The sequence below is a fragment of the Narcine bancroftii genome, chromosome 9 (assembly GCF_036971445.1).
Source record: "Narcine bancroftii isolate sNarBan1 chromosome 9, sNarBan1.hap1, whole genome shotgun sequence".
Taxonomy (NCBI): Eukaryota; Metazoa; Chordata; class Chondrichthyes; order Torpediniformes; family Narcinidae; genus Narcine; species Narcine bancroftii.
Window position 1 is genome coordinate 30,097,033 of NC_091477.1, and position 144,179 is coordinate 30,241,211.

Consider the following 144,179-nt stretch of genomic DNA (forward strand, 5'->3'; position numbering starts at 1 on the left):
GATGCATTAATGAAAATGGGCAAGTACGTGATGGTTGTTAGGCTGATACTTTGTCCACATCCTTCAGGACTTGTTATTGGGGAACAGCCTCACTATCCCTCATGACTATAGTTTGTTCCCATCCACTGAACCTTGTCCATATTCTTATTCATCAATTGGTAGAAACTGGGCTCCTCAATATTTTCACAGTAATTGTCCTCTTTAAAGATAAAAAAGATAAGAATCTGAATTTATTGTCATAAAATACGTTGCAAAATTTGTTGGTTTGCAGCAGCGTCACAGAGCAAACATTTATTTAAACCACCTTACAAAATAAATAAATTAAAAAAAATCAGAGTGCAGCCGTATGTACGAGTTGCTGTTTTCCAGGTGATCGAGAGCTGAGTGGAGTATTAGTGATATTGTGTCTATAGTGGAGTGGTTGTCGCGTTAGGCGAATTGAAGTAGGATTTTGAAATTGGATATATTTCAATGTGTGTTAATTTTGGTCAAGACCAACCTCCCAAAGCATTTCATCACAGTAGATGTGAGTGTGACTGAGAGATGATCGTTGAGGCAGTTCACTCTCCTCTTGGGCACAGGGATGATTGATGGCCTTTTGAAGCAGGTGGGAACCTCCGATGCAGCAGTGAGAGAGGCAATGCCCTAATGATTTTCAGGGGCTTTGATCAAGTCTGATAGGAAAATGTGCCAAGTCTGTCCAAGCATCTTCACATTGCAAGCGTGTGACAGGCACCATATGCCACTTTGCATCCTGCAGCCTTGCATTCCTCTGGGGAAATGTCTGAACATGGAACTGAGATTCTTCAGTATGCAATCTGGTGTCCTTTGCAAGTACATTCCTTTAATTTGAGTACAAATGACTGGAACATTCAGCATTATGCCTAGGCTTCCTTTTCAAAGGCTCTGGCAGCTGATTTTTTTAAAAAATCCTAAAAAAGTTCAATGTTTTATGTTACTGAACCAAGGTAGATCAGAAGTTCTCCTGCAAGATGCACAATAAAATTCTAGCCAATTTATTGAGAAGTTCAAACACTCCCACTTCATGTTCAGCTATCCTACACCCAAACTTCATAACTTGGGATGAAGAAAAGAGGCAACTATTGGACTGCATCAAGACCTATCAACAGTACTAATGTTCAATAACCCGACTTAACAGCCACCAGTCACTTATAGCCCAGTGATCAATCTGTTCATTTTTGATGCCACTTACTTTCTCCCTCAGTAGTTTCCAGTACATTAATGAAAATCTGGTGTATAGCGGAACTTAGGTTAGCCAGCATGCAAGAGACCTTGTATTTAAATGCATCAATCTTTTACTGACTTTATTTATAGATTTAATGAACAATTGAGCTGGCGTCTATTTGGGAGACATAGGAGTGGTGGGTGAAACATGGGGTGATATTTGCTCCCGATAACATGGAATTCTACCTGTTTGATCTGCACCCTGTTAAGTTGAATGTGAACAGGGCAGATAATGCAAGAAATAAATGCAAAACTGCAAATGCTCGAATTCTGAGTGACCAAAAAGTAACTGCATGGACTCAATGGGTCAGGCAGTATCCATGGACAGAAAAGGTCAGTCGACCTTTCAAGTTCAGATTTTTAGATTTCACATCTGAGGTTTATTGCCAGAGCATGTACATGACATCACATACAACCCTGAGATTCTTTTTTTTGCTGTGGGGAACAGAATGGAAGATGGAGCAGGAGCAACAAGTGAAAAGATCAGCTCTGAAGACCAATGATCAGCTTCTTTTCCATTTTTCTAATTATGGACAAAAATGCTACTTCTTCCAGCTTGTTAGCAAGGTCTGCCTCAAAATAATAATCAAATATTTTGATTGCATACCTGAAAATGTGTATGATTTTCATTCTGGTGTTATTTGACAGGTTTGAGTGGAATTTGGTCTTGGAGAGAAGAAATGTACCCACTTGAACACAGAATTTGCATTTGAAAGGTACATTTCAAACCATTAGTCAAAGACATTTTACATGGAGCACTTACATTCCACATTTTGTTGCTGAGATGAGACAGCAAAACTAATGACAATTTCATTAATTACTGAAATTATAGCATCAACTTCAGGATTTCTGCTCAGTCATAGATTAAAACCAAAATCCTAAAATGGCTTTCGGGGTGCACAGTTGAACTTTCAAAAAAACCTTTGCAAAACTGGCTGACAAATTGCAGAACCCTTCACTAGTTGTCAACCTGCTAGCAATGTCTCTGACAGGCCATCATTTCCAATTACCTCACTGAAATTGTCTTCCTTTTCAAAAGACAAATCAATGCCTACCTAAGCAAGGAGTGGGAACAGGAGCAGGTCACTCAATCCTTGTGGCCAATCTATGGATCACTTTAATTGGAAGTCAATTTTTTTTCCTATTTCAAAACTACACTACTTCATGCAGCTTTGTTTCTTTAAAGTTCCTCTTATCTACACATGATTAAAATTGAAATTCTCCAGACAATTATGAATTAACGTGAGGAAGGTGCTTTCTGTTGGATATCTAATTTTGACATAATGTATCTTGTTCTTGATTCTCCCACCAAGCTAAATAATGCAATGGATCTTTAATAACTACCTTGCATAATAAAAATAGTTATTCATCACCTGAAATTGGAAAAAAAATGTTGAGTTCTTCAAGTGCAAGGTTTACAGAACAATGTGTTAATACAACAGTGGAATTGACATAGTAGGATTTACCACAGTGTTCTCTGATAAGTTATTGCAAATTCTGACAATGATCTGCATTTAGCAAAATAGGGCTTATCTCAGAAGTCAACTCTGAAAAGAGCACATTACATTGCAAGCAGCAATCTTCTAGCAATTGGCATGTTAGAGTGCTTCTATGGAATAAATGGCTGCTGCAATAATTGAGTTTGTTATCAAATATGATGTGAAATGTGCATCAACATTCTTGTTGCAGGGAAACGGGTTCTTTGTTAAAGATAAATACCACATGACACTAGTATACATTAAATTAAAAAGAAATACAAAGGATAGATAATAAATATTCACAGTTATCCCAGTGCAAAACAAAAGGCATATTACAACGGTGCAGGCAGTTCTTTCTGTGTTGTTGTAATATAGTGTCCTGATGGCTTGCAGAGGTTAATGAAAGTCCAGGCACTTTCTTTCTCTGAGGAAGGTTGAGGATGGGGTGGCGGCGCGGTGATGGGTGACAACTATGGAAACCCTCCAGAGGTTGTAATCGTGGCATAGGGAGTTCTCTAAAAGGAGACAAATTCTGGAGGGGGAGCAGCTAGATGTCATGGCCCATATGGGGACCAATGACATAGCTAGGAGTAGAAATGAGGTCCTGAAGAGAGAATACAGAGTGTTAGGAAAGCTTTTTTAAAAAAAAAGGACCTCAAGGATGGTAATCTCAGGATTGCTGCTTGTGCCACGCACCAGAGAGGGTAGGAACATATGGCAGATGAATATGTGGCTGAAGAGTTGGTGCAAGGGGCAGGGGTTCAGATTTCTGGATCATTAGGATCTCTTCTGGGGAAGGTCTGACCTTTACAAAAAGGACAGGCTACACCTGAACTGGAGGGGCACAAATATCCTGGCAGGCAGGTTTGCTAGAGCTGTTCGAGAGCGTTTAAAATAGTTTGGCGGGTGTGGGAATCAGAATGTGAGAGCAGAGATCAGGGTAGAAGGGAGCCAGGGTGTTGGGGTCGAGAAAGAGGAAATTAGAATTAAAAAGTCAAAAATAATGTGCAGCAAAGATGACAAAAAGAACAGGCAGGAGAAAAGAGACTTTGCAGTTAATAGAAATGCAGCAAAATCAGAAAGTTACTGGTCTAAGAGAACTGTACTTAAATGCGCAGAACATTAGGAATAAAATAGATGACCTTGTTGTACAGCTACAGATTGAAGGACATGACATTATGGCCATCGCCGAGACATGGCTTAATGATGGATGTGATTGAGAGTTGATTAATCAAAGGTACACAGTGTATTAGTAAGGATAAGTAGGTAGAGGGGGTGGTGTGTCCCCTGATGGTAAGCAATGATATTAAATGACCAGAAAGAAGGGACATAGGGTCAGAAGTGGTAGAATCCTTGTGGGTTGAGTTAAGAAATGGCAAGGGTAAAAGGACCCTATTAGCAGTTATATTCAGGCTCCCAAAAGCTGCTGGGATGTGGACTATGGGTTGCAGCTAGAAATAGAAAAAGTGTGTCAGAAGGAAAATGTCAAAATAATTATAGGGGATTTTAACATGAAAGGGGATTGGGAAAGTCAGGAAGGTACTGGATCTCAGGAGAGAGAGTTTGTAGAATGCCTACAGGATGGCTTTTTGGAACAGCTTGTTGGTGAGCCCACTTGGGATTGACAGTTTTGGATTGGCTGCTGTGTAATGAGCCTGATGTAATTAGGGAATTAAAGGAAATGGAATCCTTAGGAAGTAGTAATCATAATACGATTGAGTTCAGTTTCACATTTGAAAAGGAAAAGCTGATGTCAGTTGTGCCAATATTTTAGTAAATTACATTGTTATGAGAGATGAACTGGCCCGTTGACTGGAAAAGTAAGCTAGATGGATGGACAGCAGAGCAGAATTGGATATTTTTTCAAGAAATAAAGGAAGTGCAAGAAAAAAGAAAATCATGGGAATGGGGAAAAATGGTGCAAATGTGGCTCACAAGAGAGGTTAAGGCTAAAATAAAAGCAAAAGGCAGCAAAAGGAAGGCATTCAAGGAAGCAAAAATTAGTGGAAAAACATAGGATTGGAAAACGTTTTTAAAAAAACTTACAAAAAGAGACAAAAAATTAGGAAGAAAAGGTGAATTATGAAAGAAAGTTGGCAAATAACATAAAAAAGATGGTTTATTAAAAAGTATATGAAGAGTATAAGAGAGACATGGGTAGATATAGGACTGATTGAAAATGATGCTAGAGAAATTATAATGGGTATCAAAGAGATGACAGAGAAACTAAATGAGTATTTTGTGCCATTCTTCAATTAAGAAGACAAGAGCAACGTACCTGATAGAGGTCTCAGGGAATAGAATAAAGTACAGTCAGGATTACTAGAGATATGGTGCTTAGTAAGCTGAATGGACTAAAGATAGATAAATGAATACCATCTAACGGTTCTGAAGAAGGTTCCTTTGCAGATTGTGGAGGGATTGGAGGTGAGTTTCCAGAAATCAATAGATTCTTGCATAGTTCTGGAGGATTGGAAGGTTGCAAATGTAGTTCTGCTCTTTAAGAAAGGAGATAGAAAAAAGGAAATTATAGGCTTATTAGTCTGGCGTCAGTAGTTGGAAAGTTATTGGAGTCGATCCTCAAGGACGAGAATATAAAATACCTTCAGGTGCATGACGTAATAGGTCCAAGTCAGTATTGTTTCAAGAAGGGAAGATCCTGCCTGACCAACCTATTGCAATTTTTTGAGGTAATCTCAAGTAAGATGGACAAGGGAGTGTGTATTTGATAACGTACCTCATAAGAGGCTGCTTAATAAGATGATGGACCATGGAATTACAGGAAAGATATTGGATTAGGTGGAGCATTGGTTGATAGGCAGGAAGCAAAAGGTGGGAATAAAGGGATCCTGTTCTGGTTGGTTGCTGGTTATTAGTGATACTTCACAAGGGTCGGTGTTGGGGCTACTTCTTTTTACAATGTATATTAATGATTTAGATTATGGCTTGAATGATTTTGTGGCTAGGTTTGCAAATGACACCAAGATAGGTGGTGAAATAGGAAGTGTTGAAGGAACTGAAAGGTTGCAGAGACTTGGACAGCTTAGGAGAGTGGGCAAAAAAAAATGGCAGATGAGATACAATGCTGAGAAATTTATGGTTGTACACCTCGGAAGAGGAAATAAATAGGTAAATTATTATTTGGGTGGGGAGAAACTCCAAAATTCAGAAATACAAAGGGACTTGGGGGTCCTCATGAAGGATAATCTAAAGGTTAACCACCTAGTTGGATTGGCAAAAATAAGTGAATGCTATGTTGGCATTCAGTTCAAGAGGAATGGTGTACAAGAATAAACAGGTGTTGGCTGAGACTCTAGCGGGCATTTGTGAGACCTCATTTGGAGTACAGCATGCAGGTTTGGGCCCCTTAGAAGGAATTTGGTGATGTTGGAAGAGAAGATTTACCAGGATGATTCCTGGAATGCAAAGGCTAACATATGAGGAACATTAGCAGGTCTTGGATTGTATTCATTGGAGTATAGAATGAGAGGGGATCTCATAGAAACATTTTGAATGCTGAAAGGAATGGACCGAGTTGATGTGAATAAGATGTTTCCTTTGGTGGGTGAATCCAGGACAAAAGGGCACAGTCTTAGAATTAGAAGGTATCCATTAAAACAGAGATAAGGAGAAGTTTCTTTAGCCACTGGTTCGTGGATTTGTGGAATCCATTGCCAAATACAGTGGTGGAGACGTGCTCATTTGGGGAGTTGAGGAGAAGAATAATAGGTATCTAATTAGTCAGGGTATGAAGGGATATGGGGAAAAGGCTGGAGTTTGGAACTAGATATGAGAACAATTTAGCTCAGGGTAGATTTGCAGAGCAGACTTGATGGGCCAAATGGCCTACCTATGTTCCTTCCTTTATCTTGTGTGACAATTTGAGAAAATCTATAACGTATACAAATGTCTGCACTTGCTTTATCTGTGTCTGTAGCCTGATGGGAAAAGTAGTCACTTTTCTCTGCTTGAATCTGGCAAACATTTTAATCCAATACCAAGTAGCAAGCTGTGACATATGTCAACAGCAGCATCTTGGAATAATGAGTTCTGGTAAGGTGAGAGTGAATGTGACCCTGATCTTCAAGGACAAAGCAGTCACAGCAACACATCTCAGATGTCAGTGAGCGAGGAAGTAAAATGCAGCTCTTCAAATTGCAAAATAATAAGGGAACTAGGAAAGAGAAATCTGTTTTATGAAAAAGTAAGACCTCAGATCAATGACGTTGAAAATCTCACTGCATGTGGTTTTTAAGTATTGTTGTTCTGTTCATGTAATTTTCTTTAAATTTTAAATTTAAACGTACAGCACTGTAACTGGCCAATTCGGCCCATTTACTTTCACCCCGGTGAGAAGGGTGGGAGGAAACTGGAGCCCCCAGCGAAAACCCACACAGACAGGCAGAGAACATACAAACAGCATGGGGTTTAAACCCATTTCATTCAGAAATGTGCACAGAATTACTCTAATCAAACAAATATGATTTTCAATCTCAATTCTATTTTGGATTGGAGCAAGCTTTTATCTTGATTTTGTCTCAATAACTTTCTCAATCCTTCTTTAGGATATTCCTGGTAAATTAGACTAAATACTTCATTCATAAAGACCTTAGCATCCAGAGCCAATGCTATGTATTTACACCATAGATGCAAATGAAAGTCCAGAAGCTTCTATACTAAACATTGTCACAGCAAACAACATTGTTGCAACGTGCAGAGACCAATCATTCACTTAGTTAAATTTTTAAAATGGTATCAGTATCTCAAATTCCACACAAATTACGTACTTGAATCTCACCCTCAACATCCTGAACTAAAGGGAAGGAAATTAGATTCACATAATCCATTATTTAATCCTTTTAAACCTTTATAGTGAATCTGCTCTTTATTCTTCTCAATATCCAAAATTGATTGCAAATTCAAAGTACCAGAAAATCTTTTGAAATATGAAAATCCTTCTTTTGCATTTCTCATGGAAAGTCTGAGGTTGAATTCAGATTTCCTTCCTACTATTATATTACCATCAGTCTCACTCCAAATCACCTTCCTCAGCAACTTGAATGATGCATGATTTTTTTCCTGATTAGTCTTGATGGCTTCCAACAAAGGACTGGGGAGGAATAGACCTTGTCTTGATGAGCTCCCCAGCTAACCTGTTAAAGTCTGTTTGATTTGTGGTTGGAAGATCGCTTGGGATATCCAAGTGTAGCAAGTTTGTTGCCTGGAGAAAGAAATGATCCAACCAGCAGACTGAATTTATAGTGCAAAAAGAATCTCAGTCAACTGACATACACTAAAATACAATCGGCTTGTTTCTGAATTCAATTTCTTTCATATAATTTGCAACAGACATCGGATTCACTGCGATGACTGGGAAAAAAAAAAGCTCATGAACATATTTCAGTTGCAAGAACAAAACAAGCAGCTGGAGAAATTCAAAAGGCCAGGGAGCAACTGTGGAAGGAAAGGAGTAGTCAATATTTTGGGTCAAGACCCTGTGCATCAGGACAGAAAATATATAGAGAGGATAGCCGGAGGTACAGTGTCAATTTTCTAGATGCTTGAGCTCACCAAAAACGGCAACAAGGAGGTGCCAGAGCGGCACTTCAGCTGCACTTCACCCCTGAGTATGGCCATCATAAAGGAAAAAAGGGAAAGTGAGGTAGGTCAAAAATAAGGTGTTGTTCTTGAAGTGAAACTGGAAAGTCTGCAGACACCATGGGTGAAGTAAAGACACCATGCTGGAGAAACTCAGTAGGTCAAACAGTGCACTTTATATGGCAAAGATAAAGATACTTAACCACCATTTTGGGTTTGAGCCTTTCAAGGTATGGACAAAATGTGGGCAGGTGCCCAAACTAAAAGGTGGGGAGGGAGGGGAGGATGCCATGACCATGTTTTCACCCAGATTCGCTTCCTGCCTACCATGCAGTTCTCCTTTATTCTCTGAAGGGAGTTTCTTGGGATGCTCTCTCTCATTGCTCCCCATCTGTCATCCCTGTGTTCTCAAGCTCCTCGACTATGTTCTCACACAAACTCACTTCCAAAGTTATGTTGCCTTCCTCTCATCTTGAGCCTCATGGTTTCCAGTTCCAGGCCTCCCAATTTAACCCCTGCAAGGACCTGAGGTACCTGTACAGTATAGACTGCTGCTATCTCCAGCCGGATGGCATCAACATCAACCTTCTCTAACTTCTGCTAGCCGACTCCTGTTTTTTTTCTCTCTCTCTCCTCCATCGCTCTGTCCTCCTTCCTCCAGTTCTCCACTCCCTTCCCTCTTCATTCCCAGAGCCATCCCCCTCCTCTTGTTTGCTAGTGTGCCCTCCCTCCCTTATCACCTGTTACCTCCTTCCTGTGGCACCATACTCCGCCCCCTGTCACTACTTCACCATCATTTTGTTTGGGTACCTGCCCGCATTTTGTCCATACCTAATGAATGGTTCAAGCCTGAAAAATTGGTTAAATATCTTTATCTTTGTTGTATTCATCCACTATTATTGTTATTATTACTTTATCATATATAATGTTGTGAGATGGTTATAATATGTACATTTACACTATGATGCTGCCACAAACACCGATTTTCATGACTTGTTCCTGATGTTGTTCTTGAAGTTTGCATTTGGCTTCGCCATCTACAGCACACATGTCAAACTCAGGCCTGCGGGCCAAATTTGGCCCGTGATATAATTATATTTGGCCCGCAAGATCATATCAAATATGTATTAGAGCTGGCCCGCTGGCCGCCGCGCCAGTATAGCGCATGCACAGCTAATACTACAAATCCCAGAATGCTTTGCAAATGCATTGGCGTCAGCTCGCTAATCGCTCCCACCTCCTCTGTTTACTTTCATTAGCGTCTGCGACCTGTCGCCTAACTCACATGTAATAAACCTCTTATGAAAAATGGCCAAACGAAAGACAGAAAACAGGACCTTTCAAGACAGGTGGGAGGCAGACTATATGTTCATCATTTTAAAAGACAAACCTGTTAGTCATTGAAGCAAGTTGTTATTTTTTTGACTTGTTGGCTTGTGAAAAAAAAACATTTAAAAGGAGCTTAAAGGCTATAGAGAAATATTATTTATTGAATATTTTATTTCTCATTTGTTAATGCTTCTTCTGGAAAGAGTTTAACCAAAACTATTATTAAACATTTATTTTAATAAGAAAAAGTTTAACATTACATATGTTGAAAGAAGAGAAAACATGCAGATGTTGTTGAAAATTTTTAATAAATATTTAGTTTGGCGCACGACTTAGTCCAAGTTTTTAAATTTTGGCCCTCTGTGAATTTGAGTTTGACACCCCTGCTCTACAGTCTCCGTTTGATGGCAGGGTCCTGAGCAGGATGCTGCCTGATCCATGCAGTTCCTCCAGCATTGTTTTGTGCTCCAGATTTCACCATATCTGCAGTTGCCATGCCTTCATTGTGAGCATATTTTGGTGGCCATTTCTCATAATTTCACTTACTTTTACACTTCTAAAGAATTCCTGGAGGAAGATATCCTAATCTCAATCCTTTTGATTATTAATTTTTTAAAATCATGTTCAAGGCCATCTGTCATTGGATAAAAATCAGAAAGCATGTCCATATTTCAAAACCTGAGATATATCTGATGGTACAGAGTGTGAAGTGAGCATTTCAAACAGAGACTGGATTATAAGTGACGTGACAAAAAACTGATCATCCAGATAGAGAGGCCATCATCTGAGAGAAGCAACCCCTCTTCAATATTCAGAATGAAGAGTTTGTTATTAGCAGGAAAGAAATCATCCTTCAAGAAAGCCAGCGCATTTTCTTTCCTTGCACTCTTCTGCCTTTGTGTGTTTGTTTGTGACAAAACAACAATCAGCTCAGTCCATTATTTGTCTTTGTGGTGTTGTTGGAAAATAGCCCTTAGTTTCCAGTACTCTTTGACCACCAGTACTTCTGTGCATGGATGATGCTTTTGACAGTCTTACACTGGTATCTCATTGGCGGAGATATCGCCACGACTGATCAGTCGCGGCAACTTGGGCGACTCAGGACACCAAAAAATGGCTTGCGCTCTCACCAAGGTGACGTCTGCAGACAAGGTGACAACCAATTTGCCCGGAAGTCGCGGTGATGCCTCCAGCAGTTGCGGCGACGTCTCCACAATGTCATCACAACGTTTCCTTGGTCTCCAGCAGGTCTCGGAGACATCGCCGCCACTGATGGAGATGTCTTGGAGACCTGCTGGAGACTGGAAAAAGTCTCCAAAAAAAATTGAGCATGTTTGAATTTCCCGCGACTCCCCGGAGACTACCAGAGTCTCCGGGAGACCGCGGAGGCATCTCCACAACCAGCGGAGACTCGAGTCACCACCTAGTCTCCAGGCCAATGAGATAGGCCCTTTAGTCTTGTTTGATTCAGAGAGATTTCATTATTGTTCTGATTCATTAATGGAGTCGGTCAGCAGCTGCTTTCTCTGTGCTCTGCTGAACACTGGATTTGTTGGAAAAAGGATCATTAAATTGTTTGCTTGACTGCAAGAGAAGCATTAAATGTTGTCTCTGGGTATTACTGGGATCCACATTTTATTTTCTCTATCTCTACATGCTGCAAGGCTCTTCAGATGTCTATCCCAATCCCTTAAAAAGCTGTGAAGCTCGTGAACAGCTTCCTTTAGTCAAGAGCATAGTTGTTTCTTCCTATTCCCTTGAGTTCAACATTCATCCCATGGATTAGCATCAGTATTAGTGTTTCATCAGGAGTACTGGGACCATAACTAGTGCTGCAGTATTAATTGCAGTCATTTTTGAACTATCAATGAGCAGTGCATTATTTAAAACATCTTAAGCAATTCATACTTCAGACTGGTTAAATCAAGCACAAAATCATTTTGAAATAATTTAAAACTGGTTCAAATATTTTTTTGCAAAATTATATCTGAGAACATAAAGAGCTTCAAATTTTCTGAACTTGACCATGTCATTTTTACTATGGACGTCAACTCTCTACATCTCCATCCCCCATATAGAAGGTCTCAAAGCCCTTTGTTTTTTATTAACAACAGACCAAGCCAGTCTCCCTCCACCATCACCCTCCTCCATCTGTCATAATTTGTTTTCACCCTCAATAACTTCTCCTTTGACTCATCCCATTTTCTCCAAGTTAAAGGGGTAGCCATGTGTACCCACAAGGGTCCCAGCTATGCCTGCCTTTTTGTCAGCTTTGTGGAGCAATCCATGCCACAAGCCTAGACAGGCAAGGCTCCTCAACTCTTCCTCTGCTACACGGACAACTACACTGATGATGATTCATGCACCCATAATGAACGTATCCATTTTTATGCTAACTTTCACCTGACCTCAACTTCACTTGGTCCATTTCTGGCAACATTCTATCCTTCCTTGATCTTTCTGTCTCCTTCGCAGGAGAGAAACTTTCTACAGATGTTTTTACAATCCTGCCAACTCCCATGACTTCCTCAACTACACTTGTTCACACACAGAAACCAAAGAAGTCAACGTCAATATCATCTGCTTGAAGAGTGCCCAGACTGAATATTAGGTGTTGCTCCTCCAATTTACAGGTAGCTCTGGTTTGGCATTCCATGATGTATGAACAGACATGTTGTCATGAGAGTGGGGTGCAAAACTGAAATGGTTGGCCACTGGGAGATCTTTCTTTCATTCAATTTCCCCATCTCCATTGTATCTGCTTCTAAGATGAGGGCTCCCATTCAAGATCATCCAAGATGTCCTCATTCTTCCAAAAAAAAAATGCGGCTTCATCTCGACCACCAAGCCAGCCCCTATCTGCATTTCCTAAATTTCCAGGTCATCTGACCTGGCCCCCTCTGCACTTAGACACAACAAGAACAGGATTCCTCTTGTCGTCACCTACCATCCCACCATCCTCTGTATCTATTATATTATCCTCTGCAATTTCTATAAAACATGGTCTTGCAACCAGGGACATCTTCCTCTCTCTTCCACTCTCCACCTTCCATAAGCATCATTCCCTCCATGACTCTCTTGCCCATTGATCCTTTCCCACTAATTGCCCCTTTGGCACCTACCCACAGAAAATGTCACACTTCCGCCAACACCTCATCGCCATCTGGGGCCCCAAACATTCTTTCCAAGTGAATCTGTGGGAGACATCTATTGTATCCAGTGCTTCCATTGTGGCCTTCTCTACATTGGAGAGACTGGGATATCACTTCACTGAGCTCCTTTGCTCTATCCACATCAATGACAGGGATCTCCCAATGGCCAACCATTTCAATTTTGCACCCCACTCTCATGCCAACATGTCTGTCCATACTTCATGGACTGCCAAACCAGAGCTACCTGTAAATTGGAGGAGCAACACCTAATATTCTGTCTGGGCATTCTCCAACCAGATGACATTGACGTCGACTTCTCTGGTTTCTGCTAGACCATTCTCCCATTTCCCTCTGTCTCCTTTCCTCCAGATCTCCACCTCCTTCCCTCTTTATTGACAGAGCTCTTCTCCTTCCTCCTGTTTTCTCTTGTGCCTTCCCTCCCTATGATCTCCTGCCTGGGCTCCACTCCCTGCCCCTCAACCCCGGCCTGCCTGCATTCCGCTCATTCCTTGATAAAGGGCTCAGGCCTGAAACATTGGTTATGTTTCTTTATCTTTGCTATATAAAGTATGCTGTGTGACCTACTGAGTTTCTCTAGCATTGCGTTTTTACTACATGTAAAACCTTTTTTTTCTTGTTACATAAAATCCACAAGCAATGCTCCATGAGTTTTAAATCACGTCCCAGAATGATAAACTATGTTGCCCTGTTGCTAGGAGAATTCATGAATAGCATTTAAGAACGTTTACTGCACTGATTCAGTTTTGTGCATGGAATGAAATGAAAGGGAGTTGGTAGAATGTTGCCACTCAGATTTAAAGGTGAATAACTGATAACAATTTAGCAGTTCTTTGGTACCTCTGAAGTTTCACATGAAACTTTCCTCAAACAAAATAAGAGATGAGGAAGGATGAGTGAGAAGAAATGCACATTGATCCACTGTCTGTAAGGAGTTTGTGTTCTCCTCGTTTGCATGGTTTTCCTTCTACCCTTCAAAACCTATAGGAATTGTAGGTTAATTGGGGAATTTGGGCAGCATCGACTCGTGGGACAGAAAGGCCTGTTACTTATGTCTAAATTTAAAAAAAATACAAAGGATTGAAATTTCTCAATTATTGGCAAATGGGTGAAGAAGCTTTCCTATTTAACAGTTGGTGTATTGGATTGGCTCTTTCATGAAATGTATGCAAAGAGATTGCCCTGTTCCGAATCTAAAGGCAATGCCACCAGAGGATAAGTCTGTATTGTTCCTGTAGGAGTGCAGCTGCTTTCACTTGTTGTCAATCATTTGCTGTCAGTGCTGTTCATTGTACACACAAAACATAAGAATAGGCATAGATTAAGCAGCACATTTCAGAAATCTGCAACATTGTCTATTAACATTCTTTTACCGGCAAGACCCAATATTCTATTTTATAAAACATAATTTGTCATTGCTTATTCCACAGGTGCTCCTTGCCTTTCACAAGTATTACTCCTTACATTTTGTGTATAAACTCCAAAGGAAAGATAGAGAATAGAATTGTGTCATGTTATATGCATCTTAGTATCGAATGTACTGACTGCTCACATGTCAGCTCTTCTCATTCCTCAGGAGGTTAGGTATGACATCAGAGACACTGCCAAATTTTTCCAGATGTGTGGTGGAAAATGTGCTGACCGGCTACATAATGGACTGGCATGGAAACACCAATACCCCTGAGTGCAAAGCCATCCAAAAGGTAGTGGACTCCACCAAAGATATCACAGGCAAAACTCTTCCCACTATTGAGTAAATCTACAGGGAACACTGCCATTAGAGAGCAGCAGTAATCATCAAAGACCGTCACCACCCAGCACACACTGTACTCGCTGCTGCCATCTGGAAAGAGGTATAGGTGCCACAAGACTCGCACCACCAGGTTTAGGAAGAGCTGGTCCCCCTCCACCATCAGACTCTTCAACAACAAACTTAATCAGAGACTCATTTAAGGACTATTATGGGCACTTTATTGATTTTTCTTTTTGTTCTTTCTATATTGCACAGCCATTTTTGTTTTCATTTGTTATCCGTTTACAGGTTTTTTTTTACACTGTGTACAGTTTATGTTTTGCACTACCATTTAGTGGTAATTCTGCCACGCTTGCAGGAAAAAGAAATCTCAGGGTTGTATGTGATGTCATGTATGCAATCTGACAGTAAACCTGAAATCTGAATCTCAGTATTGCATACAGAGCACCTCTTTTAAAATCTGGCTCACTGAAGTTCACAAACTGATTTATTGCTACACAGTGTGGTTAACAGACAAAAGAGAGGATGATTTTTTATTCAAACAGTCCACATGCATGATTACAAGACTTGCCATCTCTTATTTCATAAAATTCACCAAAAACGTGTCCACTTCGGCTGTCTAGTTACCATTGAGGTTAGTTCAAATCTATTTCAGTGCCAGTGACTGAATTTGAATCCACCACTATCTGTAAGGAGTTTGTACATTCTCCCTGAGTCTGTGTGGGTTTCCTCCCATCTTCCCAAAAAAAATGTACGCGGTTTAGATGTTAATTGGTGTATTTCGTGTATTTGGGCAGCATGGGTTAATGTCTAAATTTAAAATACTCTAAGGCATTCTCACTGATTTAGTTTATTAAACTTCATAATTCCATTGTCATTTTCTCAGCAGTGTTAATACAATCAATTAGTTTATTTTTGGGGCATTTAACAAATATCTTATAAAGCAAATAATCTCTTATGTTGCTGAATTGATTATTGAAGCATTTCAAATGGCACTCATTAAAACTTGCCTCTACCTTTTTTGAGTGGATAAGGGGATGATAAATTTGATAGGATTCCATGATAGACCTCTCCAAATGATAGACCTCTCCAAATGATAGACCTCTCCAAATGATAGACCTCTCCAAATGATAGACCTCTCCAAATGATAGACCTCTCCAAATGATAGACCTCTCCAAATGATAGACCTCTCCAAATGATAGACCTCTCCAAATGATAGACCTCTCCAAATGATAGACCTCTCCAAATGATAGACCTCTCCAAATGATAGACCTCTCCAAATGATAGACCTCTCCAAATGATAGACCTCTCCAAATGATAGACCTCTCCAAATGATAGACCTCTCCAAATGATAGACCTCTCCAAATGATAGACCTCTCCAAATGATAGACCTCTCCAAATGATAGACCTCTCCAAATGATAGACCTCTCCAAATGATAGACCTCTCCAAATGATAGACCTCTCCAAATGATAGACCTCTCCAAATGATAGACCTCTCCAAATGATAGACCTCTCCAAATCATTAATGGGAATTTCAGGAGCAAATATATAGGGAGATCACACAATTTCTGAAGTGTCCACAGATAAGTTTTGTTAAACAATATACAGAGGGTCCAACTAGAGATGGTGTGATATTTGACCTCCTATTAGGGAATGAGGCAGGGCAAATGACTCAAATGTTGGAACAAAAGCAATTTGGAACAAGTGACAATAATCCTATTAGTTTTAAATTGGATCTGGGAAAAGATAGAACAGGTCCACAAGATAAAATCTCAAATTAGGGCAAAGCCATTCTTGAGAGCATTATTCAGGATTTGGCAGAGGTTCATTGGGAGACACTGTAAATAAGTGAAGGATGTGAAAAAGTAGGAGGCTTTTAAAAAGAAGAGCATGAGCTCAAGGGAGCATGTTGCTGGTAAAGGGAGGAACAAGGCTTTAGGGAACCTTAGAGAAACACAAAAACTGCAGATACTGGAATCTTGAACGGGCAAAGAGGAACTGAGCAGGTCAGTCAGCATCCATGAGTAGAATTAGTCAATGATTCTGATCTGAACCCAGTTGATGAGGGACATTGAGGCCCTGGTCAAAGAAAAGAAAGCACATGTGAGCTATAGACCACTGGGATCATGAATCCCTTGAGGCAATAGGAGTGACACCAGGAGGATAAAAAGAAGACGAGATATCACTGGCAGACAACTATATTAAGAGCAAAAGAGTAATTAGGTGGTGAGCATGTCCCTTGAAAGATTAGCATAGTTGTTTATGTGTGGATCCACAGGAGATGGGTGAGATTATAAATGAATACCATGGGAAGATAAGGAAGAAACTCCTGGGATCCTGGCAGAGGATTGAAAGTCATTTCAAGTCATTGAAAGACATTGAAAGTCATAGGTGAGGCACTTGAAAAGTGGGTGGAGTCCAATGTACATAAATTTAAGAAGAGCTACAAGGACATGCTAAGTCATTACAGACCAGTGAGCCTAACATAATGGTGCAAAGATTACTGGAGGAGATCCTGAAGGTCAGGACCTACCAGCATTCACATAAGCAAAGCTTTGTGAGTGGGAAATAATGTCTCACAAATTTGATAAGAGATTTTTGAAGAGTATTGTGGCAGAGTGGAGGCAGGATGTTGTCAAAATGGGCTTTAGCAAGACCCTTGACAATGCCCCGTGTGGTGGTATGGTCCGGAACATGAGATCCAGAATTGGATTGGTGAGAAGCTGGTAGAAGAGGATTGCTTTTTAGGTTGGAGGCTTGTGAGCAAAAGTATGTCACAGGGATCAGACATTTGCCTAATGTTGTTTGTCCTCTACATTATCGATTTGGATGACTATGTTGTTAATGTGGTTGGTAAGTTAGCAGATGAAACCAAAATTGGAATTTTGGGTAGAGGATGGTTACTTACGATCATAATAGGATCTGGATCCACAGGGGAAATTGGCTAAGGGATGGCAGATGGAATTTAATTTAAGTGAAGTATGAATTGTTGCAATTTGGTCAAGTTAAAGTTGAAGTAGAACAGCAAGATATGAAGAGTTCCATGCTTTTCGATCCCTGAAAATGGCAACAGATAGACAGGGTAGTGAAGATGATGTTTGGATGCCTGCCTTCATTGGTCAGGTGTTGGGTCATCTAAACTCTCATACTCAAGTTGTTGATGAAACCACACATTAGAATATTGTGTGCCTTACTAGTTATCCACTTATAGGAAGGATGTAATTAAACTGTAAAGGGTGCCAAAAAAATTCATGAAATTCACTGGCTTGAATTCTAAGGAGAAAATTGATAGACTGTGACTACTTTCACTGGATCATAGGAGCCTGAGGGTTGACCTTTAGAAAATAATGAGGAAGATGGATAAAGTTAAAGCTTTTCCAGGGGAAGAACTCTTTAAAACTAGAGGGCACGGGATTAAAATGAGGAGAAAAATATAAAAGGAACCTACCTGAGGGACAACTTTTTTTTATATACAGAAAGTTGTGGCTATATGGAACAAGCTGTCAAAGCATTCAAGACAGAATGGATGCAGATGGGATGTTTCCAATGATGGGAAAATCCAGAACCCGGGGCCATGGTTTGAGGATAATAGGCAAACCATTTAGGACCGAGATGAGGAGGAATTTCTTTACCCAGAGGGTGGTGAATTTGTGGAATTCATTGCCACATAGGGCAGTAGAGGCAGGTTCATTAAATATATTTAAGAGGGAATTAGATATATTTCTTCAGTATAAGGGTATTAAAGGTTACAGAGAGAAGGCGGGGACGGGGTACTGAACTTTAAGATCAGCCATGATCTCGTTGAATGGCGGAGCAGGCTTGAAGGGTCGAATGACCTACTCCTGCTCCTATCTTCTATGTTTTAATTATAACATTTAAGAGACTTTCCCACAGATACATGGATAGGAAAAGTTTGAAGGAATATGGACCAAACACTTGCAAATGGGACCATCTCAGGTCAGCATGGATAAGTGGTCAAAACAGCTGTTTCTGTGGGATATAATTCTATGAATCCATTGCAGATTTTAAGCAAACATCTACATGAAAGATTGAACAAAAATTCTCTATATTTGAAAAATATTTGCATTATATATCAAAACCTTGTTCACACACTTGCAGTCAAACAGCAATTATTCCTCCATTTGCTTTTTCCTTCATATTTGTCTGTCATGCCTTTGTGCCATGATTAAGTGGAGTAATTTAATGATTTTGTAAGCTGTAGAGACCTTCAAGTTTGGTTTGTTTATATGATATTGTTCCTTCAATTCTGTCTCCTCAGTTATACCACACAGGAAGTCAGGAAGGGAACACTAGAGAACTCTTCTGCTTGATTACACTTATTTGGAACATAAATAATATTTATGTCTAGTTTTTTAAATCTTTTCATTGCTGTCTCCTCTGCAATTATTTGCCATTGATACCTTCTGCTTCTTTATATGATTCAATTCCAATGCTTCCCCCCCACCATTCCTGATACTGAAACTCTTGTGTGAAATACTGCTGTCTTCTAATTCGTATATCCCCAAAGGTTGCACTACATTTTGTGCAGTATGTCAATAACTATTATGCTTGTGGGCTGCAAACTTCAATACTGCCTGAGATTGTGGACAGTTTCCAAATGAAAATATGCTGCTTGTAACCATGGCCGAATCAAAAGGAGCTCAGGGAGAGAAGGATCCAGCCATTGAAGGTCTGATAGGGATCTAGTCAAGTTGCATTAGGGGTCAAATTGAGACTGGTAGTGGGTCGACAGCCTTGTAAGGGACCTTGCAATTAGGTGTAGTAACTATAAAGGTAAGGGGATGGGATTTTAGTTCAGTCAAGTTAATGACCTTTAAAAAAAAAGTGAGAACTGGGATTGGGAATGGTTGGTGACCATGAACCTAACCTGATAGAAGGAAGGTCAGTAAACAAATAAAAATCGGTAGTCTGCAGGAAATTCATTCTTCAAGTACCCAATGCCATTACTCCTGGAACAAGTCCCAGTTTCCCGCAAAATGGTTAAAAATGAAAAGAATATGTTCTTATGGTGGAACTTGCCTATCATACCTTGGTTTACTCACGCTGGTTGTTTGCACACTCTTTGAGCTTAAGATCATGAAAGGGAAGGTTGGGCTCATGATCAGAGGTGTAACAGTTATTGATTGTGGTGCTTTAGAAAGAGGGAGGGATGTAGGCAAGAAAATTTAGAAAGGAGATCATAATTGGAGATAGGGTTCGGTGGGCTCAAGAAGAATGGTTCTGTGAATTAAATCTGTGGCTCAAGAGGGCATAACTCAGATGGGATCTCAGTGCAAGCTGCTTTGGCAGGTCATCTACAACTAATGCTGATGCAGGACCCGCATGTAGTGAAGGCCTGCATTTTCTCCAGGCCCATCCACCATTCCCTGCAGATATCAATGGGCATGGCTAGATATTCTTCAACTCAACACCAACATTGACATTGAAATGTTTCACCTAAGTGTAACAGAGATTTCAGCAGTAAATAAATATGAAAACGTCTTGAAAAATGCAAGTTGGTCATGCCAATAACACTCATCAGTGACTTGAGATTTTTACTCATGAGGATAATTAAAAAAAATAGGAACAAAAAAATGAGAGAGCTCATCAGAAATGTTGCTCAATTGGGCATTGTATTTATTTAAATATATGTGTAGGATATTTATAAATTTGGAAATTTAATGAGATTAAGGCTTAGAATAAGAGCAAAGCAATTCAACCTACTCTGCTCAGAAAAGCACTGAGTCATTACCTAGAATGAAAGTGGAAGGGGTTGTTCAAATTTATTAGTCTTGTGATTGTACCAGTACAATATGAGATGATACAGTATTTCTCCGGTCCACAGAGCAGAACAGAACAATCACACATACAGGCGTAACACACACAAATACATAAGACATACCTATGTTAAATAAATATTCTTAATAAGTAGTGAGAGGTCTTACTGCCTGTGGGAAGAAGCTGTTTCTCAGCCTGGTGGTTCAGGCTCTGATACTACTGTATCTTTTTCCTGACAGGAGTAGCTGCGTGCAGGGTGGTAGGGGTCCTCACTGATTTTGCGAGCCCTCTGAAAACAATGAACCCTGTACTCTGCCACTTTTATGGTTCTGTGGATTGACTTCCATCCAATGCTCTACAGCAGTGATTTTCAAACTTTTTCTTTCCACTCACACACTTTAAGTAATCCCTATGGCATAGGTGCTCTGTGATTAGTAACAAATTACTTAATGTGGAATGGGAGTGGGAAAAAAAAAGTTGAGAATCATGGCTCGAGATAAAAATTGTCATTGGCCCATTTCCTGTGGAGTTAGGAAACCGTGCACATAACGAGTCAATGAGGTACGATTAAAACAGTGGTTTTCAAGCCTTTTATTCCACTTCCATATCACCTTAAGTAATCGCTATGCCATAGGTGCTCTTGATTAGTAAAGGATTACTTAAAGTGGTATGGGAGTGGAAATAAAAAGTTTGAAAACCACTGCTCTACAGCAACAGTGATGCAGCTGACCAGGCCAGTCTCGATAAAGCACCTGCATAACGTTGACAGAGAGGTGGCCAGCAGCCTTGCCCTCCTCAGCCTTTTAAGGAAGTGCAGTCACTGTCAGGAAGGTGTAAGTGAGGAGATGTTAAATATCCGGGATAGGTCACTTCTTGAGAGGATTCCGTGGTACTTGGAGCTCTCTACTACCAATCTATTAATGTGTAAAAGAGGGTCCTGGTCCTCCTGAAATCCATAACCATTTCCTTTGTCTTGTCCACATTGAGATTTCACAAGATTTTCCTCCTCTTTCCAATGTGACTTATTGTTGTTGCTGATGAGGCCAACTACCGTTGTGTCACCTGCATACTTGATGACTCTGTTGGAGCTGGATCTGGTGATGCAGTGGGTCAATAGCATGAACAAGAGTGGGCTGAGTACACAGCAGTGAGGAGTGCCAGTGTTTGGCAGATGGTGCTCGACGTTCTGCTGCCAACCTGGACAGACTGCAGCCTTTTCATTAGGAGGTCCATAATCCAGTTATAGAGAGGGCTATTGGCTTACAGCGAGGATAGCTTGTCCACCAGCCTCTGGGTTATGGCTGTATTAAATGCTGAGCTGAAGTAAATGAACAGCAGCCTGGCATATAAGGCATCATTCACCAGGTAGGTTAGAATGGAATGGAGGGACAAGGCTATAGCATCATCAGTGGAACAGTTCCATCTGTAGGCAAACTGGACTGTAGGCCCACTGTTTCTAGGAGGTGCACTTTGGTACGTTACCAGATGGTCGAAGAAATTTATAATGGCGGAGGTCGGTGCTAGTCCTTGAGACCTGTTACTATCACCTTGTTGGTACTGGGATGATGGTGTTTACTTTGAAACCCTCGGGGACAATGGACTGCAATAACCTGTTGAAGATGTCTGTAAGGACCTCCATCAGTTGGTCAGCTCAGTCCATTGTCCTTCAGGGGGCCTTCTCTCTCTTTGACTATTCCTTCTCTACTTATTTTATGCTTGATTTGTCAGTGCAAATGATTTTCAACTGACTTTTAATTCAATATTATTGAGCACAATTGGAGTTGAGTAATTGTGCTGTTTTTAAATGTACCTTGACCTCTGTATCACAATTTTCAGTTCTGTGAGTCAAAGCGTTCATACAATTGAAGAACATCTGGAGATTCTCATTTAGAGAATTAACACAGTGTCTTTGTAAAATTGCAATCAAAATAGAGCTGTGATTGATTATGTAAAGTTTGTCAAGTCGGGCTAAGCTTACATTTGAAGTTATTGTTTAAAAATTTCATTCACCTTTAAATGAATGGAAAAATCATATTTCAGGATTTTCTTTTTTCAAGAGTTTAGTTTATTGAGCATATTTAAAACAACTCGCTTTGACCAAAGTGCTATACTGATCATAAATTACATCTTAACTGAATCATTTGTTTGAAGTGCCATATAAAATGGCTACTTGAAGTTCAGGATTGCACATAAAACGTGGTAACAATCACCTCAAAACACCTGTGAGTAAAAGTACAACTTCAACTTGGATTTAAGAGTTAAAGGGAGTGGCTAATTTGATGGAGGGAAGAATGTTGTTCCACAGTTTGGGGGCTGCAATACCAAAGGCGCAATCTCCCCTGAGATTGAGATTTGAGTGCAGAACAACCAAGCGATTTGAGGGGTCTTGAAATGGAGTAGGGCATTAGGAGATACTGATGTAGGAGGGGGCTAGTCCATTAATGACTTTGTAAACAAACTGGAGACATTTATAATCTATTCTGAGCCGTACTGACAGCCAGTGAAGGGAGGCCAGAATAGGGATGAGGGGGTCCCTCTTGGCTCCTAGAGGCAAGTAATTTGTCATAATCTTTCTAACGGTATAAGATTAAACAATTTTATACAAATATCAATTAACTATGGATCATTTACTTCTCCAGAACTATAATACTGGCATGAATCAATTAAATCTGAAATGGAGGAAATAATTATTTAAAAAAAACAGAGTGAAATCAAGTGGGTCAAGACATAAATTCTGTATCCTTAGCTGGCCAATATGCTTGGTTTATTCAAGAGCCTAATATGTCTCATGCTTCTATTTGTCTGACAATGATATGACAACCTGCTCTGGGTCACAATCTAATTAAGTTCTATGCTATCAGAAGAATTCATTTAATGAATGTTGCAAATAGTCATTAAAATGAAGGAATGGTCAGCAGTTTAGACAAAAAAATTTGACCCCCTGCTTTTAATTAACAAAATCTTATTGTACAAATCATCTTTGACTATGTTAGTTAGCTATCCAAAGACTGCCTGCCTTAAGATTATAATAGAATTATTTTGGTTTTGAATATGCAATAGGCTCATACTGTGAATAAGGCTCTTGTTTTCCAAGTTGCCCTGCTTTCAGACATGGTTCTCTGATGGAGCATTGGGCCAATGAATTAATCATTCTATCTCAATAAAAAGCCCCCTTGCCTGTCCTTTGACCTAATCTGAAACAATTTATACTTTTGTGTACTGGTGAATGGCAGGAGTATCTCTAAATGATGTACCACATCATGTAACTGGATAGAAATGGTAATGTGCTTGTCGGTAATACATTTATTGCAGCATTAACTTAGAAATATTTTTTAGTTCTGTTTAGTGCTGTGTTGGGATCTATTGCAGGAATTCACTTTATGGCTTAGAGATAGTGAAAGCATAATTGTCAGTATGAATACATCTTCGTTTCTAAAATGATCAATAATTATTTGGGGTGAAGTAATCTGCAGTACACTTGTGCCAGCAATACATTATAACTTGGCAATGTTAAGGAATAAAAAAAATAGGTTTTGTGAAGGCATGTCTAGCAGTGTTACTACACTTGAGCATTGATAAAAACACTGATTCACTATGTTCAAGCAGGGATTAGAAAATTAGGTGCAGTTCCAATTTGCCAGGCAATATTAAGTCAGACTAATTTTTCTTAAAATGCAAAAATATTTAAATGCTAGGTCACCTTTGAGGGGTTTTCTTAGTTCCTGTAGGCTCTGTATGTGTATCTGTTATAAGGAGCACTTAAAGCAGTCATTCAAATAAATAGTCATTATATGTATTGACTTTGTTTTTGAGAGACTCAACTCATTTTCTGAGGAGGTGTCAAATCATATAAAGAGGATTTACAATGGAGGCAAATAACTGAATAATGCATACAGAGAACCTGCCTATAATTGAAGAATTTAGGAGGTAAACCAAACAGGAAGATTGGCCAAAAAGATGGATATGGAAAGCATTTCCTTGATTATAAATTTTCATTTCAGTTCAGGGATCATCGGCTACTTATGCAGCAAATTAAGGAGTTACATGCAGAATGGCACATCAATTTAAATTCAGTGATCAGTTTGCTTTTAGGGTGCTCAATCAGAATGAAAGAAAACATGTCTGCAGTTTTGCCTCTACCCATCAGTATGTGAATTGTCACATAGTTCACTGGCAAGAGCTGAGACCAAATCGTTTCCCGACCTTAATGATAGCAGCGACAGGATGAGAGCATCTACCTCAAGGACACAAGAGGGGAATTTGGATAGGTGGACACTTAACGTATATTTAAAAAAAAACAATGCATTCTGTTCCCTCACTGTTTGAGTGCGTGTGTGTGCATGTGCGCGCGTGTTTATGGGCTGGTGTGTGTGCGCGCGCTTGTGTTTATGGGCTGGTGTGTGTGCGCGCGCTTGTGTTTATGGGCTGGTGTGTGCGCGCGCTTGTGTTTATGGGCTGGTGTGTGCGCGCGCTTGTGTTTATGGGCTGGTGTGTGCGCGCGCTTGTGTTTATGGGCTGGTGTGTGCGCGCGCTTGTGTTTATGGGCTGGTGTGTGCGCGCGCTTGTGTTTATGGGCTGGTGTGTGCGCGCGCTTGTGTTTATGGGCTGGTGCGCGCGTGTTCATGTCAGTGTCCGTGTTAACCTTCTATTTGTATGGAGGAATTTTATTTAAGTATCTTAATGATGATGCTTCATGCTAACAATTTAACTTTTCAGCCCTAAAGCTGGCTTTTCTTAGCCTTGTGAAATGAGACAAATGAAGGAAGAGGTGAGCACTGCATGGTATAATTGTATCATGGTTTCAGCCATATTTTAGCAGGAAGATTATGGATTTTTTCCCTAGATATACTGTAGCTGTCACTTTTTAAAATCTCCACTTAATACACAAAACTTCCCCTTGTAGCCTTTTGATATAATGCCTTCAAGATGTCCTGCAGTGCCTGCATTCTCCTGCTATCCCCATCACTTTCTCTCTTGCTCTTTCCTTTCTCTTGCTCTCCCTCCTGTCATGCTTTCCCCTCACTCTCCTCTCTGCCTTTCTCTCTCTCCCTCACCAAGAGGTTATGATTGGGTGTCATTGGTGGGCAATTGAGGTCAAGTGCCTTGTTGGAATAGGAAATTAATTATGAGATTTATGGAAATAAATATTTGGTTGGCATTCAACATGAATGTGTACTGGTAAGAAATATGAAAAATATTACAGTCAAATAAATGACTGGATGTGTGAAGATAATTATTGTTACATCAAAGATCAGCAGCAATAGAAATTCACCAAGAAACTGCTATTGTTTTTCTTTTAAAGCAGTATATTTGCTTATAACTTAATAATATAACAACTTAGCTAACTTAACCCCGACTATGCATGAATGTACTTGTATCTGTGTGTGTCTGTGTGGAATATCCAAATTATTACAGCTTGGACAATTCTGGAAAATCAATTCCAAAGCTCAGTCTTAGAAATCTTGTGTTAAAAATCAGACTTTTAAACTGATGCCAGAAGTAATCATTATGGAGGTGAGAGGGACTGAGTAATCAATGGCAAAACTCACTAATCCTTGTCAAATTGCTTCTAGAGAAATGTCCTTTCAAATGAATGATGGTCACAACTCCCATTTTTCTTGCTTAGGGAAAACACAATGTGACTTCCACGAGTTTTCCAATACCGAAGCATGGGTCAGATGAAATGGCTATCACAATGGTCGCAATCTAATGAAGCAATTCTTTTGCTTCCTTTACCCAGATATGGGTCAATTAAAATGACCATGTCAATGGTCATGGTGATACCCTGACAAGGAGAATCAGCAGAATTGTTAATTTCACACAGTCATTCCTCCTCTGTTTAGTAGATGGCTGGCGAATCAAATTGAAACCTGTTTCTTTAAGTATCACAATCACAAGACTCCTAATCTGTTTTTCATGAATAAGCAACCATTGTTTTTTCTCTTCAAGAGAATCAACTTTTGGAAATTAATGACCAATTTTTGTAATTTTATTAGAAATTATCTGCTTTTGAGGGAGTGTGAGATGAAGGATCCATTGAAGCGTTTTTGTCAGAGTTAAATTTACCAATATTGAAGGAGGAGGATGTGAGAAAGTTGGATTCTCCTTTTATGGACTTAGAAATAAAGGATGTTATTCTAGAGTATCAACTTTTGTTTATAGTCAATACTTGCAAGTGCCACTCAAGTCTCCACAAGCTGTGAATGGTTGCAGCTTGCACTTATCCTTATTGTGACAGCCAGACTAAATGAAATGTGAGGTTGTATTATTGAGGAAGGCAAAGACTAAGCTGGGGAAGGTGTGAGATGTAGGAGAATGGCAGGAGATTACAGCCACTGGAGGTATTCTTTTTCAGAATCAGAATTTATTGACATGAAATTCAGTCTTTTGTGGCAGCATCACAGTGCAAACCATCTTAAAACATTACTATAAATAATAAAAGTGCACAGAAAGTACGACAATGTCTTTGGTTCAATCATTTTTCAGGAATCTGATGGCAGCGGGGAAGAAGTTGTCCTTGTGCCATTGAGTGCTCGTCTTTAGGCTGCTGTACCTTTCCCCTGATGTGAAGAGGGCATGACCTGGGTGGTGGGGGTCTTTGAAGTTAGAGGCTGTGTGATGAATCTATGCTGAGCTTTCAGTCTTCCACTTGGTTAGCCCTGCTTTACTGACATTGACCGTGTATTATCTTCACCATTAAAGGCACTCCCCTTGGGTATAACTGTGTATCTCCCATTGTCTTTCATTATTGTACCATTAGTTTCTGCTAATAAAAAACCATGATTATTGTTTGACTACGCTGCCTTTGTCTACTTCATTAACTGGCACTTCAGGCTGCTTTTTTAAGACATTTTCTCATGTAGATGTCCTCGATGGAGTGAAGTCTGGTGGCTGTGATGTCACAGGCTGAGTTAACACCCTCCTGGAGTTTAATCTTGTCCTGAGAGTTGACCCCTCTTTACCAAGCAGTGATGCAACCAGCCAGAATGCTCTCCACGGTACACCTGTAGATGTTTTCCACAGTTTTTGGTGACATACCAAATCTCCTCAGACACTCACAAAATATAGCCGCTGGTGAGCTTTCTTTGTGATTGCATCAACGTGAAGGCTCCAGGACAGATCCTTAGAGATGTTGACACCCAGGAATTTTCACTGTTAACCTATATCACATCATTTTATTAAAAAGCCACAAACTAAGTTTGAACTGCTCCCTGGTTTCCTTTAATCTCTCTGTTGACAAGTGCCCCATAGTCATAAAATATGAATAGTCTTCCAGATGAGAGTGCTTCATTAGCATTTAACTTTTGTTGTTTCAGTTCGTTCTGGATTACGTTAGCGTCTGCTGCAGGATCAACCTTTGTGCAACCTATGCATGAATTGAGCAAATGGTTGATGCAGTTGTCAGTATCAATATCATTTTTGTTAACAAGGCGGCAGATTTTTGTCTAGTTTAATTTCTCAAGAGGATAGAGAAACTTTGATTTTTCTTTTCCCAGTTTTCCAATTTAAAACCCTTGACTTTTTCCTTGCACTTCTTTTGTTTCATTTTTTCATGACGAGTCTCCATGATGATATGTCAGGCTTCAAAACACTACTCCCTCACATAAGGGGAACACAGAATTCTGAGGTGCTAGATTGGTCTTGACTCCTGGCAGTGCCGCAAGCAGCGGGTGCACATCTGCATGTGTGAAAGGAATCGATGGGTACCTTCAAATGAATCTTGTGCAGCAAGATTGTTTACATTTTGGTGGTGTAAGGAGATGAACGATAACCGGCTTTGACATGCTGTACTGACATGTTGGAGGGATAAATCCCTGAGAATACACAAAATTATCTTGTATTAAGTTTACTATACCATATTTTCATTCTCACCTTTTGAAACTGTCCAATTCTCCTGTTCATAAATTAGCTGATGTCAATATTTCACTTAATTGACTTTTTCTATTACCTCTGTATGTCTTTGTCTCTTATTGCATTTTATTGGTTGATCGATGCTGAATAACTGTTATGATCTCTCTCCAAGCTGTCAAACAGCTCCATTAACTGGCATAATCAGAATTAATGTATTGTTTGTCTGTACCTCTGCTAATTAGAGCCTCTAAAGCAGGATCGTCGGTTGCAAACACAATTTGAAGGGCAAGCAGCCATTTCTACAGTGAGTACCCTGTCTTTGGTGGACTTAATTTCAGGCACATTCAAAGTTATAACTCTTTCTATTGGCCTTTGATTAAATATAGAAAAGATATTTTGGATGACTTGTGCCTCCAGTTAGAATTTTCCTCCCTTTTCATTCATAGTGGAAGTAGCATTGGTTATTAAAAAAAATATTATAATTTTAAATATGCTAGCTTGTTAAATCCTGTTATATGATTCTCCTTAACATGCAAGAATTGTACATAGTGACTTGCCAAATCATATAGGAGAGGACTGTGGAATAAGTCGTCCTAGTGAGTCCTCAGTTCCTCAATCACAAGGTACATGAAGAATATTGACACCACATTTGTGGCAGGAAAGCAAGACAGTGTGACGAAAGACAGAATTTGATTGTTTTTTTTGATGAAGGTGGTTAATGAGGGTAGGACAATGGGTGTTAACTACATGGACAGTAGTAAAGCATTTGACAAGATACCTCATGGAATGCTGCTTTAGATTTCAGATTCAGATTTATTATCAGAGTATATACGTAACATCATGTACCACCCCAAGATACTTTTTTCTACATTTATCGGTAGTCCCAAAAAAACTGTACACATGTAAACAATTAAAGAAATGTAAAGAATTGTTCAATACAGAATAAAAACCAAACAAACCCTAAAGTGTAAAAGTCCTTAAATAAGTCCATGATTGAGTTTATTGTTGGGGAGTCTGATGGTGGAGGGGTAGTAGCTGTTCTTGAATCTGGCAGTGTGAGTCTTATAGCTCCTTGTAGAGCTCGTCGAAAGAACCAAAGACTTGTTGATCGAAACCAAGGCTTTTATTAGCAAAAGACAGGAGCTCTTCACAGTCCGACCAGTCCAGAATGATCCAACCTGTCTTGGAACACAACCCTTTAAGGCCCAGACAGTAGGTGTGGCTAAACTTTCAGCAAATCGCTGTAAGCACAGTCATTACATACTCTAGCTACTGTAACTATATACATTGGTGATAGGTCTGTACTATCACACTCCTATACCCCTTTTCTGATGGTGACAGCAAGAACAGAGCGCGTGCTGGGTGTAGTGGATCTTAATGATTGCTGCTGCTCTCTGACATCAGTTTTCCCTGTAGATGTTCTTGATGGTGTGGAGGATTTTGCCTGTAACGTCCTGGGTTGAGTTCACTATATTTTGCAGGGCTCGATGCTCAGAGGTATTGGTGTCCACATACCAGACCGTGATGTAGCCGGTCAGCACACTTTCCACTGCACATCTGTAGAAATTTGTCAGGATTTCATATGTCATACCAAACCTCTGCCAACATCTGAGTATGTAGAGGTGCTTTTTTCACCATGTCATTAGTGTGTTGAGATCAGGAAAGATCCTCTGAGATAGTAACTCTCAAGAACTTAATTTGCTCATCCTCTTCACCTCTGATATCTCCCCCCCCTCCCCCCCCCACAATAATCACTGGATCATAAACTTCTGGTTTTCCTTTCCTTAAGTTAACAATCAGCTCCTTGGTTTTGGTGACATTAAGTGCGAGGTGATTGTTGGTGCCATTCTGCCAAGTTTTCAATCCCTCTCCTGCATCTGACTCTGCCCTTTTTTATAAAACCCACTACCTTGGTATCATCAGTGAATTTGTCGATGGTATTGGTGTCATACTGAGCCATGCAGTCGTAGGTATAAATTGAGTTGAGCAGTGGGCTAAGAACGCAGCCTTGTGGTGTTCCTGAATTGATGGAAATTGTGGAGGGGATGTTCTTACCAATCCTCTCTGATTGTGATCTGTAGATGAAGAAATCAAGAATCCAATTACACAGTGGGGTGCTGAGACCCAATTCTTGGAGTTTGCTGATTCAGTTTTGAAGGGATGGTGGTGTTAAATGCTGAACTGTAGTCTAAAAATAACATCCTGATGTATACATATTTGCATTCCAAGGCTTTGTGTAGAGCCAGTGAGATGGCATCTACCATTGATCTGTTGCTATAATAGGTAAATTGGTAAGGATCCATGTTGGGACTCAGCTGGTATGCTTCAACATCAGCCTTTCAAAACACTTCATCACTGTTGATATGAGTGCCACTGGTCGATGGTCATTTAAGTAGGTTACCACACTTCTTGGGCACTAGTATGATTGATGCCTGATGAAACAGGTGGGTACCACATCCTGCCAGAGAGAGGCTGAAGATATGTATGAATATGTTTGTAAGTTGGTCAGCACAGATTTTTAATAGTCAGCCAGGTACTCCATCCAGACTAGATGCTTTCCTCAGCTGAAGACGGTCAGCATGTCATTCTTGGATCGAAGCAAGAGAAGATCATCAGGGCACATGGTGGTGTGAAGTGGTGATTCTTTCTTGTTCTTATGGTCAAATCGGGTGTAGAAAATATGGAGGTCTTCTGAAAATGAAGGTTTGCTGTCTCCTACTGAACCAGAGTTTGTTTTGTCGAAGATTATGTAGTTTAGGCCTTGCCACAGATGTCAGATATCCCTTGTGGTTTCCATTTTTGTCCACTTTGCTCAGGAGATGGCTTTCCTCAGGTCATACCTGCTCATTCTATAGAAGATTAAGTCATATAAAATCCATCTTGGGTTGGTAAATTGGATCCAGACTTGGTTTGGTGAAAAAAGATGGAGGGCAGTGATAGAAGAGTATTCCAGAGGGCTCAGTGCAAGTAACACTGTTGCTTGTAATCTTTATTAATGATTTAGATGACAATGTAGGTGGTAAGGTTGGAGCTGAGAAGAAAATCAGTAGAATTGTAGAGTGAAGAAGGTTGCATGATACTTCAGGGTACAGAAAAGTTGGAAATTTGGGTGGAGAAATGACAGATTGAGTTTAATCTGGGCAAGTGTGAGGTTTTGGATTTAGGAAGTCAAATTTAAAAGTATGCAGTAAATGGTAGGATCGTCAGGAGCATTAATGTACATATGGATCTGAGGGTGCAAGTCCTTAGCTCCCTAAAACTCCAGGACCTAAGCCTCAGCACCCCCTTCTGCACCTGGATCTTTGACTTCCTGTCAAAAATACCTCATCAGTGAAGAGGTGTATTATCTCCTCCATGATTGAACTCAACACTGGGGCTTCTCAAGAGTGTATAATCAGTCCCTACTCAAATTCCATTCTTGTTTAAAAAGGTTAATTTCTCATCATACAACTTTTTCTCCAATTGTGAACATTTTTCTAAAGCATGCTTATCTTTGCAAGATAAGCAGCTTTCCTGAACAGTCTGATTTTTTTTTTCTGCTATTTCCTTGTTCTTTCTTGTGCTTGTATCTGACACAGAAGTAACAAAGGTACTTCCCTTCGGTTTTTGTTGAGACGATGATTTAGACTTCTTTACATCTTTAGGAACTATTGAAGAATCCTTAATATTTCCAAATACTGGTAAACATATACATGCCATTTGAAGAAATGTAGAACATTCTCAAAAGTGATGTCTCTTCCGGAAAGCATCTTAAATTCTGCACATTTGGTTCTGCACAAGTCCCTCAGCTTATAAGGTAATTTATTGACAAAATTCAACAAATTAGCAAGCAAATTCAGCTCTTGCAAGTGTACACTACTTCCCATTGCATTACAACATTTTGTCAGAATGAATGCATATGCTTGTAAAGCCTTTGCATCCTCTGATTTTACTGGCCAAGAGAGAAATCTTGTCTATGTGGACTTTGCAGTTTTATGTTCATTGCCATAATGATGATGCAATAATTGTTTTGCCCTTTTAAAACCTTGGTCTGGATCCATATATTGGAAACTTTTGACTAACTCCTTCACCTGTCCTCCAGTACACTATTCCAGGTAATACAGATGATCTTTGGCATTTTTAGTATTACTTTCAATGTGATGTTCAAAGGATTTCATGAACATCAGATATTGTAATGGATCTCCGTTTTAAAAACTGGAATTTCCTTTTAAGGTAAGCCCAAATGAACCTTGTTGCTGCACTAACATAGCAGAAATTTCATTTTGTTTTGCTATGAGTGATATTGGCTTGTCCACCATGGCTTGCGACTGGTTGTCTTGTGGTGAATGGAGCATACAGAACTTGAACTGGTGCCATAGGTGTAGGACCTTGAATTGTAACTGGTGGCATTGATGGGGATCCTTGGTATGTTCGTGACAGCATTGGTGGAGATGCTTGACTTTTGCTGGTTCTTCAGCAGGACAAAGAGACATCAATTGTTTGTATTATCCAGCTCGCATGGTTGAATCATTTTGAACTGCTCTCCTTTCAGGAAGATTCATAAATTGTGCGGTCAGAAGAGATTGAATGTTGCTAGCCCTTTCCAAAGGGTTGATCATTGACATTCGAGCACTAGCAGCACCACCCGTTGCACCTTGCTCGAGTCGACTCGCTTCTTGTGATCTGCTGGAATGTTAGGTGTGAGCCCTTTGGGTGTTTCACTGTGAGTGATAGATCTTGCAGAACCCTGAGCTAATGTTTTTACCTTTGCCATCTTCATAGCACGTTGCTCCTCAAGATCTAGTTTTTCTTTTCTCTCTTCAATAATCTTTTTTGTTCTTGCTGGAATTGTTGTTTCTTGATTTCAGCTTTCATATCTTCCAGGGCATGTCTTTTCTCTAACCACTCACGCTGTGCACAGATAGTAGCCAAGTCTGCGTGCTCCTTACCACGCATAGCTGATATGCTTGAAGCATGTCAAGCTGTACATTCTCTAGATGCCTTTGAAGACTTTTAAGATCTTCCTACGCTCATAACCTTGGAAATACTATCATCAGAATTCACATCTGAAAATTGAGATACTGCTGATTGAGTCTCTATCTTCAGCACTAGGCTCAGTACAGCATTAGTGGGGCTTTATAATGTACATTCATCTGTTTCAGTTCCACTACCCTTTAAGTCAGCTAATGAAGCCTGCAATGTCTTATCAGAGGTTACTTCAAAGGATGTTGAAATTCTATTGGTAGAAATTTCCTTGACATCGGAAGATGAAATGGCTTCCCAAGTAGAGAGGCTTGTAGTTTGATTTACTGACATGTGAGTTTTTAAACTTGCCTTTCGAATGTATTAAATATTATTGTCATATTAAATGGTGACGGGGGGGCGTGGCAAGATGGCGTAGAGGACAGATGTGCGATCCTACCCTTCCTCAGCTAGCTTTTTAAGTACCCATTTTAAAAATTTATAAAAGTGATTAAAAGTTGTATTTTCACTTTTTGGAATGTTAGTGGGTTATAATGGCTACTAATGTAAAAAACAAGCTCAATTGCAGAATACCTTATAAAAGTGCAGAAAAATTGAGGCCTACCTGTCCAATTGAAACCACGGAGTCGACATTGGAAATTCCCAAGGCACAGAGGATTCCTGCCCGGCTAAGTATGATGCCGGCGCCGATTGCAAGATGGTGCTAGCTTGACGACAAGCTCGGCTGGTGCTGAACCATGCGCCCGTGAAGCCGGGCGCGTGGGTGCCTCAGCCAAGAGAGGAGTCCCTTAATCTGCAATGCCGTTGGGTGGGCCGGGGATGCACAGAGTGATGTCGGAAGACGTACATGCACAGTCCCTGGTCTTACAGGGCATGAGTGGTGCCTCAAGGGTTCAGGAGCTATTGGACTGAGTGTGGGCTGTGGGGGAGCCTGAGCGGCGGTGCCTTGTCCAGGTCGGGGCCGTTGTCGCATGTTCAAACCCACAGCCGCACGGGAAGAGGACCGATGACATTTGAAGAAGAAGACTTATCTCTACTTGCCAGCATGCAGGAACAAATGGAGTTGGAGACCAGAGAAGGTAGACCTCAAAAGGAGGTACTGGAATCTGGAAAGGAGTCTATGTGTGCTGTTTTGGAAGGGATTGCTTATCAAATGGATAATATGTTTAAACAAATGACTCGAGGATTTTTGGAAATGAATATAATGTCTGAAGATATGACAGTAGTCAAGAGTAATGTCAATAAGTGTATCAAATCAGTGGATACAGTGCAAGATAATTTTAAGAAAATTGAAGCAGCTTTTTCTTGAATGTAAAAATCAAGTTGAATGTAATAGGGAAAAAATGGAGAATGTGGAAGATTCTTTTGAGGATTGGGGAATTCAGAAGAAGGAATTGTTGAAGAAAATTGATTCACTGGAAAACCAAAGTCAGAGGAATAATGTGAAGATTGTGGGTCTTCCAGAAGATATTGAAGGTTCTGATCCAATGAAATTTTTTAAGAAATGGATTCCCGAGATGTTGGGCAATGAGTTTTTTCAGAAGGCCTAGATTTGGAGCGGGCACAGAGAGCGTTATGGAATAAACCGCTTCTGGGACAGCCAACATGGGAGGTTTTAATTAGTTGTTTGAACTATCAGGACAGAGAGATGATACTACGGTTGGTGGCGCAGACGGCCCGACCAAGTCAATCTCCAATGATGACTCAAAATAATAGTATTTTTCTATGCAGATTTGAGTCAGGAGATTATTAGGCAACGTCGGGAATTTAATTCAGCATAAGAAGTATAATGGCGGAAGGGTTACAAATTTGCTTTTCATTACTCTGCAGTGTTAAAAGTAATTTATGGTAATTTTCAATCTCAATTTTTTGAAAATGATCGTGATGCATTAATTTTTGCCAATACATTACTAGACTTGCGAGGAAATGGTCGATCTTCACCGCCGTCACCTAAAAGAAGGGCGAATGGGAATGGGAAGAATGGGAAATATGGAAAGAAAGAAGTGTTAACTCAAAGTGTTATTGATATTGAAGACCTGGACAAATCATCAGGATTGGAGTCAGTGGGTTGAATATATTTACTGTATTTGATTGTGTTGAATTGAATAATGAATGTATTTCTGGCTTGGGGTGGGGGGGTGTGGTGGTGGATGGCACTGAAATCTTTGATAGTCATCTGCCACCAGTGGGGTAGACCATGACCAGTTTTTTTTTTAGGGTGTTTCTACCTGTGGGTAGTTTTTTTGGGGGGGGGGGGTAAATAATATATATGTTTAAAATCTTTTTTTTCTTTTTTTGATATTTAGGGGAGGGATTGTGATTTTAAGACATTATAAGGGGAGCGATATTTTGTCATGAGTGATTATATTGTTAATTTGTAGGGATGTCTAATTTGAAATTTGCAACTTTTAATGTCCAGGGGTTAAATAATCCAATTAAGTGGAAACGAGTTTTGGCTTATATTAAGAAAATGAAAATTGATATTGCTTTTTTGCAAGAAACACATTTGACTGAAAAAGAACATCTCAAATTGAAGAGAGATTGGGTTGGTCATGTATCTTTTTCTTCATTTAATCCCAAGGCGAGAGGTGTAGCAATTTTAATTCATAGGAATTTGGCTTTTGAATTACAATCTATGGAAGGAAATGCTGGGAGGGTTTTAAGGGTGAATTGAAAATTTTTGCTGAATCTTGGACCTTGCGTAATGATTATGCACCTAACGTGGATGATGAGTGTTTTATTTCCGAATCTTTTCTGTTTTTAAACCAGGCTAATGAAAATATTTTAGTTGGGGGTGACTTCAATTGTGTTTGGGATCCTTTATTAGACAGATCTCTGAAAATTATAAAGAAATCAAAGATGGCGATACAAATTGGGGCTTTGATGAAAGACTTAAATTTGGTGAATATTTGGAGAAGAGTTAATCCTACGGAGAAGGATTTTTCCTTTTATTCATCTCGACATGATTAATTTTCCAGAATAGATTTCTTTTTAGTATCGGCACATTTACAAGGAAGAGTATTACAAGGAGAATATAAAAGTAGGGTTATATCGGATCGTTCTTTATTATTTTTCTCCTGTGTAAGTTCAGAAGTGGTACGTATATCTTATAGATGGAGATTTAATACAATGTTGTGGAAAAAAAAGTGTTTGTTACTTTTGTTAAAGAACAGATTTCTTTGTTCTTGGCTGAGAATGCTAATTCTGTAGGCAGTCGTTTTGTATTATGGGATGCATTGAAAGCTTATTTAAGAGGGCAGATCATTAGTTATACTACTAAAGTTAAGAAACAATGTATGGCAGAGAGTTTAGAGCTGGAGAAGCAAATTGCTGAGTTGGAGAAGGAATTTCAGAAAGATGTGACAGAAGATTAAAAAAAAAGTGGTTTTGGCTAATTTGAAATTACATTATTACACATTGCAAACTTATCAATTTGAGTGTTAATTAATCGATCTAAATAGCGGCATTATGAGTTGGGTGAGAGGGCACAGAAGGTACTTGCATGGCAGTTAAAAACAGAACAGGTTTCACGGATTATTAATGCTGTTAAAAATAATTCAATATTTACCTATAAATCTCAGGAAATTAATGACCAGTTTTATTCATTTTATCAAAAATTATATGCTTCTGAGGGGAAACAGGATAATGGTTCTATTGAATCTTATTTATCTAAATTAATGTTACTAGCATTAAAGGAGGAAGATGTTATGGAATTGGAAGCTCCATTTACAGATTTTGAGATTAAGGAAGCTATACAGGATATGCCGAATGGAAAGTTACCAGGGGATGATGGATTCTCTTTGGAATTTTATAAAATTTTTTATGAAGACTTATCCTCTGTGTTTGAGGATGTATTACAACAAGTAACTGAAGAGCATGAGTTACCAGAATCTTGCTCGAGTGCTTTAATTACTGTAATTCTAAAAAAAGATAGAGATCTGTTTGAAGTGTCTTCGTGTAGACCTATTTCTTTATTGAATGTAGATTATAAAATTATAGCAAAAGTGTTAGCAAACCGACTTGCTAAGTCTTTACCTAAATTGATACATATTGATCAAACAGGTTTTATTAAGAATAGAAATGCATCAGATAAAATCCTTCAATTGATTACTTTGGTCAATGCATATCAACAGCAGCCCAACCATCCAATGGTGGTTGCACTTGATGCAGAAAAAGCCTTTGATAGGGTTGAATGGGATTTTTTATTTAAGGTGTTAGAGAAGTTTAAATTTGGCTCTTTTTTATTGGTTGGGTTAAAGCTTTATATACAAACCCAATTGCTAGGGTGGTGACAAATAGTCAAGTTTCATTACCATTTAAATTGACACGTTCGACTCAACAAGGGTGTCCATTATCACCAGCCTTGTATGCATTGGCTATTGAACCTTTAGCTCAAACAATAAGACAGAATGAACAGAAAAGAGGGATGAGAGTTATGGGTGAGGAGTATAAGATTAATTTATTTGCAGATGATGTTTTGATGTATTTGACAGACCCAGAACAATCATTGCCGCATCTGCAAGAATGTCTATTATAATTTGGAAAACTATCTGGTTAGGGTTAGGGTTAGGGTTAAGGGTTAGGGTTAACTGGGATAAGAGTGAAATTTTGCCAGTTGGAGAGGGTGATTATTCAGAATATAAAAATATTATAAAACTGAAATGGTCTGATGAAATTAAATATTTAGGAATAATTGTAAATGTCGATTATCAATCTTTACATAAGTTAAATTATGTTCCTTTATTAAAAAAGATTAAAGCAGACTTAATTAAATGGAAAGATCTTCCGTTAACTTTAATTGGTCAAGTAAATTGTATCAAGATGAATATTTTTCCTCGTATTCAATATTTATTTCAATCAATACCGTGTTCTCTTTCAAAGGGTTTTTTTCAGGATTTAAATAAAGTTGTGAGAGAATTTTTATGGAAAGGTAAATTACCACGGGTAGCATTATATAAACTTACTTGGAAGTATGCGCTAGGTGGACTTCAGTCACCTCATTTTCAAAATTATTATGAAGCAGCCCAGTTGAAATTTATTAGTAGATTGATGGATTTGGATCAACTCCCAAGTTGGGTGAAAATGGAAATGGCTTGCATTTCTGAAGTTGAGGTGCATCAATTTATATTTTGATGGAATATAAATTTGTTGCGGGAATATAATATGCCGATACTAAAGCATCTATTAAAGGTATGGACTAAAAGAAATAAGATTTTAGGATCAAAAGGTAAATTGTCAATTTTAACCTCATTATATAACAATCAGCTTATTCCTTTTTCAATGTTTAAAAGAGTTGGGATTCTAAGGGTATAAAGACATTGCAGGATTGTTTTGAAGAAGGACAGTTACTTTCCTTCAATCAATTGAGGAAATGTTTTGATATTGCTGAAAACTCTTGTTTGTTTATTATCAACTTCGAGATTTGGTGAAAGTTATTTATGGTGACGAAATTTGAATCTTTGATTTCTTCTATACTAAAAAAGGGTTATATTTCTGTTATGTATCAAGTGTTACAAGATAATATGGATAAATTGGAATAAGAGAAGTCTAAGCTTAAATGGGAAAATGATTTAGCTTTTGTTTTACCTGAAGACTATTGAGCAGATATGTGCTACGATGGTGTAACTAAATTGATGAATGTACGATATGGAATGGTTAATTATAATTTTTTATGTCAGTTATATTTAACTCCAGAGAATTGAAAAAATATGGGTTTAGTAATTTGGATTCTTGTTTTAGATGTGGTGAATGTACTGGTACTTTTTTTTTTACATGCTGTTTGGTCTTGTGTTCATGTACAACCATTTTGGGAAGAAATTAGGTTAATTTTGGAAAAATTATATAATATTAAGTTATCATTAGACCCAACTATTTTTTTTAATGGGTTACATGGTTCCTTTAAAGGGATTATGGTTGGATAAGTTTCAAATTGCATTTGTACGTTTAGTATTGTCTGTAGCTTGAAAATGTGTAGCTAGTACATGGAAGGATAATAGTGATTAATATGACACGATGGCATAATGAATTGAAAGCTTGTATTGTTATGGAAAAAATTATATACAACCTTCATGATGATAATTCTTTTTTCATTAAGTGGTTACTGTATTTGGAATATATGCATTTAGATGTACTTTGATGTATTATATATTTTTTAACCTTTTTTAGCTCTCCTTAAAAGAGCTGGCTAATGGGGAGGGAGGGGTATTTTTTCTTTTTTTTGTCTTTTTGTGTGTTTATGTGTTTGTTTTTCTTTTTTATACATAATTATATAAAATTACTTATACTGGATTATATAAGGTTTCTGTTGACGATCTTTAAATAAATAAAGTTTTCAAAAAAAATAGGATGATCATTGGATAAAATGTTGCTTGAGATTTGGGATTTTTTCTGGAGCTATGGATTTCATTATCACAGAATTCTTTTGCTTGTTTCAGTTGAGTTGCGGTATAATGCCACTGAAGGTTCTTTTAATAGTTCAATTCAATTGTCCATTCAATATGTGGAAAGGTCAGAACTTTTTTGCTGAAAACGACATGGCAGGAAGTCTGATTTTCCTCTCAGGTGTAGATGTTCAAATGTACAAGTTAAACTTTTTGTTGGCTTCAGGCAAGACATTTGGGGGGGGGGACAAGAAAGCAAAAAAAAACAAACTGTTGGAGGAACTCAGCAGGTCAGACAGCAGAGTCAAAGGGGTAGGTGATGTTTTGAATTGAGGTCTTGCATAGTAACTCAAGGCATTGGAAGAGTTTCTTAAATAATGAGTACTTCACCATCTGGTCAATTTCACAAAAAAATATTGATATTGACTTTTCCTTGAGTCTTCTAAAGTATGCATTTAATAATGATTCAATGAGTTGGTTTGGTGGCGGATTCATTTGAGATGAGCTGTTGGAAATTGTATAAGCTTGGATGAGATTTAAGGAAAGACTGGATCGTTACATGGATAGGAGGGGACTAGAAGGGTGTGGACCGGGTGCTGGTCAGTGGGTCTAGGAGGGTGGGGATTTGCTACGGCATGGACTAGTAGGGCCGAACTGGCCTGTTCTGTGCTGTAAGTGGTTATATGGTTATATATTATGGATTTAAAGAGTTTATGGGATTCTTGGTGTACTTATTTGTGAGAGGCTGCTCAAGTGAGAAGAAACCACATTTCAGCTGGGCATTTTAGGCTGCTCAGGCAATGAGAACAGCAAGTGCGAGGAGATCTTGCAATGTCACTCAGAAAGGGCTGCTATGAGTCCTTCTGGCAGCCATGGGAAAGGAGAGAATCACTTGAAGGTGAAATGCTATTCTGTGGCAGCCTTCATTATCTGCTTTCAAACATCAAGCTAATGAATCCATTCAGTCTTTTTTGCCATAATTGTGGAAGCAAAGGTCATTTGCCACTAATCTACTTGAAAGCAAAGCCAAGCTTGTGAAATCTTATGAGAATAAATAGTAAAGGCTGAATTCGATGAATCAGGTTGTGACATTCATAGATTGTATGAAATGTTCACACTGTGAGGTGAAGTAACCATTTTATTATGCTAATGTATCTTGAAGGAAAATAGGTTTCAATGGAAAGTGAGAGCAGTGCTGACGTACAAGTGACATGGTATCAATATTTTTGTGAAATTGACCAGATGGTGAAGTAAATTTTCAAGGTTATGGAGATATGTGAAATTGAATGAAAGCTATAGGTTTCCTTAAAATTTTTTTTGGTCAAAGGTTCAGTTTAAAAAGTTGGAACTGGCTCATGAAAGTAAATTGGGGTGAGATCAAGAAGAAATCTCAAATGTTTACCTTTCTATGGATGCTGCCTGAATTACTGAGCATTTTCCAACATTTTCTGTTCTTAAAGATGTGAGCTATGCACACAGAATTTTATGTTCTTCAGGAATCCTGCGACGTTGAAAGATCAAAAGAAACAAGTTATCAAGACAAGTTGTCTGGGAATAGATAAGCAGCATTGGATAAATGTGTGTAGAATTACTGATGAGCATAAGGGTCAGAAAGCATTTAAAATTGGTGAAGCTACACATTGGCACTTCAGTGTGCTGCAAAGAAGAAATAACAGCAAGACACAAGATGTTGTAGTTGATACTTTAACCTATTTGTGTGAGGTGTAACTTGGGGTAAGGTTATCAGGAAATTAATTGCATTGTGTCGGTCATATGGGTGAAAGCCACAAAAGGAAGCATCTGTGAGCTATCAAAGTTCAAATCTCAAATGTATTGTCAGAGCACATATATGACATCACATACAACACTGAGATTTTTTTTTCCCCTGTGGGCCAGGCAGAATTTCTAATTATTGGTAATTGTAAACTGTACTCAAGAAGAAAGAAATGTAAATAAACTGCAAATACAGAAAATAATATTCAATAATAAATAATGTGCAAAGTTGTGTCCTTAAATGTGTCTCTGAATGAGTGTTGTTTCGGACTCTGATGGTTGAGGGTTAGCAGCTATTCCTGAACCTAGAGGTATGAGTCTTGTGGCACTTGTACCTCTCCTTGTGGGACTTGTACCTGTCCTGGGTGGTATAGATTCTTGATGTTTGTGCTGCTTTCTGATGGCAGTGTTCCATTTAGATGTCTTGATCATGGCGAGAGTTTTGCCAGTGTCCACGACCTTTTGCAGTGACTCCCAGGAAATGAAATGTTCTCACCCTCTGCACCTCTGATTTCCCCTCATGATCATTGGATTGTACTCCTCTGGTTTTCCTTTCCTAAAGTCTGCAGTCATCTCCTTGGTCTTGGTGACATTAAATGCGAGGTTGTTGTTAGTACACCTCTCAGACATTTTCAATCTCCCTTCTGTATGCTGACACGTCATGTTATATATCAAATGAGCAAGATGAGAATTTGCCAAATCTTTACACTGCATCACTTGCTGAAACTGGTGCAGTGTAGGATGTTTCTTGAAAAGAAATGCAGTCTTTCTACTGGTATGTTCTAACAGTAAATCAGCTGGGTTGCTTGCCACAAAACAGGTTGAGCCTGGAATAGTGTTTTTTATATTTTATTTAAAAAAAATCCATACATGTAATTAATAAACAATTCTACAAAAGAATAAGAATTTAATTTTAAGAGAATTTCAATCATTATATGATGGTTACAATCCCTCTCCTTCCACCCTTAAACCCCCTACCCCCAAAGATTACACACACACACACACACACACACACACACACAGTAAATTGCTCAGAGGATCACTTTCCAACACACAGGATTCCAGCAAGGTTCATATGATTAATTAATTAAGGGAAGAGGATTAACACAGAGGCTTGAAGAAAACCACTACATATTCACTACATATTTATACCTAAAATTTGCATATATGGGCTCCAATTTTGAAAAAAATATACCATATTTGTTTCTCAAATTGTATGTAATTTTCTCCAAAGGGATACAGCTTTGAATTTCTGCATTCTGTCTTCCCATACCCAAGTGTGAATCTGATTTCCAAGTCACTGCACTACACTTCCTTGTCACCGCTAATGCTTTTTAACAAATTTCATGGGTCTTGTTCCTTTATATTTCCCAATAGAAATAAATCTGGGTTTTGTGGAAGTACAATGCCTGTAACTTGTTCTTAAAAAAAATATTCCCTACATCCACCCAAAAAAGCTTTAGCTTGGGACATGACCAAGTTGAATACAAGAAAATTCCTGTCTCTTCACCACACCCGAAGTATTGATCTGATAAATCTGATTTCATTCTATTCATTTTTTGTGGGACCAAATACAGCTGATGTAAAAAAAAATTGTATTGAACTAATCTCTACCTTACATTAATAGTATTTATCATACAATCTTGACAGAGATTAGCCATCTTTGCTCATCAATTGTAATATTCAAATCCAGCTCCCACTTCTGTCTAGATTTATGAACTCCATGTTTAATAGTTCCTGTTTTTAATAAAATATACTTTGCGGAAGTAAATTTCTTAGTATTTCCCCTCCTAATAATAATTTCCACCTCACTACAAGTAGGTAACAGCCTTGCTGGACCTAATCTTTCCCTCAAATATCCTCTCAATTGAAAATATAAAAAAAAGAGAATTATTAGTTATTTCATATTTATTCCTTAGTTGTTCAAATGACATTAATTGGCCTTGTTCATAACAATCTTCAATAATTTAGTGCCTTTACAAAACCAAGTAATTAAAAAGTGATTATCCTTGAAAAAGGTACAAGATAGTTTTGAATCAGAGGCGTCTTGGGTGATGTACTTCCTTTTGTTCCAATTCTGCCATTTATCTTATTCCAAACGATAATCAAGTGTTTCAACAATAGTGTTTCTGCGGTAATGGTATTGGAAGAGTCTGAAATAGGTACTGTAAGCATGGGAATGCATTCATTTAGATATAGACCACTCTTCTGATCAGTGTTATTGCAAAACTTACCCATTTATTTAAATCTTCTTAAATTTTCTTAAGCAAGGGGAGGTAGTTCAAGATTTAAAAAAATCATTATCTACTTTAATTTCAAGTATTGGCCATCTAAATTGTGTATTTCTTTTACAATTCGTATAATCTGCTATTAAAGATATGATCTCACTTTTATTCCAATTTATTTTGTACCAAGAAACCCTCTCATAGTCTTACAATTGCAAGTGCAGTCTTAGAGAGTAGTTACAGACTTAATACATCATTCACAAACATGCTAATTTTATGTTCATCTTGGTCCATTCTGAACCCCTTAATGTTTAGATCCTGTTGAATAGTTTCCTCCAGTGGTTCTATGGCCAATACAAAGGGATAGTGGATGTCCTTGTCTATTAAACTTAGATCAATGATTCTCAACTTTTTTCCACTCACATACCACTTTAAGCAATCCCTATGCCATAGGTGCTCTGTGATTAGTAAGGGATTGCTTAAGGTGGTATGTGAGTGGGAAAGGAAGGTTGAGAATCACTGCTCTAAACCCAATTGTTACTGAAATATTTTGCATGAGAAAAATTGTCATTGGCCCATTTCTTTTGGCATTCTGAAACCATGCACATAACAAGTTAATTAGGTACGATTAAAACAGTAGTTCACAAACTTTTCTTTCCACTCACATACCACCCTAAGCAATCCCTTACTAATCACAGAGCACCCATGGCATAGGGATTTCTTAAAGTGATATGTGAGTGGAAATGTTGGAGTGGGAATGTTGGAGGTATTTGACCATTGGTAACAACCCTAGGCTTGTGCTCTATATAGATCTCGAATCCAATTTATAAAATTTTGACCTAATCCAAAGCTCTCCAATACTTTAAATAAAAAGTCCCACTCCAATCTATCAAAGGCCTTTTCCTATATCCAAACATGTAATTATGTGGATAATGAATGGAGAAATTACTGAAAGGATTCTGCTCCTGAATATGTTAAGGTGAATTTGATTGGGTAGTGTACAAAAAGTATATTGATTTGGTCTGAGAGTGAAGCACCAATAGCAAACACTTTTAGTGATGTTCTATGAGGAGAGGAGCTGGAAACAGGTTGGAGGTGAGATATAACCAAATGAAAATCAGGCAATAAAAATAATTTCCAAATTGTTGATTCATCAAAACAATTGACTACAGAGAATTTGCTGTACTCAGATTTATTGTAGAAAAAGTGAGAAATGAATTAATTTTAATGTACTGAAGTTCGGTTGCAATGTTTCAGATAATTTACTATTCAAGGTAGCAATCCCACACTTCTGAAAGGTGATTTTATTATTTGAACAGCTTGTTGTTACAGTACACTGTTGTATTGCTCTATTAATGTGTTGGATAGGAAACGAAAAAAGGTATTCTTTCCAGCTGAATAATTATCTTGGTAATATCAGCAATGCAGACATTAATGGCAATGCAACATCCAAATAGGAAAAAATTAAATTGCATTAATATCACAATGTACATTACCAAGGAAGAAAGATGAGACAAATATATAAATATTAATGATAGGTATAATTTAATTGTCATTACTTTTCTGAACTTTATTTTTCAGATGTACTGTTCAATTACACTTTAATTATCAAGATAGCCAGTCTTTATAGATCTTGAAACAAAATCCTTTGAAAGGTTCTGAAGCTTAATTGTACAGTTCTATTGATGTTTTTATGAAAAAAAAGACTTAAATGGCATTTCAGTAGATATTTCAACTTGAAGTATTCTGCTCTGGTTGACATTTTCTCCTCCTTTTTCGGGGGGGGGGTGTGGGGGGCAGGTCACACAATAGCTTTGAATTTTGCATTTATCATTGTAATGGCAAGTTTTTCTTGAGGTTTGTACTTTGCTTAACTGAGTAAATCCAAGAAAACTGAATAATTTATACTGATTCAAATGTAAGAGCTAGAGAGAATGTTCAGTTTGCATAATGAGAATAAAAATGATTTGAAAGGTCTCTGCTATGCCTCCAATTCAGGTTATTGTTTGTTTTAGAGAGTCCTCAGTTGAATAAATATGTTTTAAAATGGAACTCTAGCTGCAAGTCTATAAGAAGAAAAGTAAATAAAGTAATATAATTTCACATTTAGAATGCTTTCACAATAAAGTTCAAATTCATTGGAATGAATATCTATACTCTGAAAGCATGCAAATTCAGGATTCCACTGAACAGATCAAAAGATTTCCTGCATTTCCAGTTCCCAAATATTTGGGTGAAGACCGTTTTAAAAAAAAATTACATTGTACATTATACGTGCAGACCACATGCATCATATGCACACACATATCATACACGCACATGCATCATGAACACATGCATCCTATAGACACATATAGACACATCTATCTATATAGATAGATATATATAATATACATACACACATACACGTGTCTGTCTTGATCTCTCAAACACAGTCGTGCATGTGTGCGCACAGACACACCACACACACACACACACACACACACACACACACACACACACACACACACACACACACACACACACACACACACACACACACACACACACACACACACACACACACACACACACACACACACACACACACACACACACACACAGAGAAAGAGAGAGCACATGTATTGGATGCAAATAATATTTAAAATGCACAGTACCAAAATATCATTGGTAAAATTTACCAAAGATCAGGGTCTGTAATCCCCATCGTACTGCTTGCTCAATTAGTATTTGAATTGACTTTCTTCCACTGCAGTTTATTGTAAATTCATTGGATTTATAACAAGAGTTTTTCCACATTATTTAGATCAGAATTTGTCCTTTGTTCAGTAATAGGTGTCTGTTATTATTAATTGGTCTGTCATGGCTCATTAACATATCCATTCAAGATTGTACCACCAGATGTGTTACTCACCAGTGTTCTTTTGACACCTGTTATGAAGAGCATTCCAACAGTATTTCAGTCTGAAATGTCTCTTATATCTATAGTAGAGAGGCATATCAAGCCAGTGAGGTAGAATTTACCTTAAGTTTGGGAGTACTGAAAATGGTATTTTTGGTCCTTGTCGAAAGGAAGGAAGGATCTCAGGTTTGCAGATGACACAAAAATTGGAGGTGTAGTGGAGAGTGAGAAAGGCTTTCAAAGCTTGCAGAGGAATCTGGACCAGAAAAATGGGATGCAAAATGGCAGATGGAATTCAGATGTGTGAGATATTGCATTTTAGAAGGACAAAGCAAGGTAGGACATAGATAGTAAATAGTAGGAGACTGAGGATGACACAGAGGACATGGGTTAAGAGTGAAAGGGGAAGTGTTTCAAGGGTACATTAGAGGGAACTTCTTCACACAGGGGTCATTGGTGTGTGGAACAAGGTGCCAGCTGAAGTGGTGAATACAGGCTCAATTTTAACATTTGAGAAAAATTTGGACAGGTACATGGATGGGAGGAGTATGGAGTATGTCCAGTCCCAGGTCTATTACAAGGGCCTGTTTCTATGGTGTGATTTTCTTTCTTTTAGGCTTCTTTTGAAACTCCACGCACTTCTGTGGTCACTTAATTAAATGTGCGTTTGAAATATGGTCCTGTTTTCTTTTAATCCAAAAATGCTCTATTTGGAGCAAAGAAAACTGATAATTTTTAAAATAGACTTATATCTTGTGTTATTTGAATAAACACCAAATACTTGAGTGTTAATGTTGAATAACAGTGTTGCTAAATAATAGGAATCTTTTAATCTATAGCAAGCAATAGAGGGGGAAAAATACATTGTGTCATAGAAACTTAACAAGAAATTGGATCAGTGGGTAATACTACATGGTGCCTAATGATGAAGGTGGAAAGATACTTGTTAAATCTTCAGTCAATCCAACAATTCCCATTTGTTCCATCTCTGCTTCCATCTTCTCAAAGGCTGCGTCATTGACAGGAGCCACTTGTGATTGAAGGCTTCCATTCAGAGTAGGGAATGGGGAAAAAGAAGTTGTAAAATGGTCTCTTTCCTCATCTAAATCATGTCCTTTCCCTCGCATCCTTTCTTACATCTTATTCCTGCTCCTTCCTCTCTGTCATTATCTACTATTTTTTTTCCCGTTTAATATCCCATCAAATTATGTATTTTCCCTTTGTTCTCTGGTGGCTCCACTTGTCTCTTGAGATGTTTTCTTCCAAACCTTTCAATCTTGCTGCCAAGCTTCAATTTTATGAAAAAAACAGACTAAAATTAGTTTCTTGTTTGACATAATCTTGCATCATTATTTCTTCAGGCTGTCGCAGACTTGCTGTTGGTGGTTTTTAATGTTTAGTCATGTTTATTATCATCTGATTGCAAAAGTGCAACCTGATGAAACAGCGTTCTCCAATTCTCAGTGGATGCAGACACACAACCAGACAAAACACAATCAAACAAGTTCTTGGACGGTGGAAGTGATTGTCTTTGAGGCAGTGGTAGGTAGCTGCTTGACATACAAATGAGTGAAAGTTTACTAAGCATACCAGAATGTGGAGTTTTAATAACCAAGTCAGCATGATCTTATAATTTGTAGTGTGCTCTGCTCCTATATCTTTGATCTTGCGACCTGCTGGGTGTCACTGATACAGGGACTCAAAGATCTTAGTGGCATTCTGTGGTAGTCAAAGAGTTAATATGAGGTAGGGCCAGTTTCCGAATAATGCATTTGGAGGTTGCAGCGCACAACGTGGTTAATGGTCTGTGAAGTTCACTGAAAATATTAAGAAATAAGAAGGAGATTGACAATTTTGTTCAAAGTGTAAATCTCTAGGTATTCATTGATTGCAGAATTATGATCAGGTACTGTTTTGAAAAATTGTTAAACTAAACAAGGCACTAGAATCTGAAAATAGACCTTCCCAAGATAAGGGTGTAATGCTACAAAATTTTTTCTCATTTTATAGCTCTCATGGGGGTTGGGGGTGGTTTGCTGAGACTCAAGGTTACAATACCATTCTGTCCTGAAACCTTCATGTTGATGGAATCATAACTAAAGCTTTCCAGCAGCTATAGTTTGTGAGGGGTCTGAGGAGATTCGGTATGTCACAGAAGACTCTCAAAAACGTCGATAGGTGTACCATGGAGAGCATTCTGGCTGGTTGGAGGCACAATTCTCAGAACAAGAATAAACTCCAGAGCATTGTTAATGAGGCCTGTGACATCACAGCCACCAGACTTCACTCCATCAAGGACATCTACATGAGGTGGTGCCTGAAAAAAAAAGCAGCCTCTATCCTCAAAGACATCACCACCCAGGCCATCCGCTCTTCACTCTGCCACCATCAGGAAAAAAGCCTAAAAATGAGCATTCAGCGGCACAAGGACAGCTTCTTCCCCGCTTCCATCAGATTCCTGAATAATCATTGAACCAAAGGGACTGCCTTACTTTTTTGTGCAGTAGTTTTAATTTTTTTTAAAAATCGTGATGTTGTAAGATGGTTATAACATGAATGTTTGCACTGTGATTCTGCCCCAGAACATTGAATTTCATGGCAATAAATTCTGATTCTGAGAAATAATGTACCCACTCTGAAGCACGGGATGTTTTTGCAGAGTTGATATTGAATGCGCACAGTGAGGCGAGTTAAGCTAATGGGTGCCAACACTTTGGGGAAGGCTGCTACCTTTTGTAAAACTCTATGGTTTCTCGCTTGTTGATCTGTAGCAGGAAGGAAATCATCTTTTGTTGATTGTTATATACCTGTCACTTACATGATCTCACACAACTGGGGGTTGAGACATAACAGTGGACAAGGGTTTGCCAGCAAAACGACTGCAATGCATCCTGAGAAATTTATTGGAGTCTGATAAATGGTTAAAAAGTAGCTACAAGCAGAAGAACGTTATGCTCTCTCCTGAATATTCGTATTCCTCTGACGAGCAAGCAATTACAGTATGTTTCCCATTGGGGCCGGACCTTTTTTTCATTATCTGGATTTTTCGGATACCTGAGAAATTGATTTAAGCAGCCAAGTAGCACCAGCAGGATATTTGTATCAGTGGTTAAACAACATTTCATCAGATACAAGGATCAACAAAGAGATAGACAACAGACTCGCCAAGGCAAATAGCGCCTTTGGAAGACTACACAAAAGAGTCTGGAAAAACAACCAACTGAAAAACCTCACAAAGATAAGCGTATACAGAGCCGTTGTCATACCCACACTCCTGTTCGGCTCCGAATCATGGGTCCTCTACCGGCACCACCTACGGCTCCTAGAACGCTTCCACCAGCGTTGTCTCCGCTCCATCCTCAACATCCATTGGAGCGCTTACACCCCTAACGTGAAGTACTCGAGATGGCAGAGGTCGACAGCATCGAGTCCACGCTGCTGAAGATCCAACTGCGCTGGATGGGTCACGTCTCCAGAATGGAGGACCATCGCCTTCCCAAGATCGTGTTATATGGCGAGCTCTCCACTGGCCACCAAGACAGAGTGCACCAAAGAAGAGGTACAAGGACTGCCTAAAGAAATCTCTTGGTGCCTGCCACATTGACCACCGCCAGTGGGCTGATATCGCCTCCAACCGTGCATCTTGGTGCCTCACAGTTCGCCGGGCAGCAACCTCCTTTGAATAAGACCGCAGAGCCCACCTCACTGACAAAAGACAAAGGAGGAAAAACCCAACCCCAACCCACCAATTTTCCTTTGCAACCGTGTCTGCCTGTCCCGCATCGGACTTGTCAGCCACAAACGAGCCTGCAGCTGACGTGGACATTACCCCTCCATAAATCTTCGTCCGCGGAGCCAAGCAAGAAAGAAACAACAAGAGGAAAAAAGATTGAAGGTTTATCAAGGATGAAATAGTGTTTAATTCTGACCAAAGAACAATGTGATTCTGCTTACAAAATAAGAAATGCAAATTTAAGATTTTTTTTCCAACTTGTGATGTCATGTCACTGCTAAAAATATTTTTGAATAACTGAGAATTTTGGTTGTGGTTTTTGGATAATTGGAAATGCACTGTATAGAGAAACACATATGGGTGGGGATCCGACTGTTGGGGGAAATGAATAGAAGCCATTTTCAAGCATCTAATGTTTCGGTCTGATGATGAGCAGCAAAGCTCTATTACTTGTCAAATAGATATTTTGCTTGAATGCTGTTTCCTTCCGATGTCTCCCTCCAGTGCTGCTGTAGCAGCTTTGTGCGATGAACTTTCCTCAAAACTGACAACAGTAAAACCTAGCAAAAAGTACAGCGGAGACATCTCAATAAATCCCATGGGATTCATGTTGGGGGAAAAAATGTCTATAACCTGCTAACTTGTTGACAGGGAAATATAAAATAGGTGCTTGCATAAGAATGTTTCTAAAATTTTGACAGTGTTTATATAGATTTCCAAACTGCAGGATAACCATTATTTCACTTTATAATGTACTTCTGCTTGAAAAAATTGAGACAAAGGATTATTCAGTTTTGATGGTGAAATCTTTTGTTAAATATTATGCCAAACAAAATACATGACTGCATGAACCTTGTCATCAGAATTGACAAACTGTACTGCTTGTGTACCTTATCTCTACCCACAGCACCTTGAGAAAAGATACGGTTGACATTTTTCATAATGCACAACAGATTCCACTGGTTCCACTTAATCAATGCTAGGCAACACTCACAGCAGAATGTGTTTATCCCTGACTTCCAAAATGCTTTTAAAACAAATGAGAGAATGAAAAATAATTTCTTGATGCTTCAGTAGCAAAGCTATTATTGTAAGGCTCCAAACAGTGATATATATTGCTCTGCAACTCCAGTACTTGAAATCCATTGGTGGTAAAATTTGGATGGGGATAAATTTGCTAACTCATTGCATGCCATAGAGAACTTTGAAATGTACATTTAGGAAAGAAAACATCCAATATTCCAATTGTAATTGTGAGCATCTCTAGAGCAGAGGTATATAAATGTAAATTTACTCCATGGCTAGACTCAGTGACTGCAGTTATACTGTTCAAATCAATCTCATGAAACCTTTGTCTTATCTGATTAGATGAAATATAATTAAAAATAAAAATCACTTTCTTGAATCACTCCTTTTTTTCATACTAGATTGCCTTTCATGTATGTGTCCCATCTGTTTCCAAGCAATACAATGAGCCATTGTCAGAGTGGTTATTTTGGCCGCCTTTTTGCATTTCTCTTCCCTACCTGCATGACATTAAGAAAGGCATTTGACCTGAATTTATTCAGGTTACTTGGCAAAGGTCCTTTTAGTGGAACAACTGATGTTCATCTTTGTATTTTTGGCTGAGCCATCTACTTTAAACTGGTTGTAACATTTCACCTCACTTGTGTCACTTGGCAAAGGTTTGGGACTCCCAAACTCAAAGGTTGAATGTCGCACAAGATAATGACAAATATTGCAGCAGGATCTTGATAGGGTGCACAGGTAAGCAGAGGAATGGTTGATGGGATTTAATACAGAGAAATGTGAGGTGTTGCTTTTTGGGAGGTCTAATATGGGTAGGACCTACAGTGAATATTAAGGATCTTGATAGTGTTGTAGAGCAGAAGGATCTACTAGTGCAGGTACAAAATACCTGAGAAGTGGCATCACATGTAGATAGGGTGGTCAAAAATATTTTTGGTACATTATCATTTAGAGCATTGAGTTTAAAAATTGGGAGGTTGTGTTGCAGTTATATAGGGGATTAGTGAGGCCCATTTGGAGCAGTGTGTTCAATTTCAGTCACAGTACTGTAGGAATGATGGTGATAAGTTAGAGAGGATGCAGAAAAGATTTTTGAAGATGTTGCCAGGACTTACTATTTTACGAATATTATTCAACAGAAATGAGCACTGATTAATCAGCCGATGGAGGATAATAGGTGGCAATCAATAAGTATCCTTGTTTGTATTTTTATCTGGAACCGTGAGATGCACATTCAACCTTAGAACTCTCAGCGCCACTACTTTTTTCTGTACATCACTGTGGCCTCTTCAATCCTTCTTATAGGAAGGATGTAGTCTGTCAGTGTGGCACCCTGATTGCTGAGGTTTTTTTTCAATGTGTACAGTTGACTGGATTAGGAAGGATTTCACTATGTCTGAATTCCCACATCGCAGTTAATGCTGGATGGTCTGTCTTTGTATCTCCATAAGGCCTAGGATACAGGTTTCTCTTCAGTGTCAAGAATCATATGTCTTTTCAGCTTTTGCTCATATCCTCTTAGGATCAGAACGAGTTTCCTCATTCAAAATCTGATTTGACTAGACTTTCAAGAGCATAACTGACTACAATTTAAATTCAACAGTTCAGTAATTCAGTAGTCTTTTGGCAAATGCTGCAATGTTTAGAAGTATTGAACATTGAGCTTTGAAAAATTCAAAAGTGTCATTGTGATTCGCGCTTAAACCACTTCAATCTGTTTCATAGTTTTTTGTTATTCTTTGGTGCAATATTTCATATTTTCTATGAAATATCCTGTCATTGGCTTGCTTAAACAATGGATAGGTCAAAATGTAAAATTGCATTACAGTATCATCGTTACTGCATTACCTAGTTTTGTATTATCAGTACATAACTAATTTGCATTGTTTCTGAATTTAAGTAATTGATGCAAATTACAAACATTAGTGTTCCAATCACTGATCCCTAGAGCATCCTCCTTAGCATTTTCTTCAACCCGGAGTTAATTCCACTAATGTACAACTGTTGTTTTGCATTCTTCAGAGTAATCCATTACTTCACTGTAATCCATTACACCAAAAGTACTTCAGGACATTTCAGTCATGTTTATTAAGGAGCTAAATGACCTATTCTTCTATCATTTGAAAAATCATGATGTTTGTCACCAGTGACTTTTCTGGAATAACACCTTTGATATATGTCACATTGCCCTAGCAATCCTAGAATGAAATTTAATGCTATTATGAAATATAATGGGACAAGTAAGAGAAATTCACATCATATTTGTAATTTAGAGATGTATTAAATGTCAACAAATATTTGTTAGCTTAATTTAACAAGAACTGTAATTATTAAGAGGCTCAGATTTCAGTGAATTATGGCATTGTTCTAATTTAACAGGAAAACTGTGCGACTCAATAACATGGAGAGAATCTGCCGTGTGAAGAAAATTCTTGCAATGATTATGTCAAATATTCATTGTGTTTATTGTTCAATCACTATCAGGTATGAACCTGGTCTGGAAGTGAATCTCTGAAGCCATCAGTGCTTCTGCTTTTTGAAAGTAGTCCCACAACTCATAGTTCACTAGCGGTTAGTGCAATGGTGTGACAGCGCCCGGTGACCAGGGTGTGAATCTGACACTGTCAGTAAGGAGTTTGTATATTCACCCTGTGTCCGTGTGGGTTGCCTCTGGGTGCTCTAATTTCATCCCACCTTCAAAAAATGTACTGGAGGTGTAGGTCATTAGGATGTAATTGGACAGCAAGGCTCTTGGGCCGAAAGGGCCTCTTTCTGTGCTGCATGTTGTTAGGTCTGAGTGAGTCAGACACCAGACTGAGTCGAAATCAAGGTTCTTTATTACCGGATTGTAACACTTGCAACTAACAGTGTTAGTTGGAGAAGGCGCATTCTAACGATATCAGCAAGTGGTGTTTTTTTATACCCCAGGACACGCACTTAGTAAATTATCATACCATTACATTGTCCTAAGCATTACAATAAGCTGTTGCTACCCTTCTCTGTTAGTCTGCTGCACATCATTCTTGTTATTGCCACACTTATCTTGAGCGTACAAAGTCACACCTGCATCCTGTTACTCCTTAGTACTGGGTGACTCCTTCTCCGGTCCCAACTCATGATGTTTTTACCTTACAATGTCTAAAGTTGTATTTTGTTAAAAAATATTTATTCTCCCTTTCAAACCTTTATCTGATCTAAATTTGACTGTTATCATTCTACTTGCTGCCAAAATAATTTTACCAGTGAATTCCGTATCGTGGAACTCCCAACTGAAATAAAACCTCATCTCACCTCTGGCTCTTTTGCCACTTAAGTTCTGTTGTGTGGTTACTGACTCCATTTGACAGTGGAAACAGGTTTTGATAGATTAAATAATAAAAACCTTTCATGAATTTGAATGTCTCTATTAACCTTGCCTGCTTTTACAGAAATAATTCCGTGATTGCTGGTCCCTCTGCATAATAAAATCATTCTAATTTATCTCCTTTACATACACTTCAAACTCTTGACATCCATCTTTAAGTAAAATAGGACTCCCAATTGGTCTCGCTAATGGTTTTAAAAAGTACACATATTTTTATTTCGTAAAAAACTGATTGAACCTAAGTATTCTGTATACATTTTGAATGCTTATGAGTTTAATCAGACAAAATATAGCAAGTTTCGTTACATTTATTTGACCATCTAATAGTCTGTAGGTTAATATGGAGAATGCTAAGGATCTCAATCTTGCCTGAAGACTGTTTGGTACCTCCTTTGTATTACTGGAGACTATCATCCAACTGTGCTTTGCGCCATTTTGATTAGGAGTATGAATATTATTAATAAAATTGATCAAATATAATCCCTCTTGTCAGTTGCAACTTCACTTTTTTTTAAACATTTCATATGGAAAGATCAAGTCCCCTTATAAAAAATATAGTTATTTCTTTGATATCTTAAAGCCAACTGTCCAATATACAATAAATAGCAATATCTTTAATTTGAAGTAAAATATTCCTTTCTACTGTAAAATCTCCATTATCTGTAACCTACGGGGATCGTGGATGTCAGAAAAGTGTATTTTCTGGTTGACTGAGACTCGCTCTTCCAATGCACCGTTTGAAAAACAAAAAACAGTGCAAAATGTAAAGTAATTTGGAAAAAAAAATGTAGTGTAGTCTTTAATTATGTAAAATTCCCTTGAATCGATTAATTCCCATAACCTACAAATTTATATTTAAATTTGACCCCCAGTCGTTGGCACTATAACAGTGTAGCTTTTACACTAACCGCGCCAACATCATAATTAACCCCCTTCTCCCCAAGTTTACAGATATATCCTTACTAATATATGTAATACTAATAAAGATAAAGACTTAGTAGGCAAGGATAGGAAGGCAACTTGGGAGAGTCGCCCCAGTGGTGAGTGGCATCGGCCGGCTCTTCATCCTGGTGTCCACCATTTCATTTGAGCACAACTTTATTCAAACAGTTGCTGCTGGTGAGACATGACCGGGATGCTCCACTGGCTGAATGTTTGCTCCCAACTTCAAGGCAGCCTGACTCTCCTCCACGCTAGTGTCCTCTCTGTGCCCTCGATGCACCTTCCTTGCACTCACAACCCAGATCACTGCAATGCCAGTGTCCCAGTCAGGCCCTCGGCACACCTTCCTCATGCTGATAATGTGGCTCCCCTCCTCGCAAGTGGTGACAATTCAAACCTGTGTGTGTCCAATGAAGTCTTAGCACTCCCCTGCAGGCTTTATCTACCCAGTCTTATTCATTCGATTTATTTATCTATTTTATTTCCTCAATTTATTTTTGCTGGTTGTTTGAGTTTCCATTTGATTTAATTCCAGATAAAGTAAATTTTGCCTATTTTGTTTCTGTGAATAATTCCATTATATTTAAGTTAATGTTTAATATGAAAATTGATGGAGAAGTGGATAGTGAGGAAGGTTTATCAAAGGATACAATGGGATCAATTTGTTGTTTGACCAGAGAAATAACAGATAGGGTTTAATCCAGACAAATGTGAGGTGATGAAGAGGTCAAATGCAAGAGGAAAGTTATCAGTAAATCGCAGGACCTTTTGGGAGTATTCATGATCAGAAGGATCTTGGGATAAAACCCAGAGATTCTAGGAAGTGACAGCACAGTGGATGAGGTGGTAAAGGAAGAATTTGGAACATTTGCTTTCATTGGTTGGGGCTTTGAGAGTGAAAGTATCTTTGTGTGAGTTGTTATTCTAATAATTTTCTACATCTACGTATCAAAAGAAATACCGTAAATATTTGAGTATAATGCAAAAATTTTTCCCCCTTTTTTCCCCTCAAAAATAGGAGGGTCGCATTATACACGAGTAAAATTTAAAAAAAAATTCTGAGACTCGGGCGGGCGAGCGAGCAGTAGTCGGCAGCATGTCTCGGGCGAGCTAGGGGTAGTCGGCAGCGCGACTCGGGCAGCCGGGCGGGTGAGTGGTAGTCGGCAGCACGACTTGGGCAGGTGACCGGTAGTTGGCAGTGCGACTCAGGCGGGTGAGGGGAGGGGGTGGATCATGAGAGAGACGACAGTGCGACTCGGGCGGGTGAGCGAGGGGTAGTCGGCAGCGCGACTCGGGCGGGTCAGGGGACGGGGGCTTGTATTATACACGGGTAACATTTTTCCCCCTTTTTCCCCTCAAAAATGGGTGGGAGGGGTCGTATTATACACAGAACGCATTATACACAAATATTTACGGTGGTTCTAAAATACTTTGAATGTTGAAGAGTACACTTCATCAATTGTTTTAAGATCTAGTTCCACGTAATGTCTATGGCTGAAGTTACCTACAAACTGCATTTCAAAAGTATCAAGTCAAAAGCGATTTTGAGACACAGATTAATGAGTAAGCAAAAATATTTTGCAGGATTCAAAAGCATTTTATGTTTTTTTTTAAAAATTGCTTAAAAAATTAATGGCCACTTGTATCTCTTGTTGAATTTACATCGGACATGCACATCAGGAGATCTGTTCATTCTTGACATTTGGAGACTCGATCACCATACAATATAGTTTGTGCACAACATTCTAATAAAAGCTTGGCAAGTTTCACAAATCATGCTCCGCCTGTTATATGAAGACAATAGATACATTAGTTAACAGTGCTTCCTGGCAGCTTGAATAATGCATTTATATTATCAATGAAGTTATACGGATAGATTTGAAACCCTTCTCCCTCATCTGGGAAGGAAAGTTGAGTTCGAAGCCTGCTGAGAATGAAAAGATAGGAAGAAAAAATAAACTTGGAGAAGGAGGCAAGATGTGCCAGCAAGGTACATCATTTGTGGGGAATACGACAAAAAAATTGGAGCACCTCTGATGGGGGGTGGGGGGGGAGTGGAATCTTGAAATTTACTTTTTAATTCTTTTTCACTGTGGGTACTTTTGCCTGTTAAAATTCTGTTTGAAATGCGATGCATAATTATCATTCCTGTGGTAGAAGGGCTGACTTCCTGAAACAGATGCTCAGTCCATCTTTTAATGGTTTTCTTTCTGATAGCAGTTGTCAAGACTCCACTATCGTTGAGATGATAGAAGGGTGACCAACAAAAACCAACATTGTTTTAAAGTAGGAAGGATCTATGCCTATGATTTTAATATACAGATGCTTGGATTATTAAATTAGAAACTGGGGAAAAAATCTACTAAAGGAGTGAATAAAATCTCATAAGTGGTTGTTTTAAATGGCACATTGATTTCGTCAGAATAACCACAAAGCCACAGATTTATATTTCAATTTAGCATATTTTGACAGCTGCTCACAAATCATTTTGGTGAAATATTCTGTCATATAGGTCTTTTGTTCAGTTTCTTACCCTGAATAACATTTGTTCCCGGACTTTGTGCATGATGAGAAGTAGTTGTTGAATAATGCTAATGGAAACCATTGAAGTTAATTAATAGATAGTGAGTAAAGGGAACCAACATTCTGGAACATTCTCTCTTTCCCTCCTCCATCTCCTTCCCTACATTCCTAGCTCCTTCCCTCCATCTGAAATTAAAAAAAGTTATTTAATAATGGTCAAATGTTAAACAAATTGACAGAAATTACACATCTCTTCTTGTAATTCGACCATCCAGATTTGGGAGCCAAGTGGTTTACTCCTCCTCTTAATTTTGATGTTCATTTGTGTACTCCATAATGCTCTAGAGAACTGTCTGTAAAGTATTGAACTCTTTCTGAAGAAATAATCCCATAGTGCTAATGGATCAGGAGTTCCTGCATCAAGGTTCAGCAATGATGATGGATCAATAAAATATTTCCAAGGAAGGATCATATGTGATGTGGAGACGATCCTACAGGTGTGTTCCCACATACTTGCTGCCTTTATCCTTGGTTGGAGAGTTTGCAAGTCTGGGAGAAGCTTTAAGTGAAATTGGTATGTTTCAATGAGATCATCCCTTGTCCTTTTAAACTCCAGCAACTGCAGGCCCAGAGCGATCAAACACTCCTTGTGTGTTAACCCTCTCATTCCCAGGATTATTCCTTGGACATGGGGCACAAAACTGCTCACACTCATCCACATGTGGTTTGCACTCCCCTGTGATCAAACTCTCCCATTTTAGATATAGTTTTTTCTCATTCTCCACAATTGGTATCACCATTGTAATTGGTCCCCTTCAGAACTGGCTCGCTCTTCCTCCTCAAGATTCAGCAGTGGTGAAGGATGATTGGAAGACCATCTTTTTTCTGTACTGAGCCATAATCTCGGCCAGATGCTTCTTGCGCATTTAGATCCCAAGTGATCAAGCCCATCCCACCCCTTCTGGGCATTCCATCAAGTCCAGCATGGTTATTGCTTTATATTGCTGGATTTCTGAGTAGCAGGCCCCCAATCTGTCAATCAAGCTAACTGTAAGAAGGAATCCAACAGAAATGTTTGTGTTCACAGCCCGATGATTTGATTAATCTCTCCCTCTCCTTCAGATCTATCTCCTTTGACAAAGATTTTATTGACTTAACATCTCCAAATTTCATTTTGTATTTATTTGTTTGATAACATCATTTTGTTTTATTAATGGTGTGCAAATAAAAAAAAATATTTTGGTTGCTGAGTTATGGATGATGAGCCATGCATCTTTGCTCTTACAGAAACCTCTTCTTTCAAGAGAGAAAATTTGTTTTGATTCTTGTATTTTGTTACATAGTTATATAACTGTAAACAAATGCTGAATGATAATAGAGTTATAAATTTAGTAATTACTTATTTTTCCCATCAGTAAGGAATTAGCACCATTAACTTGTTTAGTAACCTTGCTCACTTCTCCCTATTGTGTTGGAAAAGCTCTGGTCTGGGACATTTGGCCAATGCTAACTCCTTTCAGTTTGAGCTACCATGTCCAGCTTGCTCTTTAGTTATAATGAAATGTTAAGGTGATTTTCGTGATCAGCAGACACAAAACACACCCCAAAGTGTTCATGAGGCAAAATCTTTATTGTCCAGTGTTGGAACTAGAGGAAAATGAAGCAGATACAAGCAATCAGGCTTTGCAAATGGTCCAAGACGAGCTCAGGTTTGTAAAGCTGTGAGATGATCACAGGAAATATTGGAACTGATTTCATGCAGCTTCAGCCAAGTCAATGATCAATTTTGTATTATTTGAGGAGGTGGGGGGGGGGAGAGAAATGTTTGGACTGAATTAAGTCTTTAGGCCACAATAACAGTCTGTTTGTCCACCTTCCTGTGAAAAAAGCAGTTTATCTTTTCACATCCAACCCCATCTCATTGAGTGCTTGCTTCATCTGTTTTCAGAAAGATTGATGATGGTTCCTGGGGACCAATATAAATTGTCACCTTGAGACAAAAGGACAATAAATTGAACTGGGAGGGCTGGAAACACTTTCTCTATCTCGTTAAAATGTCAAATTTAATGACATCTTAATTCATTATCATGAAAAACTATGGCTTTGGCCCGATCCCTGTCCTAATGTGTGATCTGCACCTCCCACTGAACTGCAGCTTTGACTACAATTCTTCTCCTTGCTGAAGTTCCTCCCAATGTGAAGGAAGTATAAAATGAAGAGAATAGAATAGCGAAGAAAAAAAAAACTAGAAGAAAACTAAAGCAAAACTGAGGTCAAACAGAAAATAGATGAGACAATGCATGACCTAGAGATTGGGGAGACAGAGGCAGTGAAGGGTAACATACAAAATAACTCCCACATTTCAATAAATTCTACATTATGCCACTTAATAATATACAGATCATCTTTGACTTCGGACCTACGTGAGTTATGTCCACCCGCACGTGTGACTGAATAAATAAATATTTATTAAAACTACTGTATAAGTACATCTTTTGTGTTAAAAGTACCGTATTCAATGGTCCCCTCACCCAGCAGCAACTCAAGGTCTCCGAGTTATAACCAACCCATCGGTCCCAATTACAGTCAGAAGTCAGGGAATACCTGTGGTTGTATCAGTTTCTTTCATCCTAATTTCAAAGTTTAAAAAATGATTTGAATCCAATTATGTTTTTATATTCCTTGTGCTCTTTCGTGGGGAACAATAAATCAATGCATTGTGCCCAGTGGTATAGTCCTGGTTGTGCTTTACTCCCCACAATCAAGAATAGAACAAGGATGATTCAAGAGAGGGTCAAACAACATACTTTATATAGTAAATATAAAGATACATAACCAACATTTCTGGCCTGAGCCCTTCATCAAGTTGTGTGCAAAATGTAGGCAGACACTTGAATAAAATGGTGGCAGGGAAGAGGGGCAGGTGGAGGAGCACGTGGAGGAGCACAGACCCACAGGCAAGAGGTCAATAAAGGAGGGAATGAAAAAGAGAAAATAGGAGGAGGAGGGAATAGCTTTTGAGGGAAGAGGGTGGAGAGCTGAGAGCAGAAGGGAGACTGAGGAATAGGAAAGAAAAAGAATGGGGAGTGGCCCAGCAGAAAATGGAGAAGTCAATGTTAATGCCATTTGGTTGGAGAGTGCCCCTCTGGAATATTTGACGTTACTCCTCCAATTTACGAGTGGTCTTGGTTTGACAGACATAGGAGCACAGGAGTGGGGTACAGAATTGAAATGGTTACACTTAAAAGTTATGGTTATTAAAATAAGCTTAAAAACTTAAACTGCACAAGAATACATTAATTCTCATGTTGATTATTGAGCAAGTTACAATGTGTCTTTAATGTGGTCAATGACTTGCCCATATTCCAGAAACCTTCCCTTTAGGAGTAGATTCTATGATTCACTGTGCTAGAACAGCACCCAGTTTAAAAAAAAACAACTCTTTGAACCTTAATTCTTTTTTAATTAGAATTATCATCCAAGTTGTTGATGCAGTTGACTATGTAGTTAGGTTATTATGTAGTTTGCAGACATCTCCAAAATTATAATTGACAGTGATCTGAGTTTACAAAGAATTTGGAAGAACTAGGATCAAGGAATGGCAGATGGGGTTTTGCTTTGATAAGTGCGGGGTGTTGCAGTTTGGTAGGTTAAACCAGGGCAGGCCCTGGAGAGTGTAGAACAGTGAGATTTAAGGGTATGGGAACATAATTTCATGAAAAGAGCAACACAGGTAGTAGCAAAGTAGACATTTAGCACACTTTCCTTCAGCCAGTTCATTGAGTACAGGAACAGAAATATAATGTTACAACTGTATGAGATGTTGGTGAGACTAAACCTGGAGTACTATACACAGTTGGGGGTCACCCAGCTATTGGAAAGATATCATTAAGCTGAAAAGGATGCAGAAAAGATTAGCAAAAATGTTATTGGGAATGGTGGGCTTGAACTATAACAAGAGGCTGGATAGTGGAATTTTTCTCCCTGGAGTGTCAGAGACTGAGTAGGGACCTTTTATAGAGGTTTATAAAATCATGAAGGGCATAGATGGGGCAAATAATCTTCCTAGCATTGAGAAAGCTAAAACTTGGAGAGCATAGATTTAAGATGAATGTGGAAAGATTTGAAAGGGACCTGAAAAGCACTTTTTTTTCCATACAGAGAGTATATGGAATGAGTTGTGAAGAAATGACAGAGGCAGGTATAATTATTACATTTAAAAGACATTTAGACAGTTACATGGATAGGAAAGGTTTAGTGGGATATGGACTGAATGCAAGCAAATGGGATGTTTAGGTGGATAACTTGGTCAGCATGGACAAATTGGGCCAAAGGGCCTGTTTTTATGTTGTTGAGTTCTTTGTCTCTCTGACTGAACACGTAGCTGTGCAACCATTGAACGCACAAGTCTGATGTAGCTTCTCTCAGTGACCTCGTTAGCTGCTTTTGTTCATGCCCCTTTTTTGTTACCTGGACTGAATTAGAATCATTAATGGTGAATAGCATGACACTGCAGTAAATAATTTTCTTCGGTGATGCCCACAAAGCAAATGTCAAAAAGTTAATGCGATTTCATTTTGCTTAGCAACCAGAAGTTATTTTCCACCTTCAGAAAGGATAAATCAACTGGTTGGTGTACTTTCCCTTCACTCGAGAAGCAGATCAGAGCACATGGATTCCCAGAGCAACTGTTGTAATGAAACATCTAGGAAGTGGATGAAAATTTAGAAAAAATGCAGATGCTGGAAATCCAAAACAAAAACAAAATGTTGAAAATAATCAGTAGGTCAGACCTCATCTATGTGAAAAGAAACTGAACTAATTTTTGTTCTGATGCGCCATTGAAAGCATCCTATCAGGTTGCACTGTTTGGTATGGAACTGCTTGCCCTAAACTATAAGCAACTGCAGGGGTTGTGTATTTGACAGAGTCAGTGTTGGAGTGTACGTATGATGGCCTGTCTATAACTCCCGCTGCCTTTGAAAAGCAGCCAGCATATTAAAAGACTCATCCCACCCTGGCCACGCTCTCTTCACATCACCTATCAGAAGGAACATTTGTGAGGATGAGATCTTGCTTCACCAGATACAAGGGCATTTTCTTTCCCACCATTATCAGACTCCTGAATAAACTTTACAGTCATAAAATGTTGCTGTCTTTGCTCTGAAATTCATCTCTCTGTAACTCTGAACTTCTATTGTATTTATTTGTTGTACTATGTAGGAAATGTCTCCTCGACAGTACCCAAAACCACATCATGGTACATGTGATAATAAACAAGAACAAAAACATTGAATATACATTTTAGACTGTACTGAGCACTGCAAAAATTGTAATGGATATTACATGAATATCTTCTACTTCAGAGCAATAAAGCTTCAAACTGTGCTTTGTAAACAATTTGATTTTACTTTCAGTTGAAGCAATAATTTGACTTAGCAGAAATGCCACCCAATTTTCATTGCATATGCTTATTTTTGATGTTGGCTTATGAAATGATTTAAGTATTTTATGTAAGGTAACACTGGACTGTGCAGTTTCCACATCATTTTCTACAAAATAAAGTCAAGAGAATGGGAACAGCTCCAAGGAATTTCCTCTCATTGATTTTTGATCAGGGATTCAGAATCAAATTAAATTGCACTTTATTGGTGGCATTAAGAGTACTAGATTTCTTCTTGTTACTAGTAAAAATGCCAGTAGGCAAGATTAAGGGTAACATTTTATATTTTTCACATTATATGTAACAAATTATTAAAATATTCTCTATACCATTAGTCACCAACCTTGATCTTAAATTGGGAAATAGAGGTGCAAATCAATAATAACATTTAAATATTTCTCTCTCATAACGTCCATCACATTCATGAATTGATAGAGCTTGCTTCAGAATTTTAGTGGTGGCATGGCTTTTATTGTGTACGCCGTCTGCATTTGTGTCCAGGTTTCTGACAGGAGTCATAAGTTTTCAAAGAAATTCACATCGTCACCAAGAAGTCAGCCTTCGACCTGATGGTCCAAGAATGAATCATGACTGCTGTTCTGAAAATCAGACACTCACCTGCATAATATGCTACTTGATATAACAACGCCTGGATTTTCTGGTAATATTGCACCTTATTTAGTTGCTTGGCTAATGTGAAGCACACAAGGCAATATAAATTCACATAATTAGCCCTTGAGCCTTGTGGAAACATGCAATGTAGGCACACTCAGCTCAATGTTTACAATGGTTTAATAGGGCACCAGTTTCCTCACTTGGTTCATGTGAAACCTTTCTCAGGTTCATGGCAAATACTATGAATCACTTATGCTTTTTACACTGCCCTTTCATTCTGGGATGTTGCTCCTTTTCCCCAGATTTCCTGCTGTGTAAAAAGCACTGAGATGGAATGGGATGGTCATTTCAGTACCGGCTTTTTTCCAGCAACTGAGTTTATAAAATTCCCTGAATCCAGCAGTGGAGCAGTGTAAAAGGCACTTCTGGCATTCCGGGACCAATTCAAGTAAGGATGTATATGTGTACCATAATTAGTGTATTTACAGTTAAACATTTAAGACTTGAACAAAACATGCAAGTAGGACAACAGGAAAAAATCTTTTTAATAATAATATTGTTGTCCCACCCTCTCTCGGAGGCCCTCTGTCCCAGCGGCCCGCTGTCCTGCTCTCTCCCAGTGGCCCGCTGTCCTGCTCTCTCCCAGCGGCCCGCTGTCCTGCTCTCTCCCAGCGGCCCACTGTCCTGCTCTCTGTGGTGTGGTGAGGGCAATCACAAAGTGTAGTTGGGTCGAGCACCAACCCAGCAAGGTATCATTCCCAGAACATCATTGATTTGACATTAGGTCTTCCAGATTGAGCTGCAATTATACAGCAAAAATAAAAGGCAGAGTCAATCTGGCTGACTGCGAGTAATTCACTAGGGAGGCAATTAGGGTTTAGCCCATCTTTGATGGGCTCCCATAAATGCAGGTCTGAAATGAGCTGAAGATGAAATGAGCTGGTGGTGAAATAGTGATGCATCCTCTCCTGGACTCACCATTTTGTTAGCTGGGTGAAACACTGATGTGTGGCTGGGAGGAGAATAAGAGAGGATTTAATTAATAAATACATAATTCCCATGGTATCGATAGAACAGAAGTGGGGTGGCAGTTGGTCTTTAAAAATAGGACTGGATCATCTATGAATAAAATTTAAAAAATGTATGAAAGGGTACTGAATCTGGAACTCTACAGAAGGAGGGTATGAATGCTCAGTTACTGAATGTATTCAAGGCAGTCACTGACAGACCTTCAGAAATTAAGGGAGAGGAGATTAGTGTTAGGGAGTGGCATTAAGATAAAAGACCAGCCTCCTCACTGATCCTACTGCCCCACTCTTTGCTGACTCCAGGTATCTCTAGTCACCTTGTGCCGTGAGCAGGCTGGTCTGTGGGTTTGTCCTCAGTTTGAACAGTCTGAAGCCCACCACCCCACTCTGACAGCCCCCAACAATAGATAGCGGTGATTAGTAAGGGATTACTAAAAATTGAAATCCATTGCTATAGATCAATACTTGCAGTAGATTTTCCCATGCTCTTTTATAAATTGTGCGCATATATTTTATTAAAATGTGTGCATTTTTCCTGTGCTTCTATAAATTATGCACATATATCATTAAATTGTGTGCATTTTCTGCTGCACTCTTTTATAATTTGTGTGTGTGTGTTTTATTTTCCTGCTAAGATTTTCCCATGCTCTTCTGTTAATTGTGTGTTAATAAAAGTATTGGTTTGATTGCAAACCATGGACCTGACACTCAACACAATGACAAGTGCGGGACCAGTAATGTGACCTTCAGCGTTATTCACCATTATCACCCTAATTTCAACCTCACACATAAGACTGGGGCAATATTTTGGAGCCATTTTTTGGGGGAAAAATGCAGGTCTAACATGCCATTAAATTTAGTATGTTATACGTGCCACTAGACACCAAAGTTGTTGAGCTACATATCCCACCTCTTTTGCTTGAGGAAAGCCAGCTTGCTGTGTAAAAATATACACTGACCTGGAAAAAATTCTGGTTTTGTTTGTTTCAGAGTAAATGACCAAAGATGGCTTAATGACGGGTCTTCATTACAGAAATATAGCAGAATTTATGTTCTTTTTTAAAAAATGAGGGACTTGAAAAACTTTTCTGCTGGGAAAAGGTCCGTTTTGTTGGACATAGATCAAGATATATTCACATCTTTCCCATATTTGCTCTGATATTAAGTAGACGTGTCTGTGGGTAATGTGGATGGGGTGAAAATGTCAGCATTGGTTTAGGTTTCAGTCAAGAAAGAGGAGAGGTGGACCTCCAAAGATTATTTGGATGATTGGAGTGGGGTTTACTATCAATCCCCTCATTGTGGGACGAACAGGTGTAGATTTAGAATACAATGGTGATGACTGAGGTTGCAGTTAACTTGGTAGGGTAGGAACCCAATGGGAAAGGATAGCAAGAGAGTAATAGGGGTAATGAACCATCAGTGAGGCAATCTGTTGCCCAGCATTTTCTAAAAAATGTTATCTTAAGTGCACTAATAACATTAACCTCACAACCAAATGCAAATGCTGCTTTTCTGATAATCTCACCCTCTCTCATCCCTCCATCCAAAGCTTTCTGTACAAAGCAGACCATCATGCAACCATCATTTTGGATCTCCCACAATTCATTGTCAATTTGTCTCTTCCTGTATGCCATCAAATAAAAGGCTGCTTGCAAGCCTGGAACCAGAGGAGAGTAGAACAGGAAAGTGATTCCAAAGAAAATTAATTTCAGGTTTCATTTAAAAGGCGAGGACAGAAATGCATACAATGTCTAAAGATTGCAAACGCATCTCTAAGCATACATTTCCTGGACTTCCTAATTGAAATACAGTAATTGCCAAAGGTTGAGCAGAAGATTTTGATAACCTTGCTCAGAGAAGCCCTTGGCTGCAATTCTGGAATTTGGTGTCCCCACGTGGACTTGGCTGTTCCACTTCATCTGTGTTGAGGATGCTTTGGCACCTGAACACAAGGGAATGCACTTCTTGGAAGTGCTTTGAACAGAAACCTGTTTGGTTTTTTTTTCCTTAACCCAGGATCATCTCTCTAATGACCTCGCCATAGTTCACTGCCACCATTTTGCTAAAAAAAGATTGGTGCTGATTAAACAAATCTCTGGGTCCTCATAGCCTCTAACAACACATCTGAAAGGCATTATTGAAACATATTCTAGTTTTTGACTATCTTATTTCATTTTCTAGCCTTCTATATCTCCTAATCCCAAACTAAATGTATAAATATCCCCTGGGTGAATCTAAAATGTAGAACAGTAATCAGAGGAACATACCATTTGGCCGGTGATGCCCATGCCAACTTTGATGCACGTGGCACCTCTCCCTCCATTCCTTGCCTGTTCATGTTCTGAATACCCCTTTAATTATGCAATCATGTCTATTACCATCATCTCCTCTGGCACCTATTACTCTGTGTGGGGCAAAAAAAAATCTTGCCTTGTTCATCTTCTTTAAACTTTCAACTCTTGTCGTAAAACTATGCCATCAAATATTTCTGTCCTGTGAAAAATACTCTATCTGCCCTATCTATTCCTCTTATAATTTCATAAGCCTATCAGGTCACTCCTCAGCGTCCAACTCCAGTGAAACCAATACAAGTTGTCCAACCTGTCCTTATTGCTAATGCTCCCAAATCCAGGCAACATCCTGCATGTGGATACAGTGGTAAAGAAAGCGTGTGACCTGCTTGATTTCATTATGTGTGGCATGGAGTTGAAAAATTAGGCAGTCATGTTATAGCTGTATAAAACTTTGTTGAGAGCTTGTGTGTAGAATTGTATGCAGTCCTGGTCGCTGCGATACAGTAAGGATGTGTAGGCTTTGGAGCATTAACAACATAATGAAAATATCAATTCTATCTTCTAATTCTTAATTCTGATTATTTGGAGTGAAATTTAGCTTCATAGTATCTTAAAATGCTGGAAATTTATGCTTGAAACTACTTCTGTAAGACATCTTCAGCAATTGGATGAGAGAATAAAAAAAACTCAGAATTGGTAGATTGTTTGGAAACCAATTTAATGTCAAATATATTGGGTCAGGGAGGATGGAAGTCCACAAATGTTTGCCTCGGAGTAGCTCAGATTTCTTCAAATAAACCACTTAAACTGATTCAGTTTTTACAATATGATTATTTTTATTTTTCTGTTCCTTCTTAAATGAGCTTCTTGTTATTTCCCCAGTGCTTGATTATCTACCTGGCCTTTATTACACCCTGGTGAATCAATTTTGTCAAAACCCATCACAATATGTAATCAGAAGAATGGTTTCTATTGAATGAAGTTGAACTTCTTCAGATGTCAAAGCTGTCTCAAGTGCAGAATATATAAAGGCAGAGAGAGGGTGAGAAGTCCGTCTGCATCTCCTGAAGCCCAGGTAATTTTGCAAAGTTTATTAGTGTTTGAACCAAAATATGAGAATCATTGAAATTTACCCTTCAGGTCTCAATGACACACCTGACAGACATTGCCAGTGCTACTCATCCCTCTAATTGCAGTTCACTCTAAGATAGAATGCTGATCTCATCTAAGAACATACCTCCATTATTTCCAGTGGGAGAGGACTGGAATGGGACTATCTCAACTATTATGGAGGAAGAGGAGTATTTCCATTATAAATGATGGGACATTCCTGTCAGCAACTAATTTATAAATAATTGTTTTCATTCCTGAAGTTCAGCCTTCTAAAAATGCAGTGTTTAAACTGCTTTTGCACCCAAGCAAGTATAGTGTTTGTTTCTGCCCTCAATTTATCTTAAAGAACACAGACGCTGCTATGAATGTACATTTTCTTCTATACATGTTCATGTACATGTATGTGTATATTACCCCTAAATATTAGTTCATTGTGTGTCATTGATCTTTGCAGATCACACAAAACCAATTGTAAGTTTAAGCACAAGACCCATGTTCTAGCACCCATTCTACAGATTTCCTGTAAAGTTGATTTGCTCTGACATGTGTTCCTGAGAGGGTAAAAAATTATCAATCCCTCCACAGATTTGTATTGCCCAAACTTACTGGTCTTAATCTCTTTCAGGAGGATGCAGACAGTGGAAGAGCTGCCCTCTTGTCTTGTGTTGAAGGTCTTCTACTTTATTCCTTTAATATTAATTTATTTCGGCTTCTTTGTCCATAACAGCCAAGCTTTACAAGAGTTTCCTTAGTTAATATTTATTTTCATCTGTAATGTATTTTAATTTTGTGTTCTATTTCATTCTGCTGCTGAGAAGCACTCAGGGATGCAGAGGAGTTGAAAGACTTAATTTTACATTGTGGGTCATTTATTAAATTTGATCCAACAATGAAGTACAGTAATCATTGTGCCTCTAAAATGATTAATGGAGGGCTTGTAAAATAATCACAGCATGTAAAAATCAAATTCTAATTTAACCCTATCTTCCCATAGGAAATCTGATCACCCATGTCATCCTCCCTTGAGCTTATTGTTCTTTTTCTTGCAAGATGCAATGAAAATATACATTGAATGGAAAATAATTACATGTAATAGTTAAGCAGGTACTATATCAAAGTTGGCAGGTCAGAAATACGTGTGTTCATGTTTTCTGAGTTTCTGAATCCCAGGATGATACAGGGTAAGCATGTCAGCACAATGGATTTGTGGCTTGAGGAGATCAAACTGGAGATACTGCCACACATCAGTGAGAGACAAAAGATAGCAGGATGGTTTGTACCAGTAGATGGTCACGCTGCAGAACAAAGAGTATTTTGATTCCATCACTGGTCTGGGAAAGCGGAATACAAGAGCAAATAAGGTGATTATGGGGAAGCAGGAGTGCAGGAGCCTCAGGTGTTCCAATTGAGCAATGGACAAGATTTTGTTTACAATACAACTCTGAAATGGTTTTATCCAAAATCCTCAGTTATCTGAAAATATTTTGATCCAGAAGTGATGTCTGTTTGGCTCTGAAAATTTTTTTGGATAATTGAGGATTTCAGAAAAATCAGAAATCCTCATTCATCTGAAAAAATTGGACATCCGAAACGATCAGAAATTCAAAAATTTTTTTGGAGCCGAACTGACATCACAGGTTGAGAAATTTGGAAAAACCTCAGTAGAATTTTGAGATTTTGTTGTTGGATTTTTTGGTGAGAATTAAGCATTATATCATGCTTTAAAAAAAGCCTTCCCTTGTTGTTTGTTGTTGTTTAAACACTGTTACAAGTGATTTGCTGTTGCTACTGGATTTAAAAAAAAAGACCAGATATCCAAAAATATTGTTTGTCCAAAATAGGCCCAGTCCCAACCATTTTGGATAATTGGAATTATACTGTATTTGTTTGTGTAGGAAGGAGGATTGCAGGATAAATTAACTGACTGACCAGGACACAATGCTGCAGGAGACTAGGCAAAGAAGAATGTAGTATCAGGTGGGAACAATATCATGAGACGGATGTGCAGTTTTCTGAGTGAAACATTAAAATCTGCAGACACTGTGATTGTAGCAAAAACACACAGAAGGAACTCAGCAGGTCTTGCAGCATGAGCCCTTCTTCAAGGAATAAGCAAATAACAGGAAGGGATCAGAAAAAAAAACACTGAAGACTGGCAGGACCTGGGGGCTGGTGGTGGGTGGAGGGGGGGATGGGGGGAATCCATTCTGAGTAAAGAGTGGGAGATGCCAGTTCTAAGATTTGGAATATTTGCTCTGAGCAAGAGAGGATAAGTCATCATAGTCAAGACCCAATCATTTCCTGAAGTCAGAAGTAAGGACATTCACCAATAGTTGCATAATATTTAATTCCATTCATGACTTTTTGGAAAATTAAGAACTATATGCAGTGAGACCTAAACAACATTTAGGCATAGGTTGACAAGTGGCAATTCATCTTGCAAAAGTGCTAGACAATGACCACGAGAGCCTGCAACAAACTTTGATGTTCAACAGCATGATCGCTAAGGCTTCCTCTGTTAGCGTACTGGGGATCACAATTGATCAGACTTTCAAATGAATCAATGACATAACCGCATCAGCTGGAAAAGCAAGTCAGAAACTAGAAGTCCAGTGGTGAGTGACGCACCTGATGATACCCCAAATTCTTTCCACCATCTACAAGGTACAAATCAGGGACGTGAGTGCAATTTGATGCTAACCAGGTCACTGCAGTCTGCTTGCTGGATATCTCATAAGTTACCTGAAGCAATATTTTCTCCAAGCAGCATCCACTTCATTTACTCAAGCAAGGTACCATAACTGCAATTCCTAAGCCCCAAACCCCTATCACCGTGAAGCACAGCAAGAGAATGGGAACACACCAATAAAGGCAACATCTATCTGAAGTGGCCCATCATGTGCAAATTGCAGGGAACTTGCATGCACTAGGAAAATGTTTCACCTTGCTCCTACGGAAGTCCACCAAACAATTTGCAAAGTTGCAGAAACAGGATGATTGATGGAAAATCTTACTCATGAATTTGGATGACAAAGTTTGGTGCTTCTGTCAATGCTAATAACTTACACAGTGAGTGGTAAAGCTATTATTTTTGTGAAGAGATTTGATGTCATTTGTCTGGATATCTTGTACCTCCTGCTGGAGGGAAGTGTATCTCATGTTGCAAACTAATAAAATCTTATTCGTACTGTTAGGAACTGAAATGGACAATTCACCAGATAATGGTAAATACAAAAGAATAGTTTTTATTAAACTATAAATAACATAACCTTTCTTACTTATATTTCAACTTAACTCTAACTTAATGTAGATATGTGTCTGTTTTAAAATTCAAAACATTACAGTTTAATTTTGAGTCTGTAAAGTCAATATTGATCCAGCATAAAACATTATTTGTTTTGCTTGAGGATTTTTAAATCACAGTTCAGAAGTAATTATGAAGCACTTTTAAACATTGTCTTCAGCTCTCTTCAAACTCATAAGTCTTCTGATGAGTTGTCTTTGAGAGATATTTCTTCCTCCGAGTGATTTCACAATCTCTCTCTTATCTTGCCTAAGAGTTTTGGAGTCTGTTTTCCACTGATTTCTTGGTCTTACTTATTTGTGTTCCCTTTTTCCAGGAGTAACACACAACAGTATCTTTTCTGGTTACTATATTTTCAATTTCAAATTGGTTCCTCTTATTTAAAGAGACAGTGAAGTGACTCTTCTTTATGGCCACTGATTTTATGCATCTCCTATGATAAGGATAATACAATACAGAACAGCATTTCCTTCTCTCTCCAGAGACTACTTTTGTCTTCCTGACCTCATCTCTGTTTAAGTGGTTGCATGACTCCATAAAACAGCTGCCAGGATAATGCTGAATATACACAAAAATGCTTTTAAGAACATATAGTACTTGAGTTTCAATTAAGAAACTACTTCAGCATTATGGCTCTGTTTTTCCAGACTTGTTGACTCTGAAAATGAACTCTCCTTCTGAGTGTCTGTAAATGTAACATGATTAGTGTGTGACCCTATATCCAGTCCACAAACTAACTTACTAAGAAACATGTATACAATATTTTAAATTTAAAGATTAGTATTAACACAAATCAGTTGTATTCCTCATCTGCTGACATTCTGCACCAGGACATCAAAAGATTTAGCACAAGAGGGTGGGGGATTTTCCTGGCCCAAGTTGATTGAGCCAGTCTGCAGTGGAATGGCAGTTGGATCCGTTGTAACCAAATGGACAACAGTGTGAATATTCTATGCCTGCCTTCTAGGTTTATATTGTGAAACAATTGGTTTCTATATTTAAAAAAAAACACCCAAACTAATTATTTCCTTGTACAACTATAAATTATATCCATTTAGTAATTTGAAAAATATTGTGAAAGAACAGACAGAAGGGAGAACATTGAAATAGTGTCATTTCATTATCTTGAGATGTCAAAAGCCTTTAAGATTAATCCCCTTTCTTGATCTCTCTGTCTCCATCTCCAGAGATAAGCTTTCCACCAAAATATTTTACAAACCCACCAACTCTCACAACTACCAAGGATACACTTCTTCACACTCAGTCCCCTGCAAGGATTTTATTCCCTTCTCACAATTTTTCTGTCTCCGCCACATTTGTTCCCAAATTGAGGTTTTCCAGGGATGGCTCTCTCCATGATACCCTCATCCGCTCATCCCTCCCCACCAGTCACTCCCCCAGCACCTTCTCCTGTGGGCACAGGAATTGCCATACTTGTACCTGCATGTCTTCTCACATCACCATTCTGGGCCATAAACAGTCCTTTCAGGTGAAACAAACATTTCACTAGTGTATCTGCAGGAGTTATCACTGGATCCGGTGCTCCCTTTGTGACCTTCTTTACATTGGAGAAATTGGGAGATCACTTTGCTGAGCACCTTCACTCTGTCTGCATCAGTGATAGGGATCTCCCGGTGGCCAACCATTTCAATACTGTGACCCATTCCCATGCTCTCATGTCAGTCCATGGCCTCATGTACGATCCACCAAGAATGTCATCTGGTTGGAGAGTGCCCATGTGGAAAATCAACTGTTGTTCCTCCAATCCACCTGTAAATAGGATTTTCTGTCTGGGCACTCTCCAGCCTTATGGGATTAACATTGACTTCTCTAGTTTCTGCTGGCCTATTCCCTTTGTCTTCTTTCCTCCAGCTCTCCACTTCCTTCCCTCTCCATTCACAGAGCCATCCCTCCCCCCCCCCCCACCCCCGCTTGCTGGTATGCCCTCCTTCCCTTATCCACCTATAACCTCCTGCCTTTGGAACCATGCTCCTTCCCCTGATCCTCCCCTCCCACCATTTTATCTAGGCACCTACCAACATTTTTTCGAGCCTGAAACATTGAATATGTATCTTTATCTTTGCTACATAAAGTACATCAGCTGTGTTTCTCCAGCATTGTGTTCTTACTTTGAACTTTACCCATCTAGAATTAAATCTTGTCAATGTTGCAGAAGTTGAAAATGAGCATTAGGTATTTCATGTGGAATCTTGGCTTTGTTGTGTAACTGCCAACTAACTTCAGAAAACTTGTATGATTAAGAGAGGGTAATCTACTGGGAAATAAAAAATAGTTTGATTGATTATGAGAGCTGACAGAGAAAACCTCATTAAAATTATAAGCTAGTTTAATATAATTAAACTCTATCCATGCACAATACTTTAATCTGTATTTAGGGATCAAAAGACTTAAACCATTAATCATCACTAATGTATCTTGGTTGGAATATCTTCCAATTTCCTTTTGGATATGTTAGCATTGGAAAAGCCCATTTATTTGAATTCCATTGCAATTATGTTGTTTTGACGGATATCTGATGTCGTGCATTTCTGTTGTTTCACTTACCTGCATACTCAATTTCATGTTTAAAACTGTCACGATGAATTCCCATAATTTTATTTGAACCATTTGATGAAACTTCAACAGACATGTCTAAAAGAAGAAAGTGAAAATTATATGTCACCATGGATTGACTGAAGACCAGAATTGGAAACGACCTAAACTGTACAGTTAGGTTTCCGCTCATTCTATTACTCTTGCGATCTTGTTACATTCAAGTCATTTGATGGCTGACTTGATGAACAGTAAGGGTGGTTGGCAAACAGTTTGTGCTTTGTTCAGATATTGTTGCATAAATGGTAGACTAGGCCAGCACACCCAGTGATGATCTGGGATGAGAGATGCAACTCTAGCACTATATCTTTAATTAAAAGTAATCTACAAGAACGACGTTGTTGAATTGATATTACAGCAGGAAATTCTGCTTCATTTGGGACTTTCCCTCTGAGCTATCAGATCCCAGTATGGTCTATACTTCAAAATAAAGGAAGGGTGGATTTCAGTGGCAAAGGTGGAAGAATTCCATATTTTGAAATGGCATAAAAATCTTCCGTTTGATGCATTTTATGACTGGGAAACAAAAAAAAGACAAAATATAGAATAACATTATAATACAGTATAAATGTGGGTGAAAGTATATTTAAATAAAATGAATTAAAACAGGTTTTTTTTGTAGATGGCATTAAAAATATCCTGTCCACCAAGTGTTGGTGCCAAGCAAAACAAGAGAACTTAATCTGAATCCTATCATTTTATTTGCAGAGAGTATGGTTTTGAAAACTTGTTCCTGATGCTTTATGCATATACAGAGATTGATTGGTGTGTCTTGTGATGCTGCATGAGATACAGTGCACTTGTGGCATTATTTACCCAAAATTTATTGGCTCTTCAAGTCAGGTTTCAGATTTATTGTCAGAGTACATGCATTGACATCACCTGTAACCAACCCTAAGATTCTTTTTCATGCAGACCTGGCAGAATTATCACTTATTGGTAGTGCAGAAATCTGTATACAATGTACACAGGTAAACTAATAAAGAAATGTAAACAACTGTCTGTGCAATAAAGGGGAGAGAAAAAAAAATGAATGGCAAAAGTAAGAGTCCTTAAATGAGTCCCTGATTGAGTTTATTGTTGAGGAGTCTGATGGTGACGGGGGAGGAGCTGTCCTGGTGGTGCGAGTCTTGTGGCACTGCTTTCTTGATTATAGCAGAGAGAATAGAGCATGTGCTAAGTTGCGTGGATCCTTGATGATCGCTGCTGTTCTCCAACAGTAGCATTTCCCTGTAGATGATCTCAGAGGATTATGCTTGTGATGTCCTGGGCTGTGTCCACTACCTTTTGGAGGGCTTTACACTTTGGAGTATTGTTGTCCCCATGCCAGACTGTGATGCAGCCGGTCAGCACACATCTGTAGAAATTTGCCAGTGTTTCCGATGTCATACCAAACCTCCACAGCTCCTGAGGAAGTAGAAGTGATGACGTGCTTTCTTCATGATACCATTACTGTGTTGGGTCCAGGGAAGATCTTCCAAGATAGTAACTCCCAAGAACTTTAATTTGCTCATCCTCTCCACCTCTGATCCCCCAATGATCACTCTGGCTTTCTTTTCCTGAAGTCAACAATAAGCTCCTTGGTTTTGGTGACATTGAATGTGAGGTGGTTGTTGATGTAGCATTCAGCCAAGTTTTCAATCTCCATTCTGTATGCTGACTCATTTTCCCTTTTTATACAACCCAATATTATGGTATAGTCAGTGAATTTGTAAACGGTGGTGTTGTCGTACCAAGCTATTTAGTCATAGCTATAAAGCAAGTAGAGCAGGGGGATAAGAACGTAGCCCTGCGGTGCTATGTCACTGATGGAGATTGTGGAGGAGATGTTCTTTCCAATCCTTAATGATTGTGGTCTATAGGTGAGAAAATCAAGGATCCAATTGCACAGTGGGGTGTTGAGTCCTGAGTCTTTGAGTTTGTTGGTGTTAAATTCTGAACTGTAGTCAATGAAGAGCATTTTGATATCTGCACCTTTGCTGTCCAAGTGTTTCAGGGCTTTGTGTAGAGCCAGTGAGATGACATCTGCCGTAGACCTGTTTCTACGATAGGCGAATTGGAACAGATCCATGGCACTGCTCAGATAGGAGCTGATATGCTTCAACACCAGCCTTCAAAACTTCATCACTGTTGATGTGATTGTCACTGGTTGATAGTCATTTAGGCAAATGTACACTCTTGGGCACTAGTACAATTGTCGCCTGTTTGAAACAGGTGGGTACCACACCCTGTTGGTCAGCACAGATTTTTAATGCAATGGAACCATGATTTAACGTGAATTCGGATTTTACGTGATGATTCATTGGACCCCTTAATATCCATGTTCTATTCTTTGAGATAGGATGTTAAGCGAGCCCATTTTAAAAGATACAGTACCGGGGATGGCCACCCTGTGGCGCAGCATATGTTCTGAACTGCGAGTCTAAATGATTAAGATTAAATACAGTAATATTTATCTTGGTGGGGAATTCAACACATTGATGGGGGAGGGGGTCCATGTGTGTTGCTGAGAACAGGAGATGGGGTATGAATACTTCCATGGGGGGGGGTTCGTGCTGCCCCAAACAGGGATGGGTGAGTGAGTACTGCCAAAAATGGGGGTGGGGGTTGGGAGGTGAGTGCTGCTGTGATCGGTGTATGTTATATTGTACACCATAGAGAACCCCCAATATAGTGCAACCCCACTTGCAATGCAATTTTTTTGGACCCTAACTATTGTGTACAATAGTACAGGGTTCCACTGTACTTTGTTGCGTGATCCATCCAGACCAGGTGCTTTTCTTGAATTCACTCTCCTGAACAGCCAGGAGAGGATCATCAGGGAGATATAAGGGTGCGCAGTGGTAGTTCTTTCTTGTTCTTGTGGCCAAATCATGGATAAAAGGCATCAAGTTCATCAGAAAGTGAAGCTTTGCCGTCTCCTGCTGCACTGGATTTTGTTTTGTGGCAGGTTAAGTGACTCCCAACATGTTAAAGCAGATCTGACTGGGGTGCTGAGCTTGATTTGGTATAATTTGAAAATCTGGTCCTCTACAAGAGAGTCTGAGACATTAATCTTCTGAATGGTGCTCATTCCCATAACAATCACATCACTGCTATTGGCATTTGGGAATCCATTGCCATGTTCAACTATCTACAACCTGATTGCATGTCCCATTCCTGGTGTTAATACCTCGAGGCTTTTTTCCGATACTTTATTTTCATTTTGTGTGTCATCCTCTGACAAGATGTCCCTTCTTCAGATTTTCCCTCACTGCCCTGTTGCTTACACAATTTGAGATTCAATTTCCCCAATCACCCCGTATTGTGGATTGTTATGCAATAGATTTTTTTTCTAGCTGGCTATAAAGCATAAATAAACTAAGACAGAGTTGGAAATGGAGGTAGTTGTGATGTGATGTTCCATGGAAATCCTCTTGCCATTTATCATTTACAGGTTACTTGATCTTGTGAAGCAAAAGTATAATTTCAAAATTTTGAAATAATGCCAAATTGTAAGTTAATAATGAGATAATGTCAAGGTGACCTTAATAAATTGGTGATTGAAAATATCAGATGAATTTCAATGCAGTGCAGTATGCGGTTGTACATTTTAATGGGACAAATAAGAAGGTCACAAAGTCATTGGAAAATGAATATCTAAATAGAATAGAAGAACAAGGAGATCTTTTGGTATTCACAAATCATCCAGAATAGTTTAATCAGACTATAAAGATCCAAAGAATAAGATGGGTTTTATTTCTAATGAACAAATAAGCAGAAAAGGTGGAATAAATTAGACTAGTTAATCTTAGTAGGACTGGTGCCTTACCCTACCTATGCTCTGGCTGGTAATCAAATCACAATGTAAAAGCTCTGACTAAAAATGATCAGGAATCCTCATTTTTGAGAGACATAGGAACCTTAATGTGCCAGCTGATACCATGATACTCTTTCATTTCTCTTTACATCTTGATGCTGTGAGCTGAACTCTGCATGCATTCTTGAATGTATTGGGGATGGACATACTAATGATGTGATGAGCCATGACTGACCTTTCTTGACTATATGTACATATCATGTCCAAAAGGTGGTGTTTTAAAAGTAAAAGGGTACCCATTAACAATGGAAATAATTTCCTATTTAAGCTAATACAAAGCTGAAGAGGGCATGCAAGATCATTGAGGACCACTTCCACCTCTCACGCAGCATATTTCAGCTGCTCCTATTGGGAAAGTGATCCAGGAGTATCAGAGCAAGCACCACCAGGGTGAAAAACAGCCTCTTCCCACCAGGAGTGAGAATGCTGAATGACCAAAGGAACTGTTCAGACTAACCATCTGACTCTATCATATTTATGGAACAATATTTATTTATTTTTTATATACAGTATATGAATAGTTGCTCTGCATATATATTGTCTGAATATATATGTGTTATCTTTGACTAAGTGTCTGCATGTTTGCCCTGAAGACTGGAAAATGCTGTTTCGTCGGGTTGTTGTGCAATCCGATGACAATAAACCTGTCTGGTCTTGCATCCCTCTTCTTCTGCCCAGAGCAAACAAAATTTCAACTCCCTTTCCATCTTTTCTCATCTTTGTCAGCTCATTGATACATCACTAAGTAATTGTTTTCAATTCCATTCCAATTAGTTAAAAAAAACTTTACAAGTTACAATGGGGTTAAATCAGGTGAAAATATGAACCTCCAGCTGGATCCCTACGTTGAAACCAACTCATTACACATTGACATGAAATCCCATCTGTGAACAGGCAAATTCTTCAGAAACAGCCTAGACCTTTCCTTATCTATCATTTACAATGGTGTTTTCAATTACATCCTCTTTGGTTTGTTTAGTTAGCCAGAATATTATTCTCTAATTGAACTGAACCCAATTGCTTCTGACTGTGAAAACCTGTATTTATAATTCCATTGTGAATATTATAGACCACTGGATATTAAGGAAATAAAAAACAGGCATGGATGAACTTCAACAAATACATGACTTTCTCTTGCTGTCTGTACAGATTTGTACGTGTCCAAAGTTTTTGGTTCTCTCATTACGTAATCGTATTTTTTAAAATCAATTTCTGGATCTGTGGGTAACAATTTGTCTCTATTGCACAGACACCTGATCACATTAAAGTAAGCGCAGTTAGCCTCTCTTTCTTCAGTTATCAGTACAATTTCACAAAGTGCACAGTTTTAATTTAAACAGGAAAGTCTGCAGATGCTGGGGTTGAGTGCTACATGTACGGTTCTGGAGAAACTCAGCAGATCACACAGGAATTAAAGGGTAATTAACATTTTAACAGTTTTAAGATCTACTTTAAATGGGGAGGCCATAAAAATATGAAAAAATGATATTAGAACAAAGAGATTAGTAGAAATAAGCTTGTCTAGTCTGGATTTTCTGATGTATTTTAGATTCATTATGAATAAAATGATAAACATAATAATCTTGGGTTAGAATGTGTAATAATTAGCAAACAAAAATATTTTTGCATCTGAAAGTAGAATTTTCTTTATGGCTACTAGCAATAAATATGTTTTAGAAGGTAAGAAGAATTAGTAACCTTGCCCAACATTCATGAAGATTAAGGCTCATCATCTATCTTCACACCATTTCACACCGTTATTTCTATAAACCTGATTCAACTTTATATCTAGAATCTGTCAGACTCTGTTTGAATGGCCAGAATAACTGAACCTCTACATCTCTCTGAGGTGGAGAATTCCAAAAGTTTCTTCTCATTATAATGCTTACTCTTTATTCTTAAAGTGTGACCTTTAAACCTACTGACCTGTCAAAGGGAAACATCTAACCTGTCAGGCCCTTTAAGAAATTGTGTTCTTTCAACACTTCACAAGCTAAATTCAATGCATATCATTTATAGTCTTGTTCACATTGCACAAAAAGGCAGGACATGAATTTGCACTATCTAGTGTTTTCTATAAATTTCTTCACTTGGCATTTTCTCTGCTATATTGAATTATGAGAATAGTGCGATGAAGAATTTTAGTTCTCTTTTCTTGTCAGGAGAGACTACATTCAAAATATTAATTTAAGTTGCCAATCTACTCAAGGAAAAATTTCATAATTCCTTTCTTTATCTCTCTGTCTGCTGCTTAAGTGCTTTGCATGTGTTTAGTTTGAGCCAAATTGAGAGGCAGGATTTTTTTTAACAATTCCATTTATTAATGGTTTTAGTAAATTTACAAGGGTAACCTTATGGAGATACTTTGTATTTTAAAAGGGGCTGCAGAGAAACTAGAAATGATAATGTCAGACTGTCACAAATAAATCCAAAAATATATTTGGAATTTTTTTCTTTTACCCAGAAAGTGGTACGAGTCCAGAACACGGACCCACCTGGAGTAGTTAAGATCAATAACATAGACACTGACACTGTTTTGGGCAAGTAAGATGAATCTAGGGAGAGAGAAATAAAGACAGAGGATTCTGCAGATGAGTTTAGATGATGAAAGATGGGAGAATAACCTATATCCATGCTGTGAATTCCACACAACAACATTAAATAAGTAAATATAGAATGCAGTATAGAATTATTGTTCATTTCAATACACTTGAATGAGAGTTATTAAATGTTCATGAGCAGCATTGTATAATTAGAAGCTGTTGTAGTCTTTATAGCTTATCTGGTTTCAATATTTAAACAGCCTGTTGCCATCATGAATAGTACAGACATACTTGTCATTATTTGTTTTGTATGTGTGCTGCAGATGTAGAAGATTTTGCTAAACTCTTTGTTGTTGACTTTATTTTAATAATGTGGGTTAAAACATGAAATGTCTTTTAGTAACCACAGACAATCCAAAAAGAAAATTTTATAGAATAATTTTCTTAAAATGTGTGGATGAGAAAATGAGAACCATATTGTTTATTACAGTCAATCCCTGTTATCTGGAATTCAAGCAACTGACCAAAAAAAATCATGGAAAATAAAAAAAAAGGTAAAAAAACATACAGAAGTTTAAAATTGGCGTGTCTCGCTGTTGGTTTGCCAATTACACATCATGCAGTCTCAAGCAACCGGAAAATTCACTACTTTGAGGTCTACCAATCCCCATGAGTGCCACATATCAGGGGTTTTACTGCATATAATAATTTAAGCATAAATTTAAAAAAAAATAGTTATTTGCATTTATTCCTGCAATTAAGATTTTGTTCAGTTAAAAAAAAGTTACTTGCATCCATCTCTTGATTAGTCAGTGAATCTATTATCACTGGCTTGATCCAAATGTTGTATTTATGTTCACTTCTGAATTAACAGTTCACTCAAAGCTGTCACTTTAGAGTTGTAATTGGGTTATGATACCATTGCTGGGTTCCAGCAATGATCATGGGAGGCTGCTGTCTTGCCCACCATACTGTGGAATCCCTGAATATGAAGAAACTGGAACAGAATTTTCTCTCATCACGTGCTAGGCCTTTGGAAACCCTCTCCATTCCCAACCCTAGGATCACATTCCTCACGTTCATAGTCAAGCACTACCTGATTTTCCAGAGCATGGTGCCAGCTTCCTGCTCTTTTCCTGTTTGCTGAAAAGAAACCGATTAGCAGGCCCCTAATGAAGCCTGGGAATTAAACCAGCTCAGACCTAATCTTTGCATCAGATGGTAGGATTTAAACTAATTTTATTCAGTGCCCATTTCAATCTGCAAATACATGGCAGATTATTCAATTCATGGTATTTATTGGAATCGATTATTGAATTTTACATATTAAAATATTCAGATATATATTTTGGAATAACACTCTTTTTATCGCACCATCCAAATGATTAAATGGCACACTTTTTAGCTAAGCATACAAAGCTGCCCTCTGGGACATACCAGTTTAGTGTAAGATTGCATCATCACCAGACAGGTACTTAGTTTTACACTCTTCATTTCAGAATTACTGCACAGATGGAGGTCATTTGGCCTTGAAACCCTGTACTGGCTTTAATCCCATTCTGTTGCTCACTCTGGATAGCCTTACCAATTATTTCAAATGCATATTCAGTTCTCTCTTGAATTTTATGATTGAATCTACCTCACTACTACCCCTAATGGGGCATTCCAGATCCTAAACACACACTATTTAAAAAAATAAGTTTTTCGTTACCTTTGGAGTGAAACACAAAAATCTGCAGATGTTGTCATTGCAGTCAAAACAGAAATGCTGGAGGAACTCAGTCGGTCTTGCAGTGTCTATAGGTGGTAGAGATATATTACCGATGTTTTGAGCCTGAGCCCTTCCTCAAGGTATGAGTGAAAAGTCAGGAGTCTGAATTAAAGGCTGGGGAAATCAAAGGGGAGGAATGGAAGGGGGAAGACTGCAGACCAACAGACAAAAGGAGTTAACTGGATATAATTAGAGGAAAGGTGATAATTGATATTGGCTCTGCAAAAGGAGAGAGAGAGAAGATAGTGTGGTGGGGATGTTTAACAGAAACTGGATAAGATATTAATGCCTTCCTGGTTGGAGGGTGCCCAGATGGAAGGGGAGGTGTTTTTCACCCATTTTGCAGGTGGTCTCAGCCTGGCAGTGCATGAGACTATGGACAGACATGTCAGTAAGAGAAGGGGGGGGGGGGGAATTGAAATGGGTTGTCACTGTGAGATCCATACAGTTGCAGCAGACAGAGCCGAGGTGCTCAACGAAGTGATCCCCAAACAATATTCCAAGGGAAGCAACATGTCACTTGTGAATCTTCAGGGGTCATCTACTGCATCTGGTGCTCCCATCATGGTCACCTTTACATCAGAGAGACTGGATGCAGACTGGGACATCTCTTTGTTGAGCACCTCGGCTCTGTCCACCACAATAGTGGTGAATAACCCAGTGGCCACCCATTTCAATTCCTTCACTCCCCTCATTCTCTTGCTGAAGTGTCTGTTTATGATATAATGCACTGCCAGACTGACACCACCCATAAATTGGAGGAATACCTCATCTTCCATCTGGGCACTCTCCAACTGGATGGCATTAAAAAAATCGACTTCTCCGATCTTCTCCCTGCCTTTTTTTCCTCTAGCTCTGTCTGTTGGTCTCTCTTTGTCTGATTCTCTCTCTCTCTCTGCCCTTTTCCCTCTGTCTCCTTTCACAGACCAGTATCAATTCTCATCTTTCCTCTTCTATCCATTTGTGCCCTTTTGTCTGTTGGTCTGTACTCCTCCTCTTCCCATTCCTCCTGCTTTCTTGTTCCAGCCTTTAATTCAGATGCCAGTCTTTTTTCACTCATAGCTTGAGGAAGGGCTCAGGCCTGAAACGTTGATAACATGTATATACCTCCTACCAGCTGAGTTCCTCCGGCATTTCTGTGTTTTATCTCGTGTTACCTTTTTTTTTGTCATTCAAAGTCTTTAAGTACATAAAAACACAAGGGGAAAAAAAATGCTGGAATATACCACTTCCCCCCTCAAGCCTGCCCTGGCAACTGATATGATCGTTCCTGATGTTTTTCAGGCCTCAATTTCACTGTGCAAAATCCTCACAGGCCTTAATTCCCCAGGCTTTCAAAAGTTCCTGATCTTTCAGCACTTCAAAATCTGTTTCACAAGAAAATGAAAGTGAGAGATGATTTAGTCAGGAAATGACTAGAGTTTATGATAGAGGAGAGAATGATAACTTGAAAATTTCCAGCTGATCAGAGAGCAGCATTAGAGCGTTATGGATTTGTCAATGTTAGATCATGCCTGGCAAGTCTGATTGAACAATTTGCTGCTCTTCTGTGACACCTTATTACTGCCCCTGAGCTTGGTAATCCTTGGCAATGATGGCAGCAGTTCTTATCCATTAATCTTCCACCGCAATTTTTGAAGATACATTTCTGGCCTTAGTGATATACATAAAGTCACTAAACACCTTCAGCGCTGCAGACAGGATCTCAAGGCTTAACTTCTGGCATCAGCCTTGATGCATCATCAATAACTCCAAAAAGACTGGAAGTTATGCAAAACTGGCTGGCTTTTATTCACAATAGAATGGAGGCAAGCCCATGCTGGTTGACTGTCCTGAGCTAGGAAGGGGGACTGTGGAACAGTCACCTTTATTCAGGAGTCTGTGGGTGGAACCACAGGTACAGCCAGCCAATGGGTGTGCCTTGACAGATAAATGTACAGATAGTGGCTTACCACATTCATCCCTTAAGGAGTCCAGTGGGGTGAAGTGCATTAGATACAATCACAGGCCAATTTGCTGCTGTGATCATCGTAGTACCAGCTGTGACTGCGATACAATGATGGAGTCCTGGACAGTCTGGGGCACCTGTATGCAGACGCCGGCTTTGGCTTGGTGGGTGCATGGCGTCGAGTCTGCATCCAATCTGTTGGGGCTAGGGTAACCTACCATGGCCCTGGTGGATGGCGAGAAGTGAAAGTGGTGCGGGGTGATTAGTAATAGTTTTTGGAGCCACGGAGGGTGCCAGATCCCTAATAGTGGTTGTGTCATGTTGCCCATCAGGGTATGCCACATAGGTGCATTGGGGGTTTGTGTGGAGGAAGTGGACCCTTTCGACCAGTGGGTTGGACATGACTCTTCACGTGTTTCTGGAGTAGGTCTGGCCCTAGGGACGTCAGGCATGCCGACAGCGTGGTCCCTGTAGCAGACTTCCTAGGAAATGAAAACATTTGTTCGTGTGGTGTGGCATTGATGTAAATATGAAGGAGTGAACTTATCAAATGTAGTGCCTCAGCGTGGAGCTCTTGCCATCAGGAGACAGGAAGGCCTCTAGATCACAGGGCTAGGAGGATGGCCTTCCAGACTCTGGCATTCTCCCTTTCCATCTGCCTGTTCTCTCAGGGGTTGTAACTGGTTGCCCTGCTCATGACAATGCCTCTGGCCAGGAGGTACTGGCACATCTCATTGCTCATAAAGGAGGGCATCCGGTCACTATGGATATAGCGGGGAAGCCAAAGAGGGTGAAGGGACTGCGTAGGGCCTTTATGATTATGGCAGCTGTCATGTCTGGGCAGGGAATGGCGAATTGAAAATGCGAATTCTTGTCCGACGAGGGAAGGAGTCCTTTGAAATCGATACACAGTTGTTCAAAGGGGCAAGTGGCATTTATCAATTGCGCTCTGGCTGGTAGAAGTGCAGTTTGCATTCAACACAGACCTGGCAGTATTTGGTCATTGACCTGATTTCCTTGATGGAGTAAGGCAGATTACAAGCCTTGACAAAGTAAAAGAACCTGGTGACTCCAGGGTGGCAGAGATCATTATGGAGGACTTGTAAGCTGTCAATTTGTGTGCTGGCATGGGTTCTGTGGGATAGAGCATCTGGGGGGACTCATCGAGTTTCCCAGGCCAGTACAAGATATCATAATTGTAGGTGGAAAATTCAATTCTCCACCTCAATATCTTGTTGTTTTTGATTTTTCCTCACTGCTGATTATTGAACATGAACATGACTGCACATTGGTCAGTCAGCTAGGTAAATCCCACAACTTGCATGCTGCATGGCTGGATCTCAAAGATGGCACTCAAAATAGCGCTCCCCACCACTCCCACATGGCGTTGTTGGTTCCCATGGATGGCGCCATCCAAGATGGCGGTCCCAACAGTCCATACGTGGTGCTACTGGGTACGGTTGGTTTGGATCAACACACCTTCGCGTAGTTCTGCTTCCCACAGCTGGAGAAAACTGCATCTTTCACTGTGTAGCATTTCCTTGGGTCCTTGGCCAGGCCACAGAAGTAGCACTTAAGGTGCTCACGGAGTATAGTGACCATGGTCGGCTCACTGACAGGAAATGATGGTGGCATTTGGCCCTCGCAGAGTACAGCTGCCATGTTTGGGTTTCTGGTAGGATGTGATGGTAGCAGCGTGTCCCAAGTTAGCGGTGCCAGGGTAACCACAAAGTGGCCACTTTGTCAGCCTAGTAGGCCTCCATGTTCTGAAGGACCTCTTCCAGTGTGCCTGCAAATTTTACCGCCTCCGCAATTTGAGGTCACCTTGCTCTTATAGTCTCTTAAGAGTGTAATTAGACCTGATGCCTGTGACATAAGCGTTTCTAATCATGTCCTCTGTGTTCTCTGTGCCCGTCATATCCTTGCATTTGAAGGCCCGTCCGAGTGTTTGCAATGCCCAGAGATACTCGGTGCTCAATTTCCCAGGTCGCAGTTTTCTGGTTACCAGAAGGTGTTTTGCGTAGACTTTATTTACTTTACTTGGGTACTGGCCTTTCAAGATGTCCATCACCTCCAGGTATGTTGCGGCATCCTTGATCATTGAGCATACCAGGGGCCCAACCCGGGAGTGCAGTACCTGTAGTTTGTCGTTCTCTGGCTGAACAGGGTTGATGATGCCTGCTGGAATGTCTCGAAGCAGCACAGCTAGAGTTTAAAGTTGGTAGAGGCCTCAGGTGACTGAGGGTTTATTTCCAGCTTTCGGATCTGCTCCATTGTCAAAATTTATTGTGAATAAAATTGATGCACCATCAATAATTCTAAAAGATTGGAAGTTAAACAAAACTGATAGGCTTTTATGTACAATAAAATAGAGACTCGTCCATGCTGGTCGATTATGTATTTGCAGAATTTTCCAATGTAAAAGAAAGTCAGATTTCCAGTTTTTAATTTTGCTTTTATATTGTAGGGTTATGTGACATCCCATCCCAGTGTGATGACAGAGACATTTACTGGTAAATTAAGAAGCAAATATTTAATTGTCATCACACATTAAAATGGACATTTTAGTAAATGAGCAGTTTGCAATCAATGAAATTTAAAATCCAGTATACAAGATACAATTAAATTTCAAAGTGCAATTATATCTTGATGAACTAATTTTAAAACTTGCTGAATGTCACCATTTCCTTTTTATGTTAAGAGCAAACTTTAGTTTAATGGCACTGTGTCAGATATATCTTTATTTGAACAGAGTACAACAGTTTTATGGTTTCAGTAGTCTTGAGAATGATATGGCATTGCTTAGAATAACAGTACAGAAATGGGTCATTCAGAGCAGTCATCTACTTTGGTGTTTATGCTTCACTTGGATATTATGCCTTTCCTACCTCTCTATTCTAAACATCTATTCCCATTTCTTTCATTGATGTATTTAATCTATTCAGTTCAATCACTTATTATATTACAAAACTCCATGTTCTCATTGCAGAATGGTAAAGAGTTTCTTTCTGAGGGCCTTTACTTTTGTTCTTCCCCACAAATGGAAACAATACCCTCCCCTCCCCAAACCATGGTCTTCTCCAATATAATTTTAACGCATTATTCTTTTAATGAGAGGAAAGAGACCTAGCCTAGAACCATAGATCATTACAGCATGGAAACAGGCCCCTTCAGCCCTTCTGGTCTGTGCCGAACCATTTTTTTTGCCTAGTCCCACTGACCTGCACCCATTTCATAGCCCTCCATACCTCTCCCATCCATGTACCTGTTCAAATTATTCTTAAATGTTAAAATTGAGCCCACATTCACTACTTCAGCTGGCAGCTCATTCCACACTTCCATCACTCTATGTGTGAAGAAGAACATCCCTCATGTTCCTGCTAAACTTTTCCCCTTTCAACCTTAACCCATCTCCTCTGGTTTTGTATCTCACCTATCCTCTGTGTATTTCTGTTTCTGTCTTTGTAAATCTTTTTGGTGACTTTCCCTGTGCTTATACATCCTTTTGTAAAATGGTAACCAAAACTGTGCATAGTATTCTCAGTAATGTTTGACCAATATTCAATACGTTGGGCAAAATACAAGTTTTTCAAGTTTATTCTCTAGAAGAAAACTAAGTTTATCTTTTATATCTCTTTTCACTCTAAGCTTCTAATTTCAATGATTTGTGGTTTTTTTTCCCACTCCACTTAAGTTCATACGTTTGAAGAGTAAAACACAAAAGTCTATAAACTTGATTGAAGTAATAACACAATGCTGGAGAAGCACTGTTTGACCTGTTGAGTTTCTCCAGCAATGTGTTTTCGCTAAAGTTCTTATGCATGATTTCCCATGTACTTCACATGTCCCCTGGTACTTCACAATCTCTCAATTCCATCAGTCATGGACTTCCTCTGCTATATCTACCAACTCTTCCATTTGATCTCTGATTCTCCTATGAACTCTCCTTCAACCAGAAACTCTGACTTTTGTCCCCACACTGCACCCATCACAAATGTGCAATATCACTCTCCATTCGTACTACAATCTGGCTTCCCTCACGATCTCTAACCTGGGATCAAAGAGGAAAATGTTGCTCTTGACTATCAGGTAAGACCTGAATAATTAATTTAATTGAGTGAACTTTCTCAGATGTTGGTATCTCCATTTGAAAATAGCAACCTCATATTTGCAAAACCTAAGGTCAAGTCAACACACCCATTTACACTTATTCGACCTGCAATCTATTTTAATTCTTATGAATAATTGTTGAATATGTTCACTCAACAGCACATTCATTCCACGATGAAAGTGATCAAAACTCTATGCAGAATGCAGGTCTACTGCATGTAGTTCATGCAGTGAAGAGGAAGATCGCGGACTCCTCGTGATGGAATGCATATTGCTATGCACTGACATACACATTATCTTAAAGGTCGCTGGTCTACTTGCAGTGGAACTGGAGGATATTATTTGACTTTTATAATAAGATTTCGAACCTCTGATTTCTTGAGCTGTCTCCTGACATTATGATGATAATTTATGCATCCGTATAAAATACTGAGCTTTCTAACATTGGATATGAGCAGCAGGAAAATATTTGCTGCTGGCCATACCAAATAAATTGGAACAGGACCAAGGTATCGGGAATGCTTATTGGAAATTTACCTTTCTGAGGGATGGAGAGGTTATTGCAGAGGTGTATGAAAAATGTGTTCAATTGTATTGGCAGTGAATGCATGGTTCTCATTTATCTGCTTGTCAATATGTAATTGATCCAGATCTTTTCAAACCCTTTGAAAAGTCCACATTGCTTCAGTTAGCCTTGTTACTTGCAAAGCATAAAGCAATTCAAATTCAAAGACCACAAGATACTAGGATCAGAATATAAACACCAAGGCAGAGCTTATCTCCTGAAAATGTCAACCTAGATATCAATCGAAGTAAGCTGAATTTAGAACAATGAAAATGTAGAAAGCATTAGAAATTGGAATACCGTGCAGAGTGAATAGAGCAGATCATGTGGAAAATTCAACCTTTTGAAAGAGTTTAGCATTCACCAAACCCAGTGTGTCAAAACATATCAGTATTGAAGTGTTGGAGCATATTGCAGAGGTCAACAAGAATTCTAATTATCCTGAGTAGTTGTTTTTTATTTATCCTATTACCAGGGTAGTCAGTCACAGACATAATTTGACATACAAGTTGATAGGACTGCATTTGTTTCAAGAAAAATGGACAAACCTTCAGCAGTGTTCACTGTTGCACCACTCTATCAACAAGGAAATGCCAGGGCATTTCCTGAAAGCAGTGCTATATGTTTTTATTACAGTTGCAGGAATGCTATTGTTGCAAACAGTACTCAAATGTAAAAGTATTAATGTGTTGTTCTATGTAATCTCAGGTGATTATGATGCTCTTATCGGCTTTGACACAATGCCAGATCTTCACATTGTAAAAATCCTATATACCGTGGCTCCAATTGACTTCAATAGTAAAGAAGAAATGATCGAAGATCAGCAAACAGATACTGTGAGTATGAGTACGTTGCCCAAAAGGATGATACTAAGCAAAATTGAAGCTACAACATATCAGGATGTTGTTCTGTCCTTCTTGATAACATCAATTTAGTCACAAAAATGAAAAAAAAATCGCAAGATGTATCACTTATTGGTGTCACATGTATTCTGAAAAAGTTGCACAATTTTGTGATAAGTTTACAATTGCATGTACCTCAGCTCCAATGCAACAAAGTCATTTTAAGACCAGTTAAATCACAATTGTTCATTGGAAAATATTAAAGATGCTGCTAAGAAGGGCTCTTAAAGAATTGACAAAACTAAACAATTGTTTTTAGAAAATATATAATCCCAAGGAATGGATTGGTTGAACACAAATGCTGAGTGCACAAGCAACTACAATGTCGATCCAATGAAAAACTCAATCTTCCATAAAGTATCTTGGATTAAGGTTAATGCTGATTTTTGAGGATCTCACGTGATAATTTGCTTGTGGGGGTCAACAGATGAAGTAGATTTTTTATCATAGAAACTGTCTTATAAGTATGAAACTGCAGTTGCAGACATCAGAAATAAATATTCACTATATAGCCAGGTCCAGGTTACGTAGTGGAAGTGGGGATGCAAATCAATTTGGGCATGCCAATCATTATAGGTGAAATATATTGTACAACATAAGATACCATGACACACATATATGTTTACATAAACCTCTATATTGTATATACACATGTCTAAATTCATAGTTTAACAGCTTGGATAATTTTCGTTCAATTCTTCAAGATTGGTTATGGTTGCGTGAGACCATCCAAAGTTACCCAATATAACGTTTGCAGTTTTACCACTTTCATATTGCTTTATGACCTTTAGTTTCTCATCAAATTTTTATTAAGCCCTTATGGTGACCTCAGACGTATCTGCGATCAGACGTTACTTGACTGGGCGTAAGTCGAGGTATGACTAATACTCAGGAAGTCAGCTAACATCTCAAATGTTCACTCTGTTTGGCTCTTCATGAATGCTGCCTTCTTATGACAAAGATGATCACCTCCAGTTCTTGGAAAGCTTAATCATTCATCTGTGCTTTTTGTTATACTGCAAAATGTGAAAATGGTGAACAGCCAAGCTCTGTGTTTATAATTAGTGATGATTTCAGGAGGCTTCAGGGTGAAGAAAATCAGTGGGAAACCTCCGTGACAATCTGGAAGGTTGAAGACATCAATTATAACAGGAGGGGAAACCCCTTTTATATGTGGATGACTTTGCAACAAAGTAATATAAAGACTAAGATTTAGAGAAAATATTTTAAATGAACAGAGGGTGGGATATAGTATTGTCATTGTCTTTTTCTCATGTTTCCATTTTAAGAACTGTACATGCCATCTTTAAGAGTGTATTATTTTAAATATGCTTAGTTTTTCTGGCAAAAAAGCAGCCATTGTTTCATTAGGTGGTTTAATTAATCACATATGCCAAAGACTTACCAGTTACAGTTTACACCGACTACTTTTCAAAGGCATTTGGGGACGATGATTAAATATTGAACTGCCAGAGTTATCTACATTCCCTCAGTGAATAAAGACAAAGAGGAAGTAATTTCCTGTCATAACAAAGTTCTCTTCTTAGCTAAAATCTGTCACTGATCGTTTCAGTCACACTTGACTACAAAATGTGAATGCAGGACCCAATCAAATCAACGTTGCCAGAAACATCCAGTCTAGGACAAAAGGATACAAATATTCATGACCCATTTTTTTTTTACACACCATTATTGTTCACCTTTTTGCTTCTGACTGTGCTATTCTTTCTAGACAAGGCACCCTCAATGCATCCCCTCTATCTCTGTGTCTGCAGCCAAGTTGTTGCATGGTTGTACATTAACTCAATTTACGATTGCGCAGTGGCACTGACCTCCATGATTATGAAACACTTCAAGGCTCTGGTGATGGAATGCATCAAAGTGCACCTCCCAGAGACACTGGATCCATTTCAATTTGCCTACAGATGAAGTCCTTCCACTTTGGCCCTCCACTCTATCCTGCCCCACCTGGAGAATTACACCTCATACTCCAGACTGCTGTTCATTGACCAGCTCGGCATTTAGCTAGAGGCTAGTTGAGAAGCTGTCCTCCCTGGAGTTCAACATCCCTCTCTGAAACTTGGTTCTGGACTGCCTAACAGGAAGTCCATAGACTGTTCAGAACATCGAACACCATCACCCTGAGCACTGGCACACCTCAAGGCTGTGTGCCAGTCTACTCTTGATCACTCTGCAGACCCAGCTCCAACAGAGTCATCAAGTTTGCAGATAACACAACAGTAGTTGCCCTCATCAGTAACAATGATGAGTCGCACTACAGAGAAGAAGTGGAAAAGCTCTTGAAATGGTGTGAGAATAGTCTCAATGTGGACAACATGAAGGAGATGATTATGGATTTCTGGATGACCAGGGTCAACTACTCTCCACTATGCACTAATAGCTACATAGTGAAGAGTGTAGGGAGCACCAAGTTTCTCAAGTGTCTTATCCTGGACACACAACATCTCCTCGCTTGCCAGGAAGGTGCAACAATGACTGCACTTCCTGAGAAGACTGATATGGGTATGGCTACCAGCCACCATCCTGTCAATTTCTACAGGAGTTCTCTCGAAAGTGTCCTGGCGAGCTACATCAGTGTTGCTGTAGAACATCAGATCAGAGGTCAATCCACAGGACCGGAAGAGCAGCAGAGGTTATCACTGGGGTCTCCCTCTACCCATCGATAGGATTTACCGGAATTGTTGTCTAAAGAGGACTCACCAAATCAGTGAGGATCCCTACCACCTTGCACACAGCATTTTTCAGCTACTCCCATTAGGAAAGAGATACAGGAGGATCAAAGTGAGAACTACTGGGTTGAGAAACAGCTTCTTCCCACAGGCAGTGTGACTGATGACTTTATCATACAAACCCTCCATGAATCAACAATTTATTTAATAATAATATTTATTTATTTTAATATTTGTACATAAGAAGTGTGCAGATATGTATCGTTTGTCTGTTTCATCAATGACCAGACAACACCATCAGATGATAAATAAACTTGAACAAACTTTACTATAGAGGAGGCTGCAGATAGACTGTGTGCAGACCTAGCATTAGATGGCATTGCCTCGCCACAAATAGCAGCTTTCTGGGTGGGCAAACCGGCAAATCTAGAGGCACTGTTGAGATAGTGTACTGGGATCTGAGTGACTACACATGTTTAATAATTTATAGAGCAATGCTAGTATTTTAGTACTTTATGGTCTATGTTTATTCAAAGCATGGTTGGTGTAGCAGTTAACATAACACTGTTATAGCGCTGGTGTCCCGGGTTTGAATCCACCGCTGTCTGTAGGAGTTTGTACCTTCTGTCCATGTTCTACGTGGGCTTCCTTCGAGCACTCTGGTTTTCTCCCACAGTTCAAGATGTACTGGTGTAGGTTAATTGGATGTATTTTGATGACACTGCACTTGCAGGCTGGAAAGGCCTGTGACAGTGCTACATGACTAAATTTTAAAAAAAAGCAATTTAGATCATTGGTATCTAGAATCATGATGGCTGTATATTTTTGGGGGCTTTTAAGGGCATATCTGGGATTGTTGTTTCCTCTGGCTTGTCTATCACAAAACAAAAGTTTCTGGACAGAGGTGACAAGGAATTTCTTTATCCAGATGGCATCAAATATTTGGAATTCTAAGAGGGCTGTGGAAGCTCAGTTGCTGACTATAGACAAAACAAATTGATAGATTTTTGGCTATTTTGGAGAACAAGGATTATACTGGACAACATTTATTTTTCCAAATTGTTTGCTTCCTGAAAAGAAGATTAGGATTATGATCTACAACTTCAAGCTGAACACAAAGAAAAATTCAGATTTGGTGTATCACTCTACGTAGAAAGTTGGAGAAACATGAAATGACCTTTTATTGGATCTGGCAAGTTTAATCGCATAATGATGCTGATACATTGAGAATGATTTGCTGCCTCTCATGTCAGTATCCAACAATAGTTGGCCAGCATCGATGGATTCCAGTTACCCTGATACTGCTTTTCCTTGGTCGCAATCTCCTGGTGAAACTTTTCACCATGTTTGTCACTGGCTGCACCAAGGTTAGCAGGGAAGAAGTCCAAGTGCAAAAGTAGAAAATGTATGTTCAGTGACATGTTGTATGCTGGAAATAGACAGAAGATATGACAGGAAATCACAAAAATAGGTTATATCTAAAAAAAAAGAGATGTTTTAGGAAAGTTTTAAGGTGATTTTTGTGATCAGCGGCTTAAAATCCATAAAATATACCCAAAAGTGTTCAGGAAACAAAATCTTCATTGTTCCTGTGCACTGAGGTAAAAGATCTTATTGAATGACAAAACTGGAAGAAGGCACCGGATGGCATCACATGTTCTTATTTTGAAATACTGAATTTGAAAAGGCGATGATCTTGAGAATACTGCACAAAGAATTTTGGCCCATGTCTGTGATAATGAATTTCGAATATGGCACACCTGCGATAATGAATTTTGAATATGGCACACCGGCGATAATGAATTTCGAATATGGCACACCGGCGATAATGAATTTTGAATATGGCACACCGGCGATAATGAATTTCGAATATGGCACACCGGCGATAATGAATTTCGAATATGGCACACCGGCGATAATGAATTTCGAATATGGCACACCGGCGATAATGAATTTCGAATATGGCACACCGGCGATAATGAATTTCGAATATGGCACACCGGCGATAATGAATTTCGAATATGGCACACCGGCGATAATGAATTTCGAATATGGCACACCGGCGATAATGAATTTCGAATATGGCACACCGGCGATAATGAATTTCGAATATGGCACACCGGCGATAATGAATTTCGAATATGGCACACCGGCGATAATGAATTTCGAATATGGCACACCGGCGATAATGAATTTCGAATATGGCACACCGGCGATAATGAATTTCGAATATGGCACACCGGCGATAATGAATTTCGAATATGGCACACCGGCGATAATGAATTTCGAATATGGCACACCTGTGCTTTTGAAGAAAGGATGACAGTGAGGCAAGGAAGAACCACTTTCTTTTGTTTCCTCTCTAAGTAACAGACTTGCACAGAAAGATAGTGAGTTCCAATCTCGTGCAGAATACTGTGAGAGATGAAGTTAAGTGGAGGCTTTGATGTACATTCACCTCTCATCAGTCATGAGCTCAGTCTGGCAATGGTTGTTATAAGATGATGATTTGAAGTGGCATTCATTTCTTTACCTGCAATAAAGTTAAGTTCACTATTTTTATCATATATATATATATAAGATTATTTTTAATCTTTTTTTTAGTGCTGCTGTTTCAAATGAACAAAGAATATTGTTATTATTGGTTAATCTATACTAACTGCACATGATTTAAAAACTAATTTACTTGTTTAAATAATATTTAATGATTAAGGTTGAGGTTGTGGTCCAATTATTCAATTGGGAAGTGTCAAATAAATGAATGTTTAATTTCTTACAACTTCAAACTCATAAAGAGAATCTCTGAATTCATCCTTGTTTTCCCCTTTGTTAAGCTTGCCTGGATCTACATGCATCCAGTTCTGTTGAATGGTCGCTCACCTGAGGCATCAACTGTGTTTTCTTCCTATCTTCTGACTGGCTTTTAGAAAGTATTGGTTTAAAAAATAACTTTCTGCACCTTATTTATCATCTTTAGACCATAGTGTTTGACTTTCAGAGAGGATCTTGGTGGGAGAAGTTACAGATAGATAATAAGATGAGCATTCAACACACCATGTAAATTTGAGGCTTGAACTGTTTAGCTCTGGAGATCTTAAAAAAAAAACTCACACGTAGAAAAGTTAAGTTTAGGAGTCGGCCAGTCTGCCCACTCACACATGCTCTCCCATTTAATCAGACAGCTGATCTGATTGCAACCTCAACTCTGCATTCCTATCCTCTTTTAGTAAACTCCCAACCCCTTTCATATCAAGAATCTATTTACCTCGGCCTTAAAAATATTCAAAGAGTGTGCATTCATTGCCCAGACGGGAGGAGAATCCCAAGAAGTAGTGGCCTTCTGAGAGTTTTACATCATCTTTGTTTTAAATGGGCAACCCCTTGTTCTAGATTCTTACATCCACCTTGTCTTGACCATTGTTTCGACGAAACCATCTCTTACTTCTCAACTTAATGGATATAAGCTAAACCTGTCCAACTTTCCCAAACAAGACAACCTACCCATTCCAGCTATTGGTAGAGCAAACCTTCTCTGACTTGCTTTAGCACATATACAACTTTCCTTCAATAAGGTGACAAATATTGTTCATACTGCTAGATCTGGCCACAACCCTACTGCAGGAGAGTGGACCGTCACCATGCACTGGTCCGCCCTTTCTAACACTGCAGTTCCACCACTGCATGGATGTATGCAGGACCTCGGTGTGGCCCGGCGGAGGTGCTGATGGGGGGTATGGCCTAACCTATGCCCTTTGCAGATGAATCCTGACCATTGCTCAACTTTCCTGCACAATGCTCCTTTCAGATTCCAAAAAGCGAATATTGTAAGTTAGCCCTACATTCTTCTCTACTTACCGAGCCTGAACATGCACGGCCCTCTCCAAGTACTCAAGCCCTTCCAGCAGTCTCCTTCGCTATCTTATCAACTGCAGTACAGATTAAAGACAGCACCATTCCATCAGATAGGGAAGGATGGTGGTAACCAGATGCTTCAAGGTCTCAGGGAATTCTCTTTTGACTGAAAGAAGCACTTCATTTAACTTTCTGCTAATGTATCTCTGTTTTATGTCTGAATGAAGTGAATTTTGTGTAATAACATGATAATTGAATTTTGATGAAGATCTACCGGGACCAATGCCTGAAGAGGGCGCACAAAATCAGTGAACGGGTGCGGACTTGAAAGGCCAACATGGCCTGTTTCCGCTCCGTAAATGTTTATATGGTTACTCCAGATCTAGTTATATTGGTGCCCTATATCAGCCATTCTCAACCTTTTCGACTATGGACTGCATTCAAAGTTTACGGGCTCCTTTCTCTGTGAAGCAGGTCTAGTTTAGTTGGTTTCTTCCATACTTTTATCAATTGCATAAAAAAGTTATGACTTCTGTCTGTGGACTCCCTAAAATGTGCTGTGGCCCCAATGAAGATTGGTTGCGCTATATGACTGGAGCTTCAACCTCTTCCTGTTGTGTTCAATTCCCTGGGCAAACACAAATTACATTCTGTCAGCTTTCCTGATCATTTGAAAATGGCCACTTAAAATAATTTCTGTGTCCTTCCTGTCCATAGACTCCCACCCACAGAAAGTGCAGAGGATTAACAAATCATGGGTGCAGGAGTTGAATAAGCCGAAGATGAGAAATGTATTTCTCTACCTCATGAGTTGGATTGGCATGCCTGAATATACTTCTTTGCTTACCAATGAAAAAGATATTTGTAAATGACAGAAAATCTTAGCAAGACCACGTGGAGAAATGAGAGCTAGTGTGAAAGTAACAAACTCAAACCTGACATCTTGCAATTGGTTTTTTCTTTTTATTTCTTTTTGCAGTGAATGATAAAAGTGAACTTCTGTAGCTGAGGACATTTTAAATTCAATGAAAAGTAAATATATCAAACATGGATTGTTATCTTTCATCTCTGGGAACATGTTTAAATTGAGTGGAGATGGAGGATATAAAAGACTTTTAAGAGTTTTCTGGATTTACAATTAAAAGAATAGTTTCACTGGTTCAAAGTCCCAGTTGACTAGAGTCTCCACAGATCTGTTAGCTTTTTGGCTTAATTGGCATTAATTTTGGCAGGCCAAGTAATTTGGAGCCTTTGAGATGTAATTATCATTCTGTTGGAAAGATGTTGCTCATCTCCAACTGGAAACAAGTATATGTAATTAGAAAATGAATAGATTGTACTGTTAAAGAAGCTCAGTATTGGAGATAAAATAATGCAATTATTGACCTTTCTTATGTTTGATGCTGTCAAAGTTAAACACATTGTTCTGATCTGTAGCTACCCTGTACTTTAATGAACATTCAATGCAGTTGTTGCAACCTTTTTCAAAAGGAGAAAGAAAAAGACATGAAAGGACATTTTCAGTACATCGACTATGACATAGTTGAAAATTTATGATACCTTATAATATTTTTGTTTGTTAGAACAGAACATTACAGCTCAGTACAGTCCCTTTGGCCCTTGATATTGTGCTGACCTAGATCTACCAAAAAAAGGTACTAAACCCTTCCTACCTCATAATCCTCTATTTTTCTTTCATTTATGTGCCTAAGACTCTCTTAAATGCTCCCAATGTTTCAGCCACCACCACGACCCTGGCAAAACATTCCAGGCACCCACAACTCTTTGTGTGCAAAACTTACTCCTGATGTCTCACCTAAGCTTTCCTTCCTTCACTTTGTAGAGATATCTCCTCCTGGTGTTTGCTATTCCTGTCTTTGGAAAAAGGCACTGATTGTCCCTTTATCTATGCCTCTTAGAATCTTGTAGACTTCTATTAAGTCTCCTATCAATCTTCTGCACTCCAAAGAGAAAAGTCCCAACTCTGCTAACCGTGCCTCATAAGACTTACTTTTCAATCCAGGCAACATCCAGGTCAATCTCCTCTGCATCCTCTCCATAGCATCCATGTCCTTTCTGGAATGAGGTGACCACAACTGAATACAGTACTCTGTTTGGTCTCACCAGAGATTTGTGGAGTTGCAACATGACCTCTTGACTCTGAACTCAGTTCCCCATTAATGAAGCCCAATGTTCCATATGCTTTCATAACTATCTTATCAACTTGCTCAGCAACTTTGAGAGATGCATGGCCCCACTTTTTCTCCGCACTGTTTAGCATCCGACCATTCACCCTGTATCAGGGTTCAGATTTGACCTTCCAAAATGCATCACCTCACACTGATCCTAATTAAACTCCGTCTGCTATTTTTCCACTCAACTGCATCCTGTCTATATCCTTGTGTAACCTACAACAACCTTCAGCACTATCCACAACTTATCTAACCTTTGTATCATCTGCAGTCTTACTGACCTATCCTACTTCTTCATCGAGGTCATGTATAAAAATCAAAAAGAACAGGGGCCCTTGAACAGATCCCTGTAGAAATCCACTGGTCATAGGCAGAATACTTTCCTTCTAGCACTACTCTCTGCTTTCTAAATGCAAGCCAATTTTTAATCCACACAACCAAGGCTTCATGGATCCCAAGCCTCATAACTTTCTGAATGAATCTCTCATGGGTGACCTTGTAAAATGCCTTACTAATATTCATATAGACCATATCTACTGCCCTGCCTTAATCAATATTCTTTGTTACCTCCTCAAAAAACTCAATTAATTCCATGAGGCACTATCTTCCCTTCACAAATTCATACTGAATATCCTTGAGTAGACTGTACTTCTCCAAATGATTGTATACATAAGAATACTCTCCATTAGACTGCATATCACTGATGTAAATCTCACTGGTCTATAATTCTCAGGATTCTCCCTATTACCATTTTTAAAGAAGGGAACCACATTTTCTGTTCTCCAATCAATCATATCTCCCCTGAAGCCAAGCAGGACTCAAAGAATGTAGCCAATGCACCAGCCATCTCTTCCTTCCCTTCCCACAGCATCCTGGGTATATCGTGTCTGGCCCTGCATTCTTATCAATCTTGATGTTTTTAAGAAGATCCAACAGTTCCTCATATTTTAGATTTCAGATTTACTGTCAGAGTGCATACATGACATCACATAAAACCCTGAGATTCCTTTTTCCTGTGGGTGCGGCAGAGTTATCACTAATTAGTTGTGCAAAAATTAAACTTTACACAGTATAAACATGTAAACAAACAAGGAACTGTAAGCAGATAATGAATGTAAACAAGGTGCAATACAGAGAGAACAAAAAGAAAATCAATAAAGTGCACAAGTAAGAGTCCTTAAATGAGTCTCTGATTGAGTTTGTCATTGAGGAGACTGATGGTGGAGAGGTAGCAGCTGTTCTCGAACCTGATGGCGCAAATCCTGTGGCACCTATTCCTCTTTCCTGATGGTAGCAGTGAGAAAAGAGCATGTGCTGGATGTTGTGGGTCTTTGATGATTGCTGCTGCCCTCTGACTGCAATGTTCCCTGCAGATGTACTCGATAGTGCGGAGGGTTTTGCCTGTGATGTCCTGGAATGTGTCCATTTACTTTTGGAGGGCTTTACACTCTTCCTTAATCTCATAATCCTCCAGCACACAAGCCTGTTCTATTCCTATCTCACCCTGATCAAGGTCCTTTTGTGACTACTGAAGCAAAGTTTTCATTTAGGACCTCCCCAACCTCCTCTGCCTCTGGGCACACTTCGCCTGCTTAAATGGCCCCACCTTTATTCTGGTCATCCTTGTTTTTCACATTTACGTAGAATGCCTTAGGTTCTCCTTAATCCTACTTGCCATTGTCTTCCCTTGCCCTCTTCATGCTCTTTTTTTAAGTTTCTTCCTAGTTACCATATAATTCTCATGAGCTCTCCTTTTTTCCTGCTTTCTAAATCTAATATATGCTTCCTTCTTCCTCTATTTTGTCAACCGTGGTTCCCTTTTCCTCCCCTCTTTTTCCGTCCCAGTGGAACCCGGCATAAGTGGTCCCTAAGCTTCCTCCATATTATGCCTGTCGTTTCACCGTAATTTGTCTTTCCCCAATTAAATACTTTACCATTTTGTCAGCTTTTATCCTTTTCCATAGCTCGCGAAGTTGTGGTCACTCTCACAGAAAATGCTTCCCCACCAAGAGGTCCGCCACATAATCAGGTTCATTACCCGATTCAGTTTTAGATCCAGTATGGCCTCTCCTCTCATCAACTGGTCCACATACTCTGTCAGGAATCCTGACAAATTCTGCCCTATCTATCCCTCAAAGTCAGGAAGGGCTAGTCAATATTAGGAAAGTTAAAGTCTCCCTTAACAACAACCCTGTAATTTCTGCACCATTCCAAAATCTGCTTGCTTACCTGTTCCTTGGTATCCTGAGGGCTCTTTGGGGTCCTGTAGACTAATCTCAATACAATGATTGTTCCCTTCCTATTTCTGACTTCCAAACACACCGACTCAGTAGACGCCCCCTCTGCAGCGTACCCCGCTTCTATAGCTGTGATACAATCCCTGACCAGTAATGCTATTCTGTCTACCCAGCTCTTGCCTTCTAGCCTATTGCTTTTAAAACACCTAAACTTTGGTACTGCATTAGCCAAACCTGCCCTTCTGCCAGTTTAAGAATGATCATCATTTTGTAAACTTGAATTCTGGGTAACAGGGGTTTTACTGTATTTTAATTGACATTCAGGTTTCCAAAAATGGGTATCCCTAGTGTTAGAAATTTGGAACCAAGCACCTGTGTAAAAGACGAGTTGCACCGTGGGAATAAGGAGTGCAGCAAATCAACAGCAGCAAGTACAAATTTAGATATAAATTAGAAGTTTCAAAATTGAATAATACAATTCGTATTTTTTCCACAGCATGCAATTGTTGGCTTTTTTGACAATATGCTTTTATGCACGTCTCTGGGAAGAGTAATTCAGAGAGAGAAATCAAAGATCACACTGGGGAAAATTACAAGGCAGGCCAGGAAAGTACTGTAAGCAAACACATGGAGTGAAACAAACAAGCTTGATGATCTGTAGGTATGTTGCCACATGGTGATAATGTGCTGGTCACATAAAAGGAGGTAGGAAATAGAAAGAGTAGCAGACTTTTCACCCCCTTGTGCCCCCTTCTCTTGCTCAGTGTCATGGCTGATATTTTAAATCAGTCCACTTTTCTGCACTGAAACAGATCAATGTGAGAATTTCAGAACAATTTACTAACGATAGAGTATTAATTGTGGAGATTGCACATATCCTCAAAGGTGAAATTTGAAAGGAGGAACTTTGATAAGGAGTTGCCACAAATACTCAGAGAATAATTTATTTCATCAAATGGTTCAAAAAAAAAGCTAATATTGGATTTAGTTCTGGAAATAGAGCCTGACAAGTTTCTCAGGGAGGTATGAGCTGCAATATCATAAATGATATTTGTGAAAGGGAGGAAGGGATAATGGCTGATCAGATTTCAGATTTATTATCAGAGTACATACATGACATCACATACAACCCTGAGATTCTTTTTATCTGCAAGTGAGGCAAAATTACCATTGATTGGTGGTGGAAATGAAATTGTACACAACTGTAACAGATAACAAATGTAATCATACTGTTCAATACAGAGAGAATTAAAAAAAAAATCAAAAAAGTGCACAAGTAAGTGTCCTTAAGTGAGTCCCTTATTCTTTTTTTCACAGAAATCCCATGATATTTCCATAATGAAGACCTGCCAATATACCGGCTTTCGTTGTTCACCCAGAAATGAACAAAGCTGGCATCTATCCAGATCAATGCACCTTTTTACACAAACAAAAAGGGTGGGGCATGTAACTCAACAGTGTCTGTGTCACATAAAACATACTGTATTTGACAGCATGTTAGACCCACTTGTGTTTCTGAAAAAAAAAGGCTCAAAACTATCACCCTGGTCTTGTGTGCAAGGTTGAAATTAGGGTGATAATGGTGAGGAACACCAACAGTGATGCTGTCAGTTCCCACACTGGTCATCGTTGTGTTGAGAAAGTGTCAGGTCCTTAAGAGACGAGTTTGGACACAAGGATTTGCAATCAAACATCACATTACACACAACACTTCATAGAAGAACATAGGAAAATCATAGCAGGAATAAAACACACACACATACAATGTGTAAAGGGGCATGGGAAAATTCACGCACAATTCAATAAGACATTTGCACACATTTTATTAAGGAGCATTGGAAAATATACTGTAATTATTGATCGATAGAAATGGATTTCAAACTTTTTCTTTCTGCTCACATACCACCTTCAATAGTCCCTTACTAATCACTGCTGCCTATTGTTGGGAGATGGTGGTGGGCTGTCATTGATGGAGTGGGGCAGTGGGCTTTAAACTGTTCAAACTGAGGACAAATCCACAGACCAGCTTGCTCACAATCTGGCAGACCTAGTGTCAAATCTAAGGTTAGGGTTATGGTTAGGTTGCTAGTATGTGGGCAGCAGGATAATCATCCCTCTTATTTTCACTGGTCTCTTCTCTCAGAGGTTCTGTGTCACTATAAACTGCCACTTTGGTTGGCCCATGCTTTCATTACCCTGTGCCTGTTTCTAGCTCTGAGTGAGATCAGTGCCTAACTTCCATTTTGATACATCTTCTGGATCTTGTTGTGCCATAGGGAGGTTTATTGTCTGTACAATGGGTTACTTTATCTTTGCACGTTAGGGTTCAGAGTAAGTGTAGGATTTGGGTTAGGGTTAGCGGACCACAGCATCAGAGAGCAGGCAGCAGGTTGCTGGGATAGAGAAGTACAGAAGGCACCAGACCTTGGAAATTGCTGATCAGTTTTGAGGGGATGATGGCGTTTAATGCTGAACTATAGTCAATAAAGAGCATCTTGATGGATGCACTTTAACTGTCCAGATGTTTCAGGGCTTTATGTAGAGCCAGTGAGATGGCGTCCGTCATAGACCTGTTGCTATGAAAAGCGAACTAGAATGTTTCCATTCCACGTTCTTCTTTGAATTGTTGTGTGTTAATAAAAGTAATGTTTGATTGCAAATCCTTGTGTCCAAACTTGTCTCTTAAGGACCTGACACTTTCTCAACACAACAATGACCCAGTGTGGGACCTGACAGCATTACTGTTGGTGGTCCTCACCATTATCACTCTAATTTCAACCTTGCACACAAGACCGGGGTGATATTTTTGAGCCTTTTTTTCAGAAACACAAGTGGGTCTAACATGCTGTCAAATACAGTATGTTTTATGTCACTGCTCAGGCAGGAGGTGCTATACTTCAACAACAGCCTTTCAAAACATTTCATGTTGATGTAAATGTTACTGGTCAATAGTCATCAAGGCAGATTACTGGACTCTTCTTGGGCACCGGTGTGATTGATGCCTGTTTGAAGCAGATGGGTATCATGCCCTGCTGGAGTTCAATATTGAAGATATCCGTGAATACATTGGTAAGTTGGCCAGCATAGATTTTTAATACTCAGCCAGGTACTCAGTCTGTGTCGGATGCCTTTCATGGATTCATTCACCTGAAGGCAACATGCACGTTATCCTCTGATAGGGACAGGATCAGATTATCGGGGATGTGGGGGTGCAGAGGGATGGTTTTTCACTGTTATTGTCGTCATATTGGGTGTAGATGGCATTGAGTTCCTCTGGGAGTGAAGCTTTGCCATCTGCTGTTTCACCGTATTTGGTTTTGTAGCAGTTTGTGGCATTTAAGCCCTGTCGTGTGTCCCTCGTTGTTTCCATTTTCATCCTGAATCTCCACTTCATCCAGGAGATAGTTTTCTGCAGGTCATAACTACTCCTTCTGTATTGATCTGGATCTCTGGACTGACACACATGTGGTTCGGCTCCCAGTAGGTTCTGAATTTCATTGTTCATCCAGAGCTTCTGGTTGGGGAAAACCCTGAATGATTTTGTATGTACTGTTGGGCTCAGTGGACCCCAAAACCCAGCAGCAATAGATATTCACCAAGACAAATGGTTACTAAACAAAAGTTGCTTTTAATTATCTTTAAACATGAAAACAGGATCAAACTTCATCTTATCACTATTAACTCCCTTCTAATTCTAAGCACACGTGTATGTAATGTATGTGTAAGTTTAGAAAAGTTCTTTGATTCACAGTCCAATCTCACTTCTCATTCCTCCAAGTTCACTGGTTGCAGGCAATTCTTATACTGTGCACAGAATTTAACATTTATGAAGTTCACTAGGCTTTGGTGTAGAAAAGTAAATGGTTACTGCTCAGGGGGGTTTTCAGAGAGAGATTTGTTGTTTTGCTGGACACCCACAACTGATTCCTTTTAATCAGCCACTTCAGTGTCTTGCTGAACAAACTTGCCCCATCAGGGTTTTCCAGATGATAACCTCTTTCTTTCAGGTCACCGCAGAGTTCCTATTTGTATCTCTTATTTCAAGTGAAACATTAGGCAGCCAGTCCTTTCCTCTTGCAAGAACCATAATGATTTGACCAGGCTGAACTAAGCACTCACAACCCATCTTCCAAATGGGATTTTTCCACAAGCTTTCCAGCTTGTCCTGTTCCAGTCCCAGCTGCTGTTGCTGACGGTAGCACTGAAGAACTGAATGATATCATTCTCTCTCTCTCTTTCTGAGAAAGAGCCTGTTTTACTCTCTCTGCTTGGAAAGCCTCATGACCCTCTTGGAACAGCAAATTCTACTCCAGACAGCCTGCAATTTCATCTGTTGCTCTTTTGTAAACAACAATCCATTAGTGAAGACACTTGGGCACTCTCTAAAGCTTTTGCAAAGGCTCTTGGTGCCGGCCTGTCTAGCATGAGCAGAACTTCAGTATTTTAAATAAGAATTGTTTGAAAGTGTTTGTATGTGACCTACACTAAAAAAACCTGCCCCAATTAATCTCCCAAAAACATATCTATAATCTGTCACAGGACACACTCATCCACAGCTGTTTTGATAAAGTGTGTGTGAGCCCTGGTGTAATTGTTCAGATTTTCAGCTGAATCCTTGAACACCGTCCAATCCCCTGACTCGAGGAAGACCTGTGACTGTTCTTCACCCTTCTGTGTCCACGTTCCAGCCATCCTGATCTCAGGAGCCTCTCTTTTTATGCTCTGTCTTTATGAAGGCACAAGGAGCACAGCCAGGTTATCTGACTTGTCAAAAGCCGGATCACCAGGTTGCAAGAGGGAGAATTTCAGGAAGTGAAAAATAAGGATCAAACACATGAGAAGCAGATTTTGATGAGTGAAGCAATAGATGAACATTGACAATCAGATCTTCAGCAGAGTCCAAACAATTCTCAACAGTTGGAGAAGGACAACCAAAATTAGAGACCTCTGGATGACTACAGAAATTGAGAATAAAATAAAAGAAGAAAAGCAAACTTACGAAGAACATTGTACTTATAACCTCGTGGATAATCAAATATACATGTAAATCAAAGAGAAGAATGAACAGACAAATGAAGGAAAAAATTTGAGGTGGAAATATAAATTTAATTTCTAGAACAAAATGTTAGAGTCTTTTTTCTCTGGAGCGTAGAAGATTGAGGGGGAACTTGATAGAGGTGTTTAAGATTTTAAAAGGGACAGAGTAAATGTGGATAGGCTTTTTCAATTAAGAGTGGGGAAGATTCAAACTAGAGGGCATGGTTTAAAATTGAAGGGGGAAAATTATAAGGGAAACTTGAGGGGAAATTTCTTTACGCAAAGGGTGGTAGGGATGTGGAATGAGCTTTCGGCAGATGTGGTTGAGGCGGGATCATTGGTTACATTTAAGGAAAGATTGGATAGTTACATGGAGAGGAGAGGTCTGGAGGGGTATGGACCAGGTGCTGGTCAGTGGGACTAGGAGGGTGGGGATTTGTTACGGCATGGACTAGTAGGGCCGAACTGGCCTGTTCTGTGCTGTAAGTGGTTATGTGGTTACATGCTTCACACAGGATGTTATGCATATGACAGAATATATAGAAATCATATATGGTTCGAAATGGGTAAGGTGGATGCACTTACCATTTTGGCAGTTCATTGAAATGCTATCTAGTATAGATGGTCATGCCTATTCTGTTCTCAAGCATGTGGATAGGCCCCATGCATGGCATTAAACCTCCCACCCCATTACCACCCACATGGAATTATTGACATAAATACAAAGTTTGTTGGATGCTAAATCAGATTATATTGAATGTGATTTTTTTTATTTATAAAGGAAGTTAGGCACTTGGATTTACTATTTGAAGTAATATTTAAAGTTAAAGAATAGCTTCCAAGGGAACTCTGAACTGAATTTACCATAGATGTGTACTGTAAAATAGATAAGGACATTCAAGTTCATTTGTCATCCAATTGCACAAGTACAACCTGATAAAACAGCGTTTTCCATCCAAGGTGAAGATCAGTGCAAAGGAAGTGTTCTAACATAGCACATAGAGAAAACCGAGCAAAACATAGTACATATCGACCTATATTAAAATCAATATTCTTAATAAATAGGAGAGTCACAGAGTTGTTTAGCAGTCATTCAGCAGTCTCACTGCCCGTGGGAAGAAGCTGTTCCTCAGCCTGGTCATTCTGGCTCGGATACTACTATATCTTTTTCCTGATGGGAGTAGAAAGAAGATGCTGTGTGTGGGATGTTAGGGATCCTCCATGATTTTGTGAGCCCTCTTTAAACAACAATCTTAGTAAATCATATTGATGGGGGAGAGGGCAATCCCATAATCCTCCCTGCCACTATTTTGGTCCTGAGGATTGAACTCTGATCTGACTAATCTGTGATGCAGCTCGATAGAGCTCCTATAGAAAGTTGACAAATGCTTTTCCTACCTCAGCCTTCTAATTAAGTGCAATTGCTGTTGCGCCTTCTTGACTATTGAGGAGATTTAAAAAAATTTAGACATACAGCATGGTAACAGGCCATTTTGGCCTATGAGGTCATCCTATGCCGTCCAATTAACCTACAACCTCTGGTACATTTCGAATGGTGGGAAGAAACCAGAGCCCTCGGGGAAAACACATGCAATCACGGGTAGAACGTACAAACCTCTTTAAAGCATGGGATTTGAACCCTGAACCAGTTGCTGGCACTGTAACAGTGTTGCGCTATCTGTGCTGCCCCACTGTTGTGTCTCCTTGATAGGTCACTTCTTAAGTGGACTCTGAGGAATATGGTTCTCTCCACTCTCTGCACTACAGAGTTATTAATGTATAGTGGAATATGGTTATTTCTGGATTTTCTGAAGTCCACAATCATCGTCTTGTCTACGTTGAGACACAGGTTGTTACTTTTCCACCTCTTCCCTGTATTTTGACTCATCATTGTTGCTGATAAGTCCAACTACTATTGTTTCATCTGCAAACCTAATGACTCTGTTGGAGCTGGTTATGGCATTACAGTCATTGGTCCATTGTGTGAACAGGAACAGACTGATCACACAGCCCTGAGATGAGCTAGTGGTTGGCATAATGGTGCTCGATGTTCTGCTGCCAACCCGGACAGACTTAAGCCTTTCTGTTAGGAAGTCCAGGATCCAGTTATAGAGAGGATGTTGAGTCCCAGCAAGGATAGCTTCTCCACTTGCATCTGGGGTATGATTGTTTTAATCACTGAGCTGGTTTCTCCAGTTGAGTCAGGAAGGAATTCAGGGAGAAGGCGTTAAAATCATCAGTGGAATAATTCCATCTGAAGGGTGAATTGAAATGGGTTCATTGTCTTTGGGAGGTGTGCTAGATGCATGAAGCACTTCATAATGGTGGAGGTTTGTGGTACTGCATGATTGTCACTGTACCTGTTACTGTTGCCTTCTTTGGCACTGAAATGATGGTGGCTGCCTTGAAACCTGTAGGGACAATGGTCTGCTGCAATGATGTGTTGAAGATCTCCGTAATGAGCTCCGTCACTTGGTCTTCACAGTCCTTCAGTTCCCTGTTGGGTATGTTGTCTGGTCTCACTGCCTTGTGGGTTCACCTTGGATAGGGTTCTCCTCACCTTGGCTATGGCTACGTAAGGGACCTGTTCTTCTTTCTTGGCATCATCCTGCTGCTCTTCTCACCTAACAAAATGTAAAAGATGTTCAGCATTTGTGGAAGGGAGATGTCGTTGTCATTGACTCACAAGGTTCTTGTATGAACTGTTATTGTTTTGATCCCCTGCCACATGTGCCTCATGTTGCACAGCTAACTATGGATCCTCTGTGCATACCCACGCTTTGCCTTCTGGATTGCACAGGAGAGTTCAGACCTGGCTGATCTTATTGCCAACTTGGAGACTGCATCTGAAGCTGTGAGAAGTGCATGGACCTCTGCATCCAACCATGGTTTCTGGTTATCCCTGGCGGTGTAGCTTTTGATCTCCATGACATTCTCAATGCACTTGCTATTGTTAGCCGGTCACTGAGCTCATGTACTCCCAGATCTTTTTGTAACCGTTGTCAGTGGCCGCCTTCCTGAAACAGCTCCAGGTATGCCATGAATTAGGGATCGAAACCGTGCAAGGTACAGCATACAGTGGCCATAATAAGGTAGAACTGATTGTATAATTTGACCTCCCAGCCTCGATAATTTTATATAACATCTTAAGCATATTTTTTTTAATGTTAAGCAGGACTTGATGTTTCTGGGGAAAAAAGGAATCAAAAGACTACAATTTAAAAATATATAGTAGAATTTTTCTGTTTGTAAATAAAGCACATTGAAATTGTGCTCTGTAGGGGAACTAGTTCAATATTGAGTGACTGCAGGTTGCAATGTTCTAGTCAAAACAATGTTCTGTATGTTGGTAATTATAAATTCAGGTCCTTGTGGATAAACAATATTAAAAAAGTCATACAAGAAAAGCTACCTTTTCCATGGTTTCCAATGCCAAGGCAGGGGATCTTACTCTTGAGTTTGAAATTTATAACGTCCCTAATCTATGATTCAGCTGAGTTAAAATGATTTTTGCAGCATTTCCATAACTAAATTAAATGGGATATCCATTATTCCTCATGGTTTATTCTTGGTTTGGCAAAATCACCTAGGTAACAGGTACTAACTTCTTTCATTTGCCCGAGTTATTTTCACTATGTCTTCTGCTTTGATGATGTTATACAACATTAAATAAACTCAACCCACTGCTGTGATTAATAAAATTCCCAGGTCTAGAACTGGATTGGCATCCCATACTGTTCTCCTCCTCAACAATTAATAAGTGTGCCTTTTTATTTGCTACTGCCATTTTCGCTTGTGTTCAAGTCCACATTTCAGATTCAATGGAATCGATTAATTGCAGGCTTCTCAGACCCACCTTGCCATAGTCATTTAAAATTTTGTGCAATATTCTTCACCATGCCATCCTCTTCTACAGTGGTAAGTGTGTGAACTATTAATGTTTCACAAAATTCATGCAGAGGGTATTGGCATGGGAAGCGCGAAGAACTCGAGGGGTGTGTAGTTTTTGCAAGGTCACCACAAACTAACTCTATATAAAAGTTTAATGATTTATAGACTCACACAGCATAGAAAGAAGCTGTTGAACCTACTGAATCTTGGCTGATCACCAAGCACCCACACACTAATACTCTAATCCCATTTTTTATTCATCCTACGTATCTGACAAACAAACCCCCCCCCAGATTCTTCCACTCACCTACACAATGTTGTAGTGAATTAATAATTATTGCTAATAACTGCTATTATAAATACTAACTTGTTTTGCTGACATTTTAAACAAACTAAGCATATTTTTGGATTTACATATTTTAGTTATCTGCCTGTGAAGTCACTATGATCTTTACCACATTACTGAAAAGAAAAATATAGCTACAGCAAATAAAGCAGAACATGATGAAAATAATAAGCATCTGGAGAGAGAAACAGATACACCTTTGGTTCAAAAAGCTGTCCACAGAACATGCTTCCACTTTTCTTAAAGATTAGGTCATGGAGCTCTATTTCAACAGTCAACAGAACATGAATTATTTCCAGTTATTTCTATTTTTGTTTGTGATGCTATTTTTGTTGAATTCACAGATGCATTAGGTTGGAATATTCTCTTGTTTTGACTGTCATCTGAAATATCATGTATTGGTTCTTCTTTAACGATTGATTGATTCACTTCAGGAATATCTAAATTACTCAAAACTTTTTCATTCTTCTTAACATTGTACACTGAGAGCAAGTGATCTCCAAAGATGTTCCTGAGATGTTTACCAATCTTCACATGAAAGTTCTGAGGTTTTCTCAGTAATGTGTCTTCTAGTTTAGACCTGCTGGAAGGTCTCAGTATCCCAGAATGAGCATCCTTTTCTTGTTGTTTGTGTCATGGGGCTTTTGTTTAAACTGCCTTTCTTTCACTTCTATATTGGATTCAGTGAGACTCAGCCATGTTCTGACTCTCGTCTGCTTTAGTACCTCTGATGGATTGTAACTCTGTTGTGAAGAATGGTATTGTACTTTAATTTAAGAAAAAAATACTGCAGTTATGATGCTCAATTGACCTTTCATGATTTGTTCCTTCATTAGCTAATTTATCATACTGCCTGACCTTTCCCATGTGAAACTGGGTAATAAGGAGAGGGAAATGGTGCTTAATTATGCTCCTTTTTATATATTGTTCAAACTGGAATGATCTAAATTCTGGATGGTTATCTTCAGTGTGGAAAAGCTAGATTTTAGTTCTGTTGTGTGTTCGATGGTTGTATGTAACTGTATATATTTTACTACTATTCATGGAAAATGACTTTCAATTAACTCTTAAAAAAATGTGTATACACCTTTCTCTGGAAATACTGCAAATAATTTATAGGACACTAGCACTCCTGGTGCTTTTACAGATCATGTTCTGACATCTTGGGATACTGCATATTTGCTAACAGTATATCTTTAACTGCATCAGGCCAATCAACAAATGCTGTATAATTCAATTCATAATTACTGTACCCAAGAGTCAGATATAGATCTATTCCATAATCTGGCTGTTCACTCACCTGTGTGTCCATTTTATGCATCCTTGGTTGGTAGCTACAATTCGCTTATCTAAAATGGAGGCTTCCATTTGTGTTCCATTGGTGGAACACTTACTGTTGGGTCGGCAGGCTCCTGTCTGCCTGTGGGCTCATTCTGGCAGGGGCTGTTCTGGCTTCACGTCCTGGTTCTTGATGTTGGAGCCTGAGATAGACTCAGTCTTTGCCTGCACATACTCCCCCTCCCAACTCCTGCCTATGATCACTGACACCTCCCCACTGAGGTCCCGCTCCTGCCTGGGAACCCGAGGACCCGCTCCTGTCCAGGAGTCCACTCTCCTTGATGATCCTGGGATAAGGGATTCTTCCAACTGCTTGTGGCTGGTAGACATGCAGTTTGAGAGGGAGAATTGGAGAGAAAAGTCGATAGGGGAAGGTAAAGAAGAAATGGAAAGAGAGAGAGGAGGGGAGGGCATTACCTGATACGAGGACAATCATCGTTCTAATTTCATAATGGGTGAATTATTTTTTTACAGCGTGGTGTCATTTCTGGGTCAAAAATTTTTGGATAACTGAGGATTTTGGATAATCCAATTTTGGATAATTGGAGTTGTACTGCATAATTATGATTTTTTTTCCGACCTATATCTGAATCAGTTCATCTATTTAACGGTTTCATCCACTTGCCTTAGTTCAAATAATTGTGTATATTCCAAATGGTGAAAGGGAAATTATTTTTACCACTTATAATTTCTGTGTCCTCCATTAACTCTTCATAAGGCATTTATGAGAAATGTCTGCTGTGGTAAATTTGTATGATATAAATGCTTCAAACAAAAGAGAGACGTTCTTAACACCACCATTTCAGGTTGGTTGATATCAGCCTGTGTTTGGTGGAAAACATTGTAACTCAGAATGCACTTGTAAATCCTCCTGTCTGTCTGCGAAGATTTTGATTCATTTTTTTTGTCAGTGAACATGAGAGTTCAGCAATAGGTTTCTTGTGGCCACTGTCTAAGAAGGGTCTGAGACTGCCTGAACTCAGTAATTGGAAGCATTGCAAGGAAGGTAAGTGGACCACGCTGTGTTATAAAGAAATTGAAAGATCTTGCTGCTGAGGGCTTTCTTCTTAGAATGCCTTGTGCTGATCTAGCCCTGCAGTTATAGCTCATCTTTCCTTGACTAATGATAAAGCAAAGTCAACACTAAAATCATAACAAATTACTAATTCCGTAACCAAAGCTGAACTGTCACCAGAATCTTATATGTAGACACATGGGATTTTTCTGTTGATTACTTTTATCCCACATCAGGGTTTGTAAGGTGGTCTTAATTCACCCTTACCAATTCAGACTACACATCTTGAGATGTAGGCAGAGGGTATTACTAATCATTCAAACCTCTCTTATAAACCTCAATTTGTGACCTTCATAGAGATTCTAAAGGAAGAGCCTTTAGGTTTATGCCAGCTCCCAGTTGAACAATCCTGTAAGTGCCATACTGCTTCTCCTTACTTTCCTGTACACTTATAGTTCACATTCCCAACATTTCCCCTTTAATTATTTCTGCCACTCATCTGCTCTATAGAATTATTTACAGCAGCTGCACATAGCAGTTTCTTGAGCTTTGAAGTTATTCACATTGGATGATGTGCTGTAGTGATCAACATGATGGATTTTGCTTAATTAGTCTGTAATATTTTCACCAATAAATCATCCCATTTCAATGTGGCCATTTTCTAGTTCAGCTTTCAGATATTAGATATAGATTTTGTGTTTAATACACTTGATACTTTGAAATGCCTTCAGATTGTGAGAGAATCTTCCTTCACCCTGGCTGTGATAGTTTGTGATAAATAGATCTTTTGCAATCCCTGCCTATTTCAATATCCATATCAATGCCTTGATTGGTGATCTTTAATTTTCAAATTGTTATTTCTATTTGACACCATTTCAAATGTACAGTATGTTTCATTTTGTTGACTCTTTTCATTATTATACAGTTTCATTTTTGCTTTTTCTGTAATGGTTTCTCTTTCAGTGGAATATGATGTAGCTGCTACTAATTTGGTTCATTATTCTCAGCTTGGGGCTGCATGCAGGTTGTTTCCTGCTGCTACCTAACTTCTGAAACTACGACAATAATATTGCCCTTTGTTCTCATTCATCTCTCTCTGAAACTTTGCACTCTGTACTGTGTTTTGTTTGCTGCAATTATTTATGGGTTAACTGTCAGGGTAGCACAAATTTTTCACTGTACCTTGTTTCACATGATACAATTGAACTAGAGCTTAGAAATTTGTGACTCTTTGACATGCACTGACTGATTCCCTATGCAATGGTGAGAGGGTTTTCATGCCAATCATTTTGCAAAAGACCAAAAATCAGCATTGGAACACTTACCTATACTCTTGATATAAGCCTGTAAAACCTCACCTACCTAATGTTCTGTCCTGGCCAAAATTCCTTCAATCAATTGTATGTCCATTTAATTGTTGTATCCAGCATGTTTTATGATTCATGTTAGTCTACACTCAAACTTTCTTGACAACACACATTTCAAGAATGCAACAGAGGATGTTTCAGAATCGCTATGTAATCACAAATCATCTCTAACTCATGAGAGGTCCATAGTACAGCATCATTGGGTGAGCACCATGGTCGGGATAACGTGATCTTGGGTCCATTATCATGCATTAGGATACCTTCAGGAATCATCAGGAAGTTTTGTCATCATTTTCATCCAATTAGGGATATGACTTTTAACATGTTATTGACATCACTGCAGCATGCCTAGCAGTTGGTGTCCAAGATCATAATGCCAATGGAAGAGCATAGTGATTTCCCAAAAAATGTTTCTATGTAAATGCCAGTCCAATGGTAGTGACAGGCACACAAGTAAAATTTCCAACCTAGTAATTTTGATTAAACAAAAGAATGTTCTGTTCAGATTTCTTCCGTTTTCTCTTACAAGGGCAGATTATGGACATCCTTTAGAATTTTTCTCAGTTCTCTTGCAAAAGTCCCAGAATTTAGAACTGAAATATCGTTAGAGTGATAAAAGATATTTCTCAATTTAAACAATTAATCTGAGTTCTGCATAGTTAGGATTTCATTCCTGCTTAACACTGATATATATAATATGCACAGATGGTGAATTTATGGGTGAACTACAGCACTAGCTCTTTTCTGTTCTCTGAAGACTAATTTTCATTTTCCTTATGAACTCTTAGTGGAGACGATTGTTATGTGCAAAAGATTGGTCCACCTACATGGGGAAATGTAGGAGTCATTTATTGCAAGCCTTAGATGGAGAGCACTGAATCCAGCCTGTCGTTTCTGCAAACCATATTTTGTCATGGCGTTTGTCATGAATACTGTGATTACAGTATTCAATGGATTTTATGGCTAATGCAAAGAATTCACAAAAATTGTGATGGGCCTGCCATTATTTTAGTGGTAGTAACAGATGGATGATTAACATATTTGAATGGCTTTCCTTTGTCTATTATTTATTTGATGTAGGTTAAGCTCTTCATTAAAATGGTGAACAGATGAATGTCATGCAAGCATATTAATAATTGATTCATGGCTATAACCATAAGTCACTGAAAGCTTCTTGTGCTTAAATAAATGGACAGCTGTTAGATCGTTTTCTAAAAGGAGATGTATGATAAATGAGTGTGACTCTTGCACCAAACTCTGTTTTATCAAAACATATAGCATTTGCAATATTATAGATGACATCCCAGATAGCATCACATGACAATGATCGAAAATTGATTGTAGAGAAGTGGTTGAAGGCGACCAGGACTGGGTGCTCAGTGTTGCAGGGTAATGCAGTGTTACAGAAGAACAGATGTTGTTAATCAAGGATGATATCAGATTGGCGCTGAGTTGTGATATAGTGGCAGTGGAAGGAAATAAGGAATTCGTTTTGTTTGAAATCATGAATAATGGGAAAGAAGGCATCAATGACAGTTGTTCATAGGCTGCAAAATACTCCATCTCTAAAGGGTAGTGCATGAATAGGAAATAACTACATGTTTAAAGGGAATGCAATTATCATAGGACTTATTAGTCTATATATTGATTGGACAAAGAGTATCATTGAACAAGAATGTGTGGAGTGAGGCAGGGATCAAAGACAGAATGTAACAGAATCCAGGGTTCAGGCCATTTTAGATTTGGTTATGTGAATTGAGGAAGGATTAATAAGAAATTTCATGGTCAAAGGACTCTGAGGAGATAATTACCACAAAGTGAGAGAATTCTAGATGTAGTTTGATGTGGAACACCACAGGATCAAAACTACTATCTTCAATTCAAATAACGACAATTATAACGAAGGAAGAGTTGTGCAGGGTGGACTGAGAAAAATAAAACAGGTTAGTAAAGGCATTCAAACAGCTGGTCCATAGTACTCATCAGGACCCCCTCCCCTCCCCCCAATTTGAAAGAAGGATTCCTTGAGAAAGAAGCACAATATGCGGAGCAGGCTGGAAGGGCCGAATGACCTACTCCTGCTCCTATCTTCTATGTTTAACAAAGGAAACCAAGGATAATGTTAAATTGAAAACTGGGCCATGTTGAAATGGCTGAGCTGGTGATAGGCCGGAGGACCTATTTTCTAGCATCTAGCAGCAGCAAAAGATGAACATTTCTTAAAAAAAGAGAGGAAATTTTGTGTGTAATATAAAAACAAACATTAGGAATTCTGTGGATATGTCAAAAGAAAAATGATGATTAAGATAGGTGCAGAACCTATGAGGCGCCAGAACCTGTGAGGCGCCAAGATGCACGGTTTGAGGCGATATCAGCCCACTGGCGGTGGTCAATGTGGCAGGCACCAAGAGATTTCTTTAGGCAGTCCTTGTACCTTTTCTTTGGTGCACCTCTGTCACGGTGGCCAGTGGAGAGCTCGCCATATAACACGATCTTGGGAAGGCGATGGTCCTCCATTCTGGGGACGTGACCCACTCAGCGCAGCTGGATCTTCAGCAGCGTGGACTCGATGCTGTCGACCTCTGCCATCTCGAGTACTTCGACGTTAGGGATGAAAGCGCTCCAATGGATGTTGAGGATGGAGCGGAGACAACGCTGGTGGAAGCGTTCTAGGAGCCGTAGGTGATGCCGGTAGAGGACCCATGATTCGGAGCTGAACAGGAGTGTGGGTATGACAACGGCTCAGTATACGCTTATCTTTGTGAGGTTTCAGTTATCAGTTATCAGTAGTGCAAAACAAAATGCACTGATTGAAACATATGTATACAAAAATGATAAATGCAAGCTTGAGGAAGTAACTAATCATTTAGGGAATCTGAGAATACTTGAAGCTTTTATAAAACATGATTTTATGAAAGGTAAATTATATTTGACAAATTTGCTCAAATTATTCTGAGGAATGTGACATGAAGAATTAATGGAGCAGAACGTGTAGATACAGTATATTTATATTTTCAGAAGCTGATTGATAGGGAGCCACGTAAATTAAGAGCCTAAGGTATTAGACGATGTGTGTTAGCATGGATTGAAAACCGTCTGTCACATTGAAAACAACGAGTTGCCTTTTTTGGTCTGGATGGATGTAACTAGTGGAGTTTCCTGTAACCTAGCCCTCAACATCTTGCTATTTACACCAATGACCTGGAAGAGGGAATTAAATATAAGGATCTCTTGGTTCATCTATAGCTTCTGATTAGGATACACCCAGATAGTCTGAATGGGAACACACTCATCCACGTATTTTCTGATAAAGCTGGTGACCACTGTGACATATTCATTCAGATCCACCACCAAGATATTGAACGTTAACGAGTCTACCGACTCCAGGCACAAAAGAAATCTGTCTCTTCAGAGTTCGGTATCAATGCAGTGTTCTTCAGTTGCTGTATGTGTTCAGAAAGGAGGAGCACAGCCAGGTGGTCCGACTTTCCAAAGTGGATGTGTGAAATGGAGCAGTGGACATCCTTGATGGCAGTGTTGCAGTGGTTGAGAGAGTTTCATCCCCTGGTGTTGTAGGATACATGCAGGTGATTGTTTGGGAATACCTTGTTTAAGCTCACCTGGTTAAAGTCCATGGTGATGACCGAGAAGGCATCAGGATATGTGATATGATGTTTGTTGATCGTGACATGTAATTTTTCTCATGCCATCTTAACATTTGCCTGTGGGGTGATGTATATTTTAGTCAGGACAACAGAGGTGAATTTCCCCGTGAAGGTTAAGAGTCGGCACTAGGAGCTCCAGAAGAGGGAGCAACCATTGGACAGTATCACCACAAAGAATTAATCTTGAAGCAGGTACTGCTGCCTCTTCCTTTACATGAGGACACTCTCCAGTCCATGCAATGTAGGGTGAAACCTTCAAGCTAAAGCTCTGTGCTCTGTGAGTTGGGGTAAGCCATGTTTCTGTGAAGCAGAGATACCGACAGTGGGTGAAGAAGAAAGAAATCACATAGTGAAGTTAACTTTCCCTATTTTGATCAGGCCATTGAATATGTTCTGAAACTGGTCTGATTAGTGTGGGGATGTGTTTCATGCAACCAAAAGGACTGGGAAATGACTCAGAGTCGTGTATTGTATATTATAACAGACCTTAATGGAGTAAACAGGATGGATTTATTTCTCTTTGGCAAGAAGCTGATCACCGTTAATTGGTGGAAAGGTCAAAAAGGAGTTAATTGGTGGAAAGGTCAAAAAGGAGTTGAGGAAAGCTTGGAACTCGCTGGCTCAGATTGCAGTGGACACAGAAATATTCAACACATTTAAAACAAGGTCCATTTGGACAGATAAAGACTGACAAGCAAGAGCTTGGAAGTGAGAATCTAAATAGCCTCAATTTTGGTTGGTCTGGACGTAAGAATCCAATGGCTTCCTCTGCACTGTCGATATCTATGATTTTATAATTCAGAGCTTCGTGAACATACTAGAGTGACCCTTTGCCTTTGATCTTTTTCTCCACTGCCCTAAAATGTCCAGGAGTTGGTGAGCAGGGTACCTGGATTCATCTTCCCTTTATCTCATTGAGAAATGACAAAAATCACCTTCCTTGAAGATAAAATCCATCTTCCCTGCACTGTTTTGATGTCAGGAGGGAACAGACTTAAGTTGTAAAGGCTTGGCATAGAACAAGTGATTTAATTAGCAATTTATACTTCAATTTACCTTCTATTCACCATCCTCATTCCAAGGGATTATTTTTCCTCATATTCAGCAATCTTTCTGTTGAGGTTAGCTTGGTTTTGTTTCAATTACAATCAAGCTAGATTCATCATTCACATTGATTTATGTCTATTTTTTTTGTTCCCAACAAATGCTGATAAAATTGACAATTCCTTTGCCTGTAAAATGACATGAGCATCATTTGAGATACAACTTCTAAGTATAACACCTTGGAGCCAGGAGGAAGGTAGCTGGGTAACAGTCAGGAGAGGGAAATGGGACAGGGAGGCAATTAAGGGTACCCCTATGGCCATCCCCCTCAGCCACAAGTACACGTATCCTTTTGGATACTGCCAATGGGGGTGACCTATCTGGGCCAGACAGCAAGAGCAGCCAGACCAATGGCACCATGATTGGCTCAAAGCTTCAAAAGAGGTGGTCAAGTAGAGCAATAGTTATAGGGAACTTGATACTCAGAGGAACAGACAGGAGATTTTGTAGCTGCAAAAGAGATTCCAGGATAGTGCATGGCTTCCCAGGTGCTGTGGTCCAGTGGGTGCAGAATATTCTTGAGTGGGGTTGGGGGTTATCAGCCAGAAGTTGTAGTATATATTGGTACCATGAAAAAGGCTGGAGTGGGGTAGAGGTTCTGAAAAGTAAGTTTAGTGAGTTAGGAAAGAGGCTGAAGAGCAGGACCCCAAGGTGGTAATCTCTGGATTATTCCCAGTGCCACGAGCTAGGGAGGGTCAGAACAGGAAAATAGTGTAGACAAATGTGTGGCTGAGGAGATGATGCAGGGGGCAGGGTTTCAAATTCGTGGATCATTCTGTGGAAGGGGTGAGTACACAAATGTGACGGGTTGCACCTGAACTAGATGGGAACCAATATCTTGGCAGGGATGCTTGCTAATGCTGTTGGGGCATGGTTTAAACAAGATTCGCAGGGGGGTAGGACCAAGGTGAAGGTGAAGCTAGTGCACAAGTAGGGACAGCTGGTAAAGAATATGTGTGGAAGGGCAAAATTGCAGCCATGGGGATGTTTTGCAATACAATAGAGACACAAGTGTAAAAAATAAAGGACTAAAGGATTGTATTTAAATGCATGCAGCATAAGAAATTATAGTATAGCTACAGATTGGCAGGTATGATGTAGTGGCCATCATGGAGTTGTGGCTAAAGGTTAGATGTCTTTGGGAGCCGAGTGAACCAGGATACACAGTGAATCAAAAAGATAGATGGGGTGGAGTGGCTCTGTTGGTAAGGAACAAAATTAAGTCATTAGAAGGAGACATAGAATCAAAAAATATAGAATCTTTGTAGATTGAGGTAAGAAATGGAAAGGGTAAAAAGACTCTGTTGGCTGATATGCACAGCCCTCCAAACAGTAGCCAGGATGTGGATAACAATTGCCGCAGCAGATAGAAAAGACATGTCAGAAGGGCAATGTTATGGTAGTTGTGGGGGATTTTAACATGCAAATAGATTGGGAAAACCAGGTTGGGACTGGATCTCAAGAGAGAGAATTTTGTACAAAGCTTGGGAGTTGGCTTTTTACAGCAGCTTGTTGATGAGCCCATGAGGAGATCGGCTGTACTGGATTGGGTGTTGTGCAATGAACCTGAGGTGATTAGAGAGTTTAGAGTAAAGAAACCATCAGGGGGACAGTGATCACAAGATAAATGCCCATGGTATAACAGGAAACATACTCAGATATGTAGGGTATTGGCTGATTGGCAGGAAGCAGAGAGTTGGAATACAAGGATCATATTTGGATTGGATGCCAGTTGAGAGTGATGTTCCACAGGAGTTAGTGGTATTGGGGCCATTTCTTTTTATGTTGTATATTAATGATCAAAAGGTAGGTGGAAGAGAAGGTAGTGTTGAAGAACTACGGAGGCTACAGAAGAACTTAGACAGGTTAGGAGAATGGGTAGTGGCAAATTAAAAATAATGTCGGAAAGGGTATGTCAAGCTCTTTGGTGGAAAAAATTGTGAGAAAATTGAAAATATTTCGATCAGTGGTTCTCAACATTTTTCTTTCCACTCATGTGAGTGGGAAGGGAAGGTTGAGAATCACTGCTCTAGACCCAATTGTTTCTGAAATATTTTGCTTGAGAAAAATTGTCATTGGCCCATTTCCTTTGGAGTTATGAAACAGTGCACATATGATTAAAACAGTGGTTTTCAAACTTTTTCTTTCCACCCACATACCATCTTAAGCAATCCCTTACTAATCACAGAGCATCTATAGCATAGGGAATACTTAAGGGTTATATGAGTGGAAATAAAAGGTTGAGAACCACTAACTTAGATTCAAAGGGATCTGAGAGTCCTCTGACAGGATAGCCTGAAAGTAAATTTTGAGACTTTATATGGCATTGGTGAGACCTCACGGAGTATTGTGAGCAGTTTTGGGTTACTCATTTAAGAAAAAAATGTGAAGGGTTGGAGAAGGTTCAAAGGTTTACTGAGATGATTCTGGGAATGAAAGAATTCTCATATGAAGAGTGTTTGACAGCTCTTGGCCTGTATTCGTTGGAATTTAGAAGAAAGAGAGGAGCATCTCATTGAAAATTTTGAATGTTGAAAGGCAAGGGCAGAGTAGATGTCAAAAGGTTGTTTCCAATGGTGGGAGAGTCTAGGACAAAAGGGCACAACTTCAGGAATGAAAGCTGTCTGCTTAGAACAGATGCATATTTCTTCAGCCAGAGGGTGGTAAATCTGTGGAATTTGTTGCTACAGGCAGTTGTGAAGGCCAGGACATTGAGTGTATTTAAATCAGAGATTGATAGGTTCTTGATTAGCCAGGGCATCAAATGTTATGGGGAGAAGGCCAGGCCTTGGGGCTGATTGGGAAAATGGATCAGCTCTTGATTGAATGGCAGAGCAGACTCGATGGACTAAATAGCCTATTTCTGCTCCTATGTCTTACGATCTCATGGTTTGTGGCAAAATCCTAGGCCAATAGTTGCACCATAAAGTTATATTGCTCTGGTTTGATGATTAATGTGTCTCCTTAAGGATTTAGAGGTATCATTATGGGTGATTGACAGTGTTAATTTCAAATTGTTCATAATCTCCAGTCTGGAGATAAAGTAAAACTTTTGAACTGACAGTATAATTAAAACTGCCTAAAAATTGTCAGCAGATTACTTTCTATCTGCTTCATTCCTCAAAAGCATTCGTGACAATCATTTCAATTTAGTGCCTGCTACATTACTTCTGAAATACACAGATTAAAACATACTGTATGCATTCACTGGACCAACTACTTTACTATTACATTACATGTGATTGTATATAATATTAAATTAGGATAAAATAAATATATAGAAGATGGAATAGTACAGCACAGGAAGAAGTCCTTCATCCCATGATGTCTTTGATGCCAAATTAAACTAAATCTGTGCTGATTGCACCTCATCTAATCCCTCCATTTCCTGCAGATATACAGTAGGTGCCTGTCTAGAAGCCTTTTAAATGTTACTGTCGAATCTGCTTGTTAATTTCTTAAAAATCCTCCCCCCCCCCCCCCCACCACCACTTACCTTAAATGAATGCCCTCCAGTATTTGAGATTTTTATCCTGGGGCAACGATTCTGGCTCTGTATGTTACCTATGCATCCCATAATTTTAAGCTTTCATCAGGTCTTCATCTCAGCCTCTGATGCAACAGTGAAAACAACCCAGATTTGTCCTATCTCTGCCCATAGCTTTTAACCTCTGATCCAAGTAAAACACGAAAATCTGCAGACACCATGGTTGATACAATAACACAAAGCTGGAGAAACTCAGCAGTGTCCTTTCTATAGTAAAGGTAAAAAACCATAACCAATGTTTTGGGCTTAAGCCCTTCATCAAAGTATGAAGAATTGTTGGCAGGCTTACACCTGAATGAATGAATGATTCCACATAATTATTTATTGTAGATAAATATATTTTTCATATTCTTAAAGTATAGAATAAGAAATAAATCATCCTGAAGATTGGTGGTTTAACAGCAATCTGGTAAACTCATCTTTCTGACCTTGCTTATTTCATAATTTTTTTTTATCTTGAAATGTAATCTTTATTTTATTTACAGAGTCTTCATTTTCCAATTCTTTAAAATATCCCAATGTATATTTATTTGGCAGTTTTCTTTGGAATGAGGGAGGTGAGGGAAGAATACAATTTGAAAAATACCTTGATTTCAATAGCTTTTCAGTTTATATGTTGATGGATTTTTGATGAAGACAGATATCGCTGGAATATATTCTTTAGATACAAGATGAAAATCCAGTTTTATAATTTGAAAAATTTATTCCATATCTATACATGCTAACACTTTATCAAAATGAGTTCACTGACAAATGTTCACCAGGATCATAACTGTGTTGGCTCAGAAATTAGTGTTCTGAATCCAGGAAGTCAGACAGGTGCATACCTGTACCTATTTTGAAAGATGTAAAAAAAAATAGGACAGTGCTATCATAGAACAAAATATTTAAAGAACAAAATATGTTTCATCTGAAAGTGTCTTCATTTGTTGTAGCCGTGACTCCCATTTCACATATATTTCACTTTTTTTCAGATTTCCAGTCATCCAGTCTCTAGTTTTATTTTCTATGTTTCACATAAATAGGAATGATTTAATAGCATACAAGTAAAATTGGAATCAGTCTTTGGCAGTTATAAGAAATTGGGAGCTTTGTTCTTGATTTCGTGGGCTAACTGGTTGATATGGAAGTAACTACAGGATTCTTTTTTTTAATCCTCTAATAAAACAGATGTAATATTACACAAAATTGCATTTAGTCTGCTGTAAGGCAGGCAAAGATTCACCATCGGCAGAAATTACCCAGTACCTCTTAGAGTCAGAAGAAGAGAAGCAGAAGAGAGCCCCTTCGGAGTCACTGAGTGTTTGTGGATTCTCCTCCAGTTCTCCCGCAGCCACATATTCCAAACCATCAGCAACCCGAGCTCCAGATTCAAACCTCCAATGTGATCAGGAAGCCTTCAGCAACCTTGGCCCTTGAAAGTCCTCCTGCCTCTCGCAACCTGCTTCCAATTCCTGGTACCCCTTCAGCCAGTCTTGAATCAGTCGCCAACAGCCCACCACCTGTGTGGGTTCCATCAGCCACAGATCCCTAACTGGTCAACCTGTAGGGCCATCTCCTCTGCTTCTCCTTCTCAAATAGGAGGGGTGGTCTCTCATGTCAAAATTTGATACCAATGATTGCAATGAAACTGAATTTAAGAAGTGAAGTGTAACGTGCAATTGCTACAATACAAACACATTTAGTGGATGTGACTGAGTACAAATTTTTATCGAAGGTGCAAACAAAATGGTATTTCAGTCCCATAATTTCCCGCCACCTCTATGTGCTCAATATTATTTTTGTAATCATTCAACAGCATTCATCATATCTGTTATCAAAGGAATGAGAAACTGCCCAAATTCATTCTTGGAGCTGGCTTTCATTTGGAAGTGATACATATTACAACTGATACATCTCCGGAAGAACAGAACACTTTAACAAAGTTTTCAAAACCACTGTTGCAAATCAGATTTGCATTCAGCAGTTATATTACAGATGTCAGTTTCTTTGTATTCCATGAAGGTTAACATGGATTATCCAGAAAATATCTTGCATTCAGTAAAAGAAATCTGTATTATCTCAGTAATTCCATCCAGACATGCATATTAAAATGAGGCTGAGTTTTATGTTTTAATGTGGTTTAAATTAGTGTACCATTGCATTGCAGTGTTTAATGTTAGAAGTTGAGAACAAATGAATTTTAAATTACTACACGTGGCAGAGATCTCTTCAGAATTTACTTAATATTCAAATAATTAATGGCTGTACTCCAGCTTCAGAAAGTGCCTGATGGCATGCCTAACTTTGAAAAAAAAATCAGATGTTCTTCTACCGGAACAGATTTAAATTTTCTAAGTTTATGGGGTCCTTTTATCAATTACTTTTGCAATTTCTAATATTTTAATCTTGCTTTCGTGAGTTTGCAGTTTCTTGTTTATGGCAGTGAAATTATATGTACTTATCAGATAACTTTAGAAAGGAAGGGGTTAGAATTTGTAGTATAGTATAATGGTTATTTTATACTTATTTTATGAAGGATCTGGGTATTTTGGAGCCAAGACTATTGAAAATACAAACAACGTAATGGAAATTTAAGTCAGGGGAAGCACATGTGGAGACTGCAAAGGGATAAAAATAAGCAAAGTGAGTTGGAAATAATGAGATGGAATATAATGAAAGAAATGTGGATACCAACTTTGAAAAAAAGAATATAAAAGCATTGAACAGCACACCCAAAGAACTTTGCCTTTGGTCCACATGTCTACACCGAACATGATGCCCAGTTTAATCTAAAACTTTGCTGTTTGTATCCCTCTATTCTCTACATATCCCATCTAGAAGCCTCTTAAATGTTTCTATATTTCCAGCTTCCACCATTTCTTTTGGCAGCTCATTCCAGACACCTATCACTTCCTGCGTAAAAATACCTGCCCTTAAACTACCCCCCCCCACCTTAAACATATGTGCTCTAGTATCTGTCATTTGTACCCTGTGAGAAAGATTCTGACTGTCTCCCTAGCAAAGCCTCTCATTATGTTATAAATTTCTTATCAGGTCACCCATTAGCATCTGAGGCTCAGAGAAATAGTCATTTATTCAACCATACAGCTCATAGTCATTTATCTCTTATTTCTAGTATCTCCATACACTTTTTGAATATTTTATTTAATACTCCATACATGCAGTAACTACAATTATTATAATATACAAATATAAATAAATAAATTGATTACATACATGATGGTTTTCAACCGACCCCAAAACCCCTCCCTCCCATCCAACCTCCCACCCAAAAAAAGAGGAAAAATACAAATTGAAAAATAAAAGTATGTATAAAAATATTGAAAAAGAAAAAGTAGCAAAGAATCTTGGATTGCAGAGAGAGATGTCGTGCAGCGCAACTCATCAGTTCTAACACAAACAGATAGAGGAGGATTCTTCAGGACCAGAGGGGTAAAAAAAATAGATATCAGTATACATTTAATCCCATTATCTGAGTGTACAAGCACCAAATTTGTAAAAACATAGAGTATTTATTTCTTAGATTGTATGTAATTATTTTACAAAAGGATACGACTTTGAATTTCAGCATGCCACCTTAGCAATGTTAAAGATGTATCTGATTTCCAAGGAATTGCAATACATTTTTTCACAACTGGTAAAGCTAACTTAACTAATTTCAATTGATAATTTCAATTTAGGAGTTGTACCTTCAATATTTCCTAATAAAAACAGATTAAGATTTAACAGAAAAAATCAGCTCATATAACTTGTTGAAGAAAATTACTTATAGACACGTAAAGGTTGCACATTTGGACAAGATCATGTTGAATGTATAAAAGATCCTACATCCTTACCATGTGGTGGAAGATATAATTGCTACATCCTTACCATGTAGTTGAAGATATAATTGATGTAAAAAATTGTATTGGACTAATCTGTACCTTACTTTAATGCTATTAGTCATAGAACCTCCATGTAAATTTTCCTAAATTTATTGATCTATCATAATATTCAAATCTGTTTCCCATCTCTGCTTAGATCTATAAAATCCTAATTTAGGAGTTCCTACTTCCAATAACAAATATATCAAAGAAATAATTTATTTGACATTCCCACTCTTAATAAAAAGTTCTACTTCAGTACAATTTGGCAAAAAGCATACCTGACCCTATAATGAAATAGGTCTATACGATGAAGATTTCAAAGGATCTCTTTTTTTTAAGAAATCACAGTTATTATTGCCATCGAAAATGATTCAGGAAGAGTAGATTGCATAAATATAGGAATTAATAAATCCTTAAATTCTTTATACAATTCAGATGGGAAACCATCATCTCCTGGAGATTTATTACTGTGTAAATAATTAATTGCTTCTCTTAGTTCTGCTTCAGTAAACAGTACATCAAATTCAGTTTGTTCTTCTAAACATAATCTAGGCGATATTATCTGTGATAAATAATTATTTATTTTAGTTTCACATCCTAAAGATTCTGAAATATATAATTTCATATAAGAATTCCTAAAGTATTCATTTATTTCTTGAGGTTTATATGTAATTACTTTAGTATCCTTTTTTTATTGCATTAATTATTCTTGAAGCATCATAGATGTAGAGTGATGACATTTATATAAACAAAAAAATATTTTAAGCTTAAAATAGTACTTGTTTAAAACATTTTTAGCTTATTTCCCAAGGGAGCAAGGAGCCTATGTGTTGATCCTATGGCATCACATGACATCCCCCATCTTTCTCCATACATTTGACTTTTCAAAGTGCAATACCACACAGTTGTCTGTATTAAACTCAATCTGACATTTCTCTGGCCAATTTTGTAACTGGTCATAAGAATATAAGAGCATCAAAAATGGAGCAGCAGTAGGCCATCCAGCCCATCAAGACTGCCATGCCATTCAATGAATATATGGCTGATCTGATGATGGCTCATCTTCACCTACCTTCCTTTACCCAATATCCATTTATTCCCATAGTATGTAAAAATCTTTCCAACCGTGTCTTAAATATATTTACTAAGGTAGCCTCCACTACCTCAATGGGCAGTGAATTCCACACATTCTCCATCCTCTGGGAAAAACAGTTCCTCCTCATCTCTGTCCATGCTGACTGGCCCTAATCTGACCATACCTTTCCAAATGTGTGTCAAATCTCTCCCAAAGTATCCTCTTCCACATTCTCACATTTCCTCTCCTGTATTCCTATCTGTGACGAATTATCTTTTTTGCCTTTTGCTCCTCTCCATGCCATTTTTTTCCCTCATCCTCGAGCCTTTTTATTCAGGTGCCTGCCTGCCTTTTACTCAAACCTTGAAGAAGGGCTCAGGCCCAAAATACTGGTTATACATCTTTAACCCCTATGGATGGCATGAGACCTGCTGAGTTCCTCCAGCAATTCTGTGTTTTTAATATAACCAAAGTGTATGCAGACTTTTGTGTTTAACTCTCTCCAATAGCTTTCCTGTTACTGCTGTGAGGATAATGTTGTTTATGTGTTATACAACTAATATCTATACATGCTCAAAAAGATGTGAGTGTTCTCACATAAGAACCACAGAAACTTAGCATGCTAGTATAGGAGATAATTAGGAAGACATATGTTGGCCTTCATTCCAGCAGAGTTGGAGTATGAAAGAAGGGAGACCTTTGCTGGACTACTCTTTATTAATTTGCTTTCCTTATTGAGAGATGGCTGCTGAAGGCGTGAAATGTGTCAGGCCCCCGGGAAGAGTGTCTCTTTCAGCCACTCCCAATTTCTGGACTCTTTTCTGCTTCTCTGCCCATCTCAAGAACTATCTTCATTTGGAATAAACCCTTGACAAACGTGAAAAAAATATCAGAACAGTTCCAGAAGTCAGAATATATATGTGGAACACGGAAGATATTGTTGGAGGCGAATGCCATTGCAGTTGTGGAAGATTGAAACAGTCCGTGTCTGATGCCAAAAGAGTAGTCAGTCAATTCATAGACACCAATTTTTCAGGGCTGAGTGACTACTTCTAGCTCTCTCCCTTCTGTACTTTTAATTCTTGATTTACACTTGCAAGGTGGACATAAAATTAAATGATGTTCAAATCCAAGTTCATGCACTGGATTAAACTCCTAACGGACATGAGTCAGCACTTTCCCAACTCCCTTGCCTCCCATTTCAGTACAAAAGTACAGATGCCAGCACATGACATTCCGCTGTGCTGAAGGAGCAACGTCCAAGAGTGGAGCTCAAATTGCTAAGCTGAAGGTTCAGACGCACTTCACATCTGGCCCCTCAGCATCACTGCAAATATGACTGATGTATCTCATGCAGCCCATTTCAATGCAGGTTCTGACCTAGATTTAAATGTCCTTTTTTAAATTTATTTCAAATAATGTTAATATTTTTAATCAAATAATATCAATTGGATGTGTTTTATATATCAAACACGTTTTCCAAGAATGTAATAATACATATTTTGATTGCTTTATCAGAGACATTTAAGGACAGCTGGAAAGGCAGCAGAAGATTTGTGAAGGTCACCAAATCTTTTGCCTGAGACCTAGTTGTTGATCATCAACATCTCAGAGCAAGCACAAAAGTGAGGCCTCCAGTTTAATTAGATCTGTGAGTCATCTTGGGGAGTGAGGATAAGACACAGACTGAGTTGAGTCACCAGCTCTAAATTCTTGTAGAAGGAAGTCATAAGTTGACAAATGCCACATTTGCTGAACTGCATACTTCTGAATGTGCCATATTTCTGCAAGGACCTGATTTCAAGGTTTGCCTGAAGAAATAACTACTATCAGAATAGAAATTACAATAAATGGCTGTTTTCATATAAAACGATAGCATCCACTTGAAATTGTGAGACTTCCTCCTTCTCATTCACCTTGTACAAAAGGTGAAGTTTAATAGGACCTGTTGATCAAGATTTATATGGATATTGTTCAATCTAAATTGTTAGTCGAGGCTTCAGCAAACCTAGAGAATCATTGCATATTCCAGAAACATTTAAGCACTGTACCCTGTTATATTCTGCAGTATCTTTGAAAGCACAGCCACTGAGTTCAGATCCAAGTGCCACCCAATAGGTTTCACACTGTGAAATCAGCTTTGGAAGATTTATGTCCTTTAGGAGCAAGACGCACTGCAGGCAGCTATTAAGGAAGCTAGATTAATCAGCCAGCTCCAGCAAAAAACTAGGTCATGCTAGCAATATATTTGAAGCAGTATATATACTCCCAAGTGCCCTATTCAAGACAGATACTGCGAACTTTCTCCCAGGAGACTGATTTGACTGTGAAGCATTGGAATGTTTCAGATGCTTCTGTAAGTCCTGCAAACAAGATACTGTACCTCTGACGGTGATAGGAAAGCAATGGGAACTTTTATGTTGCAATTTGATTTCAGGAAAACTTAGATGGTTGTTTCTTTCTTTTCTAGCTTCAGTTCTTAGTTCCATCAAAAATCTACTCTTCCTGCATGAAGATTCTTAAATAGAAAAGGTGCATCTTGTACTGTACTCTTGGAGTTTCCACAGAATACTTGGAAGAGTAGGATTGTCACCACTGTACCTTGCAGAGGTCACCCTCCTTCAATTTTAATAGATACTTCCCACTCTGCCACATTAATATTTGTTGAGTTTATCCCAATTTAATCTGGGTTTTATGATTGGTTCAAGATTTGTTTCAGTTTATAATTTACTTCAGAAAATTAAAGATTAAACTTTTAAGCTAATGTCCCTCCTACGATATCCTTGGGTTTAGATTTCAGATTTGTTGTTAGAATACATAAATCACATCACATACAATCCTGAGATTACCACTTATTGGTTGTGCAAAAAATCTGGACTCAACATTTACATGTAAACAAATAAAGAAATATAAACAAACTGTACAATACAGAGAGAAAATATCAATAAAGACCAAAAGTAAGAGTCCTTAAATGAGTTCCTGATCGTTGAGGAGTAGCAGCTCTTCCTGAATCTGGTGGTGCAAGTCTTGTGGCACCTCGACCTCTTTCCTGATGGTAGCAGGAGGAACAGAGCGTGTGCTGGATGATGTGGATACTTGATTGCTGCTGCTCTCTGACGGCAGTGTTCCCTATAGATGTTCTTGAGGATGGGGACGGTTATGTCAGTGATATCCTGGCCTGTGCCCACTACCTTTTGCAGGGCTTTACACTCAGGAGTATTGGTGCCCCCATGCCATTCTGTGATGCAGCTGGTCAGCACACTTTCCACCACACATCTATTGAAATTTGCCTGGGTCACCATGTTATACCAAACTTTCACAAACTCCTGAAGAGGTAGAGGTGCTGACGTGCTTTCTTAATGATGCCATTAGTGCGTCCGGTCCAGGAAAGGTCATCTGAGATAGTGACTCCCAAGAACTTAAATTTGTTTACTCTCTCCACCTCTGATCCCCCAATGATCACTGGATTGTACACATCTGGTTTTCCTTTCCTGAAGCCAACAATGGTTTTGGTGTCATTGAGTGTGAGGTTGTTGGTGCACCATTCAGTCAAGTTTTCAATCTCCCTCCTATATGCTGACTCGTCACCCCCTTTAATACAACCCATTTGTCAGTGAATTTGTAGATGGTGTTGTTGTCATACCAAACCATACAGTGAGAAGTGTATAGTGAGTTGAATAGAGGACTAAGAACACAGCCCTATGGTGCTCAGTACTGATGGAGATTGTGGATTTTGGTTCATTGATTGAACTTCAGTGGAAAGATAAGCAGTATGTTGCACTGTTGGCTCTCTGTGTTTCACATACCAGTAAACCTCATTCGTTCTATGTGTCAACATTAATCACTTTCTTACCATTTAAAAATATTTAGTGTTACATTAGTCTAAGCAAAATGAATAACCTCACATTTTACAGTTATGTCAAATTCTTGTCCAGATTATTTTGTAGGTAATTTGTGTACTCACAATTTTCTTTTGGACATAGAGTTACTTGACACAGAATGAACCCTACAGAAACTTCACATCCATGCTGACCTTCTTGGCCATCCACACTAATCCCATTTGTCCATGTAAGGTCTGTATTTCATTGCCATGGCTTGAGCACAACATACTGATCCTGAATTCAACCGGTATTACCAGAGCAACACAAGTCTCCACTTAAAAGATGTACGGCAGTATGACTCAAGTGAAACACTAGCTTGCGAATATTCCATAGGTAGACCCAGGCCTTTTGTACCCCTGACAATGAGACGAGAGATTTTCAATGCCCTCCATAGCCTGTCTCATCCAGACAGGAGAGCGTTGGTCAAGCTGATTACAGTATGATTTACCTGGCCTCACGTTAAATGAGATGTGGATTATGGGCAAAGTCTGCTTGACGTGTCAGCATTCTAAAGTCTGCAGTTACACAAAATCCAGGTGAGAGGTGTTTTATGGGGGGAAGAAGAAGTGTGGGTTTTTGGAGACAAATATAAAAATTCAATGCCATTTTTGTGCTAAAGAATGAGTGAGTGTGCTCTTTTAATTGTGTGAATATTGTTTAATTTGCAATCACTACAAAGTCACCCCAGCTTCATTCTCCATATCTGGGAAGAGGGAATTGTTCCCAGGGACCTTAGAAATGCTATAATTGTGAATACTTTTGAGAAAACTTCATTCTAAACATGTGGATCCTCCATCAGTAATGTTCTGCTATTCTCTGTTTTCTTTCTGTCTTTTGTTTTCTATCCTCTAACTTGTCCTCTGTTTTATAAGTTTCTTCCCAATCCTGTTTTATGTAACAACATTTTGTGTGGCAGCTAAATCTCAAGCACACTGGTTTTCCCTTATGTTAAAACTCAAAAGAAAGGCAGGCTTGTGATGAATGGGTTTCCTTTCATAAATTCAGGTTGACATTGCCTATTCAAGTAATAATGGTCTCAGAGCACTTTTTGCATGTCTTTTCGAATGAATGTTAATTTCTTCTTTCCCTTTGATAAAAGTGATAATTTCAGTTTCAGCTTCATTAATACTGTCTCTTTCAGTTCACTGCGCCCAACTTCAGAAGTTCCCATTGGGTGGAACACACTCTTATGATGCCCGTTTTAATGTAATTGAATGGGTGGGCGTTCAATTAAATACTCCAAGTGTGCTTTGTAAAATGATTCTTCCTAAAAACCACTAAGCTATCATTGTTACATGAGTTCATATCATTTCTATTGTTACATCTTAAAAGAGCAGCTGAGGAAGCCAATGACTCTGCAGATGGTGGCGGTGTGTGTACATGGATAAAAAGCAAACTTCACATGCAAAGTACTTCCTTTTGAAGCAGTTGGCTTTCTCTTCAAACTAGAGAACTAAATTCAATAGTCTCTTCTATTTTCAGTTTAAAGTGTGTATTTTTACATGTGTTGAAAGCTTTTGTTTTTTAGTGAGTGTTACTTTTCGGGTTGGTTCAGGGGTGTAAAACACTCACGGATTTCGTAACAACAATTTTGCAGAGTCAGTGTGAATCAAACAATAAACAGAGTTAATACTCTCAACTAAGAACCAGAACAATGGATTGCTTAGCCAAGGAAAGGTATCTGGTAGAAAGAAGTCATGTGATTATGAGACATAGTTTTGGGACATTGAAACAGAAAGAGAATTGAACATCATCAACAAGTGAAGTGTTTGTGGGAAATGGACACCTGCTGTTTTTCTGTATCAGGGAAAATAGTGAACCATTGTAATAGTCATTTTGGTTGACCCATATCTGGGTAAAAGAAGCAGGAGAATTGCTCCATTGGATTGTGAGCATTCTGATGGCCATTTCATCAGACCCATGCCTGGGTTCTTTGGAAGCATCGTGGAAGTCACACGTTTCATTTCCCCTATTACAAGATTGCTAATTTTCCTGTCTCATTGCGCAGGTCCAAATCCAAGGTGGCATGTTTCCTTGTAGGTTCAGTATCATGCTTTTCAAGAAACCCAGCATATTCTATGAAATTTTCCTCAAGGTTGTGAACCTATCAGAACTTTTCCTTACTGACTTGATTGTTTTATTGTCATCAATAGAGGATGAGCAAATGTAGGTTCTTGGGAGTCACTATCTCGGAAGATCTTTCCTGGAACCAACACACCAATGGCATCATGAAGAAAGCCTCTACTTCCTCAGGAGTTTGCGGAGGAGTTAGTGGAGTTGTTCAAGTGAACCTGTACGGACTTGAAGGGCCGACATGGCCTATTTCCGTGCTGTAAATGGTTATATGGTTATATGAAAGGAAGAGGGAAGTTGTGACAATCATTCGTATGAAAGAACATTTCTCTGGATGGAAGCAACTTGACAAGGATTCATGAGTTTTGAGCAGACTAATCACTCAGTGTCTCACCTACTTCGTAATTACTTCTGAACATCAGTTTAAAGGTATCGAGTTTCAACACAGGATTTCTAAGACTGAACTTTGGGGAATGACTTTCCAGAATTATGCCAAAGCTGTAATGGTTTGGGTAACGCTCACAAGTTGGGGTTAAGTTTAGATTTAAGTAAGATATTATATTATTAGCAATTATTGCTTTAAAAATAACATTATCTTGTTGAATTTCTATGCTGCTGGTCTATGATGCAACAAATGATTTTCCTATATTTATCCGTTTCATGTCAATCACTCTAAATTCATTTGAACGTTCTCTTTATAAAACATCAAGGTGCGTCTCCTTAGTTGATTCAAAAGAGTTTGAGCATTAACTGATGAATATGCTTACTTGCACTAGATTTGATTTGGACCTTATTCCTTAATTTTGATTAAATACACAATGGCCTCCCTCTATCCAGCAAATTTACTCTCCCTGCAGGCTCTCTTCTGTAGATTGGGAACTCAAAATGTCATTCCTTGTGCTTTGTGCAACTTCATTTTGTGCTGAATAATGCAACTATGAATGATAACTTGTTAATATTTGAATGAGGGTTAGTTTTGATGCTCCCATATACTTTGTATTCATGAACTATATTGTTATTGCCAACAGGATTTCCTTAAACTGATGAAAGTAAACAAGCATATGACCAAAATCATTCTGAAATCCAGGGAGAATTCTTCAGTCAAGGATATGTATGGTAAGGCTCTTGAGGTGTGACAATGAAATATCCTTGCAATACTTCACTTCCTCAAGTATGCGAAAACTGTCTGCTAACAGACTTGAGTTCACCAATGTTCTTTTACTCTTGGGCAATGGCCCTGGAAATTTGTGTGATTTTAAACTGTGACGCACAGTTCAAGGGCATACTGTAAGTGAAGGAAGAAGTAATGAAAATTGAATTTGAAAATATAAATGCATCTGTCATTTTTTTTTTAAGTGCTTCGTCATGTTATTGGTCATTGTGCATCTAAGAACTAATTTAGCCCTCAGTAGAATTTCCTAAATCCTAATCCTCTATTCATAACCTTCCCCAGGGCAGCAATTTCAGGGCTTCATACTTAATATATAGGGGCTTGATACATGAGAAATAAGGCATTTCCCATTTTGGGATGTATGTGACAAACACCTGGGTGTTACCATCATCAAAAAATATATGTGGATATCACAGTAGTATGGTTGCCCGACCAGCTAAGAACTGAGGACTGATTGCTGATCATTTTTAGGTTAGCAGTGAATTGCAGTAATGCAGTAAGTGGTGGAAAGCTATTACAAAAACCTAGCATGTATAAACAGCCATAACATTTCTGAAATAAATCCCACCAAACTATAATTTTAACCTGGAAGAATTAGAAGGGAAACCGTATACATTTGGTGTGAAACCCAAAAGTCTGCAGATGCTGATTCTATTTAAAACACAGAAATGCTGAAGGAACTCAGCCAGTCTCGCAAGGTCTACAGGAGGTAAAGATATATTACTGATATTTTGGGCCTGAGTCTTTGCTCAAGGTATGATTGAAAAGACATGTGAATTAAAGGCTGGGGAAAAAAGGGGGAAGAATGAGAGGGCTAGGAATACAGACAAGAGGTATTAATTTGCTATGACAAGAGAAAAGGTCAAAATTGATTTTGGCTCTGAAAGGAGATACCAGGGAAAAAGGTCAGAGACAGAGCTGGAGGAAAGGAGACTGGGAAGAAGATTGGAGAAGGGTGGTGTTTTCTATCAGAACAACATCTCCTCTTCCATCTGGGCACCCTCCAACCAGATGGCTTTAAGATCTACTTCTCCTGCTTCCATTAGAACATGGCCCATCTTCTTCACTCTCTTTCCTCAGTTTCCTTTCACAGAGCCAAAATCAATTCTCACCTTTCCTCTTATCATTATCCAAGAGTACAGACCTTTTGTCTGTACTCTTCCCCCTCCTGTTTATTTCCCCAGCTTTTAATTCTGATACCTCTTTCATTTCACTCATGACTCGAGGAAGGGCTCAGGTCTGAAACATCGATATATATCTTTAGCTCCTATGCACACTGCAAGACTGGCTGAGTTCCTCCAGTATTTCTGTGTCTTGACTAGTGTATTTATGGTGTTGATTAAGATTTTAAAAACTATTAAACTGAATTACAAACCCCTCCTCCATAATTAAAAAATAAGAACTCAAATCATAACCATTCCCAAGTAGAAAAGGAATATTTATTGAATCCTAATATTACTTTGCAATGACATTATTTCCTATAATGAATTTATAGTCCTTCAATTAGGAAATTCACTATGTAAATCTACATTTTAATTTTTCTTCACTTCTATTGATTTTCTGATTTATCTTACAACACATTTTAAATATGCAATTTAAAGGATAATATTGATTCTTCCTTTGTGCTCAGTAGAAATTATACTTCCTGACTTGAACTAAATTTCTGCTCACAATTCCTCTGAATGAAGATGCAATTTCCTTGATTATATCACGTGGAATATTACTTTATTGGGCTATACCAAAAATTCACAATTGATTAATTTTTTTTTCATTTTGCTACTTAACACTATTAAAGCTATAAAAATCCAGAATTGTTACTATATAAATGGAGGTCCTTAAGCTCAGCCCAAGCTCTTGGTTCACCAGTAGTGTGCGTCACTACTTGTGTGACGGATTATATCATATTTTATATTGTATATAAATGTTTTTGAAGGAGATGGATTGTGTGGGTAGTGCAAGTCACAAACAAACACTTCACAAAACAAATCTCATTTAAAATGCCAGAGCTCTGCTCAAACCAGACACTCTGGGACCAGGGCCTTTCCAAAAACTTTGAAGAATGCCTATAGAGACTTCACAAGTAGGTGTTAATTGGACATGCAGTGGAGTAATGGATTATTGTTATGGAAAGCAATGGATGAATGGACTCAGAAGATTGGGTCCAGTGCTGCAGTCTCTCTGAATGCAATTTGCTTTTCTACGAAGATTATGTGGTTTTGCAAGCAGGGAGAGAAGAGACCAAACAGACTTTCTCAAAGAGAGAGAGAACTGGTTTCTGCAGTCATGGCAAGCTGGCAGCTTGTTGAAACCCCATTTTGAAGACAGGTAGTGAGTTCTGAGTTCAGCCTGTTGAAAACCCTTATGGACCATACAAGAGGAAATGGCTGGCTAGAGTGTTTCAGATAAAATAAAGAAAATAAAAGGAATTCTGTGGTGACATGCAGAAGAAGAGGTTATCATTTGGAAAATCCTGATGGGCAAGTTTCTTCGGCAAGACACTGAAGTGGCTGATCAGAGGGAATCAGTTTGTGTGCGTCCAACGAGCAACAAATCTCTCTCTGAAACCAACAAGAACCTTCCTAAGCAGTAACCAATTACTTTTAAGAACCAGAGCTTGGTGAAAATTCATAAATGCTAAATTATGTGCACAGCATAAAAATTGCCTGATACTGGTGAACTTGGAGGAATGAGAAGAGTGATTGGACTGTGAATCAAATAACTTTTCTGAACTTGTATACATTACATAAATGTGTTCTTAGAATTAGAAGGGGGTTAAGTTAATAGTAATAAGTTAAAGTTTGATCCTATTTTTATGTTTAAAGAAAATTAAAAATGACTGGTTTAAGTAACTATTTGTCTTGGTGAATTTCTATTGCTGCTGGGTTTTGGGGTCCTCTGGGCCCGTGACAGTTGCTCTTAACCATAAATCTATAAATTATTCACCTTAAATGCTATCCAAACCTTTAAAAAAATATTTAATTTATTCAGTTTCTGATTATATATATTTCACCCTTTACCTGTGCATGGCTGCATAGATCACCTTCTGGGCCCCTAAGTGATAATCAAATACATTTGTGCTCTCTTTTATGCTCATCTCATATTTTCTCTTTGCCTTTTTTTTCCAGCTTGTTCTTGGCTCACTATTGTTAAGAACTAACAACCCTTTCAATTATTTTTGGGACTAAAGGGACTTTGTTAGCATTAACACAGGAACAGCAATGGAAAATTTACCAATGGTAAATTCAAAAGCATAGGTTTTAATTAAACTATTAACAACATAAAATTTCTTACTTATCTCTAAACTAACTTAACTCTGAATTTAACTCCACTATTTGCAAATTTAAATATATGTATGTATATGTGTGTAATAATTATAAAGTGCTTTTAAGCATCATATCTTCCAGCTTCTTTACTCACAATGTGGCTATTTCCTTCCATGATGAATTCACAAACCCAGACAAGGGTTAAACAAATGTGGTTATCTTCTTCAGTGATTAAGTCACAAACTAGAAAAGGCTTAAACACAGGAAAATAGACCCAGTAGAAATCTGTCCTCTTTTCCAAAGGACAGCGAAATGGTCTTCCTTTTATCAAAAGCCACTGATTCTGTGTTCCCCTTTTCCCAGGAGTAACACATAACAACAGCACCAATTTTGGTTACTGTAACTCAACCCTGTCTTTCACAACCTTTCAACCCCTTTTTCACAGGGGTTTTGACTTCTGTACTCTCCAAACTGAACTGTTCCAAAACTGAACTCAAAATATCTGAATTCAATAATAGATATCTCCAAATCGCGTGACTGTTACATCATCACTGAGGTGAGTCCAAATTCTTGGAAACCACATGACCATCAGTTTTATTTCTACCAAACTCTCTGTTCCTTTTTCAAAACCATTCCATATTCATCACAACATCTGACCTCATCTCTGTTCAAGAGGCATAAGTGGCTTTGATTAAAAACAGATGATTCCTCAGCAGTTTCTATTGAGCAATCAAGACCCACTTCAAATCTGTTAGCTCTGTCTTTCCCAGACTCTTGAGAATGAACACTCTTTTCTGAAAACAATGGTTCTCTATAAATATGCTGTGATCTATGTGTGACCCTGTACCCACCCACAACTACAGTAACCAATAATGCAGATACAAACATTTTAAATCTATAATTTACTAAGACATTTTATATATGAGAAATATATATGAGAAATATAGTTTAACATTACACTAAAATTAACACAAATGCGTTACCCTATATTCAGCCTGGCTCTTATTTGAATGATTCATCTGGCAGATGTTTTATTATATTCTCCATCTCCTTTTTCAAGAAGGGAGCTCTGGCTTTGGTTCCCCTAGCTTTTCCCTTTTGTAGGAATGTATCTTAGTTTGCAGGAGGATTTGAATATCAGAACAAAGTTATGCTGTTGCAGTTGTAAAGGGCTTTGGTATGACAGCACTTAAAGAGAAAGGAAATAGACATTTGCAATAGAGGGAATGCATTGAAGATTCACTGGATTGATATCAGAGATATCAGGTTTGTCCTGTAAGTAGCAGTTATAATCCAATGTTTCCTTGAGTTTAGAAGAAAGAGAGAGGACCTATTTGAAACATGTTAAAATGATGATAGGCTGAGATGTCCAGAAGGTAAGAACGTAAGAAACACAAGCTTGAGTAGGGCATTCACCCTCTCATTCATGCTCCACCATTCAGTAAAATCACTTTCTTGCATGAACTCCATAATATTTCAATTCCTTAAAATTTTAATGTCTGATTACTCATGTCTGATTACTCAGTTCTCAAGCATCCAAGCTATCTTGGGTAGATAATTACAAAGGTTAATTCTGCTGCAGGTGAAGAGGTAATTTCTGATCTACATCTTCTGGACCTTGACCCAGCCAGGGGGATATATCACAACACCAACACTGCAAAAAGGATATAAGTTATAATAAGATTGCATTTCATTTTTTCACCTTTGAGTCTGATTCATCTCTCCACATCAAACAATCCCATCCAAGGAATCAAACTTGTGAACCCGAAATATATTGGAAGTCCAGACCTCTGCACAATATTTCAGATGTGTTCTCATTGGACTAGAACAGGATATCAGTACTATAGCCTTGTCCCACCACTCCATTTTGACCCATCTGGAGAACAAAGCCTCGTAAGCCAGGCTGCTGTTCATCGACTTCAGCTCAGCGTTTTAATACGGCCATTCCCCCGAGGCTGGTGGAGAAGCTGTCCTCGCTGGGACTCCACATCCTTTTCTGTAACTGCATTCTGGAGTTCCTAACAGAACAACAACAGTCAAGCACCATTATGCTGAGCACAGGAGGACATCAGGGCTGCTTGCTCAGCCTGCTCCTGTTAACACTACAGACCCATGATTGCATAACCAAATCCATCTCCAACTGAGTATCAAGTTTGTAGATGACACAACAGCAGGTGGTCTCATCAGCAACAGACATGAGCCACACAACAGAGAAGAGGGGCAAAATCTCTTGATGTGGTGCAAGAGTAGCAACCTGAGTTTCAGCAAGGACAAAGGGGATGTTCATGCATTTTAGGAGGACCAGGAACTACCACCATCCACTACATATTAAGATCTTGGTAGTGGAGAGAGTAGAGAGCACCATGTTCCTTGGAGTTCACTTAACAAGTGACCTACCCTGGACACACTACATGTAGGGAAGGCGCAACAGCGACGGCACTTCCTGAGAAGACTGCAGCTGGAAAGGCTACCAGCCACCATCTTGTAAACCTTTCACAGGAGCTCTATCGAGAACATCCTGGTCAGCTGCCTCACAGTGTAATCAGTTTGCTGCAGAGAAGTGGATCCAAGGTCAATTCACAGGACTATGAGTGGCAGAGAGGATCACTTGGGTCTCCCTCCACCGCCCATTGACGTGACCTACCAGAATGTAGTCTGAAGAGGGGGCACAAAATCATTGAGGATCCCTTCCATCCTGCACAGCATCTTTGAGTTACTCCTTTTGAGAAAGAAATACAGGTGTACCAGTGCCAGCACCATTAGGCAGAGAAACAGCTCTTGCCACGGGCAGTGAGAATGCTGAATGACCATCTGGGACTCTTCTATTTAGTAAATATTAGTTATTTATTTTTATATACATTCATTTATTCTTCATATGTATTGCTTGTGTGTCACGTATGGTTGTAGCTTTGCACCGAGGAGTGAAGAATGCTGTTTTGTCAGATTGTACTTATGCAATTGGATGATAAATAAACTTGAAATAAATAGAGTAAATGCTCAGGTCAGGGGAAGAAAGTGACATCCCAACTGAATTCCTAAATCCTACAAATCTAGAGGGAACTCAGTGATGTGTCCACCTTCAGGAAAGGAGATAAATCTATCTCTGGTAACAACAGGGAGGGAGGGGTATCCCTCCCATCTGCTGAACAGAAACATATTGCAAGATATTCCTTAAGCACACCCTCCCCCACCTCCAGTTTAAATTCCATATGGAATATATTGGAGGATCATAACTCAAGATCTTCCTCAAACACCTTATCACAGTGATCCACCAGCGTTGTCTCCGCTCCATCCTCAACATTCATTGGAGCGCTTTCATCCCTAACGTCGAAGTACTCGAGATGGCAGAGGTTGACAGCATCGAGTCCACGCTGCTGAAGATCCAGCTGCGCTGGGTGGGTCACGTCTCCAGAATGGAGGACCATCGCCTTCCCAAGATCGTGTTATATGGCGAGCTCTCCACTGGCCACCGTGACAGAGGTGCACCAAAGAAAAGGTACAAGGACTGCCTAAAGAAATCTCTTGGTGCCTGCCACATTGACCACTGCCAGTGGGCTGATATTGCCTCAAACCGTGCATCTTGGCGCCTCACAGTTTGGCGGGCAGCAACCTCCTTTGAAGAAGATCGCAGAGCCCACCTCACTGACAAAAGACAAAGGAGGAAAAACCCAACACCCAACCCCAACCAACCAATTTTCCCTTGCAACCGCTGCACCCGTGCCTGCCTGTCCCGCATCAGACTTGTCAGCCACAAACGAGCTTGTAGCTGACGTGGACATTTACCCCCTCCATAAATCTTCGTCCGCGAAGCCAAGCCAAAGAAAAAGAAGAGAGGCTTAATGGACATCATTTTACATGAAAAATGTACCATCAGGCACTGCACACGACAATCTTCATGGCTAAAAAGTCTTCACCTCTGTTAGTCTGGAGGGAATATGCAAAACTCTCCTCAAATACAGGTGCCATAGAAATTCATCTCCATCTTGCGTTTACTTCATGATGGCACGCAACCCCTAATACCTGCCAGTGAAACAACAAAAACAATTTCAGGAAGACCAATGTCAAATACTTCAATCTTTTTGCTGCAATATTACATCTAGCCACAAACAAAATACCCATGGGAGATGTAGGAATTTCCAGAACCATTATGTCATTAGCAAATTTGTAGATGGCATTTGAATAGTGCCTAGCCACACAGTCATGGGAGTATAAAACACAGGATTCTCTTGACACTGTGGTTAAGTGAAGAAACAGACAAATTTTGGAGAAATTCAGCAGGTCAAACAGTGCCTTTATGTCGCAAAGGTAAAGATACGTTACCAACGTTCCCCCACACCTTTATGAAGGGCTCAAGCCTGAAACGTTACTGATTGGTACATAACAGCACCATTTGACCTGCAGAGTTTCTCCAGCATTTGTGTGTTTTTTCAGTCATGGGAATATAGCAATTTGAACAGTGGGCTGAGCATGCATCCTTGAGGTGCACCTGGCCTTAAACACCATTGATCTCACCCTCAGCAGGTTGTAAATCTTCTGATTCATCCATGGCTTCTGGTTGGGATACTCCCAGTATATATGCATGGACACACACTCATCCATGCAGGTCACGATGAAGTTAGTGACAGCCATGGCATATTCATTCAAATTTGCGGTAGAGTCCATGAATATGGTCCAATCCACAGATTCAAAGCAGTCTTGCATGTGCTCCTCTGCCTCATTCAACCATACCTTCACTGTCTTCACCACTAATGCTGTATTCATGCTTGTACACCAGGAGTAGAAGTACAGCCAGATGATCAGACTTGCTGAAGTGTAGTTGTGGGACGGCTCCGTAAGCGCTTTTCAAGGTGGTGTAGCAGTGGTCAAATGTGTTGGCAACTCGGGTTTCAAAGGTATTGTGTTGGTGGTAGTTCATTAGAGATTTCTTCAGGTTGGCCTGGTTGAAGACCCCTGTAAGGATCAGGAAAGCATCAGGGTGCGCTGTCTCATGGCTGATGATCACAGTGCTCAGTCCTTCCAGGGCTAGCCTGACGTTAACCTGGGATGGAGCGTACACTACGATCTTTTGTATGAAAATTAAACTGGTGTCATTGGATATACACTTACCATTGACCCCATATACTGCAAATACTATCATCCCTCACCCTGGAAGGATTGTCTCACCTTTCTTTTGACTTAATCTCCCAATTTGTGTACTTTTGGAATGTCCTTGTATTACATTGGATGGTAAATACCTGATGATGTTGCAATCATAACAGATTTCTGATTAATGTACTTAATAATCTATATATATATATTATATTTCAATGCCATCTGGATTTCATTATTCTTAATTTTTAAAAACTGACTCAAATAATTATCTGTCATTTGTAAAACAAATTGTTCAATTAAAAGTCAAATTAAAAAGGTTAATTGCATTTGTCAGTAATAAGAAAAGGAAATAGCTCATTACAGAAAATATACAAAGATGTGATTAGCCCTCCAAGAATTTAATATTTCAGCCTGAATGGAAAGTGATCTCATTACATTTCTCTTACAATTTATATCAGATTTAATGGTGTAAATATCATTGATTTTTGGAGTGATCGTACAAACAATTTTGGGATAATTTTTGAACAAAAGTGAAAAGTAAAATTTTCATCAAATAATAATACTGGTTATTAATAATTTGATAAATTCTTCCCATGCCTAGAGACATGTTTCAAATGTTAGTATAATTTGCTAATATGCAATTTCCATATGATTACAGTTAGTGCTTTTATGTTGCCATAAAATTAGTCTCACCTGTAATAAATTTATCATGACGTTGTCGCCATTGAAAACACAGATGAACGCAAAATAACGACACACACAGTTGCAGGTAAATTAGAACTCATTTTTTTGAGTCTTGCACGCGTTCTTTTAAAATACTGAACCACGCACCCCACGTCATGGTGTTATGACTTCGCAGGCCAGTCGGCTAGACTTCTTGGAGTTGTACTCTATCATTAGTGCTGTTACAACCTATTACTCCATATTTTCATTAAATGAGGGAAAAAAACTTGATTTTGGAGTTTGGTCATTGCTGATCAGGGCAACATTGTTTGCTTTGAGCAGATGCTATTGAGCTATGTTCTTGATAAAGTGAAGGTACGTGTAGCAGACTTCAACAGGGATTTTATCTGAAGGGTGCACGTGCCATTTGGAGTCAGGTGACTCAGGCAATTGGATTTGAAAAGCTCAGATCAGCAGGAAGGCAATAGAGATTAAGTGATCCAGGGAACTTGTGACACTGGGTGGTATTAATTCATTTAATCTCAGCAGCCTAGGAAGATTGTATTATTGAGCGGAGTTCTACACAGTACATGCAGCAGTGAGTAGGAAATTAGCAACACACTAGTTTTTTTTTCTACCTACTCATTGCATTGTTGAAAATTAAGC